The 144,179-nt window shown below is 45.1% G+C and overlaps 1 pseudogene; it reads right to left on the bottom strand.

Moving 5' to 3' along the window:
* Positions 1–94,382: 94,382 nt before the first annotated feature.
* LOC143990914 (5S ribosomal RNA) lies at positions 94,383–94,501 on the bottom strand (annotated as a pseudogene).
* Positions 94,502–144,179: the final 49,678 nt, after the last annotated feature.

Below are 144,179 nucleotides of genomic sequence, written 5' to 3'. Positions count from 1 at the left end.
GCGGGACTTTCTCTTAAAGAGGCCGCTGTGAAAACAGGAGATTATCCTGTTCTTTGGCGCTCGTCCAGACCCCTCCATGTCCCCTCCAAGGCTGCACTGATGGCAATGGTAAGTACATTCCTGGCTAATAGTGAGTGAAATCCTGGCAATGGTGGCTGCATTCCTGGCAATAGTAAGTGAAATCCTGGCAATGGTGGCTGCATTCCTGGCAATAGTATGTGAAATCCTGGCAATGGTGGCTGCATTCCTGGCAATAGTGAGTGAAATCCTGGCAATGGTGGGTGCATTCCTGGCAATAGTAAGTGAAATCCTGGCAATGGTGGCTGCATTTCTGGCAATAGTATGTGAAATCCTGGCAATGGTGGCTGCATTCCTGGCTAATAGTGAGTGAAATCCTGGCAATGTTGGCTGCATTTCTGGCAATAGTATGTGAAATCCTGGCAATGGTGGCTGCATTCCTGGCAATAGTGAGTGAAATCCTGGCAATGGTGGGTGCATTCCTGGCAATAGTAAGTGAAATCCTGGCAATGGTGGCTGCATTCCTGGCAATAGTAGGTGAAATCCTGGCAATGGTGGCTGCATTTCTGGCAATAGTATGTGAAATCCTGGCAATGGTGGCTGCATTTCTGGCAATAGTGAGTGAAATCCTGGCAATGGTGGCTGCATTCCTGGCTAATAGTGAGTGAAATCCTGGCAATAGTGAGTGAAATCCTGGCAATGGTGGCTGCATTCCTGGCAATAGTGAGTGAAATCCTGGCTAATGGTGGCTGCATTCCTGGCTAATGGTGGCTGCATTCCTGGCTAATAGTGAGTGAAATCCTGGCAGTGGTGGCTGAAATCCTGGCTAATGGTGGCTAAAATCCTGGCTAATGGTGGCTGAAATCCTGGCTAATGGTGGCTGCATTCCTGGCTAATGGTGGGTGCATTTCTGGCTAATGGTGGGTGCATTTCTGGCTAATGGTGGGTGCATTCCTGGCTAATGGTGGGTGCATTCCTGGCAATGGTGGGTGCATTCCTGGCAATGGTGGGAGCGCAGATGGGCACTGACCCTTATTTTGCTTCAGAGTTTTTTATTTAAAATTTTAAGTTTTTTTTTCTGAAACTTCCCTCTTATTCGCCAATAAATACGGTATATCCAAATAACACGCCCGAGCTCATCTCTTCAACACACACAGCCACAAAGGCAAGAGAATTCTTGTTGGGCCATGTATTAGTGTTCGAACGAACACACTTAGACCGATTTTTAATGGTTCAAAGAATGTCAGGCAAAATGGTCGGCCCTCGTGCATGTTCACTTCATCAAATCTGGCCCTCTTTGAAAAAAGTTTGGACACCCCTGCTGTAAGTGATCTGCTATGGCATCTGGGACCCCCCACCTCCCTAACTGTTCTACAAAAAAAAGTAAAAAAAAAAAAGAAAATTCCTGCAGCCCAATATCCTTTATCAGTGCCCCCTATTTTAGCCATGGACTCAAACCTGGGGTAATATGCTAGCCTTTCCCTGGCCTCTGGAGGTGCCACCCTGCCTTTGGGGTGCCGGGTGGTGAAACAAGTATAATAATTGAAAAAAAAAAAGTATGGCAGGGTGGTGGTGATTGATGGTGGTGGTGGGGTTGCTAGGCTTTAATGACCCCTGAAGGAGCTGCTGGTTTGATTGGACTTATCGTTACCTTCTCCTCCTCGATCTGTGTCTAGGGGGTTCCCATGGTAGATGACCCAGTAAACTCAGAGACTGACGACAGATCTGCATAAAGGGATTTTTATTTGCAAAATGTAGACAATGAACAGTCTTTCAAAATAGGATCAGAGGGTTAGGAAGGAAGTTCAGGTACTCTTATGCCGCATACACACGATCAAATTGTCCGGCGTACTTAGTCCGCCGAAACGCATTTCAGCGGACAATTCGATCGTGTGTGGGCTTCAGCTGACTTTTCCAGCGCGAAATCCGGCGGACTAAGAAAGTATTTTTGCACTCCAATCTTCCCGTCGGACTTGGGTTTTCAGCGGACAATACGTTCATCAGTATGCTAGTATGGCGGACTAAGAATGACGCATGCTCAGAAGCAAGTACGAAAAAGGAAGCTATTGGCTACTGGCTATTGAACTTCCTTTTTCTAGTCCCGTCGTACATGCTGTACGTCATCGCGCAAGCGAACGTCGGACTTTCTGTGTGTCCGTGTGTGGCCAAGTCCGTTCGGTAGAAAGTCCGCCAGACTATCCGCCGGATTGTATGTCGGACTAAGTACGCCAGACAATTCGATCGTGTGTACGCGGCATTAGTGTCAAAGTCAAATAACGAAGGACTTGCTTACTTTGACTAAATCCAGAGAATAGCCATTCACAGCTGGATGTTCACTCAAGTTGGACAGTCCCTCTCTCACAAGGTCTAGCAGCCAACAAGGTGCTTCAATCAGAAACAAGTCTCTGCCACAGACGTTGTTTTAGAACATACAGGAATACGTCTCTGCCACAGACTGTGTTGTAGACTTCAGGAAACGAACACTTATGGAACACTCGTGTGATACCTGGATCTTTCAGCCAGTTTGGCGATGCCCATGAGACTGGATTCACTTAGGTACTTCATAAATATAAAGGGGTGGGTCCTGCGCAAATCGTGCCACTCAAATAAAATACACAAATTCAAAATAATATAAATATGTGCATACATACAATGCCGTGAAAAAAATATAGTCCAAAAAACAGCACGCATAAAAATATATAAAAAATATATAAAAAAATGGAAAAAAGGTTTAATGATAGAACAATAATAAAATGTCCGCTACTCAAGGCTCCCAGAACTCTCACCTTTAAACGAAGTGAATAAGCAAATCAAACAAACTCCAGGATTCTCTTATTTCATTCATAAATAATAAATAATAGCCATCAGGCAATCCAAAGGAGGGATGCAATGATACAATTCCGCCACTAGAGGGCCAGTCCCAGCTTCCAGAATAGCTGAAATGGATCTTCACTTCTATTTCACAGTGTATGGCTCAAAATAAGAGAGAGGAGGGGGAGAGAGAGAAACAGGAGACTTCCATAGTGTAGTAGTTTAAAAAACGGCAGGTAAATTTATTAAAAAGCAGTAAAGACTCTCACATTTTAATTGCAAAAACAAGCACAATCAGGAAGAGGGTATAATGACAACTTCCTCCCGCCTTACTCTACTTCCGGTTCGTCCTCTGGCCAATCCCTACGCGTTACGTCATGTGACTTCTTCATGGGGATACACTGTGAAATAGAAGTGAAGATCCATTTCAGCTATTCTGGAAGCTGGGACTGGCCCTCTAGTGGCGGAATTGTATCATTGCATCCCTCCTTTGGATTGCCTGATGGCTATTATTTATTATTTATGAATGAAATAAGAGAATCCTGGAGTTTGTTTGATTTGCTTATTCACTTCGTTTAAAGGTGAGAGCTCTGGGAGCCTTGAGTAGCGGACATTTTATTATTGTTCTATCATTAAACCTTTTTTCCATTTTTTTATATATTTTTTATATATTTTTATGCGTGCTGTTTTTTGGACTATATTTTTTTCACGGCATTGTATGTATGCACATATTTATATTATTTTGAATTTGTGTATTTTATTTGAGTGGCACGATTTGCGCAGGACCCACCCCTTTATATTCATTATTTGATAGTTTGTGCTCACTATTTTGTCCTGCTGCATTTTTTAGTTAGCATTTGCACTTTATATCACTCAGGTTCTTTTTCACAGCATCTGTGTTTCATTATATCTGATTTTGGATTTTGTTCCACTTTAGTCACTTATTACCACTTAGCGGCGCGAAGGCTGACCACTTTTACTTAGGTACTTCAGCCCTTCCAGGCTCTTGCTAAGAAACCAACCCATACGTGGTCTTTTTCTGAAGAGTCCTTCCCTGGATAGCTATGAAGTTACTGGGCCTCTCCAACTACCGAAGACAGCACCGGACCACCTTGGAATCCTGCTTTAGTTTCCTTGCCTCGGGCTAGCCAGCCCCGAGACATAAAGTTGGGTGGATCGGCACCCCAGGCCATAGCCTTCCTGGGTACTGGTCAGGAGGACCAGGACCATGGAGTCAGAACATACTTCTGGACTTGAACCCTGAACCACATGACATCCGCATCTTAAGTACCCTCTCCCAGAAAGCACAGCAAGAGTGACACTCCCACTGGGCGGGCTCCGAAAGAGAGTAAACGTAAAGCACCCAACTAGACTATGGTTCCATACCTGCCAGAAGAGACAGTGCCCCTTGTGGCCAGGCTGAACATCCTATAGTCCAGTCAGACTGATGCCGAGGTCCAAATTTAGAACAATTGTACCTAAACCAAACTGCAGTTCAGGTGTAACCTTAACTTTGAAAAAGCATAGCGTGTGCTCTTCAGGAGCCGGCGCTACATTTAAAAAAAAAGAAGAATTACATAACATATATAAAATCAAATAAAAAATGAAACATTGCCTTTTACATTATATTCTGACAACAACCAGGTTTTTTCTATAACTGGCAAAAATGTAAGTTTTTTTATCTTACCCACAATCACGGCAATAGTTCTTGGTCTATTAATGCCATTTCCTGCTGCTGTAATTGGCTCATCTCTTTCCAAGGCTGGAGGTCAAATTATACAAATCAACAGCAATGGTTCTGCACTAACAGTTTCATCTTTGATGAGATACTTTGCATGGATGCTGCATGATTAAAGGAACACTGGGGGCTTGTGATGTTTCTTTTTTTTACAACAAAGAGACTGAACATGAAAAAAATTAAACTAAGGAAATTAGCCCAATTAGTGTTTTCTTTTGCCAAGCTAACTGGAGTGGTTTGCACTTTGCATCAGCATCCGAAATACAAAAGCAGGTAGGATTCTGCAGAAAGGATCAGTGGAGTTCTTGAAATGCCTGCAGTTGGCCAGTGGTGGAAGAGATGACAGTTTGTCATTTGCTTACTTGTATTTTTTTATTTTATTTTTTTGTATGACAAAAGAAAAATAAAACTGTAAAATAAAACAATTTAATAAAATACATTTAAAAGATAAATAATATATATATTATATAAAGCTGGCTGAAGTTCTTAAAAAGCCTGCAGTTGGCCAGTGGTGGAGTAGATGTCAGTTTGTCATTTGCTTACTTGTATTTTTAATTTTTTTTTGCATGACAAAAGAAAAAGAAAACTGTAAAATAAAATAAAACAATTTCATAAAATACATTTAAAAGATAAATAATAAAAAATAAATAAATAATAATTAAAGCTGGCTGAAGTTCTTGAAATGCCTGCAGGTGGCCAATGGTGGAAGAGATGTCAGTTTGTCATTTGTTTACTTGTATTTTTTTTTTGTATGACAAAATAAAAATAAAACTGTAAAATAAAACAATTTAATAAAGTACATTTAAAAGATAAATAATATATATTATTTGTATTTGTATTTGCTTACTTGTATTTTTTTTTTTGTATGACGAAAGAAAAATAAAAACTGTAAAATAAAATAAAACAATCCATAAAATACATTTAAAAGATAAATAAAATATATATATAAAAAAAAAATAATTAAAAGCTGGCTGAAGTTCTTGAAATGCCTGCAGGTGGCCAGTGGTGGAAGAGATGTCAGTTTGTCATTTGTTTACTTGTTTTTTTGTTTTTTTTTTTTTTTGTATGACAAAAGAAAAATAAAACTGTAAAAATAAAACAATTTAATAAAATACATTTAAAAGATAATATAAATATATATATATATATATATATATATATATATATATATATATATATATATATATATATATATATATATATATATACTGTATGTATATATATATATATATATGTATATATATATATATATATATATATATATATATATATATATATATATATATATATATATATATATTGTATATGTGTGTGTGTGTGTGTGTGTGTGTGTGTGTAGTATATATATATATTATATATATATATATATATATATATATATATATATATATATATATATAATAAAAATAATAATAATTTAAAGCTGGCTGAAGTTCTTGAAATGCCTGCAGTTGGCCAGTGGTGAAAGAGATGTCAGTTTTGTCATTTGCTTACTTGTATTTTTATTTTTATTTTGTATGACAAATGAAAAATAAAACTGTAAAATAAAATAACAAACAATTTAATAAAATGCATTTAAAAGATAAATAATATATTATATATATATATATAATATATATATATATATATATATATATATATATATAAAATAATAATAATTAAAGCTGGCTGAAGTTCTTAAAAATGTCTGCAGTTGGCCAGTAGAGGGAAAGATATCAGTTTCTCTTTTGCTTAACTTTTTTTGTATGAAACACAAAAAAAAACAAAATAAAAAACTACAAAAAAGATTTAAAACTTTAAAAATAAACGAAAAAAATAAATAATGTAAAAAAAAAAATAGATAATACAATTATATTACAAATTCTTGAAATGCCTGTAATTGGCCAGTAGAGGGAAAGATATCAGTTTCTCATTTTTGGCTTAACCTTTTTTTGTATAACATACAAAAAAAAAAAAAAAAACTACAAAAGATTTAAAACTATTAAAAATAAACTATAAAAAAAGTAAAAAAAACAAAAATAATACAATTACTTTACAGGGACAGCACAGTGGTGTAGTGGTTAGCACTCTCACCTCGCAGTAAAAAGGTTGCTGGTTAAAATCCCAACCATGACACTACCTGCCTGGAGTTTGCATATGTTCTCCCAGTGCCTGCGTGGGCTTCCTTCGGGTACTCCGGCTTCCTCCCACACTCCAAAGACATGCAGGTAGGTTAATTGGCTTCTGTTCAAATTGGCCCTAGTATATGAATGGGGACCTGAGATTGTGGGCTCCTTGAGGGCAGGGACCGATGTGAGTGTGCAATGTACAGGGATAGGGACAATTGTAGACACTCACTCAGGATGGACTGGTGTCTTTATTCAACCTTACTAACTATGTAACTATGAATTACAAAAAAAAAAAAAAAAGAAGAAAAGCTGCCTGTAGTTCTTGAAATAGAGTAGAGAGGGAGAGATATCTGTTTGTCATTTGCATACTTTTTTTTTTGTGAAAAAAAAAAAAAAAAAAAAAGCAAAACTGTAAAAAAACAAAAAAAAAAAAAAAATTCAAATAAAACAAAAAAAACAAAAAAAATAACAGTTTTGCATTTAGGAGGAAATAAATTGCATTGCTAAAATTGTCATGTATGATGTATTAATACTGTACTGTGTTATTACTGTACTTTGTATCGTTTATATCTCAAGTTTGTAACAGTGAATTCCCGTCCAGTAGGGGGGGTGAGAGGTTGGATGAGAATTGGCTATAAAATTAGCAGCTGGTAAAAAAAAAAAAGTTAACAGGGGCAAACAGGACTGCCTCTATCCTCTGAAGTACAGGCGTAATGTGCATTAGCTGCTGAATTACAAATATGCAGAATTAGAGTAACTTTATAAACGAAATTAAAAAAATAAATTTTCTCTAAAAAGCAATTACAAGTATTCCCGACCCCTAGTTCTCAACAATCACATATATAAATATAAGAGAAATATGTTTCCAATTTTAAGGCGAACAGTAACTGGGGGAAAAAAGTGGAAGTACACTGTATCTGAGCAAACTGAAAACACTATTTAATTCATTTTTAATATTTAAAGTAATCCCCCCCCCCCCCCGGAAACCAGGAAGAAACTCCGTGAGCGTGCCCGAGGGTCCTGCGGACTCAATGTCTGCTGGGTGCCTGCGATCGTGACACGGAGCTGCAGAACGGGGCGATGCCTATGTAAACAAGGCATTTCCCCGTTCTGCCTTGTAACATGACAGAGATTTACTGCTTCCTGTCATCGGGTGAAGTGATCGCTGTCATGCTGTAGTGAGCCCATCCCCCTACAGTTAGAATCACTCCCTAGGACACACTTAACCCCTTGCTCGCCCCCTCGTGTTTAACCCCCTTCCCTGCCAGTGTCAGTTACACAGTAATCAGTGCATTTTTATAGCACTGATCGCTGTATAAATGACAATGGTCCCAATATAGTGTCAAAAGTGTTCGATGCGTCCGCCGCAATGTCGCAGTCACAATAAAAATCGCAGATCCCCGCCATTACTAATAAAAAAAATAATTAAAAAAATGCCAGAAAACTATAACTTTTGCACAAACCAATTAACCACTTGCCGACCAGCGCACGACGATGTACGTCGACAGAATGGCACGGGCAGGAAAATGGGCATACATGTACGTCCCTTTAAATTTGCCGCCCTGCCATCGGGAGCGCGCCGCCGGCGGCGCGCTCCCGTGCTGGTCGAGACCCCCGTGAGTCCAGTCGCGGGACCCGCGGACTCGATCGCCGCGGGCATCCCCGCGATCGTCTCACGGAGCGGCCGAATGGAGAAGTGCCGTTGTAAACAACATTTCTCCATTCTGCCTAGCAACTAGTGACGCTGATCTCTGCTCCATGTGATTGGAGCAGAGATCAGTGTTCACTAAATGAAAGCCCAGCCCCCCCACAGTTAGTAACACATCCCTAGGAACACTTAACCCCTACACTGCCACCCACTGGTTAACCCCTTCACTGCCAGTGTCATTTACCCAGGAATCACTGCATTTATATAGCAGTGATTACTGTATAAATGACAATGGTCCCAAAAATGTGTCAAAAATGTCCGATGGGTCCCCCACAATGTCGCAGTCACAATAAAATTCGCTGATCGCCGCCATTACTAGTAAAAAAATAATAATAAAAAATTATTAATAAAAATGCCATAAAACTATCCCTATTTTGTAAACGCTATTACTTTTGCGCAAACCAATCAATAATCGCTTATTGCGATTTTTTTTACCAAAAAAATGTAGAAGAATACGTACCGGCCTAAACTGAGGGAAAAAAATGTTTTTTTTATATATTTTTGGGGGATATTTATTATAACAAAAAGTAAAAAATAATGCGTTTTTTTCAAAATTGTCGCTCTATTTTTGTTTATAGCGCAAAAAATAAAAACCGCAGGGGTGATCAAATACCACCAAAAGAAAGCTCTATTTGTGGGAAAAAAAGGACGTCAATTTTGTTTGGGAGCCACGTCGCACTACCGCGCAATTGTCAGTTAAAGCGACGCAGTGCCGAATCACAAAAAGTGGTCTGGTCTTTGACCAGCAAATTGGTCCGGTCTGAAAGTGGTTAATATACGCTTATTGCAATTTTTTTTTTTTTTTTTTACCAAAAATATGTAGAAGAATACATATCGCCCTAAACTGAGGAAAAAAATTATTATTTTTTTAATATATTTTTGGGGGATATTTATTATAGCAAAAAGTAAAAAATATAACTTTTTTTCAGAATTGTCGCTCTTTTTTTGTTCATAGAGCAAAAAATAGAAACCGCAGAGGTGATCGAATACCACCAAAAGAAAGCTCTATTTGTGGGGAAAAAAAGAACATCAATTTTGTTTTGGTGCAACATCGCACGATCGCACAATTGTCAGTTAAAGAGACGCAGTCCCAAATCGCAAAAAGTGTTCTGGTCAGAAAGGGGGTAAATCCTTCCGGGGCTGAAGTGGTTAAGGGGGCATGACAGGTGAGTGTGTCTTATGCCTACATACTTTTTGCTAATAGGTGTCCCTCATTCTCATCTCAGAAAGTTGGGAGGTGTGCTTTCTGTTTACATCCTTTTCCCCCCTTGATGCCGCCCAGCCGCTGTGTGCCTCTTCCACTCCGCAGCACTGCCAGCTTCCCTCCTCTCCCTCTATTGGCCCTTCCTTTCCTAAATGAACAGAGTGACTGATCAGTGCTGATCACTCACTGTATTAAGTCATTACTAAAGCATAGCAAACTCTGTTTACTATATATGAGAGAGAACAACAACTCCAAAGTCCTTGTTACAAAAATTTATTGGCTACATATGTGCATTAAAAAGCAAACAACTAACGCATTTCGCCGTGAGCCTTAGTCATAGTCAACTCTGTTTGCTATGCTTCAGTTTGTGAATGAACACAAGCCTCTATACAGAGCGTTTCCTGTTCATTCATCTTGTGATGTAGCTGAGGCTGCAGAGAAAGGATTGAGGATTTATGTCCTCAATTCTTTTCTCTGTCTCAAAATGAATTGAGACATCAGGGTTCAGTTAAGACCCCTGATATTTCACCAAAGCAACGTTTTGTTGTAAAAACAAAAAAATATATAAAAAAATCATTTAAAATCACTGTAAAAAAATGATTTGAAAGAATTAAGAGCTTATTGACAACTTCTCATTGGGAACGATTGGTTTGTTTGTGCAGCTGCCTCGTACTCTATGGGGATGGAGGGGCTGCATGAACACAGCCGCAGGTCCGAATCTGACAGGTGAGCTGTCCCTAGATGTACACTGTCTGCATTCAGGGCTGTACACCTGCACCTGTCAAATTAGGAGCTGCGGCTGTGTTCATACATACTGTAGCTGCATGCCCATAATGTAACATAGGCTGCCTGCACACAGCCTCAGCCACATAAACCAACTGCTGATTCACAGACCACCCATATGAATGAGCCCCATCACCTCATTTACACACAGACCTTTATTTATTACCTCAATGCAGTTTTAGATTTTAGATTTAGCAAGAATTTTGTGGGTTGTGTTGTGTCTGCTAATAATGATCGTAGTGTATTTTTAGTGAAAATATTGCTTTCAGTCTGGTAGGCTGTACGGGTTCCCATGATCTTTAACCCCTTCACCGTCGGCCGTCAAATGGTGGCTGGGTGGCACTTGTTCTGGGTGAACATCATATGACGGCCTCCCAGAACGACCGCTCTCCCGTGGGGGAACGCATCTCGGCGATCAGTGGTGTGTCAGTCTGACACGCCGCTACACTGATCTCGGTAAAGAGTCTCTGACGGAGGCTCTTTACCACGCGATGTAAACAGGAAGAGCCGTTGATCGGCTTTTCCTCACTCGGGTCTGATAGACGCGAGTAGAGGAGAGTCGATCGGCTGCTCTCCTGACAGGGGGGTCTGTGCCATCCATAAGTACCCATCAGTGCAGCCTTTCACTGCCCACCAGTGTCGCCTATCAGTGCCCACCAGTGCCACCCATGAGTCAGGGGCGTACTAAGTGGGGGGGCGGGGGGGGCGTGCCGCCCCGGGTGCCACACACTGGGGGGGGTGTCAGGCCAGCGCCCCCCCTCCCCTCTCCGCAACTGAAGTGTCAGACAGCACCGTGAGGAGCCCGAGGCACTGGCAGTGGGCGGCATTGCGGGGGGGGGGGGGGTGCGAGTAGCACCCGAGTGGAGTGATATCTGCCGGCTCAGTGATCCAGGACCCGGCTCCCCTTCTCTCTGTGGTCGCGTCGCGCGGCCGTTCTGATCAGTCTCGGGCAGCGGCTGTCACTCACAGCCGAGCAGAGTGAAGCCGCCTCCCCCTCCTCCATGCACAGCACTGTGTAGACAAGGAGGGGGAGGCGGCTTCACTCTGCTCGGCTGTGAGTGACAGCCGCTGCCCGAGACTGATCTGAACGGCGCGATGTGAGTCACGTGACTACAGAGAGAAGGGGATTATTGCGCCGAGTCCCGGATCACTGAGCCGACAGGTGACACTCCACTCGGGTGCTGCTCGCACCTCCCCCCTGCAATGCCGCTGCCTTGGGCTCCAGGTACACTAGGGGTTCTTTACTGTGGTGGGTCCTGCACTGTAGGGGGGTCCTGCACTGTAGGGGGGGTCCTGCACTGTAGGGGGGTCCTGCACTGTAGGGGGGTCCTGCACTGTAGGGGGGTCCTGCACTGTAGGGGTCCTGCACGGGGGGTCTGCACTGTAGGGGGGGTCTGCACTGTAGGGGGGGTCTGCACTGTAGGGGGGGTCCTGCACTGTAGGGGGGGTCCTGCACTGTAGGGGGGTCCTGCACTGTAGAAGGGGTCATGCACTATAGGGGTCCTGCACTGTAGGGGTCCTGCACTGTAGAAGGGGTCCTGCACTGTAGGGGGGTCCTGCACTGTAGGGGGGTCCTGCACTGTAGAAGGGGTCCTGCACTGTAGAAGGGGTCCTGCACTGTAGGGGGTCTGCACTGTAGGGGGGTCCTGCACTGTAGGGGGGGGGTCCTGCACTGTAGGGGGGGTCCTGCACTGTAGGGGGTCCTGCACTGTAGGGGGGGTCCTGCACTGTAGGGGGGGGTCCTGCACTGTAGGGGGGTCCTGCACTGTAGGGGTCCTGCACGGGGGGTCCTGCACTGTAGGGGGGTCCTGCACTGTAGGGGGTCCTGCACTGTAGGGGGGTTCTTTACTGTGGTGGGTCCTGCACTGTAGGGGGGGGGTCCTGCACTGTAGGGGGTCCTGCACTGTAGGGGGGGTCTGCACTGTAGGGGGGGTCTGCACTGTAGGGGGGGTCTGCACTGTAGGGGGGTCCTGCACTGTAGAAGGGGTCATGCACTATAGGGGTCCTGCACTGTAGAAGGGGTCCTGCACTGTAGAAGGGGTCCTGCACTGTAGGGGGGGTCCTGCACTGTAGGGGGGGGTCCTGCACTGTAGGGGGGGTCCTGCACTGTAGGGGGGGGGTCCTGCACTGTAGAAGGGGTCCTGCACTGTAGAAGGGGTCCTGCACTGTAGGGGGGTCCTGCACTGTAGGGGGGTCCTGCACTGTAGGGGTCCTGCACGGGGGGTCCTGCACTGTAGGGGGGTCCTGCACTGTAGGGGTCCTGCACTGTAGGGGGGTCCTGCATTGTAGGGGGTCCTGCACTGTAGGGGGTCCTGCACTGTAGGGGGTCCTGCACTGTAGGGGGGTCTTGCACTGTAGAAGGGGTCATGCACTATAGGGGTCCTGCACTGTAGAAGGGGTCCTGCACTGTAGAAGGGGTCCTGCACTGTAGAAGGGATCCTGCACTGTAGGGGGGGGTCCTGCACTGTAGGGGGGGGTCCTGCACTGTAGAAGGGGTCCTGCACTGTAGGGGGGTCCTGCACTGTAGGGGTCCTGCACTGTAGGGGTCCTGCACTGTAGGGGGGGTCCTGCACTGTAGGGGGGGTCCTGCACTGTAGGGGGGTCCTGCACTGTAGGGGGGGTCCTGCACTGTAGGGGGGTCCTGCACTGTAGAAGGGGTCTTGCACTGTAGAAGGGGTCATGCACTATAGGGGTCCTGCACTGTAGGGGTCCTGCACTGTAGAAGGGGTCCTGCACTGTAGGGGGGTCCTGCACTGTAGGGGGGTCCTGCACTGTAGAAGGGGTCCTGCACTGTAGAAGGGGTCCTGCACTGTAGAAGGGGTCCTGCACTGTAGGGGGGTCCTGCACTGTAGGGGGTCTGCACTGTAGGGGGGTCCTGCACTGTAGGGGGGTCCTGCACTGTAGAAGGGGTCCTGCACTGTAGAAGGGGTCCTGCACTGTAGAAGGGGTCCTGCACTGTAGGGGGGTCCTGCACTGTAGAAGGGGTCCTGCACTGTAGAAGGGTTCCTGCACTGTAGAAGGGGTCCTGCACTGTAGGGGGGGGGGTCTGTACTGTAGGGGAAGATTCTGCACTGTAGGGGGGTCTGTACTGTAGGTGAGGATTCTGTACTGTAGGGGAGTCTGTACTGTAGGGGGGTCAGCTCTATAGGGTGGAGGGGTCTGTACTGTAGGAGGGTCTGCACTGTAGGGGAGGATTCTGTACTGTAGGGGGGTCTACACTGTAGATGGGGGTCTGTATGGTAGGGAGGGGGGTCTGCACTGTAGGGGATCTGTGTAACATGCAGAGGGTCCAGAGCTGTGAGGGGCTGTGTAATGTAAAGGGGTGCAGAGGTGCAGGGTGCTGTGTAATGTAAAGGGGTCCAGAGGTACAAGGGCTGTGTAATGTAAAGGGGTCCAGAGGTTCAGGGTGCTGTGTAATGTAAAGGGATCCATGGGTACAAGGGCTGTGTAATGTAAAGGGGTCAGGAGGTTCAGGGTGCTATGTTATGTAAAGGGGTCCAGAGGTACAAGAGCTGTGTAATGTAAAGGGGTCCAGAGGTGCAGTTGTGGAGAGGGGGGGTACACAGTAGTGACAAAAAGATATTGAAGGATGCAGAGGTATGCAGGGGACACGGTGGGTGTTTTTACATTTTATGGTGGGGGGGGGTGCCAGATATAGGATCCGCCCCGGGTGCCAAATGCTCTAGGTACGCCCCTGCCATGAGTGCCCATCAGTGCTGCCTATCAATTCCCATCAGTGCCACCTATCAGTGCCCATCAGTGAAGGAGAAAACGTACTTATTTACAAAATTTTATAACAGAAACAAGAAAAACTTTTTTTTTTCCAAAATTTTCTGTCTTTTTTTCAATTTGTTTAGCAACAAATAAAAAATGCAGAGGTGATCTAATACCACCAAAAGAAAGCTCTATTTGTGGGAACAAAATGATAAAAAGTCTTGACATTTGTAGGACTCAACCCAGTGTTGTATCTATATACCTCGTAACCTTAAAACCCGGCTTCCCGCCCCCTCCCAACCTTGTCCCTCTTAAAAAATGACTGGACAGATTTTTGGAGTAAATGGCCATCAGGCCTAAACTTTTTTATTATTAACCAAAATATAATCTTTAATAAATACCAACATTAAATACGAAAATAACTTTCCCAGCCTTTCCAAGGGGTCATGGGTACGTAGCATCCCAACATCAAATTGGTCACTGCCTACAACTTCAACTGTAACCTTTTGACCTCCAGACGGCAACCCCTGTCTCGGAGGCAATAACCAACTGTAGCAGTGACCTACCCGTTTTAAACCCTTCCAGGTTAAACCCTCGTAACCTGGAAGTACCTACAACCACTCCCATCCCATGTATGGGTACAACAGGCCTTTTTACCTGTACCTCACTTCTTCATCTAAAGCCCCCTGAACCACCACAGCCCGAAAGGGGTAACCCCTTACCCTTTGGAGCACCTCCACACGCACAGTCCACGTTGAATGCTGTCCTGAAGGCCCAGAGACCATATATCAGTACCCACATCATTCAAGTGGACTCCGTCACTCCGCAAATACCACCAGGTGTCAATTTACAACTCCCTATGGCGGATAGCCAGGCCCCCATTTTTGATGAAGAACCTGCTGACTTCTTTATTAACTTTTACCCTGGCCCTGTCAACCTTTTTATCCGACAACGCCAGGAAGATCTGCCCACCATATCCGACCAGACCATGACCATACCCGGGTAATCCGATTGTAACCTCAGAAAATCACACTTGATGTCCCGGATCAGTTGCCTCATAGACCTAGCCCCCATGTCATTGCCCCCAACATGAAATAACAGATCATTCGGAGGCCTGTCCAGTCTGGCGAATCTACGGACTTCTCCTAAGACCCTGTTCCACCGCATGCCCGGAACCCCAATCCACCGTACTTGCGCCTCCTGCCTAGGTATGCGGAGTTGTCTGCCGTTCGGCCAAATGTCGGCCCTCTTCGCACCCCAGAACACAAAAGAATGGCCCAGTATCCACACCAGACCAACTTCATAACCTGTAAACGACAAAAACGAAATAGGAAAAAAAAGGGGGGGGGGGGGTTAGAACAGCTCACACCCTATTAAAGCATCCAGCATCCCCCACCACCCCTACCCCAGTCCCCAACCCGCTCCCTCACCCCAACCAGTGCGGGCGGACATATAATCTAAAACGATCAGAATCCCACCTCCCAATCCTCCTGACCGCCGCAGAACCCAAACCAGCCCTGGAAGCCTCTGTAGCCGCCCCGATCCTAAAGGAATGGGAAGAAAAATTCAGCGGGTCGAAACCGGATGCCCTCACGCACTTCCGGAAAACTGCTACAAACTGAAACTTGGACAGGGAAGAGCCATCCAAATGAATGAAAAAGGGGCCCGCGACCCTTGGTCGCACAGCCAGAAATCTGTCCACCGCCTTCACCGGACAAATATCGCTTTCTGCAATCCCAGCCACCTCCACAGCAACCCCTTTCCCGGTTTGATCAGTCTTGGACCGACGGATCCAGATGCGAACCCTGTCCTGTCCCAGCTCCACATCCCCCCGCGCCAAACCCCCTGCCGTTTTTCTTGACCGGCTAACCAATTCACCCACCCTCAATGCACCAAAGAAAGCAAGGGCGAATGCTGCCCTAAACAGCGCCTGTTCATAAGCTGAACTGCAGACCCCGGCCACAGCCCGGCACAACCCCTGAAGGAGGCCAAAAGAAACAGGCCTTCTCCCATCCCTACTCTTGTGCGCCCTCCTGTAACCTTTGACCGCTTGCCGCAACCAAAACTCCTTCGTATGATCCCGTTGCCCCTGCCATTTGAATAAGAAAGCCAAAGCTGACAGCTTCCGGTCGATCGTGGCCGCCGACACTCCTCTATCCATAGCCCCACTCAGAAAATTAAAGACCGACTGAGCCATGCCCGCGTCGCCCGGGGCCATGCCGATAACCTCCAGGCAAGCCGACCACTCTTGCCACACCGTCGCGTAGGCCCTCCAGGTAGCCTCGCTCACTGACTGCTGAATCCACCTCTCTGCTACTCCAGCGCAACGCCCCACAACCAAGTGGGGCAGTCGATCCCTTGACGCTCCGCCGCTGGCGCCAGTTCTCGAAATCTGTCCCACTGAAAACGAGACAGAGTGTCAGCCATGGTGTTCTCCACCCCGGGCAAGTGCACAGCATAAATGAAAGCATTCACCTGTAGACACCGCAATACCAGGTGTCGTAGAAGCCTGACCACCGGCCCGGAGGCCGCCGTCAGCCGATTGACCACCTGCACCACTCCCAAGTTATCACAGTTAAACCTCACTTTCACATTTCTGAACGCCTCCCCCCACAGCTCCACCGCCACCACGATGGGGAACAATTCCAGTAGCACCAAATTCTTCAGCAACCCCGCCTCGGCCCATTCCACTGGCCAGGGAGCGGCGCACCATTGGCCCTTAAAGATGGCCCCAAAACCCGTGGACCCCGCCACATCGGTAAACAGCTCAAGATCCCCATTGCTGATCGGACCGGACATCCAAAGCGCCCGGCCATTAAACGACTCCAAGAATCCCTGCCAAACCTTCAAGTCCTCCCTATGGTCCCGCGTAAGGGTCACGTAATGCGTGGGGGCCTGTACACCAGCGGTAGCGGCCACCAGCCGGCGGCAAAACACCCGCTCCATCGGCATAATCCGACATGCAAAGTTCAGTTTTCCAAGGAGCGACTGCAACCGCCGCAGTTGCATCTTCCTCACCCCCATGGTCCCACGAATTTCGGCCTGCAGCTGCTCAAACTTGTCCGCCGGCAACCTGCACTCCATCTTCACCGAATCGATCACGATCCCCAAGAACACTATGCAATCCGTGGGGCCCTCCGTCTTTTCAGGAGCCAACGGAACCCCAAAGCGCCCCGCCACGTGTTGCAGCGTTCCCAACAGAACCGCACAAACGTTGGTGCGGGCCGGGCCAACGCACAAGAAGTCATCCAGATAGTGGATGACCGAGTTGATACCCGACACCTCCCGAACAGCCCATTCCAAGAAGGAGCTAAACTGTTCGAAAAAGGCGCACGAAATCGAACACCCCATCGGCAGGCACCGATCGACGTAGAACCCCCCTTCCCACATACAGCCCAACAGCCGAAAGCTATCTGGGTGCACCGGCAGAAGCCGAAAGGCCGATTCAATGTCCGATTTCGCCATCATAGCCCCCTGCCCATAGCGCCGAACCCACGACACTGCCGCATCAAAAGAGGTGTATGACACCGCACACTCCTCCGGGGCAATGGCATCATTGACGGAAGCCCCTTTTGGGAAGGACAGATGGTGAACTAACCGAAACTTATTGGGCTCCTTCTTCGGCACCACCCCCAGTGGCGAGACCACCATATCCGGAAGGGGCGCCGACGGAAAAGGGCCGGCCATGCGGCCCAACGCCACTTCCTTCCCCAATTTTTCGGTGACAACCGCCGAGTGCAGCAACGCAGACTTCAAGTTTTTTTGCCAACAGCGGGACGGTTGCAAGAGAACAAGGGATCCTGAAACCGTATGTAAAGCCGTCCGCCAGCAGACGGGCCCCAACCCGGTCCGGATATCTACGCAGAAAAGGTAGCATCCTTGCCACCCGCACCGGAGTCGTCCCTCTTGTTCGCAAGATCTCCGGAACGTCCCTTTCCTTTGCGGAAACACTTCGACAGAGCGTGGGATCCCCCGCAGCCCGAACAAGTGTGCTTGAATCGGCAGGTGGCCCCAAACTTGCAGGAGCCTTTGTTAAACTGCCAGCAGAAACCCCAACGTTTTTTGGTCGGTTGCCCTGAGGTAGCTGAACCTCCGACCCCCGGCTGAAAAAACTGGTTAGGAGCCCGCGCCGCCGTCATCAACTTCATCCATAGGCTAATGTCCTTATGGTCCCAGCGAAGCGACGGTCGGACTGCCATCCTCTGCCGGAATTGCTCGTCGTACCGAAGCCATGCTGTCCCACCGTAAGTCCTGTGCGCCTCACTGATGGCTTCCAAGTACACAAACAGCGCGGAACAGTGTTCCGGAGCTTTTTCTCCTACCACGCTGGCCAAAATGGCGAATGCCTGCAGCCAGTTAGCAAAGGTACGAGGGATCAACCGATACCTACGCTTCTCCTCGTCCTCCTTCTTCCTCTCCTCCGGCTTCAACCTGTCCAGGTTGAACTTTTCCAGCGGCAGCAGGGTGAAGATCTCGATATACTCACCTTTCCAAATCTTCTCCTTCACCTCCGGTTTCAGATGTGCTCCCAATGGGCCTTTAAAGCAGACGTAGACCTCGCTTTTCGCAGCATCCGCCAGCCGCACCGCATCCGTGACCTTCTCAGGCGCCTTAGCCGCTTCCCCAACCACACTCGAGCTGGCCGGCAGCTCAGCGGGCGCCCCCGAAGCGACCGCGGGTGCCTGCACCCCGGTCGCCGCCGCGCTAGCGGCCGATTCAGCCGCCGGGCGCCACGCCTGTGCCGGACCACCCGCCCCTTGATCGAACTTCATAACCAGCTCCTTGAGCCCCAAAAGCAGACCCCCCAGGCTGCCCTGCCCCACAGGCGCGTCCTCCCCCGACGCCGGAGGGACAACCTCCGCCCCCCCGGCCCCGTCACCCCCTCGCGAACTACCCCGTGCGAGCAAGTCATGCAATAAAGATGTAATGGCAACAGAAGATTCGCACTCACCGGGCTGCCCAGGACCGGGCCTCACAGCCGCCGACATCGGACCCAACGGAGACGACCGACCACGATCTCCTTCTCCCTCCGACTCCGACAGTTCGCCTTCGGACCTCCCGTCTGCGACCACATGCTGCTGGCGTGGGGTGCGATTCCCTGACGAGCCTGCTCCGTCCTCCTGGGGTCTGGTGCGCTGTGGAAGAGAGTCCCTGCTCCTCCGCCCGCCAGCCCCGCTCTCCCGCCTAGGCGACATGCCCATACGTCTCCGTTCCAGCCGACTCCCACTGTCCTGCGACTCCATGACCACCCCGCTGGCCCTCTGGCTACTCCTCCGCCCTGGTTCGCTCTGCCGGGGACTGGGGGCCGCTCCTGCGGCCTGGACCCCCACCCGCTGACCCACCCGATCCCGCCGTCCAGGCTGACTGCCGTCTGTACCTCCTCTCGCTCCAGATGGCCGCACCACACCCTGGCCACCCCTCTGCTGTCTGCTGCCCGTGCTGGGACTGGGGGGAGCGTCCGCCGCCCGGCCCCCCACCCGCTGAGCCTCCTGCCCCCGCTGACCGGATGGACCTGCAGCCCCAGGCCTCCTGGCGTCCGCACTGCGCCCCAAACATCTACGCCGAGCTGGTAGGGGGGGGGGGACCTGGGACAAGTCGGCCTCCTCCACTGCGGTGTCTGGGCCCCTCCTCCTCGCCCCCCGTGTGGCATACCTGCCGCTCCCGACCCCCGATGGGGTGGAGGCTGGGGTGTCCTGTAGCTGGGGGTGAGCCACCGCTCCGATCCCCCTCCGATCCATCCTCGATGCAGCTCCCAGAGGGCCCCCCGGACCGACATCCGGGCTGTACCGCTCGGGTGGCCGAGAACGCCGCGCCCGAGGTGTCATCACCGCTCCCCCGCCGGCTGCCGCATCGCCGCCTGCCGCCATGGCCGCTATCTGGTGTTGTAGCCATGCAGCGCCCTGGGTGTCTAAAGCTGAGCGCAACTGCGCCAGAAAGTCCACCGCCACCGCCGCCATCTTGGATTCCGGGACACAGAGCGGGAGGGTACGTCTGATTCCTTCCTCCTCCGCTCTGCAACTGCTATCACTGACCCTTGCTGGCACGAGATGGCCGCCGTGGCTCCGCCCACCCCACGTCCTTAAAGCGGCCACACCCCCCCTTAAAACGGCGACTGTGCAGTCCAGCACATGTCATGCCGTCCCTGCGCCTACCTCCCCCTAGTGGATGCTAGCTGCGGGACTCCCTGTTTGGGTACAGTGTAGCATGATCGTGCAATTGTCATTTAAACAGGTACAGCGCTGAAAGCTGAAAATTGTCCTGGGCAGGAAGGGGATGTAAGTGCCCCCTGGTATTGAGGTGGCTGAGACCAGTCCTGGTTATGCACACTGTGTTAACAGATTGCTGACCATATAACTTACATATACGGCGGCTCCTAGTACTGCCTGGTATGTGATCCTGCACTTACAGGTCTGGGGCGTCATAGTCATACACAGCAGGAGATGATCGCGGGCAGCAACCTGCCGATGCTTCTGTACAGAAGCAGAACGGTGATCTGCCTATCAGTGGTGGCCAATGTATTTTTTGGGGAGGGGGAAAACAGTATGTCACTACCCCCCCCCCCTGTCCGGTAGCCCTTACCCCATCACTGGCGGCTTCCCCTGCCCTCCTGTTCTCCTGCTCTTCACGGGTCATCACTGCATCAGCGGTGGTGGCAGTGATGGCCTCCGTTTCCTCCCTCCTCCTCGGCAGCCAATCGGGAGTCTTCTCTTTTCGGCCAATCAGAAAACGAGTCTCAAGCCTGCTTCTGATTGGCCGGATTGAGGACTGTTTTTTCAACAGCGAATATTAATTCACTGTTGTAACACACCTGGGTGGACTCCGGTCGCTTACTCTGCATCCCGAGCCCACCCTATTTTGAAGCCTATTAGAGCCTCTGGCTCTAATTAGGTGCTTAAAAAAACACCCTGGCCACTGTAATTCATGCGCCCGGTGCACTCAAAGGATGCATGAATCTAACCATTGCATATAGGGGGTGGCCTGGAGAGAGGGGGCAGCACCCATAATGGATGGGCTGCCTATGTAAACAAGGCTTTTTGCCTTTCTGTCAGTACAGAAGGCATGGGTCCTGCATTCCCTAGTAAAAGCCCCCCCCCCCCCCAACTACACTGAAACAGTGGTTAGGCACACATTTAACCCTTTGATCACCCCTGATGTTAACCCCTTCCCTGCCAGTGTCATTAGTACAGTGACAGTGCATATTTTTAGCACAGATCACTGCATTGGTGTCACCGGTCCCCAAAAAAATGTGGCACTTAGTGTCCGATTTGTCCACCACAATGTCGCAGTCCCGCTAAAAGTCGCTGATCTCCACCATTACCTGTAAAAAATAAAAATAAAAATTCCATAAAAATATCCCATAGTTTGTAGACTCTATAACTTTTGTGCAAATCAATCAATATATGCTTATTGGAATTTTTTTTTAACCAAAAACATGTAGCAGAATACATATTGGTCTAAACCAGGGTTTCTCAACCAGGGTTCCTCCAATTGTTGCTAGGGGGTTCCTTGAGCAATGACCAATTTTTGCCTCTCAGATAAGTTCCCAGTGACACCAATGATCTTTTTAGCTATCTGTAGGGGGGAAATTCTTCCCCCAAACCACAGATGTAGGGAGCACTCTTCCACTGACCATTACACCAATGTATAGTGAGTTGTAGATATAGTCATTTTTAACAGGGGTTTGCTAAGAATGAAAGGTTATTTCAAGGGTTCCTCCATGTTGAAAAGGTTGAGAAAGTCTGTTCTAAACTGATGAAGAAATTTTTTTTTTTCTTTCTTTTTTTTTTTTAATTGGATGTGTTTTATAGCAGAAAGTAAAAAAAAAAAAAAAAAAAAAAATATATATATATATATATATATATATATATATATATATATATATATATATATATATATATATATATATATATATATATTTATTTTTTTTTATTATTTTTTTTTTTATTGTCTGGATTTTTTTGTTTAACCACTTGCAGACCGGACCATTTTGCTGGTCAAAGACCAGACCACTTTTTGCGATTCGGCACTGCGTCGTTTTAACTGACAATTGCGCGGTCGTGCCACGTGGCTCCCAAACAAAATTGACGTCCTTTTTTTCCCACAAATAGAGCTTTCTTTTGGTGGTATTTGATCACCCCTGCGGTTTTTATTTTTTGCGCTATAAAGAAAAATAGAGCGACAATTTTGAAAAAAACGCATTATTTTTTACTTTTTGTTATAATAAATATCCCCCAAAAATATATAAAAAAACATTTTTTTCCCTCAGTTTAGGCCGATATGTATTCTTCTGCATATTTTTGGTAAAAAAATCGCAATAAGCGATTATTGATTGGTTTGCGCAAAAGTTATAGCGTTTACAAAATAGGGATAGTTTTATAGCATTTTTATTAATAATTTTTTTTTTTTTTTTTTTACTAGTAATGGCGGCGATCAGCGATTTTTATTGTGACTGCGACATTGTGGGGGACCCATCGGACATTTTTGACACATTTTTAGGACCATTGTCATTTATACAGTAATCACTGCTATATAAATGTAGTGATTCCTGTGTAAATGACACTGGCAGTGAAGGGGTTAACCAGTGGGTGGCAGTGTAGGGGTTAAGTGTTCCTTAGGGGTGTGTTACTAACTGTGGGGGGGTTGGGCTTTCATTTAGTGATTTTTTTGTTTAAAGCACATAAAATAGAAGCTGCAGAGGTGATCAAATACCACCAAAAGAAAGCTCTATTTGTAGGAAAAAAGGACATCAATTTTATTTGGGTACAACGTCGCATGATCGCGCAATTGTAAGTTGAAGTAATGCAGTGCTGTATCGCACAAAATGGCCTGGTCAGGAAGGGGGGTAAATCTTACAGGGGGGCAAGAGGTTACAATTATTTTGTAAAAAATGTATATATTATACTTGCACCTATTTTCCGTTTATAATTAAAGTAGATAGAACAAAGAAGGACCATTTATTTGCTACATTTGTAATAAATAATGTCCATTTAAAAAAAAAAAAAAAAGGGTTTCAAGAAAACAAATTACTAAAAAAACAAATCAATTTATTCATGGTCAGTTCAATTTAATTGCTGCCATAAATCGCCAGACGTTATTTGTAGTCATTGTGGGCTCATGCACATGGGTCGTCTGAGGCCAGTTGGCATCATTTCCCGTGTATTTCCTCTGCCTGGGCAGCCCAGGTACAGTCTGCCATTAACATGAAGGGCAGGGCCGCTCCACTCGTGGATGGAACTAATGTATGAAAAGACTTGTATGACAAAGGTTTTTTTTTTTTTTTGTTGTTGTTGTTTATTGTTTCTGATCACATCAAGAAAAAAGAATCCTCCTTCATTGGGACTTTATAGGCAGCAACCACACATATAAATTTGAGAAAATTTAATTTATTAACCACTTAAGCCCTGGACCATTTTGCTGGCAAAAGACCAGAGCACTTTTTGCAATTCGGCACTGCGTCGCTTTAACTGACAATTGCGCGGTCGTGCGATGTTGCTCCCAAACAAAATTGACGTCCCTTTTTTCCCTCGAATAGAGCTTTCTTTTGGTGGTATTTGATCACCTCTGCGGTTTTTATTTTTCTAAACAAAAAAAGAGCGACAATTTTGAAAAAAAATATTTTTTACTTTTTCCTATAATAAATATCCCCACAAAATATATACAAAAACAAATTTCTTTCTCAGTTTAGCCCAATATATATTCTCCTATTTATTTCTGGTAAAACAAAAAAAAATCGCAATAAGCGTATATTGATTGGTTTGTATAAAATGTATAGCCTTTACAAAGTAGGGGATAGTTTTATGCCATTTTATTTTATTTATTTATTTTTTACTAGTAATGGCGGCAATCAGTGATTTTTATCATGACTGAGACATTATGGGGGAAACATCAAACATTTTTGACACATTTTTGGGACCATTGCCTGTCATTTATACAGCAATCGGTGCAATACAAATGCACAAGTTTCCTGTGTAAATGACACTGGCAGTGAAGGGGTTAACCACTAAGGAGCAGTGTAGGGGTTTAAGTGAGCCCTGGGGAGTGATTCTAACTGTAAGGGGAGGGGCTATTTGTGACACGTCACTGATCTCTGCTCCCGATCGCGGGGAGCAGAGATCAGTGACACTGTGACAATTGTTTACATTAGCATCTCCCCGTTCTTCCACCCCATATGATGATTGTGGGTATCCCCGTGGACATCAAGTCCGCGGGATCCGCGACCCGACTCACAGGGCTTGCCGCATGCCCGCAGGCTGCCTCTTAAAGGGCAACGTACATGTACGTTAATTTGCCTGTATGAGCCCTTCTGCCGACATATATTGGCACGAGGCAGTCGGCAAGTGGTTAAATATTCATAACATTATTCAATCATGCAATGACCGATGGTTAAAAGAACATAGAAAAATTGCTACACAGATATGCAAAAAAGCATAGACAAGACAAAAAACACAACAAGTTACATGGTATGTATGACAAAAAGGTAGTTGTTACTCTCCAGTATATAGTGATCTCTGGTACCTCACATGTTTCTGGTTCAAGCACCTTCGTCAGGGGTATCAGATAAGAGTATATGTAGTCATACTTTTTTTCTTACTACGAAAAATAGAAACAAAAACATATCATAATGATACAAAGCATGTATAATTTTTACACCCATAATCAGGTGGAGGACCAGCAGTGATTGTAAGAAGCACCTTACCATGTGAAATGTTCCACCATACAACTTAGAAAAATAGACGAAGCACTACCAGCGGGGGTGTCAGTGGCTGCCCCCCAGGAGCATCATTAGTGCACAATAATATCAAAAGAACGAGAAATTGACCATTCATTGGCCTGTTGATCGCAAGGAGTCACATATGGTGGATTACCAAACTATAGAAAAAAAATAAAAAATTAACACTTAAGGTAATACCAAAATCATTTTTTTCTTTTTGTATTACATTGTGTTCATTCTTTCTCTTTTTTCTATAGTTTGGTAATCCACCATATATGACTCGGTGCGATCACCAGGCCAAGTGATTGGCCAATCCCCCTTTCTTTTGAAATTATTGTGCACCATTGGTGCTCCTGGGGGGCAACCACTGACACCCCCGCTGGTAGTACTTTATCAGTTGTATGGTGGAACATTTCACATGGTAAGGTGCTTCTAAGCCCCTGTACACGCGGTCGGAGATTTCAACAACCAAATCCGTCGGATTTAGTCCCTCGGATTTTGCCCGTCGGATCTTGTCCGAAACTGTTGCATACACACGGTCGGACTAAGTTGTCGAAAAATCCGATCATTCAGAACGTGATGACGTCATTTCGTTACGATGGGACTACGTTCAGGCTAGTAGCCAATAGCTTTGATATAGGAATTTGATCTGCGCATGCGTGGCACTTGGTCCGATCAAAATTCTCTACACATGATCGGAGTATGTCCAATCGAACCAGTTGGTCGGAAAATATTTCCAACAAGTTGGAAAATTGGGTCCGACGGATATTCCGACGGAATCAGTCCAATGCATACCACACACAGTCGGATTATCCGACAACACGGTCCGATAGGACACATTCCGACGGATTCTCCGACCGTGTGTACAAGCGCTTACAATCACTGCTGGTCATCCGCCCCATATGGTTGCCAGAATTATCAATACTTTGTATCATTATGATGTGTTTTTTAAAAATATTTTTTGTAGTAAGACAAAAAGTATGACTGCTTATACTCTTATCTAATACCCCTGACGAAGGTGCTTGAACCAGAAACACGTCGGGTACTGGAGATCACTATATACCGGAGATTAACAACCTTTTTGTCATACATACCATGTAACTTGTTGTGTTTTTTTTGTCTTGTTTATGCTTTTTTGCATATCTGTGTAGCAATTTTTCTATGTTCTTTTAACCATCTGTCATTGTATGATCGAATGATTTTATGAATATTTAATAAATTAAATTTTTTCAAATTCATATGTGTGATTGCTGCCTATAAAGTCCCAATGAAGGGGGATTCTTTTTTCTTGATATACTGTACAATCGGGGATGTGGCAACAACACACTGACATGGTGAAACCCTTTTTTTTGCCTGTTTCTGATCATGCGCAGTCTTTCCCCCCAAATAGAGCTTTCTTTTGGTGGCATTTGATCACCTCTGCGTTTTTTATTTTTTGTGCTATAAACAAAAAAAAGCGATAATTTTGAAAAAAATATATATAATTTTTACTTTTTACTATAATAAATATCCCCTAATTTTAAAAAAATAAATAAAAATTTCTTCATCAGTTTAGGCCAATATGTATTCTTCTACATATTTATGGAAAAAAAAAAACGCAATAAGCATATATTGATTGGTTTGCGCACAAGTTATAGCATCTGCAAACTGTGGAAAAGATTTATGGCATTTATATTATTATTATCATTTTTTTTACTAGTAATGGCGGTGAGCTGCGATTTTTAGCGACACTGCACATTGCAACAGATCGGACATGTTTGACACATTTTTAGGACTACTGACATTTATGCAGCGAACAGTGCTATAAATATGCTCTGATTAGTGTGTAAATGTCACTGGTAGGGAAAGGGTTGACACTAGGGGGAGATCAACGGGTTAAATGTGTGTTCCCTCAGTGTGTTCTAACTGTATGGGGATAGGACTGACTAAGGGAGGAGACCTATCGTTGTTCCTACTTTGTAGGAACAAATGATAGGTCTCCTCTCCCCTGACAGAACAGGGATTTGTGTATTTACACACACAAATCCCTGTGCTGGCTCTCGTGCACACAATCACACATGGCCGGCTGCGATCCCGCCCACCAGCCACACGCATGGAGTCCCCCCGCTGTGCAGCACTCTTAGAGGGGACGACGTACCCGTACGGGGTTTTGCACAGCCGTGCCATTCTGCTGCAGTATATTTGTGTGAGGCAGTCGGAAAGTGGTTGAAGTGTTACTAAACCTGGGACCCGGCATTCACTATATCTGATCTCCCACAGTACAAAGAACATGGAAATGCAATTTTAGTAAATATAAACGGATAAATACCTTTTCTCATCAGCAGTACATAGTCTTGTGACTTCTATCAGTGTCTGGTTAAAGCTTGTAGGAGGAGTTTCAATTCTGCACTGACTGTCCTATCAGGACGCAGGACCCCTGACCCTCTGTCTGGACAGTGCTGATCACACACACCTCTCTAGTGATACACACCAAACTGAGCATGTGCAGCTTGTCCCCTGACTCTGTATTCTCAGTAAATATACTGGGGACAGTGGAAGGAGGAGAGGATCGGAGAAGACAGAATCAAATGTAGAGGATTAACCCCTTAGATATCACAGTGATTATCACAAGCATGCTTTACTGCAGGGGGAGGCAGCCTGGGGCCCTCCAGCTGTTGTGAAACTACATTTCCCATGAGGCATTGCAAGGCTGGCAGTTACAATTACTCCCAGAGGAATGCTGGGACTTGTAGTTCTGCAACAGTTGTAGGGCCTCAGGTTCCCTAACCCTGCTCTATTGCATATACAGACTGATTTTACTGCTGTGGGTTTAGTATCACTTTAACTATAAATAGTAGGGGCAAGAACATTGATTATATTTTATTCAGCCTTCAAACATTGTAGGTTCGGAGGTTAACAGTTTTGTCATTCTGTTAGCTTTTGAAATAAAACAGAAGATTTTAATTAACAGGGGCACAGGCAACATTTAGTTCAGATATGTCTTTATTCAGTGTAGCAGTCTTAAAGCGATATTAAAGGTAATTTAAAAAATTAAAATAAACATGTTATACTAACCCGCTCTGTGTAATGGTTTTGCACAGAGCAGCCCAGATCCTCCTCTTCTCAGGTTCCCTTACGGCACTCCTGGCCCCTCCCTCCTGCCAAGTGCCCCATGTGTCCATTCAAACGTAGAGCCACAGCTCAGCCCCACCTCCTCTCTTTCCTCATTGGCTCACTGACTGTAATTGACAACCAATGGCTCCCACTGCTGTCTCTGCCAATTAGGAGTAGTGATGGACGAACTTCCGACGGGACGTTTCGCGAACGCGAAATGCGAACGGACCCAAACGTTCGCGAAACCGACCGTTCGCCGCGGGCCCCATTGACTTCAATGGGAGGCGAACTTTGCAAACCTTCATGTCGAATTTGCGGCCACGTGGTAATTATTAGGGGGTAAAACGTAGTCCCACCATCTGGACAATGACATAATACATGTATGAGGTGAATTTGGGATCGATAACTACAAGCATTTTTATTTTATTTGGGAAATTGTTCTAACAATTCAGGACTATGGAGTTAATGAAGGCAATGGAGGAGAGGGAAGGTCAGGGACCAGGGTAGGCAAAGAAGAGGGTGCAGGAGATGATCACCAGCAGCGTGACATACCGGAATGACACATGCACCGTGATAGAGGCATCTGACAGCAGCACCGTAATACAGAGCACTGACAGCAGCACCGTGACATACAGCGCTGACAGCAGCACCGTGACATACAGCGCTGACAGCAGCACCGTGACATACAGCGCTGACAGCAGCACCGTGACATACAGCGCTGACAGCAGCACCGTGACATACAGCGCTGACAGCAGCACCGTGACATACAGCGCTGACAGCAGCACCGTGACATACAGCGCTGACAGCAGCACCGTGACATACAGCGCTGACAGCAGCACCGTGACATACAGCGCTGACAGCAGCACCGTGACATACAGCGCTGACAGCAGCACCGTGACATACAGCACTGACAGCAGCACCGTAAGCAGCCCCAGGAGGAAGTCAGCACAGCACAGGGATGGTGTGATCCCCTCATAATAAGAACCCCCAGGAGGAAGTCAGCACAGCACAGGGATAGTGTGATCCCTTCATAATAAGAACCCCCAGGAGGAAGTCAGCACAGCACAGGGATATCATAAGCAGCCCCAGTAGAAATATGACACCGCTCAACCTCTTCAAAGAGGAGGGTAGGGGCATATAGTACGGTGTGCTTTTTTGGGTCAAGGAAGTGAGCCAAATGAATTAAGAAGGTCTGTGTGCTTGATTAAAAAAATAGTTTATAGACATATACATGGTCTACTGGTCACATGTGTTGAATTCCTCCGAGATCCATGCCTCATTCATTTTTAGAAATGTGAGGTAGTTAACACTGTGGTGAGCTAGGCGAGTACGCTTATCGGTCACAATCCCCCCTGCTGCGCTGAACGTCCTTTCGGACAGGACACTGGATGAGGGGCAAGCCAACAGTTCGATTGCAAATTGGGCAAGCTCTGGCCAGAGGTCAAGCCTGCCCACCCAGTAGTCTAGGGGTTCATCACTCCTCAGAGCGTCCACATCGGCCGTTAACCCAATGTAGTCGGACACCTGACGGTCTAGGCGTTCCCTGATGCTGGATCCGGATGACACCTGTCGATGGGTCGGCTGAAAGAATGACCTCATATCCGAAGTCACCAACACATCTTCAAACCGGCCTCTTCTTGCAGGCGCTGTTGGATTGGTACCCGCAAATCCTTCTCTGGGAGTGGGAATTGCTCCTCTGCCAGCGCACGCAAAAGCAGAATGCAGCATTTCTCGAAGCAAGGCCTGGAAGTGCTGCATTCTGACAGCCCTCTGCGACGGCGGTAACATTTCCGCCATTTTGTGTTTGTACCGGGGGTCTAAGTACGTTGCCACCCAGTACTGGTCCTTGACCCTCATGCTTTTTATACGGGGGTCCCTATTAAAACACTGGAGCATGAAGGCCCCCATTTGCACTAAAGTGGAAGCGGTGTGGTGGCCTGGCTCCTGCTCATCATCCAGGATAATGTCGTCCTCTTCATTCTCCTCTCCCCATCCTCGCACAACAGGGATCCCAGAAAGGTTTAAAGCATGCTCTTCTTGCTCCTGCTCATCCGCCCCGGCACCATCCTCCTCTGACTCCTCATCAGACTCCTGTTGTTGACTTGTCTCAGATAGAGTAGCCCCCCCTGGGAATTCATCCAGCATTGCGACTTCCTCATCTTCCCGCTCCTGCTCCTCCACAGCCTGATCAATGACACGACGCAATGCACGCTCCAGAAAGAAGGCATAAGGTACCATGTCACTGATGGCGCCATGGCTGCGACTGACCAGTTTGGTGATCTCCTCAAATGGCCGCAGAAGTCTGCATGTGTCGCGCATGAGCAGCCACTGGCGCGGTGAAAAAAAACCCAGCTCCCCAGAACCGTTTCTTTCGCAGAGTTCATACAGGTAGACGTTAACTGCACGTTTCTGCTGGAGCAGCCTATCAAGCATATAGAAGGTTGAGTTCCATCGCGTCGGGCAATCGCAAATAAGACGTCTGACCGGCAGATGGTGTCGCCGCTGAATGTCAGCAAGGCGAGCCATGGCCGTGTAAGATCTTCTGAAATGGGCCGAGATTTTCCTTGCCTGCCGCAAGATGTCCTGGACCCCAGGGTATTTGACAAGGAATCGCTGCACGACCAAGTTTAAGACGTGTGCCATGCACGGCACGTGCGTGATTTTGCCCTGTTTCAATGCGCTAAGCAGATTGGCACCGTTGTCACACACCACTTTACCAACTGTCAAATTGAGCGGTGTTAGCCACTCATCTGCCTGTGAACGCAAAGCTGAAAGGAGTGCCGGGCCAGTGTGGCTCTTTGCTTCCAGGCACAACAGACGCAGCACGGCATGGCAACGTCTCACCTGGCATGTGGAATAGGTTCTGGGGAGCTTGGGCGGTGCAGTGGAAGAGACGCTAGCAGCGGAAAAGGAGGAGGCAGCTGAGGAGGAGAGGGAGGAGGATGGAGTAGGAGGAGGAGAAGAAGAGTCAGGCCTGCATGCAATCCGTGGCGGTAAAACCAAATCTACACGGGTGCCACGGGTTACATGCTTGACGGCCGTCAGAAGGTTCACCCAGTGGGCAGTAAAACTGATATACCTTCCCTGCCCGTGTTTGCTAGACCACGTGTCTGTGGTCAGATGTATCTTGGCACCGACACTGTGTGCCAGAGATACATTCACTTGCCGCTGAACATGGCCATATAGCTCTGGGATGCCCTTCTCTGAGAAATACTTCCTTCCTGGGACCTTCCATTGTGGTGTTCCAATGGCCACAAATTTGCGAAAGGCCTCCGAGTCCACCAGTTTATATGGCAGTAGTTGGCGGGCTATGAGTTCTGACAAGCCAGCCGCCAACCGTTGGGCAAGAGGGTTATCCGGCATCATCATTTTTTTACGCTCAAACATTAGGCCCACGGAAGCCTGCCTTTTTGCAGAAAAATGTGAGCTTGGCGTGATGGAAGGTGGAGTGGAGGACAATTGTGAGGAGAGAGGAGAAGGAGAAGTAGAAGACGAGGCTGGACGGTGAGAGCCTGCAGTGTGGCTTTGTGTGTTCCGTTGCTCCCACTGGGCTCGGTGATGGCTGCTCATGTGCCTTCTTAAGGCGGTCGTCCCTAGGTGAGTATTGGGCTTACCGCGACTAACGCGTTGACTGCAAAGATTGCAGATGGCAACGCTATTGTCAGCAGCGGACACGTTAAAAAAAGCCCACACTGCGGAGCCATGTGCCGGTGTCCTGGGAGCGCCAGATGTGACCGTACATGGTCGATGACTCGCTCCTGATACATTTGCAGTCTGCTTTGTCCCTGCTGTGCAATGTAAGTCATTGCTGCTTCTCCTCCCTATCTGCTGGTCCATATCTCCCTCTGAACTCCCCTCCTCTTCCTCTCTTGTGGGCACCCACGTGACATCACTAGACACGTCATCATCAACGTCACCTTCCCCACCGCTATAAGTAGAGATCTCGGAGTAGGCAGCAACACCGGGGACCAACCTCCTCCTTGGGCTGATCTGGGTACTGGCGTCAGACTGCTGAGTAGCGCTTGTTGCTACCTCCTCTTCCTGATCCAATACCAAGAGTGGCTGCGCATCAGAAATGTCCTCTTGATATGGATCGGAAAATAATTCCAGTGACTCAAGCGGAAGGTATGTGGTGGTGGTGGTGGTGGTCGTGTTGTTGGTGGTAGTGTCTTTGGGGGTGCACATAGCAGAGAGTGAAGAAGAGGGTGCAGATCGAGAGGATGAGGAGGGTGCAGAAGAGTAAGGCTGAGCGAGCCACTCAACCAAGTCTGGTGCATCCTTTAAAGTAATTGAACGCACCTTCTGCAACTTCCCACTTTGGCTCAAGCCTGTTGCTCCTGCCCTACCCCTACCACCCCTGCGGAAGGGCCTGCCTCTTCCTCTGCATGTCATTTTTTAAATGACCCTGTGACAAAACTCTTAGTCCCTATACCGCTGAAGGACTGCTGCAGTATAGGTGAGCGGTCAGCAGTGGTGCACGTCAACCCTATCTATTGTGGACCTATAGCGGTCCTTACAGAACAGCAGACTGTACCGCACTCAAGCCTATGTACCGTAGCACCCTATACCAAGTTACCAGTCCTTATAAGAACTTTTGTGGACCAAGCAGGTTGTGTATTAGTGTTTAGCAGACTGTACGTCAGTCCCTATACCGCTGAAGGACTGCTGCAGTATAGGTGAGCGGTCAGCAGTGGTGCACGTCAACCCTATCTATTGTGGACCGATAGCGGTCCTTACAGAACAGCAGACTGTATCGCACTCAAGCCTATGTACCGTAGCACCCTATACCAAGTTACCAGTCCTTATAAGAACTTTTGTGGACCAAGCAGGTTGTGTATTAGTGTTTAGCAGACTGTACGTCAGTCCCTATACCGCTGAAGGACTGCTGCAGTATAGGGCAGCGGTCAGCAGTGGTGCACGTCAACCCTATCTATTGTGGACCGATAGCGGTCCTTACAGAACAGCAGACTGTACCGCACTCAAGCCTATGTACCGTAGCACCCTATACCAAGTTACCAGTCCTTATAAGAACTTTTGTGGAACAAGCAGGTTGTGTGTTAGTGATTAGCAGACTGTACGTCAGTCCCTATACCGCTGAAGGACTGCTGCAGTATAGGTGAGCGGTCAGCAGTGGTGCACGTCAACCCTATCTATTGTGGACCTATAGCGGTCCTTACAGAACAGCAGACTGTACCGCACTCAAGCCTATGTACCGTAGCACCCTATACCAAGTTACCAGTCCTTATAAGAACTTTTGTGGACCAAGCAGGTTGTGTATTAGTGTTTAGCAGACTGTACGTCAGTCCCTATACCGCTGAAGGACTGCTGCAGTATAGGTGAGCGGTCAGCAGTGGTGCACGTCAACCCTATCTATTGTGGACCGATAGCGGTCCTTACAGAACAGCAGACTGTATCGCACTCAAGCCTATGTACCGTAGCACCCTATACCAAGTTACCAGTCCTTATAAGAACTTTTGTGGACCAAGCAGGTTGTGTATTAGTGTTTAGCAGACTGTACGTCAGTCCCTATACCGCTGAAGGACTGCTGCAGTATAGGGCAGCGGTCAGCAGTGGTGCACGTCAACCCTATCTATTGTGGACCGATAGCGGTCCTTACAGAACAGCAGACTGTACCGCACTCAAGCCTATGTACCGTAGCACCCTATACCAAGTTACCAGTCCTTATAAGAACTTTTGTGGAACAAGCAGGTTGTGTGTTAGTGATTAGCAGACTGTACGTCAGTCCCTATACCGCTGAAGGACTGCTGCAGTATAGGTGAGCGGTCAGCAGTGGTGCACGTCAACCCTATCTATTGTGGACCGATAGCGGTCCTTACAGAACAGCAGACTGTATCGCACTCAAGCCTATGTACCGTAGCACCCTATACCAAGTTACCAGTCCTTATAAGAACTTTTGTGGACCAAGCAGGTTGTGTATTAGTGTTTAGCAGACTGTACGTCAGTCCCTATACCGCTGAAGGACTGCTGCAGTATAGGGCAGCGGTCAGCAGTGGTGCACGTCAACCCTATCTATTGTGGACCGATAGCGGTCCTTACAGAACAGCAGACTGTACCGCACTCAAGCCTATGTACCGTAGCACCCTATACCAAGTTACCAGTCCTTATAAGAACTTTTGTGGAACAAGCAGGTTGTGTGTTAGTGATTAGCAGACTGTACGTCAGTCCCTATACCGCTGAAGGACTGCTGCAGTATAGGTGAGCGGTCAGCAGTGGTGCACGTCAACCCTATCTATTGTGGACCTATAGCGGTCCTTACAGAACAGCAGACTGTACCGCACTCAAGCCTATGTACCGTAGCACCCTATACCAAGTTACCAGTCCTTATAAGAACTTTTGTGGACCAAGCAGGTTGTGTATTAGTGTTTAGCAGACTGTACGTCAGTCCCTATACCGCTGAAGGACTGCTGCAGTATAGGTGAGCGGTCAGCAGTGGTGCACGTCAACCCTATCTATTGTGGACCGATAGCGGTCCTTACAGAACAGCAGACTGTATCGCACTCAAGCCTATGTACCGTAGCACCCTATACCAAGTTACCAGTCCTTATAAGAACTTTTGTGGACCAAGCAGGTTGTGTATTAGTGTTTAGCAGACTGTACGTCAGTCCCTATACCGCTGAAGGACTGCTGCAGTATAGGGCAGCGGTCAGCAGTGGTGCACGTCAACCCTATCTATTGTGGACCGATAGCGGTCCTTACAGAACAGCAGACTGTACCGCACTCAAGCCTATGTACCGTAGCACCCTATACCAAGTTACCAGTCCTTATAAGAACTTTTGTGGAACAAGCAGGTTGTGTGTTAGTGATTAGCAGACTGTACGTCAGTCCCTATACCGCTGAAGGACTGCTGCAGTATAGGTGAGCGGTCAGCAGTGGTGCACGTCAACCCTATCTATTGTGGACCTATAGCGGTCCTTACAGAACAGCAGACTGTACCGCACTCAAGCCTATGTACCGTAGCACCCTATACCAAGTTACCAGTCCTTATAAGAACTTTTGTGGACCAAGCAGGTTGTGTATTAGTGTTTAGCAGACTGTACGTCAGTCCCTATACCGCTGAAGGACTGCTGCAGTATAGGTGAGCGGTCAGCAGTGGTGCACGTCAACCCTATCTATTGTGGACCGATAGCGGTCCTTACAGAACAGCAGACTGTACCGCACTCAAGCCTATGTACCGTAGCACCCTATACCAAGTTACCAGTCCTTATAAGAACTTTTGTGGAACAAGCAGGTTGTGTGTTAGTGATTAGCAGACTGTACGTCAGTCCCTATACCGCTGAAGGACTGCTGCAGTATAGGTGAGCGGTCAGCAGTGGTGCACGTCAACCCTATCTATTGTGGACCTATAGCGGTCCTTACAGAACAGCAGACTGTACCGCACTCAAGCCTATGTACCGTAGCACCCTATACCAAGTTACCAGTCCTTATAAGAACTTTTGTGGACCAAGCAGGTTGTGTATTAGTGTTTAGCAGACTGTACGTCAGTCCCTATACCGCTGAAGGACTGCTGCAGTATAGGTGAGCGGTCAGCAGTGGTGCACGTCAACCCTATCTATTGTGGACCGATAGCGGTCCTTACAGAACAGCAGACTGTACCGCACTCAAGCCTATGTACCGTAGCACCCTATACCAAGTTACCAGTCCTTATAAGAACTTTTGTGGACCAAGCAGGTTGTGTATTAGTGTTTAGCAGACTGTACGTCAGTCCCTATACCGCTGAAGGACTGCTGCAGTATAGGGCAGCGGTCAGCAGTGGTGCACGTCAACCCTATCTATTGTGGACCGATAGCGGTCCTTACAGAACAGCAGACTGTACCGCACTCAAGCCTATGTACCGTAGCACCCTATACCAAGTTACCAGTCCTTATAAGAACTTTTGTGGAACAAGCAGGTTGTGTGTTAGTGATTAGCAGACTGTACGTCAGTCCCTATACCGCTGAAGGACTGCTGCAGTATAGGTGAGCGGTCAGCAGTGGTGCACGTCAACCCTATCTATTGTGGACCGATAGCGGTCCTTACAGAACAGCAGACTGTACCGCACTCAAGCCTATGTACCGTAGCACCCTATACCAAGTTACCAGTCCTTATAAGAACTTTTGTGGAACAAGCAGGTTGTGTGTTAGTGATTAGCAGACTGTACGTCAGTCCCTATACCGCTGAAGGACTGCTGCAGTATAGGTGAGCGGTCAGCAGTGGTGCACGTCAACCCTATCTATTGTGGACCTATAGCGGTCCTTACAGAACAGCAGACTGTACCGCACTCAAGCCTATGTACCGTAGCACCCTATACCAAGTTACCAGTCCTTATAAGAACTTTTGTGGAACAAGCAGGTTGTGTGTTAGTGATTAGCAGACTGTACGTCAGTCCCTATACCGCTGAAGGACTGCTGCAGTATAGGTGAGCGGTCAGCAGTGGTGCACGTCAACCCTATCTATTGTGGACCTATAGCGGTCCTTACAGAACAGCAGACTGTACCGCACTCAAGCCTATGTACCGTAGCACCCTATACCAAGTTACCAGTCCTTATAAGAACTTTTGTGGACCAAGCAGGTTGTGTATTAGTGTTTAGCAGACTGTACGTCAGTCCCTATACCGCTGAAGGACTGCTGCAGTATAGGTGAGCGGTCAGCAGTGGTGCACGTCAACCCTATCTATTGTGGACCGATAGCGGTCCTTACAGAACAGCAGACTGTACCGCACTCAAGCCTATGTACCGTAGCACCCTATACCAAGTTACCAGTCCTTATAAGAACTTTTGTGGACCAAGCAGGTTGTGTATTAGTGTTTAGCAGACTGTACGTCAGTCCCTATACCGCTGAAGGACTGCTGCAGTATAGGGCAGCGGTCAGCAGTGGTGCACGTCAACCCTATCTATTGTGGACCGATAGCGGTCCTTACAGAACAGCAGACTGTACCGCACTCAAGCCTATGTACCGTAGCACCCTATACCAAGTTACCAGTCCTTATAAGAACTTTTGTGGAACAAGCAGGTTGTGTGTTAGTGATTAGCAGACTGTACGTCAGTCCCTATACCGCTGAAGGACTGCTGCAGTATAGGGCAGCGGTCAGCAGTGGTGCACGTCAACCCTATCTATTGTGGACCGATAGCGGTCCTTACAGAACAGCAGACTGTACCGCACTCAAGCCTATGTACCGTAGCACCCTATACCAAGTTACCAGTCCTTATAAGAACTTTTGTGGAACAAGTGAGTTGTGAATGTTTAGCAGACTGCAGCAGAAGGGCAGCAGTCAAGTATAATATCCTTTCTATATTTGGAAGAAAGAATATTATACATGTACAAGCCTATTACTGTACCACTGATACCAGTCCTGAAAAGAACCTTTGTGGAACTAATAATAACAGCAAGTCTTTAAAATTACCCTCACTGCCTGACAACACTGCTTCCTTCCTGTCCCTATACAAATTGGCAAAAAAAGAGAACGATTAGTGGTTACTGGAACAGCTCTTTTGTGGACCTTGATAGTAACAGCTAATGATGATGATGATGATGATGATGATGAAAGACTAATCTGGCTGTCCCTGTAGCATACACCGTCCTTTCCCTTTCTCTAAACTAACAAAAGACACTCAGGCTGCTGCAAGAATCAGCAGCACAGCAAACCTATCAACACCTAACACCTATACCAGTCCTGAAAAGAACTTTTGTGTACCAAATAGCTAGTGGTTTATCTCTCCCTACTCCACACAGGAACCTGTCCCTATCTTAACAGAAGAAAGAATGTAAAATGGCCACCGGATCGGGTGTATTTATAGGTTAGGGGGAATGTACAAGTGTCCATGTGCTGTCATGTCTCAATTGGCTGTCCTGTATCACATGATAAACGTGTCACCAAAGGTTAAAGTTCTTGTATACATTAAACACGTAAGTCCGCCGCGGCGAACGACGGAAAAAGGCGTTCGAACGTGCGGACCGCGAATGTCGGAAATTCGCCGCGAAACGACCGCCGGGCGAACCGTTCGGCCATCACTAATTAGGAGGGAGAGTCCCTGGAACTGATGAGGCTCCCTTGCACATCGTTGGAGGAAGATTGGGCTCAGGTAAGTATTGGGGGGGGGGGGGGCTGCTACACACGTGAAGGTAAAAAACCTTGAGCCTTTAGAATCCCCTTAATACAATACAATGCTATACATATTAGACAGCAACAAGCTAAGGGAGAGGGAGGGGTGAAAGAGATGATATGGGGGGGGGGGGGGGGGGGAGGGAGGGCGGATGGGGCAGTAGAACAACAGTCAATCAATAATAAACATTTTATACCTTAATTAGGGCTGATCTAGTATATGTGTAGGGCAGCCATTGGGCAGATATAGTCATTTATATAGAACTAAGGCAACATGTCAACTGTTTTTCCCCTGTTTGTTTACCTCTATATCACTTTCAATACCACCTTCCTGTCCAGCCTATAGCCGGGATGTGGCTTTACCGGTCTAACTGGACATCATATGACATCCTTCAGAACGGGCCGCTCGTGAGGGGTGTGCAGCATAGTGATCGGAGGTGTGTTGTCCCCCCCGATAAGCAGCTTTTCTCCAAGGGGACATCTGCCCTGATTACTAGACATGTGCATTCGTTTTCGTCCGAATGCATTTTCGTCCGAATTTCAGGTATTTTCGTTTTCGTTTTGACAAACGATAACGAAAGTGCAGATTCCGAAAAACGAAAGATCCGACATAAATAAATGCTTTTTTTCGTTTTCGTTGTTACAACAGTTCGATATAGAATAGGAGATTCGAAGTGACCGTTCGATATAGAATAGGAGATTCGACGTGACTCCATATGTCTATTGAACCTGTGGTCGAATGTGCCTAAGTTTCGTTTACCTCTATTAGTCCTATTATATAGAAAAGCTTCGACAGAGAGTAAATATTCGACATAGAGAGAACAGAATCGACAGAGAGAAACGATACTGGAATTGGGTGGGGGAAGTAAATAAAAAAAAAATAATGATAATATTCGACGGGATCGTTGCACGTTTATAATAATATTCGACGGGATCGTTGCACGTTTATAATAATATTCGACGGGATCGTTGCACGTTTATAATAATATTCGACGGGATCGTCGCAACTATACGACACTGCAATCGTACATTTCGGCAATCGAATGCTCCGCCTATAGGCTATATAGTTTAGCAGCTCCATCGAATCTTCTTTATCCATTCGACAGATACCATAAGCCTTCCAAGACAGATTCGACCGTAATTCATGTGGATTTTCGGACGAATGCAATTTTTGCACGAAAAACGAAATAAATAAAAACGAATTTCGGGAGTAACTAAATAAATAAAATTTACGGACGAAAACGAAAAAACGAAACAAAATATTCTAGTCTGCACATGTCTACTGATTACCAGTGCAGCCCCATCAATGATGCCCAACAGTACCCACCAGTGATGCCCACCAGTTCCCATCAGTGATGCCAATCATACCCATCAGTGCTGCTTTTCAGTGTCCATCAGTGATGCCTGTTAGTATCTATCAGTTTCTCCTCATCAGTGCCGCCCATTAGTGCCACCTTTCAGTGAACATCAGTGCTGCCTATCAGTGCCTATAACTGCCATCTATCAGTGCCCATCAGTGTCACCTTTCAGTGACCATCAGAGCTGCATATTAGTGCTACCTCATCAGTGCCGCCTCATCAATGCCCCTCAGTGCAGCAAGTGAAGAAAAAAAAATGTTTTTTCAAAAAAATATTTTTTTTTTTATTTAGCAAAAAATATAATAATCCAGTGGTGATTAAATGCCACAAAAAAGCTCCATTTGTCCCCACAAAAGTGATACAAATTTCAATTGTGTACAATGTTGTATGACCTCACAATTCAAAGCGTGACAGCGCTGAAAATTGGCCTGGGCAGAAAGGGGTTAAAGTGGCCGGTAGTAAGGTTTAAAGAAAGTTGGATTTTAACCTTCCGAGTTGCCAGTGTTTCGTCACATATGGCGACCCATCACGCTGGACTGCGCATGCGTGATGCCGCGGTATGCGCTCCACCCCTGAGTCCAAATTCAAGCCCCAGCATCCAAGTGGACATAGAGTTTGAATATATTTATGCCAAGCGAAGCGAGGCCATTCCCGAAGCATGTTGAGCGAAGCAAACCCGCGAGGAGCCCTCTGTTGGACCGCATATGACGGTGTTGCAAATGCGCACTCCTGCGGGTAGCAAAATGTGATGGGTAGCCGAATGTGACGTGGCACCGGCTTTTTTGACTGTTTTATAAATTCTATCATGGCTCTGGGAGACAGGCCTGTGGCTTTTCTGAGTCTTAAAAAGTCTCATGGGACTTTCACCACAACTAGAGTGCCGAGGTTGCCTATCCGTGCTCTATGGCCCCCCAACACAAAGACTCTCTTACCGTCCGCACCCCAGTCCTGGCACAATCAAGCATCATCATAGCTTTTGCTCAAACATTTGCCTGTCCAGCCAAGTCAAAAAAAGTTCTGCTTTTTTATTATGAAAATTCTTTCCTCTTAAGGGGCCACAGACCAGTCGTAGACCAAAGAGTGAGATATTTCCGGGGCGATATTCAGCATTCGGTTTTATTTTCTTGATTGTGTGATGAAACGAAAGCGACATAGTCAAGTACTTCAAAGGCATTCCATTGTTGGCCCGCTGAATCACACTTAATCACACTGATCTCCAGAAATCCTTCAATGAGTCCTTGTGACATTTCGTTCGGGAAGCCGTAAAATGTTCCCACTTTCTTTAGAGGGATTTTACTGTCTTAGTAAGCTGTCAAAATAATGATTCAGAGTTCTCGATACAACCAGACAAACTCATTTCCCTAAATCCTGTGGTTGGCTGAATCAAAAAATAACTGTCTACCAGGAGAAGCATTAAACCTACAGCTGTGATATCTTTGACATGTCTATAGCTAAGCCAGACACTTCCTCAGTGCGACTATGACAAAATATTTTCACTTTAAGTAAGTGCTGAGAATGTTCATCATTCTGGAAATTTTACTTCTTAAAGTGACTTCAAATTCAGGTATGCAGAGACGTATCTAGTGAAAATGGCGCCTATCACAAGCACTGAAACTGCACCCCTGTCAAAACTTCTTTACCATCAGAGCCCCCATTACTATCAGACCCCCATTATCATCAGATCCCCCTTTACATTCAGAGCCCCCATTATCATCAGAGCCCCACTTTACATTCAGAGCACCCATTATCATCAGATCCCCCTTTACATTCAGAGCCCCCATTATCATCAGATCCCCCTTTACATTCAGAGCCCCCATTATCATCAGAGCCCCACTTTACATTCAGAGCCCCCATTATCATCAGATCCCCCCTTTACATTCAGAGCCCCCATTATCATCAGATCCCCCCTTTACATTCAGAGCCCCCATTCTCATCAGATCCCCCTTTACATTCAGAGCCCCCATTATCATCAGATCCCCCTTTACATTCAGAGCCCCCATTATCATCAGATCCCCCCTTTACATTCAGAGCCCCCATTATCATCAGATCCCCCCTTTACATTCAGAGCCCCCATTATCATCAGATCCCCCTTTACATTCAGAGCCCCCATTATCATCAGATCCCCCTTTACATTCAGAGCCCCCATTATCATTAGCGCTTCCCTTTACATTCAGAGCCCCCCTTTACATTCAGAGCCCCCATTATCATCAGATCCCCCTTTACATTCAGAGCCCCATTATCATTAGCGCTCTCCTTTACATTCAGAGCCCCCATTATCATCAGAGCCCCCATTACCATCAGAGCCCCTCTTTCACATTCATAGCCCCCATTACCATCAGAGCCCCCCCTATAAATTCTGAGCCCCCATTACCATCACAGCCCTTCTTTACTATCAGAGCCCCCCCCCCCTCCTCCTTTACATTAAAGTGGTTGTAAAACCTTACAACACACTTTTTGCTACAGGTAAGCCTATAATTAGGCTTACCTGTAACTACCCCGGATATTTCCTAAACCTGAACGGTTTAGGAGATATCCCCTGTATTTGCATGTGTCAACATCATCAGTGCATGCGCACTGAAGCAAACTGAAGCAACAGCATGTACTTGCCGGGAGTGACATCATTGTGGCTCCAGCCGATCACATCGCCGGAGCCCGCGATACCCGGAGGTAACTCCGGGGGCGATGTCAGCCACCAGAGCGGTGTACAAGGACGGCTGCAAGGGATATGCATACTGGCTCATTATGCCTTTGTCTTGCAATTTTTTTTTTTTTTTTTTGTCCTAAGGTTTACAACCACTTTAAGAGCCCGCATTACCATCAGAGCCCTTCTTTACATTCAGAGCCGCATTACCATCAGAGCCCTTCTTTACATTCAGAGCCCCCATTACCATCAGAGCCCTTCTTTACATTCAGAGCCCCCATTACCATCAGAGCCCTTCTTTACATTCAGAGCCCCCATTACCATCAGAGCCCTTCTTTACATTCAGAGCCCCCATTACCATCAGAGATCTTCTTTACACTCAGAGCCCGCATTACCATCAGAGCCATTCTTTAGATTCAGAGCCCTTCTTTACATTCAGAGCCCGCATTACCATCAGAGCCCTTCTTTACATTCAGAGCCGCATTACCATCAGAGCCCTTCTTTACATTCAGAGCCCACATTACCATCAGAGCCCTTCTTTACATTCAGAGCCCGCATTACCATCAGAGCCCTTCTTTACATTCAGAGCCCCCATTACCATCAGAGCCCTTCTTTACATTCAGAGCCCGCATTACCATCAGAGCCCTTCTTTACATTCAGAGCCCGCATTACCATCAGAGCCCTTCTTTACATTCAGAGCCCGCATTACCATCAGAGCCCTTCTTTACATTCAGAGGCCCCATTACCATCAGAGATCTTCTTTACACTCAGAGCCCCCATTACCATCAGAGCCCCCCTTTACATTCAGAGCCCCCATTACCATCAGAGATCTTCTTTACATTCAGAGCCCCCATTACCATCAGAGCTCTTATTTACCATCAGAGCCCCCATTACCATCAGAGAGCTTCTTTACATTCAGAGCCCCCATTACAATTGGAGCCCCCCATTGCATTCAGAGTACCCTTTACCATGAGAGCCCCCATTATCATCAGAGCCCCCCTTTACATACAGAGAACCATTTACCATCAGAGCGCTTCTTTACATTCAGATCCACCCAGTGCTAGAACTGTGCATAGTGGGTAAGGAGGTTCTACTTACAAGCTCATTGACGAGGAGAGCACTGCAGTGGAGAGCAGAACAGCCGGTGCTGGGACTCCGGGCCCAGGGCTGGTCCAAGGATTTTTGACAGCCTAGGCGAAACCTCATTTTGCCGCCCCCCTTGACTCCACCCCCTTTGCCATGCTCATGTATACCCCACCTTTTTAATGAAGCACCCATCAAATGCAGCCTACCAGCACCCATCAATGCAGCCTCACCAGTGCCCATCAAAGGCAGCCTCACCAGTGCCCATCAATACAGCCTACTAGTGCCCATCAATGAATGTTTGCTTGCTTCCATTCATTCGGGTGTCGGGGCACAGACACAGTCCTCCGCCGCCACTGTGCCTCTGACACTATGGGGGGCTATTTACTAAAGGAAAATCCACTTTGCACTGCAAGTGCACTTCAAAGTAAAGTCGCTGTAGATCCGAGAGGGACATGCATGGAAAATAAAAAACAGCATTTTAGCTTGCACATGATTGGATGGTAAAATCAGCAGAGCTTCCCCTCATTTCAGATCTTCCCCTCAGGTTTACAGCGGCTGCATTTCCAAGTGCACTTTCAGCGCAAAGTGTATTTGCCTTTCATAAATAACCCCCTGTGTGTGAACGGAGCGGAGGCTGCCTGCTGATGCTGAGACTTAGTTGCTTGCTGCAGAGAAAAGAGAGTAGGAACACCAGTGGCCGGGTGCCCTAGGCAGCAGTGCGCCCTAGGCGGCTGCCTAGTTTGCCTAGTGGTAGCACCGGCCACCATACTGCTGTCATGTGCCAAGCATGGAAGGAGGTTGAAAGTACCACAGCATGGTACACAGACTCTGACTGGACCTCCCACTGATGTCACAGCAGGGTTGGAACCTGTATATTACAGGACAGCTGCATTCCCACCAAGGCGCCCCCTCACATAGCCATGGGCAGTAAGGAGAAGACAGGCTCCTCCTACCTAGGGGACGTTCTGTCAGATGGTGACTTCTACCACAGGATAATGGCTAATGAAAGTTACTGCTAGGCGGGTGGAATTCGTCCCGATCTTAGTCTGCAGCCCTTAGAGCCCTAGTGCTGCAAGCCAGCGGCGGCGCCCCGGGCCACCCCTCATCCCAGTGCCGGTTAGTCACCGGGACTCGGGAGGGAAGAAGTGCTGCTCAGTCACTCACAAGCACCCCCTTCATATGGCGCCCATGGCACTTTCCATATCTGCCATACCTTGAATATGCCACTGCTGATATGTGTTCCTAAAAGAGAAGTATGGGAATCCATTTTTTTGCAGATTCATACTTACCTAGATGGATGCTGCATCTGTCCCCCGCCGACTCCAATGCCGAGACTCGAGCCATTAAACACCACCAATCTCTTGGTTCTCCGGGCTCACGAGCAGAGAACTTCTGACTGACTTCTGACTTGTAAACAAGACTGACTGCAGCGGTGGGCAAATGAGCGTACCAGTCCGTCCCCTTTAATTGGCGGGGCTAGCGGGCGTGCCGTGTACAGCCTGACCGCGACCGTGTCACGGAGCTGCAGAATGGGGAGATACCTATGTAAACAAAGCATTTCCCCGTTCTGCCTAGTGACAAGACAGAGATCACTGCTCCCTTTCATCGGGAGCAGTGATCCACCCCTCCCACAGTTAGAATCACTCCCTAGGACAAACTTAACCCCTTGATCGCCCCTAGTGTTTAACCCCTTCCTTGCCAGTGCCATTTACACAGTAATCAGTGCATTTTTATAGCACTGATCGCTGTATAAATGGCAATAGTCCCAAAAAGGTGTCAAAAGTGTTCGCCATAATGTCGCAGTCATGATAAAGATCACAGATCACCGCCATTACTACTAAAAAAAAATAATAATAAAAATGGCCTAAAATTATCCCCTATTTTGTAGATGTTATAACTTTTGCGCAAACCAATCAATATACGCTTATTGTGATTTTTTTTTACCAAAAATATGTAGAAGAATACATATTGGCCTAAACTGAGGAAAACATTTTTTTTTATATATATATATATATATATATATATATATATATATATCTTTTTGGGGGATATTTATTATAGCAAAAAGTAAAAAATCTTGCTTTTTTTTTCAAAATTTACGCTCTTTTTTTGTTTATAGCGCAAAACATAAAAACCGCAGGGGTGATCAAATACCACCAAAAGAAAGCTCTATTTGTGGAAAAAAAAGGACGTCAACTTTGTTTGGGTACAACGTCGCACGACCGCGCAATTGTCAGATAAAGCGTTGCGGTGCCGAATCGCAAGGAGTGCTCTGGTCAGGAAGGGGGCTGGGCTGAAGCGGCTAAAAACGTAAAATTTTATACTAAATATATACTATACAATAAAAACTATAAATATTATTGAGGATTCTGCTATTGATGTTTCTTTACTAGATCATTAATATTACAGAATTCCTATGTAATCTATTGTTGTGTTCACACTGGGAACGGGCGGGCACCAGCGGTAAAGCGGCGCTATTTTTAGCGCCGCTTTACCGTCGTTTTAGTGGCGCTAAAAGGGTTAAAACCGCCCACAAAGCGCCGCTTTGCCGACGGTTTGGCGGCGCTGCCCCATTATTTTCAATGGGAAGGGGCGCTTTAGGAGCGGTGTATACACCGCTCCCACAGCACTGCAAAGATGCCACTTGCAGGACTTTTTTGACCATCCTGCAAGCGCACCGCTCCAGTGAGAAAGCCCTCGGGTCAGACGGAAGCTTTTCACTGTATATTTCGATCCTGTGTAGGCCTCATCTGACTTTTTTTACGAAAATTTTGATGGACCTAGAAATAGAACACGTTTAAAATATTTCCAACGGAACCAATTCCTATCGGGAAAACCACTCGTCTGTATGCTGTTCCGACAGACCAAAAACTATGCATGCTCTGAAGCAAGTACAAGACGGAAGCTATTGGCCACCCCTTCTACCATTCTCCCATTCTCGTGCCCAATCGCGGCTTGGGGGTACGTTTCTGTGGCGCATTTTTCGGATTTTCAGATTTACCGGTCATGGGGGGGTTATGATCATGCCGTGCATTCTGAATTTCTAATAAAAATAAATAAATACTAATTAATTCATAGATAAACCTATATAATGTATTGTAACCTTATGTTGTTTTTGCGTTTTTTATTTTTAGTACAGGCATATATCATTTCCCTGAAGAAGCCAATGGTTTGACGAAACATGTAGGTAGGTAGGTTGATATCCTGAACCATGGGCCTGTATATTATCTAGGCCTGTGTTTTCCCCCATGCTTACTAATTTAAATCCATTTGTAATGTACCCATCTGTATTATTTTATGTCAATTTTTGAAGTTATTTGTTAGTCTTTTTGTATTGTGTATTTATAATAAAGTATATTGTTTAAGTTTTTATACAACTGCATTTTGGTACTCCTTGGCACCGTTATAATCCCCTTCCCCCATCTTCATCCCCGTCCACATATTTTTTGTTCAATCAATAGGAATGAGGTGCCGTACATTTTGAGGTTCCTCCAGCTATACCCCCTCTTTTACTGGTTATTGAACTACCTTTTTCTAGTCCCGTCATACATGTTTTACGTCACCACGTTCTTAACGATCGGACTTTGGTGTGATCGTGTGTATGCACGACAGTTTCAGTGGAACTCCGTCGGAAAAACCTTAGGAGTTTATTCCGATGGGAAAACCGGTCGTGTGTACGCAGCATAACTCTGCTAATACCACGTATGTTATATTTATGTGTCTGGTATGGCATGACTTTTAGTAACATGGGTTGTGTGTGTTTCATGATATAGTGACCAACACAACAGTTAGCTTTTGCTTGACTAAGGTCTCCATAGCTATCACCACTAATTATTATTACCTATCTCCAACCCAGCATGGCTTGTGTGCAAATTAAGCTGTTGGACGACAAAGGCTCCTCGAGATCAGGGCATTCTTTAACAGAAGTCAATTGTCCTCAGATCTGTACCCTACTGGTTATAACACTAATGTTAGTCCACCCTGCTTGACACTATTTAAGACTGACCATGTGAGGGCTCATTCCATTTCTGAAGCCATGTCTACTTGAATTAACAGCTTTTTTTTAAAGTTATTTTCTCTCAATGAAAGTCAGAATGCAATAAATGTCCATGAAAAGAATACTTAGACATTCCTTACAGGGCATTCATGCAAAGAAGAGCAAGGCCACTGAGATACTTATTAAAATTCTCCAACTTCTGCAACCAGGCAACACCCTTCAGAATCTAAGGGACATTGTGTCGGCATAGCTGTATGTAAAGAGTTTGAGCACCATTGAAACGCCATGAAAATTATCCACCCACCCAGCAATGACATTGCCTAGGAAGTACCATAATAAATATGACTAGAGATGAGCAAATGTGCCTAGCTTTGATTAGCGGTGAGTTCATTGAATCCTGCTTGAATTCTGTGAAACCTGAACTTAGCATTAAACACCATTTAACCACTTTTGCCCCCCGAAGGATTTTACCCCCTTCCTGACCAGAGCACTTTTTGCGATTCGGCACTGCGTCCATTTAACTGACAATTGCGCGGTCGTGCAACGTTGCAACTAAACAAAAATGACGTCCTTTTTTTCCGCACAAATAGAGATTTCTTTTGGTGGTATTTGATCACCTCTGCGTTTTTTTTTTTTTTTTTTTGCGCTATAAACAAAAAAAGAGCGACAATTTTGGAAAAAAACACAATATTTTTTACATTTTGCTATAATAAATATCCCCCAAAAATATATATAAAAAAACTATTTTTTTCTTCAGTTTAGGCCGATATGTATTCTTCTACATATTTTTGGTAAAAGAAATCACAATTAGCGTATATTGATTAGTTTGCGCAAGTTGTAGCGTCTATAAAATAGGGGATAGTTTTATGGCATTTTTATTATTATTTTTTTACTAGTAATGGCGGCGATCTGCGATTTTTATCGGGACTGCAAAATTATGGCGGACACATCTGAAGTGGTTAAGTAAATAGGGGGAGAATCTCAATGCTAGATTATGGCCATTTTTAAGGCTAGTAGGCAAGGCATTGTAAAAAAAATGTCATGGTAACCTGTGCAGTGCTTTAGTAGACCCTTAACAAAGCAAAGGGAAAAAAAAAAGCATACAACAGGCAAATGGTTCTCTTTTTAATGAAACCTTAAAAGCATCAGAGGAAAAAAAACAGCCCAAATTCAAATTAATTCAAATTAAATGTGTAGATACTTATGGTGTTATGAAATAGTATGATGTTTAGACTGTCAGTCAGAGACTTTGTATTCTGACATCATATACAGAGGGGCCCAATAAATTGCATACACATGTAGCACTAACCCCAGAAGGAGCTGCTGGTTATTTTGGGGATTACCGTTACCTTCCGTTCTCCTTCTTGCATGTCTAGGGGATGTCCCGTGGTAGATGGCCTAGTAACTTGAGACTGACAATAGATCCACTTGAATGGATTTTATTTGCAAAACTCAGACAATTGAACAGTATTTCAACTTGGGATCAGAGGGTTGGAAAGGAAGTTCAGGTACTCTTTAGTGTCAAAGTCAAAAAAACGTTGAAGAACTTGTTTTGACTGCATCCAGAGAATAGCCATTCGCAACCGGATGATCACTCGAGTTGGACAGTCCTTCTCTCACAAGGCCTAGCAGCCAACATGGTGCTTACTCAGGAACAAGTCTCTGCCACAGACGTTGTTGTAGAAACATACAAGATAATGTCTCTGCCACAGATGTTGTTGTAGAACCCGTAGGAAAACTAAGCTTGAGAACACTTGTGGGATACCTGGATCTCTCAGCCTGCTTGGCGATATCCACAAGACTGGATTCTCTCAGTTACTTCAGCCCTTCCAGGCTCTTGCTAAGAAAGCCAACCCATACGTGGTGTTCTTCTGAAGAGTCCTCCCCTGGAATGCTTGAAGTACACTGAGTCTCTCCCGAACAGCACCCAACCACTTCAGAATCCTTCCTTTAGTTTCCTTGCCTAAGGCTATCCAGCCCCGAGACATTAAAGTCGAGTGGATCTGCACCCCAGGTCATAGCCTTCCTGGGGGCTGGTCAGGAGGACCAGGACCATGAAGTCAGCACATCATTCTGGACCGGAACCCCGAACCACGTGACGTCTGCATCTTAAATACCCTCTCCCAGAAAGCACAGCGAGAGCGCCATTCCCACTGGGCGGGCTCCGAGAGAGAGTAACTTAAGCACCTGACCAGACTATAGTTCCATGCCTGCCAGAAGAGACAGTGCCCCCTGTGGCCAGGCTGAACATCTCACAGTCCAGTCAGACTGATGCCAAGGCCCAATTTAGATACTTGTACCCAAACCAAACTGCAGTTTAGGCAACTTTAACTTTAGAAAAATGCATAGCGCATGTTCTTCAGGAGCCGCCGCTACACACACTTTAACAGTTGTTATCTATGGCCTTTTTTGAAACCTAAATTAAAATTATAGCAGCAATGTGTAGTATTATGTTTCCCCTAAAGATGTCAGTAGTTGCACCATTGTTGAAGTTATCGTGTTACCGGCCATTCATGTGGTTTATGCGAATATGTAACTTTACTTCAATCAAAATAGCACACCACCAAACTATACCTCACTACCACCACACTCCTTCGAATGCTTTCTGTGGGGAACCCTAAAGGATGTGGTATACTGTAGAAAACCACCTACACTGACTAAACTATGGAAGAAACATCATGCAGAGCAATTCCGTGGACACTCTAGCCAATGTTATTCATGCAGTAATTTGCCGAAATCAAAAGTGTCTGGATGCTAATGGTAACCACTTTGAACATTTAATGTGATTGCATAATTCAAACATGACAAGCTACCCTTTGATATTTATATAAATTTGAGAAAAAATGAGAGACAATAGCCACAAAATTGTATAGTGGCTGGACCGTATGTAAGCAACTTTATAAGGCCGCATTTTAAGACTGAGATACAAGGCAGGTTATATCTTGAAACAAATGTCAGAGAATATTATTTGATAAACAATAGTCATAAATATTGTCTGGTGTCTGAAAAGTATGTAAGTAGCTTGCTAAGTCCACACCAAGTTTTGTCAGTTGAAGTTCAGCTGCGGAAACGTTGTGTGGCAATATTACAATGCACTGGAATAGGCCCAACCCTGAAGGATTTATCCTGCTGAAAATAATAGAAATTTTGCAGCTGTGGAAATATTGTGTGCCCACATTTACAGTGCTGGAGCAATGGAACAGGCTGCAAATTCGAAGATGCAAAGCATGATTTTACCTGTAGCACACTTTAGGAATTAGGCAGCAGAGGTCGAGCTGTGGAAACATTGTGTGGCACCTCTACAGTGCTGGAGCATGGGAATATGGTGGAGACTTGGAGACACAAAGCAGAATTTTCCCTGCAGCAAACATTCGAAATAAACTTGGCAGCTGATGTCTAGCTGCAGAAACATTATGGGTTGCACCTTTACAGTGCTGGAAAACTGGAATAAGCCAGGAGAAGTGTCAGGAACTGGTGACTATAGCAGATATACATGATATGGAGCTGGAAGACACTGAACATTTAGTATGTAGCATCCACAGCAAGGGTTTTTTACTTACTGGTAATCCAAGACTGGTTTGGTTTTATGAAAGTGGATTAGTCCAGAATATTTATTTTGCTCCACCAGCTGTGGAAGACACCTCCCTTGGGAAGAATGCTGTTGGGAAGAATACAGTATGTGCCTCCCAGAGGGTTCACTTGACCCCTCTCAGCATGGCAGCATGACCATCTTCCCTACTTGACATGACATATCTTAAGCTTCTGAAACCACCTGTGAAAATTTCCTCCCTTGCAGTTGCAGTGAATGCAGCAGGAGAATGCTGTGGTGGAGGGGGATGCTCAAAGTGAGGAGAAGAAGGAATCTCGGCCTTTTGCTTCTGACTTGTCTCATTAATGTGCTGCTGGTGGTGCAGTCATGTGTTCCCTTATGCATGTGATAGCCAAATGCTAATACATTTACCATAGCTGATATGCAGTAGGTAGAGGCTGAAGACCACAATGGTGCTGTTGGCAGCAGAAACATTAATAAAAAAGCCCACACTGCAGAGGTCCACAGACTAGCCTTGTAGATTGAAGTGACCCGTGTATGTGGGGCAGTGCTATCAGATATAATTGGACAACTGTTCTCTCTAGTCCTCTGCACACTGCTCCTGTTCTTCCTCTCTCTCATAACTTTTCCCCTCTCCGTCAGTGGTACCCACAGAAGATCTGTCATCTCATCATTCATCCCTTCATCATCATTGGAGCCCATATGACAGTAAGCTCCAGCTGCTAGAACAGCATTGTCTCTTTGCTGCTTCCTGCCTGATGTCTTCTACCTTTATGGCCCTGGCGTTATCTTCCCTATCCTTAATATCTAAAACAGGAAATACGTGTGCACAATGAACCTGCTGCACAATGTGTCTTATCTTCTGTTTGAAATAATTTGTCTGACTTCTCATTGCCAGTTTGCGAGACTAAAATGAAATTGGCAGAGGAGGAAGAGTGAGAGGAAAAAGATGGTGCATTAGCAGCAGTTGCAGATAACTGGCTGCTCTGCACCTGGGAAGAGGAAAGAGAGGAATGCTTTGGCAGCCACTCCACACATGTGCTGTGTATGGAAAGGAACCTAACTTATTTTTTAAATTGTCCTAAATACACCTTCCTGACGAAGTGGCCCGTAGAAACCATGAAACATGTTGATGGTGTTACATCTATGTCTAATAACCAATAAAAATCATAATTCTTCTTCCTGATATCTGTGGACATCTACTACTTCCTGGATACCTCTGCGCATATCTATTTCCTACATTTTGAGTCAAGCTCCTTCATCATGCTGAACCTGAATCCCACAATCTCATCATAGGATTCTCTGGAAGTACCCCATTGAGCATCAATATTCTCCATGTACCCTACACTTAGGTTGCTTGATCCCCAACTCTTGGCCTTTTTTCAACTTCCCAGATGTGAGTATTTGTATAAAAAAAAAATCCATTCCTAGCTATTCTGTATTTTAAATAGTTGCCTTATTCCATATTCAGCAGATTCTCTTCTGGAGTTTTCCCTCTCTTGTTTTCTTTTCTCCCATCCTACTCTTTTATAGTTAGAAGGCTGGCACATAAAGCCCCCATTATTGTCCCTTTTAAGGCAGCTAATCTAGGTTCAAAGGGCAGGCAGTGCATCATGGTTACAAAAACAAATTTGGCGCAGCAAATTGGTTAGCCGTGTCCATGAATTTGGAGCATGTGGGACTGGCTGCGAACCCATGGTAGCCCTTAACCCAGACTCCATCCCTAATAAAGAACAACCTAAAAGACAATTCAAAGCCTTTTCCCTTTTCAGCTGAGTGAAAAAAGCCAATATTTTGAGGGAATGAAAAACCCAGCCACCTCTTTATAAAAAGATGGGCTCACAGCAACCACAGTTTTGTATAAGATATACAGATATTGTTTGGCTTTGGTTCATGTCCCCAATTGCCATGCTTAGCTTCCCGTTTTCTTTGTTTAAAAAGCTTGCTCATTAGACCTACAAATTGTCAAAATACCAAGATTCAGCCCTATAGGTTACAATGTGTTTTGCTGCAAACTTGAGAACCTAATGCCGCGTACACACGACAGGACTTAAGTCCGGCAGACTTTCGACTGAGTTCTGACGGAGTTCTGACAGAGTTCTGACGGACTTTCCGAATGAACAGACTTGGCCACACACAATCACACCAAAGTCCGACGGATTCGAACGTGATGACGTATGACTGGACTAGAATAAGGAAGTTCATAGCCAGTAGCCAATAGCTGCCCTAGCGTCGGTTTTAGTCCATCAGACTAGCACACACATGAGCGGATTTCTGGGTCCGGCAGAGTTCTGGCGGAAAAATTTGAAGCATGTTCCATTTCTAAAGTCTGTCAGACTTTTGTGAATCAAAAGTCCGTTGCAGCCCACACACGATCGAATAGTCTGCCGGAATTGTTCCGTCGGACCTTTGATGTTGAAAAGTCCGCTCGTGTGTACGCGGCATTAGACGTTGAGCAAGATTTCCAAAACTCTTGGGATCTGAACCCAAGCCGAATCACTTTTCCCTACAGCTCTCTAATCAAAACAGAACAAAAAAAAATTATGGAACTCCATTCAAAATATGCATATATTTTAGTAAAAAGCAAAGCCCCGAAACTTCAAAAAAACTATACGAACTATAGTGGTGTAGGGGTGGGCGGCACAGTGGTGTAATGGTTGGCACTCTCACCTAGCAGTAAGAAGGGTCACTGGTTCAAATCCCAAACACGACACCACCTGCCTGGAGTTTGCATGTTCTCCCTGTGCCTGCGTGGGCTTCCTCCGGGTACTCCGGTTTCCTCCCACACTCCAAAGACATGTTGTTAGGTTAATTGGCTTCTGTCCAAAAAATTGGCCCTAGTCTATGAATGGGGATCTTGGATTGTGGGCTCCTTGAGAGCAGGGACCAATGTGAGTGTGCAATGTGCAGGGATAGGGGCAATTGATAGAAACTCACTCGGGTTGAACTGGATGGACTGGTGTCTTTATTCAACTTTACTAACTATGTAACTATGTCAATCAATCATCAAGTCCTAAATATATTGCAAATGATACTGGCTTTCTGTCAACCCAAAAGTGAGATATACTCAATTAATACCGTCTGAGATAAACAAAAAGCCATTAATGTTCATTCACATGTCCATCAGTGTCGCAAACCAGTGACCATAGAAATATTCAGAAAACAAGAGTCAGTAAAGAATTGGAATTACACCAGCAAAAGGCTACAGTATGGATCTTTAAATGTATGGATACAGTATGAATCTTTACATAAAAAGGTCACATGCTCCTCTTTAAAAGCCGTGAGAAGCTATCCATGGTAAACATTTGTTCCAATGAAGATTGCTCCAAAACTCTCCCAAATAAATCATACAAAAATAAAAAGAACTGATACTGCTCTCTGTTTTTAAAATCATAAAAGGAATTTTATTCTCTGCTAAAAACTGCCCCCACAATGTTAGTTAAGGCTTATCAGTATACAGAGCAGGTTTGATTTCCACGGCTCACCATTCCCTACTGTTGCCGGCTGACAGTTTAGGTGCTCAGATGGATCAAAGCTGTGGCTAGGGGGGAACCTGTCTCCTCTTTTCTGTCTTAATGCCTCAAAAGAAATTCTTCCCTATGCACTATGTTGATCTTCCAACTTCATCAAAGTCCTATGAGAAATTATTACTAATTTGGCAAAACCTGTAAGTGGAGGATCATGGCCCCCTCCCTCTGCAATGCTTGGATCGTGGAAGAGACCTCATGCAGGCAATGGAAGCCCAGAGCGGCGCTATAATAAGGTACCTGACCCAATAGATTGCAGATTGAAAATAAGCCCTAATGTGTTTTTGGTTGCCAAAATTAATATAAGACTCTGGCTTATTTTTGGGGAAACATGGTAGGATCCATGATTTTTAAATTCTCACCTAACCCTGGACTAAATATCTACACTATATTACCAAAAGTATTGGGGAACCTGCCTTTACACGCATATGAACTAATGGCATCCCAGTCTTAGTCCGTAGGGTTCAATATTGAGTTGGCCCACCCTTTGCAGCTATAACAGCTTCAACTCTTCTGGGAAGGCCGTCCACAAGGTTTAACAATCCCATAGACACACTCCTAAACCTTGTGGACAGCCATCCTAGAAGAGTTGAAGCCGTTATAGCTGCAAAGGGTGGGCCAACTCAATATTGAACCCTACGGACTAAGACTGGGAAGCCATTAAAGTTCATGTGCGTGTAAAGCTGACGAAGTTCCACCCACAGGAACGACAAGAACTACAGGGGCAACAAGAGGGCACCGTGACGTCACTACAGCCACCTTCCTGGATTCATGCATGTTAGACTGTATGCCTCACATCCTAGAACTGGGTTTGCAGTGCTATGTTTGTAAGTAACATTTTTTATCATTATTAAAAGCTGGTTTTAGTTAAAACAGAGAGCACTATATATGTATATATATATATATGCACTATATATGTCTATATATATATGCACTATATATGTCTCATTGATTTTACATGAACCATGACTGCATAAGAGACTTGCTATATTGCTGCTGTATTACTGAATCTGGATTTCGATTGTTGGATCTGCCGTTAAACAGACTTGCATCCTATGATTACCCCAGTGGGGACTGCTTGTATGACCTTTCTGTTAAATCAGAGGTCCACAGGCTAAGGTGAGTGGCCTGTACTTATGGTGGTGGAAGCACACATAAGAATGCACACAGTTTTTACGATCGTCTTGAGCACCCTGGTCACCATCGAGGAGTTCACTTCTTGGCTGCTGGTGCTTTTATCATCTTTGGCTTTTCAGCATTTCTCATATTTGTGACTTTTATGCGTTGTGTAGCAGTTATTTATCATCTTTATGCATTTTTAGTACAATTTTTAGTGCTGCACTATTTTTTGTATTTTATGTCTATTTAAGGATTGCAATATATTGGCCATGAGTGTTCAGCTACTTAGATTAGGACTTACATTGTGCTTTTGCGCTTACTGAATCCATTTTAGTACCATGTGCGTGTGAAGGCAGGCGTCGCAATACTTTTGTTAATATAGTGTATGTATAGTAGGACAACCCTTGAATCTTCCTATTGATGTTGATTATATATTTTTTTTAACGTAATTTCAAAGTTTGTATGATATATATATGTATGATATGCTCTTTTCTTGTTGTTTTTGTTCAAATTGTTTAATTTTTCTCACCTCTATATCTTGACAGTTTTTATTCTTACATAACATAAACAGATACACGTCATAGTACATGGGTAAACAAAAGCAGCTTCCATGACTTTGTGGTGCATTGATAGAGTATACATACAGTTATACGCGACTGAGTTTATTTTAAATAAAATGTTTAATAAAGGTTTTTAAACCAAAAAATAAATACATGGTAGTTGGCTAGTCATTCCTGCACTAACCCCTACGCTGACCTACCTGCCCACTACACTGACCCCTACGCTGACCTACCTGCCCACTACACTGACCCCTACGCTGACCTACCTGCCCAGTACACTGACCCCTACGCTGACCTACCTGTCCAGTACACTGACCCCTACGCTGACCTACCTGTCCAGTACACTGACCCCTATGCTGACCTACCTGCCCACTATACTGACCTACCTGACCCCTAAAATGGCATACCTGCCCACTATACTGACCTACCTGACCCCTAAAATGACCTGCCTGACCACTATAACCTACCTGACCTCTACCATGACCCACCTGCCCACTACACTGACTTCCCTGTCTCCTGCACCTAGCTACCTGACCCCCCTGACCACTACACTCCTTACTGCACTACTCACACTACTGACTACTCCCCCACACAAATATAAGATAGATTGGTGGATTTCACTCACCACTCCAGGCCAGGATTCCATGAAGATCATCCATAGATGTTTGCTATCCCCCAGTCGCTCCTCTGTATCCCCCGCAGGCCGGGATCTCCCCCAGCAGCCACCATACGCTCGTCTGCATCGAGCACCGCCCCTCCCCCTCACACACATGGGCTGCCTGTGGCCCGCACCTGAGGAATCATGGGGGACAGGCAGGGCAGGCTGGACCACTGGAGTCCCTGAGCGGGGGGGGGGGGACCCGGGTGCTGAGAAGTGTCTGCCTCATTGGAGGTGTGTGGTGATTATATGGGCTGGAGCCTGGAAGAAGTCACTTGAGCTGCCCACCCCCACGGTACACCACTGGGCTGGCCCGGCCGAATGACATCATTGACATTCAGCAGTGAATGGGAAATCACAAACGGCTGCATCAGTTTCATTCCGGGACACTGTATTGTCCCGGAATGAAGGTGCCCGGGACCCGGGACAGACCTGCTAATTGCGGGAATGTCCCGGGCAATCCGGGACACGTGGGCACCCTAGTTCTGTAGTGCAAATCTGCAAAATGCAAAAAGCACTAAAAATACATAAATGTGAATCCAGCCTAATTCTACCGTGAGAGATTGACTAAAATGGAAGAATCTGGTGCAGTTGTGTGAAAAAGTCACCAATCAGCTTCTAACTTCAGCTTGTTCAATTAAGCTTTGACAATAAAACCTGGAAGCTGATTGGTTTCTATGCAGAGCTGTACCAGATTTTGCACTCTCCAGTTTCAGTTAATCTCCCCCACCACGAAAATTTAGGAGAAGGGCTCAGCCATAAAATTAAGATAAAAATAATAGTATTAAAAAGGTACATAATACATTTAATTATTCAGATGTATACATCAGACCTGAAAGAGGAATTGAGCACTAAGCAATCAGCAGTAGAATTTATGCTAATAGGAAAGGTTAATGGGAAGGTAGGTGGGCAGCTCAGTTTACAGTTGTGACAAATTATAGGTGCCTGTGATAGACTGCGCTCAGGTGGCACCATAACGGAAGGGCTTTGTCTGCCTACACGTTTTATTGCTGCTGTGAAAAAATTACAAATGTCAAACCTTTAAAACATCCTCAATTAGGAGTTGAAAATGGCAATTAGGTCCTATATTGAATCAGGAAACCTTTTACTGAAGACAATGACAAACAACATAGTAAAAGATAGAAGATTAACTCCTTTATATTTCTGGAAGAATTTCATAGATGTTAATGGCAACCCCATAAACGTGCTTGTTAGGCACATTGCAGTAACCTTTCTAACCAAATTAATAATAATTCCAAAAGCTGTAAGCTCCCTGGTAACCCAAGTGTTATGCCGCGTACACATAAGCGGAATGTCCAACAGAAAAACTCAGACGGAAGCTTTTCATATTCGTATATTCTGATCCTGTGTATGCCCCATCATACTTTTTTTTTACGTCAAATTCGGACGGACTTAGAAATAGAACATGTTCTAAATATTTCCGACAGAACCAATTCCTATCGGGAAAAACACTCGTCTGTATGCTGTTCCGACAGACCAAAAACTACGCATGCTCTGAAGCAAGTACGAGACGGAAGCTATTGGCTACTGGCTATTGAACTTCCATTTTCTAGTCCCGTCGTACGTGTTGTACGTCACCGCGTTCTTGACGGTCTGACTTTGGTGTGATCGTGTGTACGCAAGACAGCTTGAGTGGAATTCCATAGGAACTCCGTCGGAAAAACCTTCAGAGTTTATTCCGATGGGAAAACTGGTAGTGTGTATGCAGCATTAGAACTTAACACTAATGTGGATCCCAGCAAATGCCGAAGAGAAGCAGTGGCCCATCCATTAGGGGCATCCGGACGCCGCCCCATCTCTCCAGGCCACCCCCCTATATGCAATCGATAGATTCATGCATAGCATGAATCTATCCACGGGCGCCGCGGCCATCCTATATTCATTCAGCAGAAGGTTTTTTTTTGTTTTTTTTTAGCACCTGATTAGAGCTAGAGGCTCTAATAGCCTTCAGAATAGGGTGGACTCAGGTAGCAGAGAATGCGACCAGAGCCCACCCAGGTGTGGTACAATAGTGAATGAATATTCGATGTTGAAACACCGATCCTCAATCCAGCCAATCAGAAGCAAGTGTGAGACCCGTTTTACGATTGGTCAAAAAGAGAAGACTCCTGACTGGCTGCCAAGGAGGAATCAGGATACAGAATTGCAGGGTCACAGAATGCACAGGAGGCTGAAGACAAAGCAGCACTGATTCTAAGCACTGGCCCAGCTTAAGTAGCCCATTTGGTGCCAACATTTGTCCAAAGGTGCACATGAGCAGTGGCCCACACAGGTATGCGCAAGTAGTCAGTGCCCAATTCCTGCGAGCACGAAAGGGAACATGTATTAGCCCATGCACAGAAATCTGTCCAGAGGAGCCATCTTGTCTATTGGCATGCCCTTCCTTACCCCGGGATTCCCGACCATGTAAGCGAAGGAGCCGGGTGACATCAGTGTTATTCAACTTAGAGAAAGAAAGGCACAGAATCAGTGATGGCCCATCCATTAGGGGCACCCAGGCGCCACCCCCTCTCTCTACTCCACCCTCTATCTATCCACGACCACCACGGCCACCCCCTAGTCATGGGTCAAGCCCCTTCAGGGCACTGGGTGCATGCATTACAGCGGCCAGGGTTTTTTTTTAAGCACCTGATTAGAGCCAGAGGCTTCAAAATATGGTGGGCTCGGGTCGCAGAGTATACAATCCCATCCCACCCAGGTGTGTTACAACAGCAAATTAATATTTGCTGTTGAAACACTGATCCTCAATCCGGCCAATCAGAAACGGTTCGATTTGGCTGAAAAGAGAAGACTCCCAATTGGCCACCGAGGAAGAAGAGAGGAAACAGAAGCAGCCGCCGCCGCTGCCGCTGTGATGAACAGGAGGCCGCAGGAGAACAGCAGGAGAACGAGAGGTTGCCAAGCAGGGAAAGCCACCGGTGATGGGGTAAGTGCTACCGACCGACTCGGGGGGGGGGGGGATACTGTTTGCCACCCCACCCCCCAAAAAAACTTCCACGGGCCACCAATGCACAGAATATTGCCTCTCGTGGGTAGAAAGTGCTGGGGAAAAGGTGAGCATTGCAGTAAAATGTTTGTTTGTTTTACATTGTGCTGGGCAATAGATTAAGAAATCTGTCATTAAGCTTTGAATATGATTACGAGCTTTAAAGAAAAAAAAAAAAGAAAAACCTACAGTAAAATAATTTCTACACACCTCATCTCTTCTTTGTTGAAAACATGCTTTTCCACTACAATGTGTAGCTATTTTCTTTTTAGTTGAATATGTGCTATGTCAGTACCCACTTATGTTAATGGATGCAAATATAAGGAAATTGCGGTTGTTCTAAATAATATAAAGTGTATCTTAGTGTAAATGTGAATAGAACTCCTCTGTAACAATAGGCATTGAAATGTAATTCCTACAGAATAAATCATATTCAGCCTTTTCCATGATATCACTTTTCTTACCGTTTCATATTTTCCTGCTCTCTAGTCCAACACTCTTGGCTTTTCCTGAATAAGTCATTTTAGTGTAAATTCAGGAAAGATATCGCTGATCCCAGGTCACTTGGACAAAATGTGTCACCTTTATCTTTGCCTTAGAAGAGAACATGCTGCATCCTGGTCCTGAGAAAGAACCTGAGAACAAAGCTCAGTGTGCACAGAAAAGCTTATTTATCATTTATGAACAGTGCAGGGCTAGTTGATTGTGTGATTCGGGGGTCAGCAGCAACCCCCGGGCCCATGTTAAAGAGACATTTGCACCTCGACTATACAAGGTAAAGTAGCAGAGTGACCCCTGGTGGCTTGTAATGCAGGAGCGTAGCCCCCCAATCCATGTGCCTGGTCCCCTAAGCTACAGACAGGCCACTGGATGCATGGATTCCAATGTTTGTTTGTTTTTTGAAGCACGTGCGTTCTGATTACAAATCGGAGTAAAGGGCCGATTACGGCCCTTTACCACTGTGGTCTGCTGTCAGCCAATGACAGCTGATCACATGATGTAAATAAGCCGATTGCTGGCTTCTTTAAGAGGGACATCAGTTGCACACAGTAATTAAAAGTGCTGCTAACCAGTGCCCACCAGTGCCCACCAGTGCCACCTACCAGTGCCCACCAGTGCCACCTAACAATGGCCATCAGTCCTGCTAAAGAGTGCAAACCAGTGCCACCTATCAGTGCCCATCAGTGCCAAATATCATTGCTGCCTTTCAGTGCCACTTCTCAGTGCCCTTCAGTGCCGCCTAACAGTGCCACTAATCAGTGCCCATTAGTGCCACATATCAGTGCCAGCAATCAGTGCTCATCAGTGCAACCTCATCTGTGCCTACAGATCAGTGCCCATCTGTGCCACCTATCAGTGCCCATAAGTGTCACCTATCGGTGCCCATCAGTAGCTCCTTATCAGTGCCTATCAGTGCAGCCTCATCAGCGCACATCAATGAAGGAGAAAAATTATCTATTTGCAAAATTTTATAACAAACTATGAAACCTGTTTTTGTATATTGTATACACAATTCTCCTTAGCCAATGTTTTAAAAGCCTTTACATTTTATCAGTTTAGAGTTTCCCATGAATTATGGTCCTAGAATTATTGTTTTGAGCCTGACATTTGCAGCAATAATTTAATAATTTATTTTTACATACATGTGTGCACCCTACTCTGTATGCTTGGTGTGTACTGGGGTAATGGGTGTGCCCACCAGGCTTCTATTCAGTTTACTTATGTTTATGTGTGGAAATAACATGTTGAGTTGTCTTGAGTTACACCAAGCTAGTTATATGCAGAGCGCTGGCACCACCCACTGTTCCCTTTTTGGTATAGCTTTTTTGTTTGTAGACATTACATATTGTATTCTCTTAAAATGTGTTAATAAAGTTGTTAGGAACCAGTGCATTCTGGGAGAATTACCTAGAGGAAGTGACTCAGCTTCCATTTTAAGAATCTATTCTGCGTTATAGAGCATTGTTTCTTTATGATATGCAAAATTGTACTGATTGATGTTTATTTTATCAATTTGTAGTTTCACCTGGCTTGTTCCAATAAAATTAAGATCAAAGAAATATGGTATCTGGAGTTTATGGAGGAGGCAGGTTTAGCTCTCTGTCCTAGAGACAGAATAAATATATTTTTCTAATATTAAACAATGTTTCTCTGCTGCCTGATGGCATTGCTTTGCTGCACCAATGCTGCAAAATTAAAGATGTGTGGCTGCTGTTAGGAGACCATATTTGGTCAGCGATGCCACCCAGATTTCCCGCTGCTCTCTTCACACTCCAGCAGCACCGTAATTCTGTCATTTTGCGGTGGTATTGCGGCAGAGCAGCAACATTGGGTGGCAGGTCCTTGTGGCAGCCAGAGATCTGGAATTTCACAGCAGTAGTGCAGGGGGTAGCATCATCGGGTGGGCGAGGAAACATTATCGGCTCATTGTAACTGATGATGGCTCCACATCGCTAGCTGATGTGCTTGATGATGGATTTACATTGGGAAAATTTGTTCACATCTCTTATTTTAACAAAGGATAGTTCCATGCTGTTTGTGTCTTTCTTTACATTTTACATTATTTTTGGGAATGAATAACAAGGGGTACTCATTTCCTAGGAGCGACAGATATTTGTGGTTCTTTAATTCTAAAGGGGGCTTCCAGATCTCTATAAGCCCCCCCCCCCCCCACCTTGCTTTTATCTTTCAAGTTCAAAGTAACATTACAAGTGAGGAAAAAATATTTATGGAAAGGAAAAACGCTGTAGGTAACAATTTGAAATACTTGATTTTTCTGTGCATTTACCTGAATTGTAACAGGTTGGTTAAAGGGTTTCTTTAAGATAATGAACTCTAGAGAATAAGAACATGCAGCCAAAGAATGGGTTTCTTCTCTTCTCACTTCACCTGTAAAATTCTCCAAATGTCTGTCTATATGAGCTGATCTCTGGGGCTTGGAGCTGTTGGTGACATTGGGGAGCTAAACCTGCCAGTGCTATTTTGCATGACTGACATGTATGAAAATAGCATAGGTCAGAGATAAGTTTATATTGTTCTAATAAAACAGGGGTCCATGAGTACCATGTTTCAGTAGTTTGAATAAAGTGGTGTTTTAATGCATTTGACTCTACTTTGATCTATGGTTGATCTTAAATACACAGCAGGAATTAAGGGGAAAACCTTCTCTTAACCCTTTTACTACTACCGCTGATGTCATACGTCGGTAGCAGTAAGGGTATTTTACATACATTTAGGCAGAAGTAGTCTGTTTTCTTTACTGCAGGTGGCGGGTAGAGGCCACATGTGCCCTGCTTCAGGCAACTATGCCATGTCCTTCTTCAATAAATCATAATACAAGTTACTAGTGGAACAGCTGGACATTCCTTTTCAGGACTATCCACAAAAAGAATGGCCCATCACCCCCCATTCAGGCCCAGTGGCACGATCCCAGCAACAGGCCTTTGAAGCATTACTGGTTTACACATACTGCACTAAGTCCTTACAGGTGTATACCGAAGGAAGCATGCAAGGCATAGGAGCTGTACTGGCTCAAGTACAGGTTGGCTATGAATGGGTAATTGCCTACCCCTGCCACAGCTTGCAGCCTACTGAGAAGAACCAGCACACCTACAGTTCCCTTTAAACTAGGGTTACTGACCCTGGTGTGGGCCCTCATGGAGAAATTGAAGTGTAGCACTCTCTACCTAGGTAGGTGCTAGAGGTTAGGATTTTTGTAGTGCAGGTAAATTTAGGCAGGCCTAGCTAGAAGCTAGGCCTGTTTGTTTTGATCTGTGTGGGCAGGGAGTGGCTCAGAGTAGCAGCTGTGACTCACAGACAGCATCACTCTCTGTGATGCCCTAAATCTTGCAATTCCAATTGACCCTATTGTACCTGATGTGCCATCTCTCATTACCTCCATACCTGCCTCGGCAGTGTTTTTTTCAGTTATTGATTTAAGTAATGTTTTTTCTACGTCCCTGTTGACAAAGAGACACAACTAAGACTAGTTTTTGAATATAGGGGGGCGCCAGATAACCTGGAATTGCTTGCCATGGCTACAGGCCACCTTACAGTCTTGGGTGCCTAGCCATGGTTCCGTCCTTCTTCAGTACATCTATGACCTACTGTTGTGTAGTTCCTCCCAGGAAGCCCGTCAGAAAGACTTTGTTTTACTGTTAGACCATTTAGCATAGATAGGTCACAAAGTGTCTAAGAAAAAAAGTTGCAATAGTGTCAGGACTGTTGAATATCTTGGTTTTACTCTGTCCCATTGTGAAAAGAGAATCAGTCACAAGAGAGCTGCAGCTCTCGTGAGTTTGCCCTGCACAAATACCAAGAGGGAAGTGATAACCTTCTTAGGTATGACTGGTTACTGCCGCGAATGTATACCTGATTGCTTCTACTATCATAACTTGCTGAGACAAGCTGCTCTACCTGACAGTCCTGACCTTGTCAAATGGAATGATGAAATGGTTAATGTTTTTGTGTATCTTAAAACTGCTATGGTAAAGGCTCCTGGTTTGGGATTACATGATTATTGTAAAGTGTTTAATTTTGTTTGCAAGGGACAACTGTAAAACCCTGTCTGAGGTCCTTGCACAAGAGCATAGAGGAAAGCTGAGACCTGTAGCCTTTTTTTCTAGAGTAGTCCCAGTTCTGGTACAAGGCATGCTGGTGTGTCTGAGGGCTTAGGCCTCTTGTGCAATGGCTGTAGAAATGGCTACATCATTTAAAATAGGTCACCCTATGGAAGCACACACACAGTACTGATGACATTACAAAGGGAAATGCACTGGCCGACGCTGCTAAACAAGCTGCTTTGACGGTCCCAGCTTTTATCCAAATGCCCCCCCCCCCCTTATACCCCCAACTTTTCCCTGGAAACAGGTTTTGCAGGACCTACAGGCTATGACTTCACCAGAAGATCTGGCCTTTTGGCATAAACAGGCTCTGACAAAGGGCCCTGAGACTGGACTCATTGCCAAAGAGGGGAAATCAGGCATACCAAAAGCAAGTGCACCTTCATCTCATAGTACCATGGCATAGGACATTAAAGTGGAGTTGCCCCCCAAAAAATAAAACTACTTAAAATTCTTAAAAAAAATAAAAAAAAAATAATTGGCAAAAAAAAAATTTTTTACTCACCTCTAAATACCGGTTGCTAGGGGGTCCCTCGTAGTCTGCCTTCTTCATTGCCCGGGCTGGTGACATCACTTCCCCTCGCGCCGCACATTCACCTGGGACCTGTCACGTGTCCCAGGTGACTGTACGGCGTATCACGGCGCCCTGCGCCGCTCGCGCATGCGCAGTGGGTGCCCGGCTGTGAAGCCACAGCCGGGTGCCCACAGTATGCATGACGGCGCCGCGAGCGGAGCGGGGAGCGAGGGGGGGGGCTTCGTTCCCCCGCATCGCTGGAACCCGGGACAGGTAAGTGTCCGATTATTAAAAGCCAGCAGCTGCAGTATTTGTAGCTGCTGACTTTTAATTTTTTTTTTTTAGGGGGTACCCCACTTTAAGGATGGAAAGTTACAGCTGAAATGTTAACACAAGACTTTGCAAATAGAGTGTAAATTCAACATTCCATATCACCCACATAGTTAAGGTATAGTGGAAAGAATGAACTGAACAATTAAAAATAAAATAAGGAAGGCTACAGGTAGTGATGGCCCGAACCTCCGACGGGACGTTTCGCGAACGCGGACCGCGAACGAGGCCGACCGTTCGCGAAACCGAACGTTCGCCGCGGGCCCCATTGACTTTAATGGGAGGCGAACGTTTCAAACCTTTAGGTCGAATTTGCAGCCACGAGGTAATTATTAGCAGGGAAAACATAGTCCCACCACCTGGCCAATGACATAATACATGTATGAGGTGAATTTGGGATCGATAACTACAAGCATTCTTTTTTTATTTGGAAAATTGTTCTGACAATTCAGGACTGTGGAGCGCATGAAGGCAATGGAGGAGAGGGAAGGTCAGGGACCAGGGTAGGCAAAGAAGAGGGTGCAGGAGATGATCACCAGCAGCGTCACATACAGCAATGACACATGCACCGTGATAGAGGCATCTGACAACAGCACCGTGATAGAGGGCACTGACATCAGCAGCGTGACATAAAGCATTAACACCAGCACCGTGACATACAGCATTGACAGCAACACCGTGATATACAGCACTGACATCAGAAGCGTGACATTAAGCACTGACATCAGCACCGTGATATACAGCACTGACAGCAGCACCGTGATAGGGGGCACTGACATCAGAAGCGTGACATACAGCACTGACATCAGCACCGTGATATACAGCACTGACAGCAGCACCGTGATAGAGAGTACTGACATCAGAAGCGTGACATTAAGCACTGACATCAGCACAGTGATATACAGCACTGACAGCAGCACCGTGATAGAGAGTACTGACATCAGAAGCGTGACATAAAGCATTAACACCAGCACAGTGACATACAGCATTGACAGCAACACCGTGATATACAGCACTGACATCAGAAGCGTGACATTAAGCACTGACATCAGCACCGTGATATACAGCACTGACAGCAGCACCGTGATAGAGGGCACTGACATCAGAAGCGTGACATACAGCACTGACATCAGCACCATGATATACAGCACTGACAGCAGCACCGTGATAGAGAGTACTGACATCAGAAGCGCGACATTAAGCACTGACATCAGCACAGTGATATACAGCACTGACAGCAGCACCGTGATAGAGAGTACTGACATCAGAAGCGTGACATAAAGCATTAACACCAGCACCGTGACATACAGCATTGACAGCAACACCGTGATATACAGCACTGACATCAGGAGCGTGACATTAAGCACTGACATCAGCACCGTGATATACAGCACTGACAGGAGCACCGTGATAGAGGGCACTGACATCAGAAGCGTGACATAGAGCACTGACATCAGCACCGTGATATACAGCACTGACAGCAGCACCGTGATAGAGAGTACTGACATCAGAAGCGTGACATTAAGCACTGACATCAGCACAGTGATATACAGCACTGACAGCAGCACCGTGATAGAGAGTACTGACATCAGAAGCGTGACATAAAGCATTAACACCAGCACCGTGACATACAGCATTGACAGCAACACCGTGATATACAGCACTGACATCAGAAGCGTGACATTAAGCACTGACATCAGCACCGTGATATACAGCACTGACAGCAGCACCGTGATAGAGGGCACTGACATCAGAAGCGTGACATACAGCACTGACATCAGCACCGTGATATACAGCACTGACAGCAGCACCGTGATAGAGAGTACTGACATCAGAAGCGTGACATTAAGCACTGACTTCAGCACCGTGATATACAGCACTGACAGCAGCACCGTGATAGAGGGCACTGACATCAGAAGCGTGACATACAGCACTGACATCAGCACAGTGATATACAGCACTGACAGCAGCACCGTGACATTAAGCACTCACACCAGCACCGTGATATACAGCACTGACAGCAGCACCGTAAGCAGCCCCAGGAGTAAGTCAGCACAGCACAGGGATGGTGTGATCCCCTCATAATAAGAACCCCCAGGAGGAAGTCAGCACAGCACAGGGATGGTGTGATCCCCTCATAGTAAGCAGCCCCAGGAGTAAGTCAGCACAGCACAGGGATGGTGTGATCCCCTCATAATAAGAACCCCCAGGAGGAAGTCAGCACAGCACAGGGATGGTGTGATCCCCTCATAGTAAGCAGCCCCAGGAGTAAGTCAGCACAGCACAGGGATGGTGTGATCCCCTCATAATAAGAACCCCCAGGAGGAAGTCAGCACAGCACAGGGATGGTGTGATCCCCTCATAGTAAGCAGGCCCAGGAGAAACTCAGCACAGCACAGGGATGGTGTGATCCCCTCATAAGAAGAACCCCCAGGAGGAAGTCAGCACAGCACAGGGATGGTGTGATCCCCTCATAGTAAGCAGGCCCAGGAGAAACTCAGCACAGCACAGGGATGGTGTGATCCCCTCATAATAAGAACCCCCAGGAGGAAGTCAGCACAGCACAGGGATGGTGTGATCCCCTCATAGTAAGCAGGCTCAGGAGAAACTCAGCACAGCACAGGGATGGTGTGATCCCCTCATAATAAGAACCCCCAGGAGGAAGTCAGCACAGCACAGGGTTATCATAAGCAGCCCCAGTAGAAATATGACACCGCTCAACCTCTTCAAAGAGGAGGGTAGGGGCATATAGTACGGTGTGCTTTTTTGGGACAAGGAAGTGAGCCAAATGAAGAAAGAAGGTCTGTGTGCTTGATTAAAAAAATAGTTTATAGACATATACATGGTCTACTGGTCACATGTGTTGAATTCCTCCGAGATCCATGCCTCATTCATTTTTAGAAATGTGAGGTAGTTAACACTGTCGTGAGCTAGGCGAGTACGCTTATCGGTCACGATCCCCCCTGCTGCGCTGAACGTCCTTTCGGACAGGACACTGGATGAGGGGCAAGCCAACAGTTCGATTGCAAATTGGGCAAGCTCTGGCCAGAGGTCAAGCCTGCCCACCCAGTAGTCCAGGGGTTCATCACTCCTCAGAGCGTCCACATCGGCCATTAACCCAATGTAGTCGGACACCTGACGGTCTAGGCGTTCCCTGATGCTGGATCCGGATGACACCTGTCGATGGGTCAGCTGAAAGAATGACCTCATATCCGAAGTCACCAACACATCTTCAAACCGGCCTCTTCTTGCAGGCGCTGTTGGATTGGTACCCGCAAATCCTTCTTTGGGAGTGGGAATTGCTCCTCTGCCAGCGCACGCAAAAGCAGAATGCAGCATTTCTCGAAGCAAGGCCTGGAAGTGCTGCATTCTGACAGCCCTCTGCGACGGCGGTAACATTTCCGCCATTTTGTGTTTGTACCGGGGGTCTAAGTACGTTGCCACCCAGTACTGGTCCTTGACCCTTATGCTTTTTATACGGGGGTCCCTATTAAAACACTGGAGCATGAAGGCCCCCATTTGCACTAAAGTGGAAGCGGTGTGGTGGCCTGGCTCCTGCTCATCATCCAGGATAATGTCATCCTCTTCATTCTCCTCTCCCCATCCACGCACAACAGGGATCCCAGAAAGGTTTAAAGCACGCTCTTCTTGCTCCTCCTCATCCGCCCCGGCACCATCCTCCTCTGACTCCTCTTCAGACTCCTGTTGTTGACTTGTCTCAGAGTAGCCCCCCCTGGAAATTCATCTAGCATTGCGACTTCCTCATCTTCCCGCTCCTGCTCCTCCACAGCCTGATCAATGACACGACGCAATGCACGCTCCATAAAGAAGGCATAAGGTACCATGTCACTGATGACGCCATGGTTGCGACTGACCAGTTTGGTGATCTCCTCAAATGGCCGCAGAAGTCTGCATGCGTCGCGCATGAGCAGCCACTGGCGCGGTGAAAAAACCCCCAGCTCCCCAGAACCGTTTCTTTCGCAGAGTTCATACAGGTAAACGTTAACTGCACGTTTCTGCTGGAGCAGCCTATCAAGCATATAGAAGGTTGAGTTCCATCGCGTCGGGCAATCGCAAATAAGACGTCTGACCGGCAGATGGTGTCGCCGCTGAATGTCAGCAAGGCGAGCCATGGCCGTGTAAGATCTTCTGAAATGGGCCGAGATTTTCCTTGCCTGCCGCAAGATGTCCTGGACCCCAGGGTATTTGACAAGGAATCGCTGCACGACCAAGTTTAAGACGTGTGCCATGCATGGCACGTGCGTGATTTTGCCCTGTTTCAATGCTCTAAGCAGATTGGCACCATTGTCACACACCACTTTACCAACTGTCAAATTGAGCGGTGTTAGCCACTGATCTGCCTGTGAACGCAAAGCTGAAAGGAGTGCCGGGCCAGTGTGGCTCTTGGCTTCCAGGCACAACAGACGCAGCACGGCATGGCAACGTCTCACCTGGCATGTGGAATAGGTTCTGGGGAGCTTGGGCGGTGCAGCGGAAGAGACGCTAGCAGCGGAAAAGGAGGAGGCAGCTGAGGAAGAGAGGGAGGAGGATGGAGTAGGAGGAGGAGGAGAAGAAGAGTCAGGCCTGCATGCAATCCGTGGCGGTAAAACCAAATCTACACGGGTGCCACGGGTTACATGCTTGATGGCCGTCAGAAGGTTCACCCAGTGGGCAGTAAAAGTGATATACCTTCCCTGCCCGTGTTTGCTAGACCACGTGTCTGTGGTCAGATGTATCTTGGCACCGACACTGTGTGCCAGAGATACATTCACTTGCCGCTGAACATGGCCATATAGCTCTGGGATGCCCTTCTCTGAGAAATACTTCCTTCCTGGGACCTTCCATTGTGGTGTTCCAATGGCCACAAATTTGCGAAAGGCCTCCGAGTCCACCAGTTTATATGGCAGTAGTTGGCGGGCTATCAGTTCTGACAAGCCAGCCGTCAACCGTTGGGCAAGAGGGTTATCCGGCGTCATCATTTTTTTACGCTCGAACATTAGGCCCACGGAAGCCTGCCTTTTTGCAGAAAAACGTGAGCTTGGCGTGATGGAAGGTGGAGTGGAGGACAATTGTGAGGAGAGAGGAGAAGGAGAAGTAGAAGACGAGGCTGGACGGTGAGAGCCTGCAGTGTGGCTTTGTGTGTTCCGTTGCTCCCACTCGGCTCGGTGATGGCTGCTCATGTGCCTTCTTAAGGCGGTCGTCCCTAGGTGAGTGTTGGGCTTACCGCGACTAATGCGTTGACTGCAAAGATTGCAGATGGCAACGCTATTGTCAGCAGCGGACACGTTAAAAAAAGCCCACACTGCGGAGCCATGTGCCGGTGTCCTGGGAGCGCCAGATGTGACCGTACATGGTCGATGACTCGCTCCTGATACATTTGCAGTCTGCTTTGTCCCTCCTGTGCAATGTAAGTTATTCCTGCTTCTCCTCCCTATCTGTTGGTCCATATCTCCCTCTGAACTCCCCTCCTCTTCCTCTCTTGTGGGCACCCACGTGACATCACTAGACATGTCATCATCAACGTCACCTTCATCACCCCTATAAGTAGAGATCTCGGAGTAGGCAGCAACACCGGGGACCAACCTCCTCCTTGGGCTGATCTGGGTACTGTCATCAGACTGCTGAGTAGCGGTTGTTGCTACCTCCTCTTCCTGATCCAATACCAAGAGTGGCTGCGCATCAGAAATGTCCTCTTGATATGGATCGGAAAATAATTCCTGTGACTCAAGCGGAAGGTATGTGGTGGTGGTGGTGGTGGTGGTGTTGTTGGTGGTAGTGTCTTTGGGGGTGCACATAGCAGAGAGTGAAGAAGAGGGTGCAGATCGAGAGGATGAGGAGGGTGCAGAAGAGTAAGGCTGAGTGAGCCACTCAACAAAGTCTGGTGCATCCTTTAAAGTAACTGAACGCACCTTCTGCAACTTCCCACTTTGGCTCAAGGCTGTTGCTCCTGCCCTACCCCTACCACCCCTGCGGAAGGGCCTGCCTCTTCCTCTGCCTGTCATTTTTTAAATCACCCTGTGACAAAACTCCTAGTCCCTATACCAATGAAGGACTGCTGCAGTATAGGGCAGCAGTCAGCAGTAGTGCACCTCAACCCTATCTATTGTGGACCGATAGCGGTCCTTACAGAACAGCAGACTGTACCGCACTCAACCCTATGTACTGTAGCACCCTAGACCAAGTTACCAGTCCTTATAGGAACTTTTGTGGACCAAGCAGGTTGTGTGTTAGTGATTAGCAGACTGTACGTCAGTCCCTATACCAATGAAGGACTGCTGCAGTATAGGGCAGCAGTCAGCAGTAGTGCACCTCAACCCTATCTATTGTGGATGGATAGCGGTCCTTACAGAACAGCAGACTGAACCGCACTCAACCCTATGTACTGTAGCACCCTAGACCAAGTTACCAGTCCTTATAAGAACTTTTGTGGACCAAGCAGGTTGTGTGTTAGTGATTAGCAGACTGTACGTCAGTCCCTATACTGCTGAAGGACTGCTGCAGTATAGGGCAGCGGTCAGCAGTGGTGCACCTCAACCCTATCTATTGTGGACCGATAGCGGTCCTTACAGAACAGCAGACTGTACCGCACTCAACCCTATGTACTGTAGCACCCTAGACCAAGTTACCAGTCCTTATAGGAACTTTTGTGGACCAAGCAGGTTGTGTGTTAGTGATTAGCAGACTGTACGTCAGTCCCTATACCGCTGAAGGACTGCTGCAGTATAGGGCAGCGGTCAGCAGTGGTGCACCTCAACCCTATCTATTGTGGACCGATAACGGTCCTTACAGAACAGCAGACTGTACCGCACTCAACCCTATGTACTGTAGCACCCTAGACCAAGTTACCAGTACTTATAGGAACTTTTGTGGACCAAGCAGGTTGTGTGTTAGTGATTAGCAGACTGTACGTCAGTCCCTATACCAATGAAGGACTGCTGCAGTATAGGGCAGCAGTCAGCAGTAGTGCACCTCAACCCTATCTATTGTGGACCGATAGCGGTCCTTACAGAACAGCAGACTGTACCGCACTCAACCCTATGTACTGTAGCACCCTAGACCAAGTTACCAGTCCTTATAGGAACTTTTGTGGACCAAGCAGGTTGTGTGTTAGTGATTAGCAGACTGTACGTCAGTCCCTATACCAATGAAGGACTGCTGCAGTATAGGGCAGCAGTCAGCAGTAGTGCACCTCAACCCTATCTATTGTGGATGGATAGCGGTCCTTACAGAACAGCAGACTGAACCGCACTCAACCCTATGTACTGTAGCACCCTAGACCAAGTTACCAGTCCTTATAAGAACTTTTGTGGACCAAGCAGGTTGTGTGTTAGTGATTAGCAGACTGTACGTCAGTCCCTATACTGCTGAAGGACTGCTGCAGTATAGGGCAGCGGTCAGCAGTGGTGCACCTCAACCCTATCTATTGTGGACCGATAGCGGTCCTTACAGAACAGCAGACTGTACCGCACTCAACCCTATGTACTGTAGCACCCTAGACCAAGTTACCAGTCCTTATAGGAACTTTTGTGGACCAAGCAGGTTGTGTGTTAGTGATTAGCAGACTGTACGTCAGTCCCTATACCGCTGAAGGACTGCTGCAGTATAGGGCAGCGGTCAGCAGTGGTGCACCTCAACCCTATCTATTGTGGACCGATAACGGTCCTTACAGAACAGCAGACTGTACCGCACTCAACCCTATGTACTGTAGCACCCTAGACCAAGTTACCAGTACTTATAGGAACTTTTGTGGACCAAGCAGGTTGTGTGTTAGTGATTAGCAGACTGTACGTCAGTCCCTATACTGCTGAAGGACTGCTGCAGTATAGGGCAGCGGTCAGCAGTGGTGCACCTCAACCCTATCTATTGTGGACCGATAGCGGTCCTTACAGAACAGCAGACTGTACTGCACTCAACCCTATGTACTGTAGCACCCTACACAGACCAAGTTACCAGTCCTGATAAAGAGCTTTGTGGAACAAGTGAGTTGTGAATGATTAGCAGACTGCAGCAGAAGGGCAGCAGTCAAGTATAATATTATTTCTATATTTGGAAGAAAGAATATTATACGTGTACAAGCCTATTACCGTACCACTGATACCAGTCCTGAAAAGAACCTTTGTGGAACTAATAGTAACAGCAAGTCTTTAAACTGACCCTCACTGCCTGACAACACTGCTTCCTTCCTGTCCCTATACAAAGTGGCAAAAAAGAGTACACTGGAACGATTAGTGGTTACTGGAACAGCTATTTTGTGGACCTGATAGTAACAGCTAATGATGATGATGATGATGATGAAAGACTAATCTGGCTGCCCCTGTAGCACACACCGCCCTTTCCCTTTCTCTAAACTGACAAAAGACACTCAGGCTGCTGCAAGAATCAGTAGCACAGCAAACCTATATACACCTAACACCTATACCAGTCCTGAAAAGAACTTTTGTGTACCAAATAGCAAGCGTTTTATCTGTCCCTACTCCACACAGCAACCTTTCCCTATAGTGACAGAAGAAAGAATGTAAAATGGCCACCGGATCGGGTGTATTTATAGGTTAGGGGGAATGTCTAAGTGTCCATGTGCTGTCATGTCTCAATTGGCTGTCCTGTACCCCATGATAGACGTGTCATCATAGGTCAAAGTTCTTTTACACATTAAACACGTAAGTCCGCCGGGGCGAACGACGGGAAAAGGCGAGCGAACGAGCGGACCGCGAACGACCGAAATTCGCCGCGAAACGACCGCCGGGCGAACCGTTCGGCCATCACTAGCTACAGGTGGCACATTTGCCAAACGGAAAACTGTGCTGCCTGCAGTTTTAGCAGAAATAAAACCAATCACTTATACCCTTTTGAGATCCTAATGGCTCAACCTTTTCCCACACCCTGGATTAAGAAACCCTTGATAATAGAGCAGGGAGATCTGAGTTTGATACAGGAGGAATATTGTAGAAACTTGATTATGAAGCTGAATGGCATCTGCGGTAAAGTATTCTCTTCTTTCCCATTATCCTCGCAGGAACCAACACACAAGTTCCAACCCGGAGATGTGGTCATAATTCGCCAGCTGAACCAGACCGCTGTCCTCACAGAACAATCCGGAGCCTGGATCCATGACGATAGGATAAAGAAAGTACCACAAAAGACCCAGAAGCAAGACTCAGATAAAGGAGGTCAAGCAGGTGATGCAAATCCTCGAAGAGAGAGTGAAACAGGTGACCTCACTTCTCTCACCACAGACTTTTGGGAAAGCCTTGTGCCTACTCTTTATGCTGACACTGATAGTATTTCTGTCCATATGGATCATCAATAACTGTATCTATCACCCTGAGGACTTGGGTGCCCTAAAGGCCATATGCAGCCCCCCTTCTAATGGAACAGTAACAAGACAAAGGAGGGAATCCAACGTGGAGGGCCCAAAGGACTCATACCCCCCTACTGATAAAATGTTGTTACTTCAGTATAAGTATTCTTATGCTCAAAAGTCAAGTAATGACAAATGCTGGGTATGAAGTAAATTGCACCCAAGCACACTTCGAATTCCTCTGTTAGCCGACCCCGTGAACATAACTCTGTTTCTAAATGGTACTCCTCCTGTAATTATAACCAATATATCAGCCATATATGCAAATAACACTATTTCCTTCCCAATAATTGGTAGAAGCCACTCTCCAGATTGGTGTTTTAACTTAGGAAATTCCTTAAATAAAGGTTGAAAGATATGCTGAAGCTCACAGTTTAATATCTCTTTAAACAGAGATTTGTCCTCCATGTTTCACACCAATAACCCAGGACTTAATACAAATTTAAATAACGTCTTGAATAGGGGAGCTGGTACCAACAACCCTGTGAGTTTTGTTTTGAACCAGTTGACCATGGCCACCATTTCTGAAAGTTTTCAGGATACTATAAGCCAACGATAATTTTCTCTAGGGAATAGTATATTTGTATGTTGCGGCAAGGACTACTATCCATGGATACTGGTTGGTACCCGTGAGTAGTGTTATTTGTAGAAGTGGGAAAAAACACTGTGCTAAACCTCAGTGAGAACTAAAAATTATATAAACAGCAGCTAACACTCAAACAAAGTTCAAAGTAGCATGTGAAAAAATACATGCAGCGCTCAAACACGTGACCATGGAAATGGAAACATGACATATAGTGAATAATTCACTACAAGTAATATAAATAATCATATAATATTGTGAAAAATATATATAAAGACAAAGTGATCAAAAGATTATTTTTCTAAAGGGGTACCTCATCCCAATATACTATACCAAAATGAAGGGGAAAAAAGGGGAAGAGAAAGGGCTGGAGGGTAACCAACCCCCGGGACTTTTAAACGGTACCCAGGTATGATCAATCAAAAGGAATACCAATATAAAAATAGAGAGTTCTTTTTTCCACTTTATGTATGTTGATTGATATATGTCCTTATTGTACTGTTTTTTTCTAATTTTAGATAATGTACAGTGATCATATTTATATGTATTTATTCACATATGAGTCAACTAAAATATTTTGTAATGTTTCCTTTTTTTTTTTTCTTAGCCTTTCAAATAAAGCTGCATTTTCCTGAAGAAGCTCATGGGAGCGAAACATGTTGAAATCAGCAGCATTAGTTCATGTACAGCATTGGTAACATCTCGTGGCTTTATGATCTGTACCTTTCCTGTATAGAGTCAATAAATCTATCTTTTAGGAAGATTATATATTGATTGTTTTTTAATTATGTGTGTGAACAGTTAATAATAAAAATATTCTCTATATTTATATTGGTATTCCTTTTGATTGATCTTACCTGGGTACCGTTTAAAAGTCCCGGGGGTTGGTTACCCTCCTGCCCTTTCTCTTCTCCTTTTTTCCCCTTCATTTTCGTGTATAATAATGTGAAACAAACAATAAAATGTGGACAAAAAGAGCTCTATCTGTGCTGTCATAACACAATAAAATATAGGACTAAATCCATATATTGAATACAGAAATGAGGGAGAAAGTTCTTATGTCCCCTTTTCCAAATAAATTTGACTGGAGTGTAGTCTAAATGGACCGATTGGTGTGCCAATAAACTTTTTCCAGCGATAAAAGTGTAGCGGCCATAACCCTTTGTAGGGCAGCCTTGACTTATTGGGCTTAACGGCTACCTCTGCTTGGCTTGTTCTTCCACGTCTAGGGGTTCCCAGGGTTAATACCCAACAACTTGGATGCTAACACCAATAAAGTCCTTTTGAAAGGTTTCATTTTGCAGGGGTAACATCCAAATAACACAGTCTCGTATAGGAACAGAGGGCAAGGGTAAGGAACTCAGGCACATTGAACTGCAGACATAACAAAGTCTCTAATACCACCCAGAGAGTAGCCACTCGCAGCTGGGTACCTCATGGCTGAACAGATCTCTAGCCAGAGACCATGACAATCAGCACATTGATCTGGAACTTGTCAAAACCTCTGAATGTGTACAAGCTATAACTGGAAATGGACAGGAACCTTTTTCTTAAGTACCTGGAACGTTCTTTGTCTCCTTGGTAGTACTGGAAAAACGTGGATTTGTCAATGTCCTTCCCAACTCAGTAAACAGGCACTTCTCAGGATGCCACTTGTCGGCCCTCCTCCGAAGAGTCCTCCCCCGGTCACTTTCACGAGCTCTGGTGTCCCTCCAAACCGAGAGCACACCCAGACACCTTGAATCCTCCCCCGGTTACTGCACCTCGGACCAGCCAGTTCCGAGACTCGGGAACAGACGGTTCCTTTACCCCAGACCAGGCGGGTCTATTGGGGGTAACCAACAGAAGCATTTTGCGGGATGTCGAACACCCCATGACCGGGGCCCCTCGCGGGGCTTCCCCGGTCTTGGAACCAGAACAGACCACACGGGCCTCGCAAACTCTCTCCCCAACACGTGACCTCCACATCTTAAGTACCCCTTCCCAGACTCCTCAGCAGGGCCCAGCACACCCACTGATTCCGAGAAGGCTCATACCCAAAACATCCAACCAGGCCTGGTTCTGACTTGTCATGTGCACTTCACTGTACATATGACCAAGCAGAACTTCCAACACAACCCAGCCAAACTGATGCCAAGGCCAACCTACCTAATTAACCCTCAGAACCCCTATGGTTCTGAGGCAAAAACTAAATTTACACATGAGTGACATTTTGTCCAAAATGTCATCCGCTACAAAAGTGTACACGATAACATACTCTTACTTACTTAGGTGGACACACATACCATACGGCAGTGAGTCTAACGAGCTTAGGACTCCTTAATGGTGTCGCATTGGGTGCGATGGTAGGCAACTCCAAAGTGCAGGACCAGACAGCCCAGTTGAAGACCCTTTGCACATTTATGCCACCCACATTGCTTTTTATATAATTATTATTTTTGTATTTGTGATCACCTTTTTTATTATTATCTTGCAAGCTGTTGTAAGATGTTTTATGCCCAATAAACTGTAATTGGTTGATTTGCACCATGTGGAGCACCTGTTTTTCTTTCCCTCCATATATTGCATTTTTCCGCTCCTGACCATCTTCCCCACATCTACACGTCGATGTACCTTGATTACGCGCGTCTGGTCATTGATGCTGTCTGGTCGCACACCTTGGAGTTGCCTACCATTGCACCCAGTGCGACACCATTAAGGAGTCCTAAGCTCATTAGACTCACTGCCGTATGGTATGTGTGTCCACCTAAATCAGTAAGAGTATCTTATCGTGTACACTTTATCTCTGGAAAAAGTTTATTGGCACACCAATCCGTCCATCTAGACTACACTCCAGTCAAATTTATTTGGAAACGGGGCCATAAGAACTTTCTCCGTCATTTCTGTATTCAACATATGGATTTGGTCCTATATTTTATTGTGTTATAACAGCACAGATGGAGCTCTTTCTGTATTCAATATATGGATTTGATGGGCAGGGTGACAGGTGGGCCACATCACTTAGCAACATCTATGGGGGTACCGCTACATAAGGAGTACTTCACAGTTGCAAAGATAACAGATAACAACTGGCTTGCCTACTTGGATACGGCAAAGTTCAGGGTGCTGGAGCAGAAGAGGGTTGCCCAATTCAAGTACAAAATCAATTACAAGCCTAGAAAGCTTAACAGGCATGCAGATACTCTGTCCCAATATCTGGTAGAGAGCCCAGGGGAGGATGTGGACTACCAAGAGGACATCGAAGTAGCCCCTGTCCTGCCCATGGCTGCCTCTTCATGCTCCCTCAAGGAGCAGGGCCCTGCTTTTCAAGATGCACCTGGCGAAATCTACACTGGAGAGGAGTGGGTACTGATTCAACAAAAAGACCTTGAAATCATGAAAGTACAGCACTTTCTCTCACAGTGACATAAACTGTCCTCCCATGATTGCTACAAACTGGCCAACAAAGCCTGAGAGGTCGTGAGGGAATGTGATTGGCTCAAGACATGGGAGAATGTCCTATATCATCAGGCACACATTCCTACTGAACATGTCAAGCCAGGAGGTACTTCTTCTGTCCATGTCAGGCAGACTGGGTCCACTAGACTTGATGATAATGCGAGGCTTGCTCTGTACACAAAGTCCCTTTAGAAAAGGCCACACCAGTGTTCATTACAGCATTTCAAACTGGTCACTATGGATTTCCTGGCGATATCCAGCACATCCTCTGGATATTGCTATGCCCTGGTATTCATTGACCACTTCACCAATTTGCAGTAGTGGTCCCAACCTAGGACCAGATGGCTACATCATGGCTAAGTTTTTCTGGGAGCATGTGGTACAACTGTATGGCTGCTTTAAACGGATACTTTTGCACCAAGACCTGAACTTTGAATTGGTAATCTTCTCTGAACTGTGTCACCTCAGTGGTATCAGGAAGTCACATGCCACTCCGTATCATCCCCATGGCAATGGAGCCTTTAAATGGTCCAACTGCACTCTTCTGGGCATGAGGAGGACCCTCGCATAAGGACAACCTGATCGTTGGCATCAGCATGTGGGTGCCATGGTGCGGGCATACAACAACACGGTCCACCAAGCTGCGGGGTATATGCCCTTCTTCCTCATGTTTGGGAACTACAGGCAACTGGTGGTGGATCTCCTTCTGGACTCTCCAGAGAAATCTCAACCCTGGTCACCGAGCACCTTGGTGCACGAGCACTGGGACCAGATTCAGAAAGCTAAGCAAGTGGTACTGGATCGACACAAAAATGTACCCACTGGCTCAGCCCTGGATGAACCACCCTTGCTACCAGGGGGCCATGTGTTGGTGAAGAATACCAGAAATGAGAGAGGCAGCAAACTGGAACCAAAGTGGTAGCGTACCCCTTATCGGGTGGCGAAACAGCCCTTCCCCCTCAATTTTGGCGCATGGTGTAGTCTCGGAGGGGCGTAATCCCATTATGAGATGTCTTCACCATAACCTGCTGAGGCCTTGTGCACTAAGTGGTGATTGCTCTACCAAGCCAGCTGGAGACAGGGAGACATTCCATTTTGCGGACATGTCCCCAGTACAGGAGGTGCCTGAGGAATGGTACTTGCCCCCTCTCCTACTAGCACCTCTGGTTCCTGATACTCCAGAGGCAAAAAGCCCCAGCACAATGAGTACAGACAGTCCAGCTACCCCAGAGAGTGCCACAGACTGTCCCGATATGTCTGAGGAATCGGTTTTGGTGAAGAGAGTATGGATGATTTAGACAGCCCTCCTACAGCCCTGGAACCTCAACCAGAAGATGATTTCCTGCAACCTGACTCCTTAGAGGATACTGTTGTCACTCCCTGGCAGCAGCCTAAGGCAAACAATAATACTGGATGAAGAAGACGGAGTGAATACAGAACTATCAATCTCAGCTTAGGCTAATTACAGCCATGCAGCAATAAATATATATAGTCACTCCTACTTGAAACATGGCGGTTACATACGTCCTTGGTTTCTGCATGAAAAGCCCATCCATATGTAGTTTTTGGCATCTATCCAAGTCTAGCCCTGGTCCACAGCACTGGCAGAAGAGGAGCAGCTGTGTGGACTTGGCTGTTTAGTATTCATTCATTGTCTCTGCTTCCGTTCCTGCTTATGCCCCCAGAGGGACAGGAACAGCATTGAAGAACAGACTGTCATTACAGAGCTGTGTGCAGCCCATTCAAGCCCACCCACCATCCAGGGGATACAGAGTAAGAGGATGTGGACTTTTTGAACTGTTGTGAATGCAAGCAGGAACCTCAGGATTATGAAGGATGTCGTTTCTAGAAAGTCTTTTTTTCTGGAATACAAGTTTCTAAGCCTGTTTTCTGGAATACAAGTTCTGCCTTTGCTACAATGTAAGCTATACTGATTGCTCCTGAACAGCGTGTGAATTATTACCACCGCACCATGCTGCACCCACCCACATATATATTTGCATTGCAATAAATATTCCCTCCCCATCTGCCCAGGGATGTCAGAGAGAGTGTGCTCCTTTTTGCAGAGTAGGCACTGGAAACATAGGAACCCAGAAACACCGGCTCCTTTGGGGTTAAGCACCAATGCCGGAACAAGGTCACCTAGAGCCCAGGGCGAACGTGTAAAACTGCCCCCCCAAGATGTATGGGCATTATGTGTCAACAAAATCCCCCCCCAAAAAAAAATTGAGCACTATTCTGCATGCTTACCCTAAGCATAAATTCCCCCTCCTCCAAGTACAAATGTACCCCCCTGATGAAATCCCCCTCCCAGCACAGCACAAATATTTGCCCCCTTCATCCCCAAAATGCCCCAGCACAAATTTCACCCCCCCCCCAAAAAATTACCCCTACTAGCACAAATCCTTCTCAAATTTGCCCTCCGGGTACACATTCTCTTCCCCCCACTCCACATCCTAGCACAAATATCCTCCCCATCCCCTCTCCTAGTACAAATATCCCCCAATCGTCCCTACTAGTACAAATCCCCCTCCCCAAAAAAATCTCCTCCTAGCACAAATCCCCTCTACCATATCACCTCTTCTAGAACAAACCCCCAAATTCCCCCACCTAGCACAAAACCTCTCCCCCCTCGCCCCTCAATCCCCTCAATCTCTGCGTGGTGCCCTCCCACCTCACATGATACCATAGTGCACAGGGCAGCCACTTCCCTCCTGCCCACCCCTTGTCCCAGCCCTGGTAAGCACTACACAAAATGGATTTGCAGCTATGGCAGATAAAAAGGATTGAACCGGGCACTACAATTCCTGTAAGCAGTCTTATCACGAGATCCTTAATCGGTTCCAGACATCCGGCATTTTTCTACATTTTAGGTACACAGAGCAGATTGTGTGTTCAGTGTTGGCAGACAGATTACACTGTGTGGTGGCGTTATATCAATGTCTGAAAAACTCTTTGTACTATCAAATTTTACCTTGAATACATAGAAACGTTTATTTAGCTTTCAGTGGAGCATGCGGAACAGCACTTGACTTGTAATTAGCGGTTCATTATGCTATATCCATGTCCCAGATAGAGAATCTGATATTGTGGTTTAGCAACCAAATGTATGCTGGTCAAGTAATATTATATACCAAGGAAAACAAATGGGATGTAGGAAAATACCATAAATACGGTTTCAGTGTCTTCCTGTCTGTACTGGTAATGTACTACTCATGGAATGGGAATAGTATGTATGTTTAGTAAAGTTGGAAAAAAATAACAAAAGTGAGTGTTAAAGGGGAACTATTGTGCACATCTAAAGATGTATTCTGTGTTGTTAAATTAAGCATTCTCGATCTAGAGTCCATGGGTATCCTCCAGAGGTTGCTAGGGGTTCCTTGAGTTGTGGCTAGTTAACCTCCCATGTGACGGTGCCTACATATTTCCAAGTACATTGCCACTTGGCAGAGCCAGTAGCATAACACCAGCAGAGATGGGCCGAATGACCCCCAGTTGGGTTCGCACCAGAACTTTTCAAACATCACAAAAGTTGGGAACCGAATAATGAACCCATTGAAGTCTATGGGACCCGAACATGAAAAATCAAAAGTGCCCAGTTTGAAGGCTTATATGCAATTAATTGGGCATACAATGGTTTTGGGGGTCTGGACACTGCCCTGGGGAACATGTATCAATGAAAAAAAGTTTGTAAAAAATGTAATTTTTAAGTGAGCAGTGATTTATTGATGCCTAAAGTAAAAGGATAAAAATGAAAAATTCCTTTCACTATAGTGCCTGGGGGGTGCCTTTAGCCTACCTGTAAAGTGGCACATCTGTACTGTGTATAGAAGCTGCTGCAGAAATAATTGCATTTATAAAGCCAACAAAGTGAAATTCTCCTTGCAAACTTTCTTTATTTTGTAAGCAACGGCTTGCGGAGCCTGTCTGTATGATGAGGCTACAATGTAGTGCACTGGGAACAAGATTAAAGATTTTTTAGAAAATTCTGGTGTCTCTTCCACAGACTTTGGATAGAAGTAACAGGTGTGAAAAAATTGATCTTTGGTGTCAGTGGTGCCTTCTCACCGTAACCCTATAGAGGTACTCTTTATAAAAGGAAAAATCGGCATTGCTGTCAAAAATTAAAATGATATGCACTTGTCAAACAGGTGTGGGACAATTGGTATTTGTGTGCCGGTGGCACCTTCACACCATAACCCTATTGGGGCACTGTTGATGAAAGCAATTGGCCTTGCTGTCAAAAATTGTAATGATATGCACCTGTCAAACAGGTGTGGAAAAATTGGTCTTTGGGTATCATTGGTGCCTTCCCACCATAACCTTATAGAGGTGCTCTTGATGAAAGCAAGAATTGGCCTTGCTGTCAAAAACTAAAATGATATGCACTTATCAAACAGGTGCAGAAAAAATGGTCTTTCTTTGGGTGTTAATTGTGCCTATGAAACCTACACCAAAAATATTCTTCCAGATTAAATCAACACCCACAATGCTAAGAAGCCTGCAGATTTCACATCCCAAAAACACGTAATCAGCGTGCGTAACTGTGCTGTGTTAAACCGGCAGTAACGCACTGAAATATACTGCGTTAAACATGCAGTAACGCACAGAAATGTACTGCGTTAAATGGCATGTAACACACTGAAATGTACAGCGTTAAACTTGCAGTAATGTAATGAACTATACTGTGTTAAACAGTCACTACACTCACGCTGACGGAACGATGCCTACATTCACATTAATGTAAAGATAAATGGTCGCATTACACTCACAGTGACTGAACTATCCATACATTCACACTAATGGAAAGATGAATGGTCGCACTACACTCACACTGAACTATCCCTAGATGCACACTAAACTGATATTCTGCACTGACATTAGAATCAGAATAGCACACTATAGCACACTAACTGTCTAATAGCACTGAACAGAGCACTGTACTATTTCTCTCCACGCCGATATCACACTGAAAATGGCCGCTATTGAAAGAATACTTTTATAGTGTGGGGTGGGATTAACAGCAATGAGCCATGATTGGGTAGACTCATCATGACAGCATCCAATCATGGCTCTGAAAGTGCTCTATGCCCTGAGTAGGCAAAGCTTTCAGTGCTTCAGCCAGAGTTTCCAATGCACTGTGCGGCGGTGCAGTGCATTGTGGACGTTTGGTGGGCAGAACAAAGGGACGAACACCCTGATAATTCGGTTGTTCGGCAGATGTGCGAACAGCCAATGTTCGGGACAAACTCATGCTCAGGCTGAACCATTCACTCATCCCTAAACACCAGCATCAGTTAATTGTTAAGGTGGTATTCTGTTAAGGTGGTATTCTACTACTAGCACTGTAAGGGGTAATTTCTTCCACTGACCACCAATGTAAGGGGCATTTCCTTGTGTCCCCTGGAGAACTTAGACACTTGAAAATATTTGAAGGGTTCCTCTGATGTAGAAAGTTTGAGGTCGTGTTAACTGCTTTCTGCTCGGCCTATAGACGAGTAATGGCTGAGCAGGAGCTCCATCATCCTGGGTGGCCATCATATGAAGTCCTCCCAGTTATTCCCCTTGTGCACACCCTAGGAGCTGGGGCTAAGTCTACTGGACAAAGCAGATAACAGTTCATTGTACTGGAGCAGTCCCAGTACCATAGGATCGCTGTGACTGATCGCATGACAGTTGTACACAATGAATAGCTTTCGTTCTTTCATTCATAGCCATTCATAGTGTACTATTGTGTTGATCGCTGTGATTGGTCACAGTGATCACATGGTACACACATGGCCAATCACAGTATTTTACTTTTATTAAACTTGATCTATTTTACCTATATACTTGGTCTGTCTTTGAAATTCTTTGAAATTCCTGAGGGGTTAGACCGTGCCAGTTTGGCACCAAGTCATTTCTTTATTGTGTTGATCTCTGTGATTGGTCACAGTGATCACATGATACAGACATGGCCAATCACAGTGCATCTGCACCATGTGATAGCTGTGGCCAATCACAGTAAAAAAAATGAACTCATTAAAAAACAGCAAAACCGCTGCAAAATTCCGTGTGATATAAATAAGTACAACGGTCGCTATTTTATTCTTTCGGGTCTCTGCTACTAAAATGATAATGTTTGGGGGTTCTAAGCAATTTTCTAGCAAAAAATGCTGATTTAAAATTGTCAGCAAAGAGTTCCAGAAAAAGCCTGGTTGGTAAATGCAAATCTAATAAGGGTGCCCGAGTACCCCAATAATCTGTCCGCCCCTGCTTGCAGGCACGCTTTTAGTGCTAACATGCAGTAAAAGAGTGTTGTTACCCCAAAAGGGAAGAGTCAAGTTAAACTTCAGGATGAGGGTGTGTCATCACCTGGAAGTAAAAAAGTGGCAGTTTAGCATCACATGTGAGCGCTATCTAGGGTGGTCTGAATGCAAATGCATGCTTTTAAAGCAGTTGTATATCCCATTTTTACATTTTTACCTACAGGTAAGCCTGTAGGTAAAAGGAATTGCTCCTAAACCTACACGGCTTAGGAGATATTCACCCTGCATGCAGCCGCTGGCCTCAGCAGTGCATGCGCAGTAGACATGTGCGACTAGTTTCTTACGATTTGAAAATTCGCACGAATTTCCGAAAATTCGTACATTCGTACGAATCCGAAATATGAATTTTTGTGCATACGAATTCTGTACAAAATAAGAAATTTTGTTTACGAATTTCGGATCCAAATTCATAATGAAAATTTGTAGTTGCTATGAAAAGTTAACGAACCTAAAAGTTAAAACCCCAGGAAGTCAGCACAGCACAAGGATGGTGGGAACCCCTCATAATGATAAATTCATCATAATGAAAATTCGTAATTGTTACAAAAAGTTAGCAAACCTAAAAGTTAAAACCCCAGGAAGTCAGCACAGGGATGGTGGGAGCCCCTCATAATGGACACACAGCAGGTGTACAGACCCGGGAGCTCAGCACAGGGATGGTGGGAACCCTATGGGAATTTCTATGCTTATGAATCTTATACGAAATATGAAATTTCGTTAACGAATTTCGGAATTTCGGATCCAAATTAACAAAAACGTGACTGGTGTTTTGTTCACCAATCAGAGGAAGTCAGCACAGCACAGGTATGGTGGGAACCCCTCATAATGGGCACAGCAGGTGTACGGACTCTGGAACTCAGCACAGGGATGGTGGGAACCCTATGGGACTTTCTATGCTTATGAATTTTATATGAAATTTCGTTAACGAATTTCTCAATTTCGGATCCAAATTCCGTTACAACAGAAATGTGATTGGTGTTTTGTTCACCAATCAGAGGAAGTCAGCACAGCGCAGGAATGGTGGGAGCCCCTCATAATGATAAATTCATCATAACAAACTTTTGTTATTTTACGAAAAGTTTACGAATCTAACGAAAAGTCTTATTTCGTACGAATCCGAATTGAATTTTCGGACACGTATTACGAAATACGAATTCATTTTGTTACGAAATGAAACGGAATGAAACAAAATGATTTTTATTGACAGCGCCCATGTCTAATGCGCATTGGAGGTATCCCGCACGCATGAGAGGGAGTGGCGTCATCGCGGCTCCAGCCACTCACATTGTCAGAGCTGCAAACCTGGAAGAAACACTGAGGGGAAAATGTCAGCTCCCACGGCGGTGACTGGGATGTGATTCCAACAATTTGTTCTAAGGTATTTCATAATGAGCTAGTATGCCACGCCTACCAGCTCATTAGGCCTTTGCCTTACAGTTTTTCTTTGTTGTTGTTTTTTTTTTTTGTGTGGGTATACATGTGCTTTAAACTCCCTCTCCTCCAGACTGACATTCACTCATCAACGCATTTTGATATTTTCATAACTCCTCCCAAGTGCCAGCCTTCTGCTTGCATCAGGTTCGAGGGCTCTTGAGAAGAGTCTTGAGGCTTTGATTTTTCTACTAAGCTATGTAAAGCGCCATGCTACCCCTCCCGCCAGCCATTGACTGCATTGCATAGAGAAGTATGGAGGCTCGGCGATGAAAGAAAAAAAAAAAACAGGTATGTAATGTAAACGGAAAAATTTTATGTGCAAATTTCATTAGCATGTTGATGAGCGGGAATGGATGAACCAGGGAAAGCAAACTATAAGGCGATTAAACTTTAGCTCGAAACTTCTTGCATTCGGCTCTGAAGGACATACGTTTGCTTAGCTGATTGAATCCGGATTAAACACATCTGTGGTACAGCGAGGAAGCTACAAAATGATTTAGAGAAGTGTTATGCAAACTGGGCATTCCAATCTATTTTCTCAAATATAAGCCTGATCTGTTTGTCAGATGTGTCCTGTTCTAAAATACTTCTAGCGTTGAATCCAAGATGTGTCATATGGGCAATGAAAATTTATGTTGGCCATTTCAAACAACGGATTATGATCATGTTACTTTGTATAACTCATTCTAACAGTTATTGTGCAAGATAAACCCCCTGGGAGCCCCGCTGCCCTTCTAACCCTGTCTTTCCTCCACTCCCCGTCCACACCCAGCATGTGCTAACATTGGAGCCTATGACAGCTACCATGTAACGATAGATAGACTCTTACTCATTGCTCGCTCTTGCATATATTGTGAGTGATCAGGGCTGACATCAGAAAACCAGTAATGTCCTTCCTGTCACCACTCAGCACAAAGAGATTTAGTTAAAACCCATCTTTGGATGCAACAAAAAATGTGCCTTGCAGGGGGACAGGGGCATAGATGGGGGGGGGGGGGATAGGGGGTCCAAACCCCTACAGAGCATCAATTATTCAGCACATCAAGTAGTAGGCATGTGCAATTCTTTTCAGTACAAATGCAAATTCGGACACATTTTTAGTTATTTGGTGATTCGTTTGTATCCAAATCTTGGAATAAATAGTAACGAATAGTAACGAATTTAGTTAAAATTCGTTAAAACTCTTTTCGTTTATTCATTTTCTAACAAATTCCAAATTATCATCCTTAACAATTAATGACATTGTTTTTTTCTTAATTTTTTTAAAATAGCTAGATGAGGGCATCATTTTTTTTTTCTTTTGGAAATGTCATTTTTGCTGCAGCAGGTTCTATATATGCTACAGATGCGCCACTTCACAGGCAGACTAAGGGGAACCCCCCCCCCCCCCAGGCATTTTGTTTAACTAGATGCCGACCGCCGGCTGTCAAATGACGGCCAGGCGGCGCACCTATTGTGGCGGGAGGCCGTCATATGACGGCCTCCCGTTTAAACAGGGAATGCGCGCGATCGTGCGCGCGCATCCCTGTTTCTTCGGTGGCGGCGTGTCACGGAGACACCGCTCGCCACCGAAGGGGGTGAACAGCCATTCGTTATGGCTGTTTACCACGTGATCGGTTGTGATGAAGTCACGGCCGATCACAGATGGTCACACCCCGAACGTGCACGGCGCATGCGCGCGATCGCGAGCGCGCTGCGCGTGCACGTCGGTGGCGGCGTGTTCCCCGGGAACACTGCTCGTCACCGACGCTGGTAAACAGCCATTGGCCGGCTGTTTACCCACGTGATCGGCTGTGATCCTTTCACAGCCGATCACTAAAATGTAAACAAACCGCAGTAACGGGATGTTACCGGGTTCTCCTCCTCACACACCGATCGTGTGTGAGGAGGAGATTGCGGTAACATCTCGTTACCGCATACAGTGTACACCAATCATACTGATTGCCCCCCCAATAAAGAGGACCTGTCACCACCCCTCATAGTACTTGTCAATCACAGTCCATCAGAGTACCTGTCACAGTCCATCAGAGTATTTGAGTACCTGTCACAGCCCATCAGAGTACCCGAGTACCTGTCCCGGCCCATCAGAGTACCCGAGTACCTGTCCCGGCCCATCAGAGTACCCGAGTACCTGTCCCGGCCCATCAGAGTACCCGAGTACCTGTCACGGGCCATCAGAGTACCCGAGTACCTGTCACGGCCCATCAGAGTACCCAAGTACCTGTCACGGCACATCAGAGTAGCCGAGTACCTGTCACGGCACATCAGGGTACCCAAGTACCTGTCACGGCCCATCAGGGTACCAGAGTACCTGTCACGGCCCATCAGGGTACCCGAGTACCTGTCACGGCCCATCAGGGTACCCGAGTACCTGTCACAGTCCATTAGAGTACCCGAGTACCTGTCACAGTCCATTAGAGTACCAAGTACCTGTCACAGTCCATTAGAGTACCGAGTACCTGTCACAGTCCCTTAGAGTACCGAGTACCTGTCACATTCCATTAGAGTACCGAGTACCTGTCACAGTCCATTAGAGTACCGAGTACCTGTCACAGTCCATCAGGGTACCTGAGTACCTGTCACAGTCCATCAGGGTACCTGAGTACCTGTCACAGTCCATCAGGGTACCCTAGTACCTGTCACAGTCCATCAGAGTACCGAGTACCTGTCACAGTCCATTAGAGTACCGAGTACCTGTCACAGTCAATTAGAGTACCGAGTACCTGTCACAGCCCATCTGAGTACCCGAGTACCTGTCACAGCCCATCTGAGTACCCGAGTACCTGTTCCAGTCCATCTGTGTACCAGAGTACCTGTCACAGTCCATCTGAGTACCCGAGTACCTGTCACAGTTCATCTGAGTACCTGTCACCGCCCTTCAGAGTACCCAAATACCAGTCACCAAACCATCAGAGTACCTGTCACTAGGCCATCAGAGTACCTGAGTACCTGTCACCAGGCCATCAGAGTACCCGAGTACCTATCTCCAGCCCATCAGAGTACCCGAGTACCTATTTGCAGCCCATGTCTCATAGAATATACGTTGGGGTGTTTGCTTTCCAAAATGGGGTCATTTTGTGGGTAATTTCACTGTCCTGGTGGTCCAGGACCTTCAAAAGTGTGATGGGTAGGAATGAAATGAGATGTGTCATTTATGCTCCTAGAAAGCCTGAACGTACTACTTCAATGTTCGGCCTCTCTATGTGGCCAGGCTGTGTAAAAGTCCTACACATGTGGTATCACCATACTCGGGAGGAGTAGCAGAATGTATTTTGGAGTGTAATTTTTGCTATATACATGCTATGTGTTAGAAATATCTTATAAATTGACAATTTTGTGTAAAAAAAAAATGCGTTTTAATTTTTTTCCACATATTCCAAAAACTTCTGGAAAAAAATTAACCATTCAAAAGACTCATTATGCCTCACAGATTATACGTTGGGGCATCTGCTTTCCAAAATGGGGTGATTTTATGGGAAATTCCATTGTTCTGGTACTCCAGGGCCTTCAAAAGTGTAATAGGTGGTTGAGAAATGAGATGCGTCATTTTTGCTCGTAGAACGTCTGAAGGTACTACATCAATGTTGGTGCTCTGTATGTGGCCAGGCTGTGTAAAAGTCCTACACATGTGGTATCGCCGTACTCGGGAAGAGTAGCAGAATGTATTTTGGGGTGTAATTTGTTGTATGCATATGCTGTGTGTGAGAAATACCCTGATAATATGACAATTTAGTAAAAAAAAAAAAAATAAATAAAAATACTTCATTTTGCAAAGAATTGTGGGAAAAAATGACAACTTAAAAAAACTCACCATGCTACTTACTTAATACCTTGGGATGTCTACTTTGTAAAAAGGGGTCATTTGGGGGGTATTTGTACTTTCCTGACTTGTTAGTGTCTCAAGAAATGAGATACACCTGATGTACTGAAGGCCTGATCAGAAGTGATCAATTTTCAGTGATTGGCACCATAGTTTGTAGACTCTATAACTTTCACAAAGACCAAATAATATATACTAATGTGGGTTATTTTTACCAAAGATATGTAGCAGTATAAATTTTGGCCAAAATTTATGAAGAAAAATTACTAATTAGCAAAAATTTATGACAGAAACGAAGAAAAATGCATTTTTTTCACAAAATTTACGTTTTATTTTATTTATAGCACAATAAATAAAAAACCCACTAGTGATTAAATACCACTAAAAGAAAGCTCTATTTGTGTGGAAAAAAGAACGCAAGTTTCATATGGATACAGTGTTTGATGACTGAGTAATTGTCATTCAAACTGTGAGAGCGCTGAAAGCTGAAAATTGGTCTGGTCAGGAAGGGGGCGTAACTGCACTGTATTGAGGTGGTTAAAGTGATTGTAAAGGTTTTTTTATTTTATTTATTACAAACAATGCCATGTTTTTTGCACAGGGTTTTGTACAGAGCGGCCCTGATCCTCCTCTTCTGGGGTCTCCCAGCAGCACTCTTGGCTCCTCCTCTTCAGCGAGTGCCCCTGCGGAGAGCCAATTTCGATGGGGGCACCTGTGCGGGTGCTCTCCTGAATCCTGCTGCTGCATCCATTGACACAGACAGCAGGACTTGGCCCCGACCCCGGCTCCCGTGTCACTGGATTTGATTGACAACAGTGGGGGCCAATGGCTCCTACTGCTATCAATCTATCCAATGAGGCCCAGAGACAGAGGCTGGAGCTGCTGGGCTCGTCTTTGACACTGGAACGAATGGGTTCAGATGAGTAAAAAGGGGGGGGGGGGGGCTCTGGGGGGTTGCTGCAGCACAGATGTTTTTTTACCTTAATGAATATAATGCATTATAGCGAAAAACCTTCAGACTTTACAACCTCTTTAATAACCGATGGCTCATCCTTTTTTTTTCTTTATTTTTTTTTTTATATAGCTGGGTGCCAGCATCATTTTTTTTTCTTTTGAAATTTTATTTTTGCTGCAGCAGCTTCTATATATATCTACAGATGCACCACTGGCTTAGGTTAGATGCACACTGGCTTAAAAAATGTTATTCTACAGGAGTTTTGCGTTCTGCCTGTAGATGTAATCTATATCACTATAATGTGTCCATGCACATTAGGACGTTTACAGGCATATTTTGAGCTCAACGTTTAGAGGCAGAAAAAATAAAAACCTTCTGGATTTGCATTTCTGATTGGAGCTTATGGGCAGAAAAAACGTAAAACTCTTTTAAACGCGTCTAGACTTTGTACAAAAAATGCTCGATATGAGCGTTTTTCTACTCCAAAGAGAACAGATGTTTTTTTTTTAAGCCCAGTGTGCATGGAGCCTTACAGGCAGACTAAGGGGACCCCCACAGGCACTTCATTTATAGAAATTTTTCATTTTTATTGTTTCACTTTTTTTTGGGGGGGGGGGGGGGGGAGGATGGGGTTGCCCTTATAATCCATACCAGACTCAAAGGGTCTGGTATGGATTGGGGGGGACCCCCTCACCATTTCTTAAAAATGTTTGAGTGGCTTGTTTTGTTTACATTTCAGCTGTCAGTGGGGAAGCCCGCTGACAGCTGGTAAATCATCGGTTGTTAAGTCCCATGCATGACTTTTACCTACAGGTAAGCCTATATAATAAGGCTTACCTGTAGGTACTGTAAATATCTCCTAAACATGCACTTTTTAGGAGAGATTTACTAAACATGCAGCCAGGGACATCACTGGTGCATGCGCTCTGAAGGAATGGCCCGGGTGGCCATGTCCTGTGCCGTAAAAGGCAGCTGGCATCATCGCGGCTCCAGCCACTCACATAGCCGGAGTCTGCAAAACTGGAAGGAAGACGGGTGAAGATGGAAGCCTTGTCAGTGGTGAGCGCTCACCGCTGGAAGAGCTTTGTTCTAAGGTAGGTTTCACATAATATGGGTTTCACATAATGTGCTAGTATGCGAAGCATACTAGCACATTATAACTTTGCCTTGCAGGTTTAAAAAAAAATGGCAGCGGTTTACTACAGCTTTAATATTACACTCCTAATGAGTACATCAAATGATTTACAACCCTGCTAATTTGGCCATGTTCACATTTTGTCCCAGTACGCTCAACGCTCTGCTCCCTTATTACCTAATAAACTTTATTAAAACTAATAATATATTTTTTTTTTGCTACCATGTTTACAGTGAAAGACTATTATTGGAAGGAATGTAGAAGTGGAAAACGAAGATGACCCCCACAGCCAGGGCAGGACTTACCATTGGGCTTGACTGGGCTCAAGCCCATGGGCCCCGCCCAATAGGGGGCCCCGCAGGCCCTGCCGAGATACATAGCCGAGTGTACACGGTTTGGCTCCACTCACAGTCATGCCCAGCCCCGCCCTATGATGGACATAATACAGGGACTGGGTGTGACTGTGAGCTGAACCGAGTACACTCAGCTACTCTCGGCTACGCTTGGGACTGTGAGATGACCCGAGAGCCGCTGAGAGCTGCCAAGAGGACCCAAGAGCCGCTGAGAGCTGCCAAGAGGGCCCGAGAGCCGCAGAGAGCCGCCGAGAGCTGCCAAGAAAGGACCCGAGCGCCATTTTTATACTTCAAGACTGCAATGACAAGGCTGCAAATGACACTGGGGCAAGGCTGCAAATGACAAGGCTACACTGACAAGGCTGCAATGACACTGGACAAGGCTGCAGATGGATGGGCAAGGCTGAAGATGGACATGGATAAGGCTGAAGATGGACATGGATAAGGCTGCATTGATGGACATTTAAATGTAAGTTTTTTTTCCTTAAAATTCCCTCCTAAACTTGGGGTGCATGTTATACGCGTGTTGTACGCCGATAAATACGGTAATGTATAGAAGGTAGGGCCCGAAAGTGACTCAAGCCCAGGGGCCCCCACCACCCTGTCCTGCATGGTGGTATTTGATCACCTCGGCGGTTTTTATTTTTTGTGCTATAAACAAACTATTGACGTCGTCCCATCCACAAGCGGCCTGCGCGCCCTCTGAGGGGCGCACGTGGCGCTCTCTGTGATCAGCAAGTCTATGAGACTCGCTGGATCACAGATCGGAATGACAATGACAGCTGATCATGTGATGACAACAGAGCCGGTAATGGGCTATTTTTCCTCCTCGCGCTGAAAAAAAAACCCGATCACCGGCGGCCATGAGAGGGACATCAGTCCCTCTCACGGCGAGCTGGCGCCAGCTCACCAGTGCCCACCTGCCCCGTGCCAGTGCCACCCATCAGTGCCCACAGTGCCACCCATCAGTACCCACAATCTGCCTAAACAACACTGCTGCACCTCAGTGCCACATATCAGTGCCCATCAGTGTCATTTACTAGTGCCCATCAGTGCCGCCTATCAGTGTCCATCAGCGCCACCTATCAGAGCCACGTATCAGTGCCACCTATCAGTACCCATCAGTCCCATCCATCATTGGTACCCATCAGTGGTACCCATCAGTGCCACCCATCAGTGCCGCCTTATCTGTGCCCATCAGTGCCGCCTTATCTGTGCCCATCAGTACTGGATTATCTGTCCCCATCAGTGCCACCTTGTCTGTGCTGCCTTAACTGTGCCTATCAGTGCCCACAAGTGCAGCCTATCAGTGCCCACCAGTGCAGCCTATCAGTGCCCACCAGTGCCACCTATCAGTACCCACCAGTGCCGCCTCATCAGTGCATATCAATGAAGGACAAAAATTACCTGTTTGCTAAATTTTATAACAAACTATTAAACATGATTTTTAATTTTTTTTGCATCTTTTTTTGCTTGTTTAGCAAAAAAAACTTCCAGCTGTAATTAAATACCACCAAAAGAAAGCTCTATTTTTAGGGAAAAATGATAAACATTTCATTTGGGTACAGTGTAGCATGACTGCGCAATTGTCATTCAAAGTATGACAGCGCTGAAAGCTGAAAAATAGCTTGGGCAGGAAGGGGCTGAAAGTGCCCTGTAGGCAAGTGGTTAAGGCAGCCAGGCTTTTCTTGTCTGTTTTGTTTCCATGGTTACCAAAGCTTCTAACTACAGTGGGAGGTGACAAAAGCTGACAACCCCATGATCAGCCAAAATATTATGACCACCCCATGAAAAAAAAAATCTTTTTTGAAAAACAAAAAAATAATAATTTAATTTAGAGAAAGAGAGAGAGAAGAAAGAAAGTGCATTTTTGAAAGAAGGGGTGAGAAAAGGGAAGTGGGCTTATAAAAAGTGGGGGCTGGGCAGGGGTGATTTTGGAGGAGCTAGGTGTGCCGGAGGGCTTTCAGAGCGCTTTGGGTAAAATGAATGTAAAAAGAGGCATAGAGGAGAGTGACCCTTGCTGGAAGAAAAGCAAAAGCAAAAGCCTACAGCACCTGGTTTTCCCAGGCGGTCTCCCATTCAAGTACTAACCAGGCCCGACCCTGCTTAGCTTCCGAGATTAGACAAGAGCGGGCTCATTCAGGGTGGTGTGGCCGTAGGCAATGATAAGGTTCTCTTTCAAGCCTCTTGTACTTGTCACCGGCAGCCTGGCTCTGCCTTTTATTATTAAGTGTTCTTGCATAGCAAGACCACTTACTGTTATTAGTGGGAATGCTTTAGCAGTCCCACTATTGTTATTCATTTTTTTATTTATTAATCGTCATCTTTTTATTATTATTCCGTACGTTTTTTGGCTCTGCGTAACTTTTGCATACTTTCAGCTATTAAAGCCATTCAACTTTTAAAATGTTCAGCTCTTTCAGTTGATGATGGGATGTCTTCAACTTTTTTTCTACTATTTATACTTTTTAAAATATTAAGCTTTGTAACATTTTTTTTAACATTGAAGTCAATGAGAGCATGCTTAAAATACTTAAAATCTTCTTCCGCTGCCAAAAGTTTCAGCTCCTTCATACTTTTACCTACAGACGCCAAACAAACTTTAAAACGTTCACAAAATATTCAGCTATCTTGCTATATCTTTTCAGTTTGATATCTTTTACAGTTTTTGTGAAAAAGCTGTTTAAGTTTAGTGATCATTTCAGAAAATTTCATTAAATTAACCACTAGAGATCCGCGCTGTAGCCGAATGAAAGCTACAGCGCGGACCTGCTTTGCCGGGACGACGTCTATTGACATCATCCCGTGCACGAGCGGCCTGCGCTCCCCCTGAGGGGCGCACATGGTGCTCTCTGTGATCAGCGAGTCTATGAGACTCGCTGGATCACAGATCGGAGTAAGGGGTCGATCTTGACCCCTTACTACGTGACCAGCTGTCAGCCAATGACAGCTGATCATGTGATGACAACAGAGACGGTAATGGGCTATTTTTCCTCCTCATGCTGAAAAAAAAGGCTGATCACTGGCGGCCGTGAGAGGGACATTAGTCCCTCTCATGGCGAGCTGGCGCGAGCTCACCAGTGCCTACCTGCCCCGTGCCAGTGCCACCCATCAGTGCCCACAGTGCCACCCATCAGTGCCCACAATCTGCCTCAACAACACTGCTGCACCTCAGTGCCACATATCAATGCCCATCAGTGTCATTTACCAGTGCCCACCAGTGCCGCCCATCAGTGCCACTTATCAGAGCCACGTATCAGTACCACCTATCAGTACCCATCAGTCCCATCCTTCATTGGTACCCATCAGTGGTACCCATCAGTGCCACCCATCAGTGCCACCTTATCTGTGCCCATCAGTGCCTCCTTATCTGTGCCCATCAGTACTGCTGTATCTGTCCCCATCAGTGCCACCTTATCTGTGCTGCCTTAACTGTGCCTATCAGTGCCCACCAGTGCCGCCTATCCATACCCACCAGTGCCGCCTCATCAGCGCATATCAATGAAGGACAAAAATGACCTGTTTGCAAAATTTTATAACAAACTATTAAACATGATTTTGTTTTGTTTTTTGCATCTTTTTTTGTTTGTTTAGCAAAAAAAACTCCCAGCTGTAATAAAATACCATCAAAAGAAAGCTCTATTTTTTGGGAAAAAAAATGATAAACATTTCATTTGGGTACAGTGTAGCATGACCGCGCAAGTATGGCAGCGCTGAAAGCTGAAAAGTGGCTTGGGCAGGAAGGGGTTGAAAGTGCCCTGTAGGCAAGTGGTTAAGGCAGCCAGGCTTTTCTTGTCTGTTTTGTTTCCATGGTTACCAAAGCTTCTAACTACAGTGGGAGGTGACAAAAGCTGACAACCCCATGATCAGCCAAAATATTATGACCACCCCATGAAAAAAAAAACATTTTTGAAAAAAAATAAAATAAATCATTTCATTTAGAGAAAGAGAGAGAGAGAAGAAAGAAAGTGTATTTTTGAAAGAAGGGGTGAGAAAAGAGAAGTAGGCTTATAAAAAGTGGGGGCTGGGCAGGGGTGATTTTGGAGGAGCTAGGTGTGCTGGAGGCAGGGCAGGACTTACCATTGGGCTTGACTTGGCTCAAGCCCATGGGCCCCACCCAATAGGGAGCCCCGCAGGCCCTGCCGAGATACATAGCCGAGTGTACTTGGTTTGGCTCCACTCACAGTCATGCCCAGCCCCGCCCTATGAGGGACATAATACAGGGACTGGGTGTGACTGTGAGCCGAGCCGAGTACACTCAGCTACTCTCGGCTCCGCTTGGGACTGCGAGAGGACCCGAGAGCTGGGGCAAGGCTGCAAATGACAAAGCTACACTGACAAGGCTGCAAATGACAAAGCTACACTGACAAGGCTGCAATGACACTGGACAAGGCTGCAGATGGATGGGCAAGGCTGTAGATAGACACTGATAAGGCTGCATTGACGGACATCTAAATGTAAGTTTTTTTTCCTTAAAATTCCCTCCTAAACTTGGGGTGCATATTATATACGCCGGCGCGTGTTATATGCCGATAAATACGGTAATGTATAGAAGGTAGGGCCCGAAAGTGACTCAAGCCCAGGGGCCCCCACCACCCTAAGTCCTGCCCTGCCCACAGCCCTATCCTCCGGCGGGATAATCAGTACTCTACACATTTCCTCTCCTTGGCCCTTGGCAGGAAATCTTCAGCATAAGAGCTGAGTGATCAGGAATAAACGGTAGTCAGACCCTCAAGAACATACTAGTCCACTCCACCAGGGAAATTTTAGCCTTTGCTTGTTCTAGAGTCTAGACCCTGATCCATAGATAGCAGGGACTGTCCATGTTTTGGAGATCTGCTCCAGGAAATGTTTAACGCTGGAATTGTCTCTGAATTCAAACATTGACTATACTTGCCATGCTAACATTTATGTTTCCCTGGATGTTGCACTCAGTTCCTACTGGCTAGTTATATATCGGTCTCTTCAGCAAGGCAGAAAGAGACCGGGAGATTGGTTCCCATCCGATCATCCATAAAGGGAAGATTTTTAAGGACTATCTCGGTACCAAATTATACAGGGGATTCTCAAAATTTGATAAAAGATATACAATTCTTTATTGATACAAAAACCCATAAAAACAGGATATCCAAATACTTATTGAAAAACATTATAAAAAGTGCATGGTAACGATCAATGCATATCACCAACACTCATGTCCCCTGTTGAGGAGGATTGGGATATGGTGGGTTCAAATGGATATCATTGTTCTCAACATGTTTTAGCAGAGTTCTACCACTTCATTAGGAGAATATCTGTAATTAATGATTATGACAGTAAGCACCAAATATCACAATATATGAAAAAATTCAACAACCAATAATAGAGTAGAAAAGAGGGGGGGGGGGGAAGAGAGCAGAATCACGTTCCCAGGACCCGAGCCTAGTCGGAGTCAAGAGTACCACCGGGGTTCCTCCACGGCGGCTATGGGGGACGTGCAAAAAATGGATGGACGTCTATATTAACCACTTGCTTACTGAGCAATTAAACCCCCCTCCTGTCCAGACCAATTTTCAGCTTTCAGCGCTGTCGCACTTTGATGCAACCCTGTACCCAAATGACATTTTTATCATTTTTTTCCCACAAATAGAGCTTTCTTTTGGTGGTATTTGATCACATCTGCATTTTTTATTTTTTTGTTAAAAAAAAAAGTAAAAAGACCAATTTAAAATTTTGTTATAAAATGTTAAAACAGGTAATTTTTCTCCTTCGTTGATATACGCCGATGAGGCGGCCCTGATGGGGGGCACTTGTGGGCATTGATAGGTGGCATTCATGAGCATTGATAGGTGGCACTGGTGGACACTGTAGGCACTGGCAGGTGGCAATGGCAGGTGACACTGGCAGGGGGTACTAGTGGGCAAAGATGAGGCATAATTGCCTCTGCCTCTTGGGGACCGGTGTACCTTGAAGATGAGCCGGTGCTTTTGTACACATCATGTGATCAGCTGTCATTGGCTGAAAGCTGATCACATGGTAAGAGGGTTAGGACCTGCCCCTTACTCGGATTGGTGATCACCTGAGTCTAAGTGACTCGGTGGTCACAGCACACTCCACGTGCGCCCTGCAGGGCGCACGCAGGGAGTGTGCACAGGGGCATGTGACATATGTCATATGACAGCCTCCCGGAAATTCAGGTCCGCGCTGTGGCCGTCATTCTGCTATAGTGCGGACATCAAGAGGTTAAGTAACAACAATGTATGAGTTGAGAATGTTCAACCATAGAACAATTGGAAAGGAAGGAGAGAGGGGGAGGTGGTTGGGGAAAAGTGGCGAGGGGGGAGTTGGGAGGATGAAATGAGGGAAGGAGCGGAGGAAGGGGGAAGAGGGGAAAGGGGAAGAAAGGGGGGAAGAGGGAGAAAGGGCAGGGAGGAGACAGAATGAGCTGAGAGAAAACTGAGAAGGGGAAGGGAGGAGGAGGAAGGAAGGAACAGGGCAAGAGGAAGGGGGGAAGTAGAAGGAAGAGGGAGGTGGGGGGAAAAATGGGGGAAAGGGGGGGAGGGGGAGAAAGGCGGAAAGGAAGGTAGAAGGGAAAATGAAAGGGGGAGAGAGAGGGGAAAGGGAAAAGAAATGGAGGGAGGGATGAAGGGAAAGGTTAGGGTCACGGGCTGATGATGGGGAAGGGGGGGAAGGGGGGCAGGGGGCTGGTGGAATTAAAGGGCAGGGGGAGGGAAGGGAATGGGTAGGAAAAGGGAAAGGAAAGAGGTGGAAAGGAAAATGCATAGGGCAGTGTGCAAGTAAGGTTGCCACATTTTCTGGGGACAAAAAGAACCTTTTGATCTTTATTCCATTAACATTGTCAGTCCTCTTACTAGCCAGATTATTTGCAACTCTATCTGCAAGGGTCAGGAACCCACCGCAACCAACCAGTTTTGATTTAACCACTATCAACTTTTTTTTTTTTTATAATGCATAGAAAACAGGTAGTTTAATTTTGCAACTTAACATAATGACATTGTCATATCTAGGATTTGTTGCAAATCATTGGACTTGAAAATGGCGCTACGACTGGAGGGGAGTAGTGAATGGGGTTGTTAGGTTGTGTATTGTTGCATTATGCAAATACTGCCAGTGGATGGGGCTCACTGCAGCAAATTGAAGAGTTTAATACTGTGCCATAATACAATATGGGGCTAAGAGTGGAGAAGAAAAAAATACCCCTGTATTGGTGGTGTCACTGGAAGGAAGCCGGGCTGGGGGCACTCACAAGTTGTGCAAAACGGCAGTAGAGTGGTGGATCGGAGGTGCCAATAGTGACTGTTTTAAGGAGCGGAATGCTTGGTATGCACCCAAACGGGGAGGCTTCTAGGAAGGACAGTGTTTAAGACACATGGTGTGCCAGCATCTAAATGGAAAGTTGTCTCCCTGTGGCCCAAGGAAACCATAGATGAGCAATGTTCCTCTTGACTTTCTCCTCCATCTGCATTGCTGCTGCAGACGAGCGCTACCTGCAGTGGAGAAAATAGACTGCACCAGCCTACACCTGCGTTGGTGGTGTTGTCGGAGGGAAAAAATGCCCCTGCATTGGTGATATCATTGAAAGGAAAATGCCCCTACATTTGTGGTGTCACTGCAAGGAAAAAAATGCCCCTACTTTGGTGGTGTTGCTGAAAGAAAAAAATGTCCCTGCATCAGTGCTGTCACTAGAAAGTTAAGTCAATTTGACCATTTTCAACATTATGTGCAAGGATCAGGAACCCATTGCATTAAATCAGGTTTGACTGTCAGATCAATTAATTGTTTGCTTTTAAGCACAGAAAGCATGTAGTTTGGTGGTAAGTTTGAGAATTAGTGTGTAGGATTTCAGGGAGGCTAGTGTTAGAATTGTGGCTAAGTGTTAGGGTTGTTGAGGTTAGGTTTCAAAAATGGTTAGAGTTAGGTTACAAAAAGGGTTAGCGTTGGGGTTCCTTGGAAGGGGTAAGAGTGAAGGTTACAATAAAAGTTCAAGGGAGTTTTAGCTTTAAGGGTTTGGGTACATTGAGGGAGGGTTATTGCTGGGGTTACTTCAAGGTTAGTGTTAGGTTGCAGAAATTAGAGATTAGAATTAGGGTTGCAGGAAAGTTAACGCAGGAAAGTTAACGCAGGAAAATACTGTAATGCCACTTACACACGGTTTGAATTTTCCGAGGGGAAATATTCGATGGGAGCTTGTTGTTCGTAAATTCCGACCCTGTGTAGGCTCCATCGGACATTTTCCGTCGGAACAAACAAAATTTGAGATCTGGATCTCAAATTTTCAGACAACAAAATTCGCTCTCGTAAATTCCGATCGTGTGTACACAATTCCCATGCACAAAGTTCCACGCATACTCTGAATCAATTACAAGACAAAAGCGCTCGGCCTGGTAAAACTAGCATTCGTAATGGAGATAGCACATTCGTGACTCTGCAAATTTTTAAATGTTTTATTGCAGTGCATTCTCTTCTTCTTTATAATGCTAGAAGAATGAAGTTGTTTTGCTGCTCATATTCACAAAAAGTTCTGACAACCTGATTTCTTTATTATTTCTTGTGATCTCATGAATATATAATATATATATATATATATATATATATATATATATATATATATATATATATATATATATATATATATATATTTTTTTTTTTTTTTTATCAAGATCTCCTTGTTTTTTTTTTTTTTCTTGTGCTCTCCATAATATTGTTTTTCGTTTTGTGTGTCAAGTTACCACAACACCATTATTATGTTAGTATAGTATTTTTTTTAACCTCAAGGAGGTTGGTTTGTGTTGGTGTCCCTTGTTAATTTGACATTGTATTTAGGAAATGTACCTGCCTACTCACAAACAAACTGTCTTTTTTTAAGTAAAACACATAGCCATTTATTATGGGTCATAATCAAATAAAGAGGAACCAGTACCCCAGCTCACACATCAACTATTTTACAGCCAAATTTGGTAGCATGAGAAGTCCATATAATAGTGAGCACAATCCGGTCCCAGACTACAAGAGATCAGGAACAGCAGCAGATGACATATCTGTCCCCAGGTCATACAACAGCCTGCATCTTTTGTCAGACCAGACTGAACCCAGACCATCACACTCTTGTTTTCCTTCCACTCTTCCTTCCAGGCAGTGTTTTTGGAATTGTGGCAGGAGGTGGAGGAGGAGGAGGAGGAGGATGGTCCAACTCACACAGGTGGGTTTTGATTGTGTATTGGCCCCTCAACCCCTTATTTAGGGTCTGATACATAATTTCTTCACAGATGAGGCGTTGGCCCTCCTCCATTTCCTGCATTTTGCATGCAGCCATGCAAGCAAAGGCCTCTTGGAGAGTGGGGGTGGCTCTGAGGGCATCATTAGCTTCCCGAATCATCCCAAGTGCTGACTCCTCCACGTTACTCCCCTACCTGGGCCTTTTGGTTGGAAGGCGGAGGGGAGGGACCTGGGATTCGGTCAGGCTACTGGGCCAGGCCACCTACTGGCTACCACTTACCCTCCACCTCCTGGCTGCCACTTACCCCCGCCACCTCCTGGCTGTCACTTTTCCCTGCCACCTCCTGGCTGCCACAATCCACAGCCTCCTCCTGGCTGCCACATTCCATGCCCTCCTCGTGGCTGAGGTTTTCCTGTGTATGAAAAAGGGACATCGTTTTAGTTTTTTATTCATCAATCACACATAATTTTCAGCTCATGACCATTGCAAATTGAATGCTAAAAAATAGAAAAGACTATCATTCTGAGCCCCACATTTTTCATTCTTGTCCCAAACATTTTTGGCCACTACTGTCTATTGATATGTAAAACACTTTATTAAATTAGCAATTAGGGATCAATAATAACATCTAGTTAACATCATTAATTTTACGCCAAGAAATATGTAGAACAATGCTATACCTGGCTCAAGCTGGGCTCCTCCACTTATTCCTGGCTGGAAGGCCCAGGTTGGACATCGGAAGCCTCAGCAGGGGTGGAATTAAGCGTGGAAGGAATAGTGGTAGGAAAGGTTGAGAGTGGTTGCCTGACTTCAGTCTGGTCTGACAGAAAACGCAGTCTGTCATAGTACCACAGCCTGGGGACAGAAATGTCATCTGCTGCTGCTCCTGATCTCATGGAATCCTGGACCTTCTTGTGCTCCCTATTATAAGTGCTCCTCAGCCCACCAATTTGTGTCTTCAAATAGGGAATGGTTACCTTAGGGATCTGCGGCTTCACCAACCCCAGCAGTTTCTCCAGCGCTACCTGCCTCTTTTGTTTATGATTAGAATGCAGATGTTTCACCTGCTACAGACAGGGCAGCTCCCTGTACTTGTCTATGAGTAGGGGGAGGAAGTTGTGATCACTGAAGCCACCCATTTTCTCTGCAAGACACAACACAAGACAAACCCTAATGTAAGGCTAAACTATCCTAATCTTGTCCCAATATCTAGAAGCAGTATAGGCCACTGATGGACCAAGTTAAAATTGTACCTTCATTCTAACGATCAGCGCTTCCAATATTTCTTCCTCTGCTCACAGATCGTACGTACGATGCACGCGTGTTACGCTTTATATACACTCCGCATGCGTGAAACTCCGCCCGCCCCTGATGTTCTTTCTAGTCTATTCCCTGCCCCTTTTCTTTCGGCTCAGTGGGAGAGCAGATGGCGGAGAAAGAGCAAGTGCATGCAGACAGCAGCAACGACGAAAGGCCAGAGCCACGAACGTCCCGATCCCGGAGGAGATTTAAAGCCTCAAATATGTCCTTTATAGAGATGGTGGAGATGGTGGACATCTTGAAGAGAGTCGACTATGACGGGAAGCATGGACCTTATCCAAAATCTAAAATGTCGGAAAGGCAAAGATCATGACTAAAGTTGTGAAAAGTCTGCAGAATAAATTTGGGGTACGACGATTCAAGGATCAACTGAGGAAACAATGGTCAGACCTCCAATTGAGGGAGCAGGATCAGTACAGAAAGATCAAGAGAGTTCTTCAAAAACTGTGTTCCTATTATTATTATTACTTGCATGCTGCTCCATGTGCTTTTCTTTACTGTTGTACAGTTTAAAATGGCAACTTTCAGATTTGTGGGCACAGTAATTGTTCGTAGTACACATTGTTCGTTCGCCCACTTATACAATGTTTTTGGCAGATGCAGGTTAATTACATTTGTTCAGGCCTATTTCTATTAAAAGAAGTTTGTTGTCTAGATGGGTTTGTAACTAGACTGAAATGCAAACTTGATTCAGTGTAAGGAGAGGACACTCAGCAGCTGTTTACACATCTGGACGCAGGAGCACTGGTGTGGGACACCAGAACAAACTGTTTAGGGTGTCCCACACAGGTGCTCCAGTGGATACTAGGGGTGTCTCCATGTGTGAAAATTGTACAAAACAGGTAAGTATTCCAGCTTTATAAAGAGAAATAAAATTATGTCTTCAGCTTGGAACTCTGCCGAAAAAGACAATTGTACAATACTTCCAAGCAATGTTTCATATTACTATTTCTCGCATCAAATATTTGTGTACTAAGTATACCTTTATTTTATTTACATAGGGGAGAAAAAACTTAGGATATCTGAGATCACCAGGGACTCACAATCTCCTAAAGAAGGGGAACTCACAACACCACAACCTGGGCGAAATAGTGACCACAACAGGTGAGTGTCTGAGACCACAGCTTCAGGTAATAGATGTATGCCTGCATATTTATAATACATGGTGTGATTTTTTTATTTTAGGTGATGTGGATGTGGTGGAAGAAGAATCTCATTTCACAAGTGCAAGTGCACACTTCCTCATCGGGGAGATCATAGTGTGCAATCGGGATTTACAGAAGATCAAGGAAGACATCAATGATGTGGAAAAAAGACTCAAATACATCATTGATGTTTTAGGCAGAATCCAAAATACCCCAAAATCATTCTAGTTTGTTTCTATTTTGATTTTTTTCACACATTTAATTTTTTTATAGAAAGCCAAATTTTGAAGATGCACACAGCGTGTCAACATGTGCTATCTGCCAGCACTGGATATCAAGGTACGTGTTTTGGGGGTGCAACCCCTTCCTTCGCAACTAAAGTATATGAGAGGAAGGGGTTTCACCCCCGAAACACGTCCATTGATTCCCCATGATGGGAGCTAGCACATGTTGACATTAGGCATGGGATCAGGAGGCAAATACACATTTTCACTCTCAGTTTGTGTGCATCTTAAAAATTTGGCTTTCACAGGGGTGACATCACCCCATCTGATGAAGGCAATATCAACACAGTTTGGACATACTAACGTCTGATATTGCCTTAACTTTGTCAAAGTTGAACTTTATACGTTTCTGAGTTATGTATTGGTTTATGGTTTTAAACATGCCTGTTTACCCCAAAAAAGGCTATTTGTACTGTCAAAACCAAAATAGACTTATTTATTACTAAAATATGTTGGTGTGTTCAAAAGCTATTTTCTAACGCACATGTGAATGTGCACAATGTAAAAGGTTTTCTACTCAACAATGTGTGGCTTCTTCTTTAAATGCTCAATATCCTTTTTTGGACTAAGTTGGTGTTTACACTGAAATGGGGATTATTTACTAAAGGCAAATCCACTTTGCACTACAAGTGCACTTTAAGTGCAGTTTCAAGTGCAGTTTCATGTGCAGTTTTGCAGTGCACTTTGAGTGCAAAGTGGATTTTCCTTTAGTAAATAACTGCCACAGTGCTTTATAATTTGCCACAATCAAGCCATTTTTGTGACTCACCAAAATTAATTCATGGTGCTGAAAAGTAAGTATATTTTGATCAGTAATGCATTGCATTCATTAACAACAGACCCACAGACCCACAACAATAGTTTGCTGAAGAATAGCTTGCCACCTCATGTATCAAATAAATAACATTTGCACTATTGAAGAAAATTGCCAAAAAGAAAAGCCAATTGGAGAACCTAGGAGACAGCTAAAAGAAACACAAGCAGTAAATCCAAGGAAATATTATTTCAGTTTAAAAAAAATGTATTTTTAAAATGTGTATTAAACATTTTTTGGCATATCAATGGCCCCCCTACCCGCAAAGTACTCCATGTATTTTATACGGACCTCGTGGGCTCTTTGGGGGGGGGGGTAAGCCAGGACGGCCAGCTTCAAGTGCCATCAGTGTTTGTTCGTTAAGTCCAGCCTCAGGCCCATCTAAGGCAACATAGTTCATTGAATTTCTCCTTAAATAGTTGTGGAGAATGCAGCATGAAATGATTATATAGTTACGTTTATATTCCGCCATGTGTATGGGTGTAAGAAATATGCGGAACCAGCTGGTCATTATCCCGGAAGCGTTCTCCACCACTCTTCTGTCTCTGGCCAGCTGGTAGTTAAAACCGTCTGGTCCGGGGTGAAGGTTCTCATGGGCAACGGCCACATCAGGTGATCACCCGGCCCAAACACTTTATCAGCGACAAAGACGAACGGGAGTCCTTCCACGTTCTCTTGAGCAGGTGGCAATCCCAAGCCACCATTCTGGAGCCATCTGCAAAACTTGTCTGAGTGATGACTCCACCATCTGACATCCGGACATTCTTCCCCACGTCCACATAGAGAAACTGCCGACACCACCACCAATATCAATACAATACTATTAAACCCCTTATAGTTGTAATAGTATGACCCCGGACTATGTGGCTGTGTTTTCCATCAATTGACCCTCCGCAGTTGGGAAATTCCCACCGCTTTCATCAGTATAACATTTATTTTAAGGAGGATCTAAAGACATAAATCTAAGGTCCACTTATCAGACTCCTCACCCTCTCTGAGGGCCCATTGTAAAAAATTGAGGGGTGGGGGAGATGTTTTGGACAGGTGATTCCTTAGTCTTTTTTAATAAGACTTGGACACTTCAGGATAACTCTCTATATGGGTTATCCTCCCTTCTCGTCACACCTTCTTCACAGGATTAGACTTTTCCTGTAGTGAACATTGCAGTGCAGGTCATTTAACCTTTACAATCCTTTACATTGTTCCTTTTGCTTTTCACAGCATTTTAGATTACTGTATAACCTGCTTCTGTTATGCATGTTTATTATTTTCTATTCATGCTAAAGGGAATTTCGTCCAACCCCTTGTAGGTTTCTTTTTTGTGTAAGGCCGCGTACACACGGGCGGACTGTTCGCCCAACCTTGTCCGCTGAACAGTGTTTGGGCGGACAGTCCGCTCGTGTGTGGGCTTTCAGCGGACAGTTTCAGCGGACAGTTGGACGGACAAAGTCTTTCGGAAATTCCGAAAAACTGTCCGCTGAAACTGTGTTTGAGCGAACAGTCCGCCCGTGTGTGGGCTTGTCCGCTGTACTTTCGAAATGAGCGGACTGTTCCCGCTCGGAAAGTCCACCCATTTCGAGCGCGTGTACAGGTAGGCGGGGCCCGCGAAGGAGACGTCGCGGGCTCCGCCGCCTGGAATGGGCTTAAAGGGGAACCCCAACGCCGAAAAAAATCGGCGTGGGGGTTCCCCCAAAGTCCACACCAGACCCTTGTCCGAGCACGCTACCCGGCCGGCCAGGAAAGGGGGGCGAGCGAGCGCGCCCCCCCTCCTGAGCTGTACCAGGCCGCGTGCCCTCAACATGGGGGGGTGCCTTGGGGAAGGGGGGGCCGCGCGGCCCCCCCACCCCAAAGCACCTTGTCCCCATGTTGATGAGGACAAGGGCCTCTTCCCGACAACCCTGGCCGTTGGTTGTCGGGGTCTGCGGGCGGGGGGCTTATCGGAATCCGGGAGCCCCCTTTAAGAAGGGGGCCCCCGGATACCGGCCCCCCACCCTATGTGAATGAGTATGGGGTACAATGTACCCCTACCCATTCACCTGTGAAATAAAGTACAAAAAAAAACACAACACAGGGAAAAAATATTTTATTGCACAGCTCCGGGGGTCTTCCGTCTTCGGGGGTCTTCTCGCCGGACTCCTCCGCTATCTGTGTGTAGCTCTTTTACTAGCGGAGGAGTCCGGCTTTCTTCCTCCCCGCCGCCGGCCTCTTCTCCCGACTTCGGGGGTCTTGTCCCCCTCTTCGGTTCTTCTGCCGGGCCACCGCGCCTTCTTGTAGCTCTTTTACAGGCGGTGGCCCGGTCTTCTGTCGCCGCTGTCGTCGCCGCCGCCGCCGCCGCCGCCGCCTTCCGTTCTTGTTCTTCTTCTTGTTCTTCTTCTTCTTCTCCTGGAGATGTTGACTCGACGATCTCTCCGGCCGGAATGCCAGAGCCGCGCTGTGCGGTCACTTATATAGTGACAATGGGGCGGTGTCACATGGTATATGTCACATGGGTTGGTCACATGGGTTGATGTCACATGGGGACTATGACATCGTAAGGGGGCGGGGTCACCATGTGACCAACCCATGTGACATATACCATGTGACACCGCCCCATTGTCACTATATAAGTGACCGCACAGCGCGGCTCTGGCATTCCGGCCGGAGAGATCGTCGAGTCAACATCTCCAGGAGAAGAAGAAGAAGAACAAGAACGGAAGGCGGCGGCGGCGGCGACGACAGCGGCGACAGAAGACCGGGCCACCGCCTGTAAAAGAGCTACAAGAAGGCGCGGTGGCCCGGCAGAAGAACCGAAGAGGGGGACAAGACCCCCGAAGTCGGGAGAAGAGGCCGGCGGCGGGGAGGAAGAAAGCCGGACTCTTCCGCTAGTAAAAGAGCTACACACAGATAGCGGAGGAGTCCGGCGAGAAGACCCCCGAAGACGGAAGACCCCCGGAGCTGTGCAATAAAATATTTTTTCCCTGTGTTGTGTTTTTTTTTGTACTTTATTTCACAGGTGAATGGGTAGGGGTACATTGTACCCCATACTCATTCACATAGGGTGGGGGGCCGGTATCCGGGGGCCCCCTTCTTAAAGGGGGCTCCCGGATTCCGATAAGCCCCCCGCCCGCAGACCCCGACAACCAACGGCCAGGGTTGTCGGGAAGAGGCCCTTGTCCTCATCAACATGGAGACAAGGTGCTTTGGGGTGGGGGGGCCGCGCGGCCCCCCCTTCCCCAAGGCACCCCCCATGTTGAGGGCACGCGGCCTGGTACGGCTCAGGAGGGGGGGCGCGCTCGCTCGCCCCCCTTTCCTGGCCGGCCGGGTAGCGTGCTCGGACAAGGGTCTGGTGTGGACTTGGGGGGGACCCCCACGCCGATTTTTTTCGGCGTTGGGGTTCCCCTTTAAGCCCATTCCAGGCGGCGGAGCCCGCGACGTTTCCTTCGCGGGCCCCGCCTACCTGTACACGCGCTCGAAATGGGCGGATTTGCCTCCTCCTTACGTGGGCGAGTCCGTTCATTTCAAAAGTTGAGCGAACTGTTTGCCCAACCTTGTTCGTCAAACAGTCCGCTCGTGTGTGGGCAAGTCCGCTCATGCAAATTTTGAGCGGACTGTTTGCCGAAACTGTTTGACGAACAAGGTTGGGCAAACAGTCCGCGCGTGTGTACGCGGCCTTAGAGGTTCATTTTAAGGATGAATAATCAGTTCCTGCAGTGACAAAAATGACCAGTACCTTCGACTCTTGAGACCCAAACTGCAATTCTTTAGTGTACTTTACCTGCTTTCCAGTGGTAACACCAGCCCCAGGAGAATTGAAACCCTCCCAGCAGAGGAAGAACCTCTGAAAAGGCATTCCAAACATCTCACCAGCCACTTTCTGGACACCCACTTCCAGGGACTGGCTCAGGCATGATAAATAAATTTTTGACTATGTCCTATATTCTTGAAGCTTCTCCCAACTTAAAAAGTTCTGACCAGACGGAAACAATAGATCACTGCTCCAACAACTACAGTATACATTGAGCAAAATTATAAACGCAACACTTTTGTGTTTGTTCCTATTTATCATGAGCTGAACTCTAAGATCTACGACTTTCTCTGTACACAAAAGGCCTATTTCTCTCCAATATTGTTTACAAATCTGTCTAAATCTGTGTTAGTGAGCACTTCTCCTTTGCCGAGATAATCCATCCACCTCACAGATGTGGCATAACCAGATGCTGATTAGACAGCATGGTTACTGCACAGGTGTGCCTTAGGCTGGCGACAATAAAAGGCCACTCTAAAATGTGCAGTTTTATCACACAACACAATGCCACAGATGTCGCAAGTTTTGAGGGAGTCTACTGTTGGCAGGATGACTGCAGGAATGTCCACCACAGCTGCTGTCCTTGAATTGAATGTTCATTTCTCTATCATAAGCCATCTCCAAAGACCAGCCACCCGGACAGCTGCTGCAACAATCGGTTTGCATAGCCAAAGAATTTCTGCACAAACTGTCAGAAACTGTCTCAGGGAAGCTCATCTGCATGCTCATCGTCCTCATCGGGGTCTCGACCGGAATGCAGTTGGTCATCGTAACCGTCTTGAGCGGGCAAATGTTCACATTCGATGGTGTCTGGCACTTTGGAGAGGCGTTCTATTCACAAATGAATCCCATTTTTCACTGTACAGAGCGGATGGCAGACAGCGTGTATGGTTTCGTGGGGTCAGCGGTTTGCTGATGTCAACATTGTGGATCTAGTGGCCCATGGTGGCGGTGGGGTTATGGTATGGGCAGGCGTATGCTAGGGACAATGAACAGGTGTATTTTATTGATGACATTTTGAATGCACAGAGATACTGTGACGAGATCCTGAGACCCATTGTTGTGCCATGCATGACCATCACCTCATGTTGAAGCATGATAATGCACGGCCCCATGTTACAAGGATCTGTACACAATTCCTGGAAGCTGAAGTATGTTCCAGTTCCTGCCAACATCCAGCAACTTGGCACAGCCATTGAAGAGGAATTGACCAACATTCCACAGGCCACAATCAACCACCTGATCAACTCTATGTGAAGGAGATGTGCTGCACTGCGTGAGGCAAATGATGGTCAACCCCCCCCCCCCCCCCATACAGTAAAACTGCACATTTCATTGTGGCCAGCCTAAGGCACACCTGTGCAATAATCATGATGTCTAAACAGCATCTTGATATGCCACACCTGTGAGGTGGATGGATTATCTCAGCAAAGGAGAAGTGCTCACTAAAACAGATTTAGACAGATTTGTGAACAATATTTGAGAGAAATAGGCCTTTTGTCTACATAGAAAAAGTCATAGCTCTTAGATTTCAGCTCATGATAAATAGGAGCAAACACAAAAGTGTTGCATTCATAATTTTGCTCAGGCTATATACTGTATATGTTCATTAAATTAAAGGAGAAATACAACCAAAGCTGTTCAGCTGTACTTCTCCCATGGATCACAGGAGTGCAGTTTGTTCTGCATTCCTGTGACCCATTCTCAGCAGACAGCAGACTGAAGCCTGCACCACAGAGCCGATCTAGGCTTGGGAAGGATTGTGATTATATTGTCGGGATTTGCCAACAGGCCTGGACCGGCACCAAGCTCAGCCTCTCAGCGAGCTGCTGAGAGTCTGAACTGGCCGCTCCCGCCCCTTCATAGCTCAGCGCTCCAGTAAGCGTGGGGGGGGGGAGGCAGAGCAGAGATCTGATGACTGACAGTCACCAGCTCTCTGGTCAGGGAGCCCTGAGAACTGAGCGATCAGTGGTGTTTGATCACTCGGTTCTCAGTGTTAGAGCCGGCAGGGGGACAGGTGCAGATTCCACCTGGGTAAGTATGATTTAAAAAAACAAAAAACAAATCCCATAACTTCTCTTTTTTAAAAAACAAATGTTTCTATACCTGTAAATGTAACAAGCTACACCATGTGAATGGAACTTTAAATTGGTAAAACTGCCAAAGATCTGACATTTATAAACGGCCATGGATGTAACCTTTCTGGAATGTTTTGTTATATTGCGGACATTCGATTAAAAATACGTCACACGTAGTTGTAAAAATGTTGTTTCTATGTTTCATCTTTCTATGATCAATGTAATTGTCTGCATTTTATGTTCTCCAGAATGTAACATAGAATGTAATTGAAATCAGGGCGTTTTTTTAATTTTTTTTCTCTCAGCAGCTTAACAAAAACAAGAAATTGCTAAATAGTTTTAGATCAGCAGGAAATATTTGAAAAGACTTTGCATATCTACAAGTGCCAAAACGCTAACTTAAAGCATAATGTTGCTCGGCGGGGAACAAATGTTCCACTGTTATGTAACCAACTAAATCTGTGAATTTATAATGCACTGTATTTAATAAAGGGGGAATATATGTAAGCACCTAGCATGAGTAAGTGAGCTCTGAATTATACACTATCTGTATTAGTTTATATTATATAATTCAATCTTTTAAATTGCTGGATAATGTTAACGTTGAATAGATTGTTCATGCAGTAATACATTTTTTCTAAATCTTTTCTGCAAAGTGTCTTATATTTTCCAAAGTGGTTGTATATATATTAGAGTAAGCTCAAATACAGCAGAAACCAAAATGATCTCCAACACTAGCTGTATCACCCACCTTCTTATTGTAGGGTGACTAGATGTCTGACTGTAGGGGACAGTCCTTGATTTTAGGGGGCTGTCCTTGAGAAAATAAGTATCCCCAATTTTGTCCCCAGTTTAATGAATATGTCCCTGATTTCTTTCCAGCTTTAATTATGGTATCCCTGGCTCAGGTGACTGCAAAGGTTCAAGGAAGGAAGGGTGACCCCTGGAAGTCGCACATCTATGGTGTCCTGCAATGAATGGAGTGGAAACCTCCACCTGGACTCCGGCCAGGTCACGGCCCCAACACATTTCAGGGGAATAGATAGAGTTAAATGCTCAAAGGGGTACTTTAACATAGGGTGACACTGAGAAAGTACCAATTGTGGGGTGCCAACGTCCCGAAATTAACTAAATTGAAAATAGACTTAAAAGAGATGGACTTTAAAGGCACCCAAATAAAAAGACCTAATAAAATGTTTTTCTTATTTTATTAAAAATACATATAAAAAATTAAGTTAAAGTATAGTTATTATAATAACATATAGGATACAGTTAGTTTAATATACATATAGACATTGACATCACATAGTAACCATATTCATAATCATTAGTCAGGAGCGATTCCCAAAGCACTGTCTGATATGGGTATCTGGTGAGTTGTGTGTCCAAGTCTACATCCGGATATATCAGAAATTTCAGTTCAGAGGCTCGACATGTTGCGCGTGAATCACGGTTCCTCAGGAGCAGCAATTTTCTAATAAACAGATATAAGAAACACTAAATAATATACATAAACAATAATAGATATATTAACATTTAAAAAAGAAGAAAGCATAAAAACATAATTATTTGTGTATATATATATATATATATATATATATATATATATATATATATATATATATATATATACCGTCTGGTTCTCCCATCCAATCCAATCCCATCCAATATTTATTGGCATTAGAATATTGGATGGGTTCTCTATTACCCTTACCTCTGCCTATAAAAAATCGATGGGATCATCTGCTTGCCTTTATGGTCATTCATCACTTTTTATTGTGAAAAGTTTTTTGAAGTTTAACCCGTTTGTTCTTTGAGGCTACATCATTATGTTACATATTTCAATGCTGAGAGTCCTGTGCAACTGCCCAGGCTGCGTGGCATTTATTATGTATTTTTAGCCTCCTACTATCATGGTAAGCACTATTTTCGGTCTTTTTAGTCATTTGTTTAACATTGGTATTTACTAATTTATCAATGTTCTCTAAGATGGGTGCCCCCCCTCCCCGGGAGTTTCTATCAGATCTGTTAAACACCTGAATATAGTAATAAATATTTTTCAATATGTTCCCACTTGGTAGCTTTGCTGCTGCCTCTATGAATTCAGCTAACCGGGGTGTTAAGTGTGCGCTCCTGATTGAACCAGATGGTATATATATATATATATATATATATATATATATATATATATATATATATATATATATATATATATATATATATATATATATATAAATAATTATGTTTTTATGCTTTCTTCTTTTTTGATTGTTAATATATCTATTATTGTTTATGTATATTATTTAGTGTTTCTTATATCTGTTTATTCGAAAATTACTGCTCCTGAGGAAGCGTGATTCACGCGCAACATGTCGAGCCTCTGAATTTACATTTCTGATATACCCGGATGTAGGCTTGGACACACAACTCACCAGATACTCATATACAGGGGCAGATCCAGGGGGGCATCAGGGCAATTGCCCCCTCCGAGAATACAGCCAGCGGATGACAGCGCGGCCAGTTCCGCAGGTGCCAGCGCGGCCGCTTCCACGGGTACCAGCACGGCCGGTTCCGCAGCCGGTTCCGCGGGTGCCAGGGCGGCCGGTTCCGTGTGTGCCAGCGCGGACGGTTCCACGGGTGACTGCGCGGACGGGTGGGGGGGGCAGATGGGCGGCTTAGGAGGGCTGCTGGCCAATCAGGAAGCCAGCGGGCAGGGGAGCAGGGCAGGGCCGGATTAACATAGGGGCTATTGGAGCTGCAGCTCCAGGCCCCTTTCTCAAGATAGGCCCATTTGCCCAAAAAAAAAAAAAAAAAAAGATCGACTTTGAGGATTGTAGCTCGGCGATCAGGAGTCACATAGACCCCACATTTGGGGGGGTAGGTAGCTAAAGACCCACTCCAGCACTGGTTAAAATATGGGGCTGTTATCATCTATGGTTCCGGAGATATGGTGCTCCTTGCACAGCCTGTCAGAAGCTACATACAGAGCGGCAGTATAAATACAAGCTGGAACACTCTGCAGCAGACTGAGAGGAGGAACTCACAGAGCTTATAATAATTATTTGTATATTACTTATGATAATTAACCCCTTGCCACCCAGGCCTATTCTGAGACTTCTCTCCTACATGTAAAAATCATAATTTTTTTATGCTAGAAAATTACTCAGAACCCTCAAGCATTATATATTGTTTTAGCCGACACCCTATGGAATAAAATTGTTGTCTTTGCTGTGCAAATATCGTGTAACATAAAAAGTTGCAATTTTTCAAACTTTTTTTGGAAAGAAACTGTTTCATTCATTAAAAAAAAACACTAAAGTTAGGACGATTTTTTGTTCTGTACTAAGCGATGTTTTACATTTTTTTACGGGTTACATGTTTAGAGTTACAGAAGAGGTCTAGTGCTAGAATTATTGCTCTCGCTCTAACGATGGTGGTGTATGTAACCTGTGTGTATTTGGCTCTGATACTAACCAGTGCCTACCCAGGGACTGACTAGTATCTCTCCCCAGCCTGTCCCCACACACCCTCTCACCTGCTGACCTGTGAATGGGGCGAGCACTCCCGCAGTGTTATTGTGTTCTGCCAATCAATACAATGATTAGTGTTGCTAACTATAGCTGGCAGCCCTGATTGTTTTGGGGAAAACCTGACAGGCTGGTTGTACTCAAGTCGGTTAATAGGTTGACTTGTGTAAAACCAGCTAGCCCATACACAGATTGACTATGGCTGGTCTCTGCTTAATTGGTGTCATTTCAATCCATGTATGGCCCGCTTAAGCACTACACAGTCTCTAAACATCCTTCCACAAACCTTTACATTTTTCCTTCCCAGATTACTTTATCCTTCTCTCCTATACATAGTGCCCACTGTCATACTCTCCACACTTCTCTCCTGTACATACTGCTCACTGTCATACCTTCCACACTTCTCTCCTATACATAACGCCCGCTGTCATATCCTGCACACTCCTCTCCTGTACATAGTGCCCACTGTCGTACCCTCCACGCTCCTCTCCTATACATAGTGCCCACCGTCATACCCTCCACACTCCTCTCCTGTACATACTACTCACTGTCATACCCTCCACACTCCTCTCCTATACATAGTGCCCACTATCATACCTCCAACACTTCTCTCCTATACATAGTGCCCACTGTCATACCCTCCACACTCCTCTCCTGTACATACTACTCACTGTCATACCCTCCATACTCCTCTCCTATACATAGTGTCCACTGTCATACCCTCCACACTTCTCTCCTATACATAGTGCCCACTGTCATACCCTCCCTCCACACTCCTCTCCTGTAATTACTGCTTACTGTCCTACTCTCCACACTTCTCTCCTATACATATTGCTCACTGTCATACCCTCCACACTCTTCTCTTATACATAGTGCCCAATGTCATACCCTCTACACTCCTCTGCTGTGCATACTGCCCACTGTCATACCCTTCACATTCCTCTCCTGTACATAGTGCCTTCTGCCATACCCTCTTCACTCCTCTCATGTACATAGTGCCCACTGTTAGACCCTCCACATTCCTCTCCCTCACCTGCACATACTTCCCACTTTTATACCATTCATACTCCTCCCCTATGCCTCTTACCCACAAAAACTGTTCTTTAAAATTATACTGAATATACTCAATGTTACTAGCTCTAGAATGGGCACTTTTGTTAATTCAACTAAAGGAAATCTCATAGTCCTCATATTTGTTCTGCCCCATTATTAGTACTTATTTAATTTTGTAATTACTATTGTGATGTATAGAGGAACACAGGGGATGTCAGCTACTTTAAATATAGCACTTGTAAAAAAAAGCGTCCCTGAAAATATTTTTGAAATGTTGACAACTATGCACTTAGGCACTGCCCAAGGGCCACAGGGTCAGTAGGGGGCCCCATGAGAGGCTCCTGTGATATTAAAGCGGTAGTAAACTTTGCTAACATTACTACTTTTTAGAGGCCCTGGGGTAGGTTATGCCATAATGTACAAGTATGCCCAGCATATTAGCACATTAGGGTACATTTACCTGTCAGACTGAGCCCTCTAGTGCTGTGCTGTGATCAGTCCGGCGGGGCCCGGGCACTTCCATCTTCACCCGGTCTTCCTTCTGGGTTCTGTGCCTTCCGTTACTTGCCTTGGCCAGGCTGCATTGATGTCATTTCCACACATGCTCATGTGCATCCTCTCTCTCATCCCCCCCTTTCTCTCTCATCCTCCCTCCCTTACCCCTCACACCTCTTTCATCCCCTTACTCTCTCTCTCTCTCATCCTCCCTCTCTCTCTTTAATTTAATTTGTTATAACAAAAAATTGTTTGCATTTTTATTTATTTATTGTTTACAAAAGGCCCCAACAAAATCCTCAGCACCAGGCCCATGATGTTCTTAATCTGGCCCTGGAGCAGGGAGATTACATCATCTCTCACTGCCCTGCATCCCTCCAGTTCCATCCTCACTGTGCGGGAAGCTGTGTGCAGCAGAGAGATTATATCATCTCTCTGCTGCCTATCTTCACTCTGGGACTCAACAAAAGAACACCTTAGCAGAAAAGTGACACAGTAGGTGACAATCCGCAATGTGTGGCAGGCTACGTGGCAAGTGGCAATCCACAATGTGTGGCAGACTACGTGGCAAGTGGCAATCCGCAATGTGTGGCAGACTACGTGGCAAATGGCAATCCGCAATTTGTGGCAGGTGACGTGGCAAGTGACAATCCTCAATGTGTGGCAGGCTACGTGGCGTTACATCAGAGGGGGGCAGGTCACCCATATGTCATTTGGGAAGCCCAGCTTCCCCATTCGCGTCAAAGGGGGCGGGGTCAGGTGACGGGTGGCCCCGCCCTCCGTATATAAGAAACGTCAGGTCGTCGAGATCCCACAGTGTCTCCTCCGTGGAGACAGAAGATGGATGGATGCGCTGCGCTGGATCAGATCAGCCATCACTGGACAGATGATCATCCGTCGCTGGATAGCAAGAGTGGATTACCACCGCTGGAATCTTTTTTTATTTTTTTTATGTTTAATAAAGGACTTTTTCAAAAGTGTGTTTGTATTAGTTAACTATTTTTTACACTTTCTTTGTGAAATGTTAGGGGTACTTTTGTACCCCCTTACTATTTCAAACAGGGGGGGCGGGATCTGGGGATCCCCTTGTTAAAGGGGGCTTCCAGATTCTGATAAGCCCCCGGCCTGCAGACCCCCAAAACCACCAGCCAGGGTTGTGGGGATGAGGCCCTTGTCCCCATCAACATGGGGACATGGTGCTTTAGGGGGGACCCCAAAGCATCCTCACAATGTTGAGGGCATGTGGCCTGGTACAGTTCAGTTGGGGAGGGGCCGCTCTCTCGTCCCCCCTCTTTTTCTGCGGCCTGCCAGGTTGCGTGCTCGGATAAAGGGTCTGGTATGGATTTTTAGGGGGACCCCCACGTCAAATTTTTTTTTTTATTTGATGCAGGGTTCCCCTTAATATCCATACCAGACCTGAAGGGCCTTGTAATTGAATTTGTGGGAACCCCACACTTTTTTTATTTATTTATTTTTTTATTTTCTTATCAATGACTTTCAATGAGTGTTCTCTGTATTACGGGAGCCGACAATTCATTATAGCCGCGAGTGATTTTAAAGGACTTTTTTTCCTGCAGAAATGGCACTTTGTGCAGGGACAGTTCTAAGCACGAGAAACATGCGCCCCTTCACAGGCATACTATAGACACCCCCCAGGTACGAAATTCAAAGGAATATTACACTTTTATTGTTTCACTTTAATCATTACTAAAATCACTGCTCCCGAAAAAGGGCAGTTTTTGAAACTTTTTTTTGCATTGATACATGTCCCCTGGGGCAGGACCCGGGTCCCCAAACACTTTTTAGGACAGTAACTTGCATATTAGCCTTTAAAATTAGCACTTTAGATTTTGAACGTTGGAGTCCCATAGACTTTAATAGGCTTCTAAAGTTCACACGAAGTATGCTATATACTAGCTCCGTCGAATCTTCTTTATACATTCGACAGACACCATGAGCCTTCAAAGACAGATTGGACCGTAATTCATGTGGATTTTCGGACGAATGCAATATTTGAATGAAAAACAAAATAAATAAAAACGAATTTCGGAAGTAACTAAATAAATTTATTTTTCGGACGAAAACGAAATTCCGAAACGAAATATTTCACTCTGCACATGTCTAGTGTTCAGAAGTTCTGGTCGGTTCAGCCCATCCCTAATGCTAATTCAGAGGGTGAAGAACCGCTTTAAAGTTCTTCAAGCAATACATCTTAAAAGACATGCCCTAGGGGTATCACTACAGAGAATTTTTGCCATGGGTGCAAAGTAAAGCCTTCGCCCATTGTTTGCATGGGATGTTTTGGCAAAATTTTATACAAATTGTTACAACACCAAAAATATGATCTGATATAGTAAATTCCATTTCTATTTTGAAAGCACTGTAAAAGGCCCTTGAGTATGAAGATTTAATGAATCTATAGAACTGGATGAATAGCAGAATTCCTTCCACATCTTCTCTCTGCATGACCTTCACTGTTTCTCTCAGTTCCTGTGAAATCAGGCTTGATCATTTCCAGTTCATTGAGCTCTCTAAAGTGGATATAAAAAGTTCCAGCAAACTGGCTTCTTGCTGCCGCTTCTTTGTGTATTTTTATATTCTCCTTTGAAGACAAATATAAGCAGCCTACACAATTTGTGCTAGACGTACGGAAGTTTCTGACAAAGTGACTCAGCTGTGCCTATTGTCAAGTGATCTCTGGAGTTTTGATCTGCGGTATATTGTACAAGATTTAACTGTCTTGGATAATATTTTTTGCCGGCTCCATGAAGTCTAATGATATAGCCAAAATGATCCATTCAATGTGATCTTGTCTTACCGTAAAAGACGTATGTAGTCATTTCAGTTTGAAGCAAATTATTCCTGTGAATTCATGACTATTAATGTACGAGGAAAAGTCCATTGTTCAGAAGGATGTGTATGATCTGTACAAAATAGATGTACAAAAATAGTCCACTTTTTTTTTTCAAATTCTTTTTTTTTCAAATTTTACATTTTCCAATGTTCCAGTCCAGAGGGAACAGAACATTAGTAGCCATACCAATGTTTTTTGGGAATCATCAAATATATGCAGGATTACCAGCAGACATTAATAGAGAAGGCACCTATTTGAACAGTAAACGTTAGGCCCTATTCACAGGCGCCAGTTCTCAAAAAAGATATCAGGGAACTGAAGAAAGTGCACAGAAGGGCAACCAAACTGATAAGAGGTATGGAGGAGCTCAGCTATGAGGAAAGATTAGAGGAACTGAATGTATTCACTCAGAGGAGATTAATGGGGGCTATGATCACCTTGTACAAATATTGTGAACTTGATGTTGAGTTATTCACTTTAAGGTCATCCGATCAAAGGACGATAAAAGGGGCACTCTTTAAGTCTAGAGGAAAAGAGATTTACTCTCCAAATACCAAAAGGTTTCTTCATGGTAAGAGATGTGAAAATGTGGAATAAACTCCCTCCAGTAGAGTGTTTTTAAAAAGGCCTGGATTCTTTCCTAAATGTACATGATATAATTCTATAGGTGGTGGCCCCTCCATAAGGTGCACAAGGGAGCCGTCCACACATCCATGAGTTCAGGCCCCTAATCTACATGACGCCGGAAGCATGGATTCCAGTGGGTTTTTTTTTTATATGAAGCATGTGATTAGATATAGAGGCTCTAATAGGCTTCAAAAAGGGTAGTGCACTGCATCCTAAGCACACCTACTTGTGTGAAAATAGCGAATGACTATTCGCTATTGTCACAACGATATTCCTCCCAGCCAATCAGAAAGCGGGTCCTGAGACCCGTCACCCGATTGGCTGAAAGGACAGATGATTCTATTGGATGTCTAGGAGGAGGAGGGATGAGACACGATGGAAGCCACTCCCCGCCACCCATAGGAGCACTGCCCGCCTGTGACCTAGATAAGTGCGGGGCTGGATCACTGACCAACCGGCTGACCGCATGTGGGGGGGTGGAACATTGTGGGTGAACCGACTGATCATGGAGGGAGGGGGAGAGTGCTGGCCAACCCAGGGGGTGGTTGTTTGCTGCCCCTCCAAAAAAAAACACCAGCCGCCACTGATCTGGACATTTATAGGTAAGGTTGATCCAGGAAATATCCTACTGTCTCTCAGTGGATCAGTAAGGAATTTTTCTCCTGCTGTAGAAAATTGTATCATGTTTTGCTGGGTTTTTTTGCCTTCCTCTGGATCAACTGTGGGTATAGGATTGTGTATGCAGGATTGTATGAATTTTTCCCCTTTTATTGGTTGAACTAAATGTGTCTTTTTTCAACCAGACTAGCTATGCAACTATGTAACATCAGCACTAGAGTGAGATAAGTAAGTATAAACCAGTCCTGGAGAAGGACTCAATGGCTTCACACAGCAGTACAGTACCCAGGGATGTCTCAAGCTTTTATGCACTCTTCAGATTGGGGAAATCTTTGACTCTAAACAATAATTAATAAGAAGGCTGACAAAAAGGATAAAAATATACTCAGATTTTTGGCTTTGAAATTAGTGGAAAACAAAAAACAGAAGTGCCATCACCCTTAAATTCAATGTATAGAAAGTAAGTATGTGGATTGGGATTGCACAGGCATTCAAACTATTAGTTCATAAAAATAACATTTTGATTATCACAGATATATAAAAAATGACAGACAAATGTTAAAATAAGTTATCATAGCAATAACTGGGGTATAGAATTCTCACATTCCGACATGTTTCCAGATATTCTATTTTCAAGGAAACAGAGAAGGTACAACAGAACCTCTGTGTTAGCTTCTGTGGATGTTTGACCTATCTGCTTTTCTATATTGGCAGCACATTAACTTATATGCATTTATCCTAACTAACTGATGCATAATTTTTGGGCACAATTCATCCTAGTGGGTGACCTTCCTATGGTCAAACCGCTCCAATATATTTCAAGAGTGGTGTTTGCAATCCTGTAAAGCAAAATGTCTCTGGGTCTGCTGCATGGTAGTGGGTGGGCATCTCCTTAAAGAGGAAGTAAACCCTGATGAGTTTACTTCCTCTTTCATTCCCTGCAAAGGTAAAGCATAATGGACTACTATGCATCGCATAGTAGTCCATTATGTGTCACTTACCTGACACAGGAGCCAGCGATGTCACCGGTGTCCCCTGTAGTCCGGCGCATCCATCTTCTTGGTGGGTCTTCGCTGCTCCGCCGCTGTCATTCGGCGAAGCCGCGATGACGTCACTCCCGCACATGCCACGCGCAGCATATTCGCCATTGACGGTGCCGCGCTCAGTGCGCCTGCGCGCCGCTGTCTACAGCGCATGCGCCGTAGACAACAGGGCCTGTCTTTCGGCAAATATCTCCTAAACCGTGTAGGTTTAGAAGATATTTCTTGGACCTACAGGTAAGCCTTTTATCTAGGCTTACCCGTAGGTCAAAGTGTGTTGTAAGGGTTTACAACCACTTTAAAGCAATGTGTTTTTATGATCACGTTCAAGTTATTCCTTGAGTTATGTTGTACCTTCTCTGTTTCCTTGAAGAAGAGAATATCTGGAAACACGTCGGAATATGAGAATACTATACCCAAGTTAATGCTATGATGACTTATCTTTTTAACAAAGCATATCCGAGAAGAGTTTTGGGGATTTTAAAGGTGCACAAATACAACAAGAATGTAAAAAATATAAACATGTATTTGGAAAACATTAAAAACAGTATGAAGACATGAATAAATGATCATACAATACATAAACAGGTGCAAACTAATTGACTCTCAACATGTTTCGCCATAACCAGTGGCTTCTTCTGGAGAATTATTGTCAGGCACTGTACAAGTGATCACTAAAAAGTCAAAAATATAAAAATATTTTTTAGAGAAAGACAAAATATATAACAAATACAAAATATATAACTGTACATTATTAAATTTCATTTTCCTGGATTGGCGACAACAAAAACTTAAGTCAAATGGATTGCCTGAGTATTTTAAAAGATTTTGAAGGCTCCAGAGTCATAGCGATGAATCCATCTGGTTAATTGCTGTAACCATAGAGAGAGATATGTATGTAAAAACAAATGCCCACCAATGGTCCATCTATGGGGAAGAACAAGGGGTAATCAATAAGGGGATAAAAAATCTACTAATCCAAAGATAGGACTGGAAAAGGAGTCTACCTGATGCTAAAGATCTTGATGACAAATTCCAAAGATTCAGATAATCCAAATCATTCCTTTCTCGGATAGGTAGAAAAACCAGAATGGGAATGGAGGGAAGAAATAAAAGGTTTTTTTTTCTTAAAGCTCTAACAGATAAGCTCTAACAGATGATTCAGATAAGTCATCTTTATCTTCTGTTTCCTCTTCACTAGCAGGATCTTCTCAGGCTTCAACAACTGGCTCACTGAAACGTAAATGTGACCGTCTGACAGACTGGCACCAGATGTATTGGCTTCTAAACATAGTCCACATGATAGTACACATCTAGGTCTTTGCTCTCAGAGCAAAACAGCACATTCTTCACCTTCTTCCACTAATACTGGTGATGGTAATTATGCTTCTTCTGTATCTACACTCAACTCTCTGGCAGCATCAAAGGTAAGGCAGTTTTTGTCTAACACGATTTCGGGGGACTCACTTGCCATCCCCATTCCAGGGGATCTACGCACAGTGCTAATTGTTTCCCCTCAACTCACTCTAGATCCCAAAAAGATCCTCAATGCATCCACGACAATACCCAAGATGATAAACATGACAGGTTTCAAATAATGATCTTCTTATTCACTGACCGAAGATCAGATCCAGGTTCTCAGCCTGGGTTTGACGTTCTGTCTTGATCAAGAGATGAATGCCTTTGAAGTCATCGAGGATGTTAATCTGTTTGCCAGAAAGCTGATGTTTAAAATTATCGTTGATAAAGATTCAAAGGGTCCTCCTAGGGGAATATCCTCTCAGGATTTTTGAAAAAATAAAACTATAAATTAAGTAAAGGCCCTGAATGACCTAATGGAATTATGGGAAGAGAGTAATCCTTTTGATGATCCTTTAGAGGATCCCTCAATGAATCCATCTCAAACTGTGATCTCTCAAATTGAAGGATTTTTACCTCCACCACATGTCTATAAACCAAAATCAAGATCCTTTCCTGTACTCTGGGGAAATCCAAATATTTGGGCTTTTACCCAACAGATAACAAAAGAGATTCAAGCTACCAAATGGAAACGGTTCAATAGACAATCCAATTTAAACCCAGCACAACGGAAAGCTTTAATTTCTCTCAAAAAAATGATCAATTAATCATGAAACCCTCTGATAAAGGGGAAACATATTGGTTATGAATATAGAAAAATACAAAGCAATGGTTATGGATCTTCTGCTGAACAGCCAATGGTATAGGACCTATACTCTTGGCTCAGGTAAATTACGCCCAAACTAAATATCAAATCTCGATCTCTCGAGTATTCATCAATGGTCTGATTGATAAAAAAACCTGTGGATTTCTAACAGTAAAAACCCCTAGATTGCCTACATTATATTCTTTGCCAAAGATAAACAAAAATATGGAATCTCTGCCAGGCTGCCCAATTGTATCTGGAAATGGCTGCTTAACAGAGCCAGCCAGTAAACTAATAGATGACTACCTACGTCCCTGTGTCAAGTCCCTGAGTTCATATATTCAGGACACAGCACACCTCTCAAGATCCTTGGATGGTGTCTGTGTTACCCAGGAAGCATGGCTGGTGGCCACTGATGTGGAGGCACTCTACAACTCGATTTCTCATGATTTGGGGGTTCTAGTTGTGGAGGGATTAATCTCTGAGTGAGGCTCTTGGGCCAGCTCATATAATAAATTTGTCTTGGAGTTGTTACGTTTTGTTTTGACCAATGACATTTTTATTTATGATCACTCCCATTACCTCTGTCAGGTCACCTTGAGGCGAGGTGACAGGTGCACACCATAGGGATCCGGAGTGCACCGCAAGGTTGTGGACCCTATGGCTGACTGCTGCAGACGGGGGACAGATCCCACTGGGGATAGAGCATGAGATTCCCTGGGGCGCGGAGTCTAAGAGCCAGCAGGTGTTCACCAGAGCCTCCAGTGGTGAGGATGGACTTGACTGCAACTGGCTCCAGGTCGTGACCCCCAGGGTCCCCCAGCTCACACCCACAGTAGGCAACAGAAGGATAGGGATGGTGAGGGACAAAGCCAAGGTCGGGGCCACAAGCAGACAAGGATAGTCGGGTACACGCCAAAAGGTCAGGGTCACAGGCAAGCAGGGATAGTCAAGACACACCAAAGTCGGTAACGGAAACCAGTAGCAGAGCACACGGCAGGAAACAGGAAGCTGATACACAATGGATACACAATGGTTGATCAGCACTGAGGCCTGCAGTGCACAGGTTAATATAGGGCTCCCTGATAAGGCTTGGGGTGGAGCCATGCTTAGAGGAGAGATTATAAAAACCCCCAGGTGGAAGTGGCTGGCTTCTTAGTCTGAAGACATGGGGGAAGGTAAGCAAACACAGGAAGATCACTGCATAACCATGACAGTACCCTCCCCTTACGAGGCCTCCCCCGCCTGGGTCCAGGCTTAAAGGGAAACTCCAGATGGAACCTCCTAAACAGACAGGGAGCAAAGACCTCAGATGCAGTGATCCAAGACCTCTCCTCAGGACCCAACCCTTTCCAAAGTACGAGGTATTGAAGAATGCCTTTACGGAGCCGGGAATCCAAAACTTGACTAACCTCGTATTTTAGATTATCCTCAGAAACCAAAGCAGAGGTAGGGAGAGGACGAGAGGACCTGAGGACTAAAGGCTTTTTAGGAATGGGTAAGGGCATGAGAAGATCAGGAGTCTGAGCAGGGACCCCCACACCCTTAAAGTTAAGTTGGGCATCCATAACAGGACCACCAGACTGGGCAGAGGTCAGTGGATCCCTGAGGTCAGGTTGGTTAGAGGGTGACATGTCGCAAGAGTCAAGCTGGATAGCTGAAACACAAACAGAACCCTGAGAAAAAGATCGAAAACCCCTCCTGGCCGAATTAGGTATTCTATCCAAAGGATGGATTGAGCCTCTTAAATGGGTTTGAACGGACATAGTAGTAGTAGGGTGAGGCTGGGTCACAGAAGGTCCTGAACAAGAAGCAGGAAGCTCATTGGGCATGGGCTGGACTGGGATAAGTGGTGTGGAGGCCGACTGAATAGTATTGTCAGATGTAGCGACCATCTCAATCTCATCACAAGGCATAGCGACTCTGGAACTTGCAGACAAGTTAGCCTGGCTGTGCGTCCAAGGGAGATTAGGGACAGGCAGAGGTAATTGGTTATGCAAACTGGAGCGAATGATCAACTCAGGTTCATAGGTGGGCTCCTCATCCAGAGTACCACATGACCCAGAGAGTGCACCAGTCCGACTATTGCAGGACGCGTCCCAGAGATCGCCATATACAGCAGGAAAAGCAGAAGATACTGGGATGGTGGTAACGGGAAGTCTCTCCTTTGGGGTACCCTTGAGTAGGCAGGAAGAGGAACAGGAGGAACCCCAAGCCAGGATCTGTCCAGCAGACCAGTCAACGTGTGGAGAATGGACCCGAAACCAAGGAAGACCTAATATGATAGGAGATGAAGCCTTAGGTAAGACAGGGAAGGATATCCACTCCTGGTGGAGTGTCCCTACTGACATCTTAACAGGAATAGTCTGGAAGCGGATAGGACCCCCAGGGAGAACCGTGCCATCAATCGCCAAGACCACCAATGGTGTTGTAAGGGGCAAAAGGGTAAGTCTCATGGAGGATGCAGTTTCCCAATCCATGAAATTGGCAGCGGCTCCGGAATCCAGATGTGCTGAGACCGAACGAGAGGAAGCACCGACATGAAGCAACACAGAAAGGAGAAGACGAGAAGGTGAAGGTGATATTTCAGGGTCTAATACTCCACCTTCCAGATGTATTAGCCCTGAGCGTTTTTCCGGACGAAGAGAACAAGTGTCACGGAAATGACCTTTGGCCCCACAATAGAGGCAAAGGCCCAGAGTTCTGCGCCTAGCGCGTTCTTCGGGAGATGACTTAGTCCAGCCCAACTGCATAGGTTCCTCGGTAGGCAGGGGGTGCTCCTCGGATCGAGGAGAAGGGACTGGGGACTCAGGCTGCCTAAAGAACGGGGAGTGCTGGCGTCTTTTTTCCAGGGCCCTCTCCTGAAAGCGAATATCGATCTGGTTACACAAGGTGATGACACTGTCCAGATCAGCAGGAAGGGATCTTCCTGCTAATTCATCCTTCACTCTATCAGAGAGGCCATGTAAAAAGGTTGCAACTAGGGCCTCATTATTCCAGCTCAATTCAGCTGTGAGGATACGGAACTGAGGAGCATACTGTCCCACAGAAGCGGACTCTTGGCGGAGACGTAAAAGAGCGCTAGCCGCTGAGGAGACACGACCCGGTTCCTCGAAGATATTCCGAAAAAGTTTCAAGAAATCAGACAGGCTAGAAACCACTGGATCATTCAGTTCCCACAGAGGAGCGGCCCAGGCTAACGCCTCGCCAGACAGGAGGGATATGATATATGCGACTTTTGCCCGATCGGACAGGAAGTTTTGGGGCTGAAGTTCAAAATGAATTGTGCACTGGCTAAGGAACCCCCTGCAAGCCTTGGAGTCCCCAGAGAAATGGACCGGAGCTGGCAGTTGTAATGAATGTGTGGCTGCGACTGATGCGATAGGTGCAGTGGCAGATAGCGGTTGAGGTTGTTGAACCGGGGGTCCTAATGAGGCCTGAACCTGTTCAAAACGGGACGCCAAATCCTGAAGGAATTGCATCACCTGGGTCTGATGCGATTCTTGGGTCTCAAGTCGCCGAACTAAGCTCTGCAATGGATCATCTGCAGGAAGCGGCACGTCAGCCGGGTCCATGGCTGATCAAACTGTCAGGTCACCTTGAGGCGAGGTGACAGGTGCACACCGTAGGGATCCGGAGTGCACCGCAAGGTTGTGGACCCTACGGCTGACTGTTGCAGACGGGGGACAGATCCCACTGGGGATAGAGCGTGAGATTCCCTGGGGCACGGAGTCTAAGAGCCAGCAGGTGTTCACCAGAGCCTCCAGTGGTGAGGATGGACTTGGCTGCAACTGGCTCCAGGTCGCGACCCCCAGGGTCCCCCAGCTCATACCCACAGTAGGCAACAGGAGGATAGGGATGGTGAGGGACAAAGCCAAGGTCGGGGCCACAAGCAGACAAGGATAGTCGGGTACACGCCAAAAGGTCAGGGTCACAGGCAAGCAGGGATAGTCAAGACACACCAAAGTCGGTAACGGAAACCAGTAGCAGAGCACACGGCAGGAAACAGGAAGCTGATACACAATGGATACACAATGGTTGATCAGCACTGAGGCCTGCAGTGCACAGGTTAATATAGGGCTCCCTGATAAGGCTTGGGGTGGAGCCATGCTTAGAGTAGAGGTTATAAAAACCCCCAGGTGGAAGTGGCTGGCTTCTTAGTCTGAAGACATGGGGGAAGGTAAGCAAACACAGGAAGATCACTGCATAACCATGACAGTACCCTCCCCTTACGAGGCCTCCCCCGCCTGGGTCCAGGCTTAAAGGGAAACTCCAGATGGAACCTCCTAAACAGACAGGGAGCAAAGACCTCAGATGCAGTGATCCAAGACCTCTCCTCAGGACCCAACCCTTTCCAAAGTACGAGGTATTGAAGAATGCCTTTACGGAGCCGGGAATCCAAAACTTGACTAACCTCGTATTTTAGATTATCCTCAGAAACCAAAGCAGAGGTAGGGAGAGGACGAGAGGACCTGAGGACTAAAGGCTTTTTAGGAATGGGTAAGGGCATGAGAAGATCAGGAGTCTGAGCAGGGACCCCCACACCCTTAAAGTTAAGTTGGGCATCCATAACAGGACCACCAGACTGGGCAGAGGTCAGTGGATCCCTGAGGTCAGGTTGGTTAGAGGGTGACATGTCGCAAGAGTCAAGCTGGATAGCTGAAACACAAACAGAACCCTGAGAAAAAGATCGAAAACCCCTCCTGGCCGAATTAGGTATTCTATCCAAAGGATGGATTGAGCCTCTTAAATGGGTTTGAACGGACATAGTAGTAGTAGGGTGAGGCTGGGTCACAGAAGGTCCTGAACAAGAAGCAGGAAGCTCATTGGGCATGGGCTGGACTGGCATAAGTGGTGTGGAGGCCGACTGAATAGTATTGTCAGATGTAGCGACCATCTCAATCGCATCACAAGGCATAGCGACTCTGGAACTTGCAGACAAGTTAGCCTGGCTGTGCGTCCAAGGGAGATTAGGGACAGGCAGAGGTAATTGGTTATGCAAACTGGAGCGAATGATCAACTCAGGTTCATAGGTGGGCTCCTCATCCAGAGTACCACATGACCCAGAGAGTGCACCAGTCCGACTCTTGCAGGACGCGTCCCAGAGATCGCCATATACAGCAGGAAAAGCAGAAGATACTGGGATGGTGGTAACGGGAAGTCTCTCCTTTGGGGTACCCTTGAGTAGGCAGGAAGAGGAACCCCAAGCCAGGATCTGTCCAGCAGACCAGTCAACGTGTGGAGAATGGACCCGAAACCAAGGAAGACCTAATATGATAGGAGATGAAGCCTTAGGTAAGACAGGGAAGGATATCCACTCCTGGTGGAGTGTCCCTACTGACATCTTAACAGGAATAGTCTGGAAGCGGATAGGACCCCCAGGGAGAACCGTGCCATCAATCGCCAAGACCACCAATGGTGTTGTAAGGGGCAAAAGGGTAAGTCTCATGGAGGATGCAGTTTCCCAATCCATGAAATTGGCAGCGGCTCCGGAATCCAGATGTGCTGAGACCGAACGAGAGGAAGCACCGACATGAAGCAACACAGAAAGGAGAAGACGAGAAGGTGAAGGTGATATTTCAGGGTCTAATACTCCACCTTCCAGATGTATTAGCCCTGAGCGTTTTTCCGGACGAAGAGAACAAGTGTCATGGAAATGACCTTTGGCCCCACAATAGAGGCAAAGGCCCAGAGTTCTGCGCCTAGCGCGTTCTTCGGGAGATAACTAAGTCCAGCCCAACTGCATAGGTTCCTCGGTAGGCAGGGGGTGCTCCTCGGATCGAGGAGAAGGGACTGGGGACTCAGGCTGCCTAAAGAACGGGGAGTGCTGGTGTCTTTTTTCCAGGGCCCTCTCCTGAAAGCGAATATCGATCTGGTTACACAAGGTGATGACACTGTCCAGATCAGCAGGAAGGGATCTTCCTGCTAATTCATCCTTCACTCTATCAGAGAGGCCATGTAAAAAGGTTGCAACTAGGGCCTCATTATTCCAGCTCAATTCAGCTGTGAGGATACGGAACTGAAGAGCATACTGTCCCACAGAAGCGGACTCTTGGCGGAGACGTAAAAGAGCGCTAGCCGCTGAGGAGACACGACCCGGTTCCTCGAAGATATTCCGTAAAAGTTTCAAGAAATCAGAGGCTAGAAACCACTGGATCATTCAGTTCCCACAGAGGAGCGGCCCAGGCTAACGCCTCGCCAGACAGGAGGGATATGATATATGCGACTTTTGCCCGATCGGACAGGAAGTTTTGGAGCTGAAGTTCAAAATGAATTGTGCACTGGCTAAGGAACCCCCTGCAAGCCTTGGAGTCCCCAGAGAAACGGACCGGAGCTGGTAGTTGTAATGAATGTGTGGCTGCGACTGATGCGATAGGTGCAGTGGCAGATAGCGGTTGAGGTTGTTGAACTGGGGGTCCTAATGAGGCCTGAACCTGTTCAAAACGGGACGCCAAATCCTGAAGGAATTGCATCACCTGGGTCTGATGCGATTCTTGGGTCTCAAGTCGCCGAACTAAGCTCTGCAATGGATCATCTGCAGGAAGCGGCACGTCAGCCGGGTCCATGGCTGATCAAACTGTCAGGTCACCTTGAGGCGAGGTGACAGGTGCACACCGTAGGGATCCGGAGTGCACCGCAAGGTTGTGGACCCTATGGCTGACTGTTGCAGACGGGGGACAGATCCCACTGGGGATAGAGCGTGAGATTCCCTGGGGCGCGGAGTCTAAGAGCCAGCAGGTGTTCACCAGAGCCTCCAGTGGTGAGGATGGACTTGGCTGCAACTGGCTCCAGGTCGCGACCCCCAGGGTCCCCCAGCTCATACCCACAGTAGGCAACAGGAGGATAGGGATGGTGAGGGACAAAGCCAAGGTCGGGGCCACAAGCAGACAAGGATAGTCGGGTACACGCCAAAAGGTCAGGGTCACAGGCAAGCAGGGATAGTCAAGACACACCAAAGTCGGTAACGGAAACCAGTAGCAGAGCACACGGCAGGAAACAGGAAGCTGATACACAATGGATACACAATGGTTGATCAGCACTGAGGCCTGCAGTGCACAGGTTAATATAGGGCTCCCTGATAGGGCTTGGGGTGGAGCCATGCTTAGAGGAGAGGTTATAAAAACCCCCAGGTGGAAGTGGCTGGCTTCTTAGTCTGAAGACATGGGGGAAGGTAAGCAAACACAGGAAGATCACTGCATAACCATGACAACCTCCAGGTGCAGGGTGTGGCAATGGGGACCAAATATGCCCTATCGTACACCAATCTGTACCTGGGGAGGTGGGAGTGTGAGATTTTCTCTTCTGATTAATTTCAAGACTTATTTGAAAAGGTGCTTAACTTGCACCGATTCATAGACAATATGTTTATCGTCTGGACAGGAACCATTCTAGCCATTGTCCATGAGATTTATTTCTCACCAACTATATTGGTACAATAAAAATGAAAGTTTCTTAACTTTAATTTTGTCTATAATTAGCTTGCAACCTGGCTAGGCAAGTCTTATAGAGCCTCATAATTATATAGGTAATTTACCTTTGTTTAGGATTTGATTTAACTAACAGTCGATATTGGGCCAATGAGTTGTTCTTGTTTATAAATAACATTTGATGTCTCTCTTATTTTGAGACAATTAAATACACAGATATCTGTTTGTTAAATTAATATATTAGGGATTGGATCTGAATTAGGTGACTATATGAACGCACAGGGCATCATTTTTTGTGGTGTCTGCTTCCTTGGACTCTACTAGATGGCGCCATTTGCCAGTTGCCCATTCCTTGATCTCCATCACTTCCTGTGGCCTTGATCATCTAGTGCGCAGTTGTGTAGAGTGGCAGATCAGGTTTCCCCTGATTAGGCCTTCCTCTGGACATTGGTGTCATCATGGCACCGCCTCCACATTTTTATGTGGGACGTCTGATGCCAATTGGGCGCCAACGTTGGCTTTATTTCCAACATCTGATCCTATTGATGCCCGAAGTTTTTCACGTTTGGTATCATTTCCGCTGTGTGGCTTCTAATGTGTGGTTGATGCTCTTGTTTTTGGCATTTCTTACATCATTTCCGGTGCGTCCTTGGTGCTCTGACGTCACTTCCGGTGCATCTGTGATGCCTGGCGCACACTAAGGCATCCTCGCCCCCCTTTTGGCGCCAATTTGTCTCCATGGGGAGGTGGAGAGGGATATAAAAGGATGTCAGTTACAGTTAGGTTTGATGGTCCAGCATAGGAGGGGGAGAAAATATCGTGGGGTCTCTCATTGCTGGTAATTAAGCTACGTTGGAGGTATTGGTTATTGGCTCTTATTCTTAGCTGATCGGAGACATAAATGTGTTGATTTGGTTATTTGTTTTTGATTCTAAAGGTTGGCGGTCTCTCATCTTTTGGAGCTTTAAGAAAGAAAATACTTTTATTTCTCCCCTCCATTGCCCTCCTGGTTTTTCCTCCTATCCGAGCAGGGAATGATGGGAATTATCTGAATCTTTAAATTTGTCATCAAGACCTTTAGCATCAGGTAGACCCCTTTTCCTGTCCTATCTTTGGATTAGTAGATTTTGTATCCCCTTATTGATTACCACTTGTTCTTCCCCCATAGATGGACCATTAGTGGGCATTTGTTTATACATACATATCTCTCTCTATGGTTACACCAATTGATCCGAATTGATTCATCCCTATGACTCTGAAGCCTTCAAAATCTTTTAAAACGTATTCTTTGAAATCACAGGTAATCCATTTGACTTAAGTTTTTGTTGTCGCTTGATTTTTGCCAATCCAGGAAAATTACATTTAATAATGTACAGTTATATATTTTGTATTTGTTATATCTTTTGGCTTTCTCTAAAAAATATTTTTCTATTTCTGACTCTTTAGTAATCAATGTACAGTGCCTGATAATAATTCTCCAGAAGAAGCCATTAGTTATAGCGAAATATGTAGAGATTCAATCAGTTTGCACCTGTTTATGCATTGTATGATCATTTATTCACGTCTTCATACTGTTTTTAAGGTTTTCTAAATAAATGTATAATTTTTTTACATTCTTGTTGTATTTGTGCACCTTTAAAATCTCCAAAACTCTTCTCGGATATGCTTTGCTTATTTAAGGGATGTGGTGCTAGATGATTCTCAGATGCTCAGAAAAAAATCTCTCCTTATCATTTTAACACTTGTCTGTGACATTTTTAATATCTGTGATACCATTTGTGATAATAAGAATTGTATTTTTACGAATTAATAGCTTGAATGCCTGTAAAATCCAAATCCTCTTTTAAATTAGTGGTTCATTATGGTGTTGCTTAATATTTAAAGACCAAGAATCTGGCAGACAAGTTAGCTCTGAGGAAGGGGGTATAGCCTTCAAAAAACACGTTAGCTCATGAGTCTGTTGTTTAGTGTCATCCAGTTACTTCCATTAAACATTGAGGTTCTGGTGTATCCAGGGATTGATGTCCGTGGTATTCACTAGTGTATTACTATATGGATTTTGGGAGTATATTTGTATATTATTTATGAATAAATGGTACCAAAGCTAATGCACAAGGCTGGTGTGCCCTTCTTGTTCTTTTATTATTGTAGTATTGCTTGATGTTTGTAGCCCCAAAAAATACATGGGCTTCTCTTGAGCTACAAGCGTCAAGCGTTTTTGGCCCCAGTAGATTTTCATGGAAACGCCTGAAAAACGTGCATTATTGCAAATTCCCCCCCAATAAATAGCTTTCCATTGGCTATTAGCTAAAAAGAATTAAAATAATTATTTTAATTCTTTTTAGACAATAGTAAAAAGGTCTGCAAGAACACTCATAACCCACTTCACAAACCAGAAAAAAAAATAGAAATGATCAAAGACACTGAAGTGTGAATGCAATCTAAGGAAAGTCCTGTGTGTTCCAGTACAATGTAGGTGCATAAAAGTAGTTCTGTGCCTAAGGTCCCTACCATGCATGCATTGCATGCTAATTAGGTAGTATGTGGTTGCATTTGTACACTTAGCACTGGTATTGACGCGAAATGGCCCATATATGTTGAAGTATGGACCGATTGTTGAGTGATCGTCAGTTAGTGATGAATTTGTGACATGACGTGCTGCTTCTGCCTTCCCGCGCACCACCTGGTGTGCCTTTGACCTGGGTATGGATCTTTGTTGGCCCATTGTAACCTTGGCCTGTGTTTCAGACCCTGCTTCCTGCCTTCTGATTTGGTACATTGCTGCCTGGCTGTTAATTGACCTTGGCCTGTATACTCACACCGCTTATGCTTTAAGTTCCTGTACCTCACTGATCAACAGTTGCTGTGCTTGACCTGTATACTGATGCTGTCCCTGCATTCTGATTTGGTACCTCGCTGCCCTGCTGTTGATGACCTTCATCTTGTGTCCTGGCTGTGTTCCTGTCTATTGATTGGGTGCTACCATGTTCCTGCATCTGGTAGCACCAGGTTGCGGAGCTTCCAATGGGCAGGGCATTTTGGGAGCACTAAATACAGCGCTCCCAAACCGCCCCGAAGATGCTGCTTGCAGGACTTTTCGGAATGTCCCACAAGTGAACTGCCCCAGTGTGAAAAGTCACACTTGAATGAATGGGAGGCGGGTTTTAGGCGCTTAGCAGTGGCTATTTCCAGCGTTAAAGCGTCTGAAAACCACCCCAGTGTTAAAGGGGTCTTACCTCCTCCTTTCTACATTAGTTTCTAGGGAAGAAGCATTTTCTAACTCAAACTCTAGATGGCACAGTAGTATCATACATGACACAGGTCTAAAAAGGTGAAACTACTGGTGACTTTTTTTTGTAACGTAGCTTGGACACTGAGCTTGGGCGCAGTGTTTGACCAGAATTGCCCTAAAACAATGGTTAACAATGCATACATTGCACATTGAATCATTTACATTTGCCCAACATACAACAGTAGTATCTACTTTCCCATTGTATTAAAGGACAGCATGTACAAACAATGTTCCAATGGCATTTGAGAAATGTTCACACAAGACTTGTCTTCTGGTGACCACAGTTGAAATTCAAATGCATTTGTGTACCATTGAGAAGGTGATTAGTTACACCTGATTGAGCTTAAAAGTCATTTTTAGGAGGGGGGGGGGGGGTGATCCTTTTTCCAACTCGGTGATTCTGTTTTTGAATTTTATTTTATTTTTTTCTGACATGTTGGTGTTATAGCTTTCTGTTTAAATCATTTTTAATTAAGTTTTTCTTTCAAAGATATAAAAGAAATACAAAATATAGCAACAACGGTAAGTTTCTAAGGTAACATACACAGAAGTATTGGTACACATATGGCAACAAGGGAGAAAGTTGGACTGCTCGATAATTCGATTAAAGGTCTAGGTAGTTATTGTGGGCCGACTCACAGCAGTTCTTTGATGTGAATGACCCTGATTGGAAGGAAAACAGTGTCTTTCCAAGAAGGAAACGTAAAAAGCCCTTAAAACCTAGGGCATCATAAAAACTAAATATCAATGAAAACTCTATATAACAACAATACTTTCATCTTATAACCAGCACCCTCCCAGGGCCAGGTCCAGACATCTGTTCAACCACGTATTTGGGTCCAAGGACGCCTCTAGCAATACCAGGAGGGCCATATACATAGAAAAAGAAATTGAGAAATCAAAGAGAAGATAGGTACTGAGGGAATATAGAAGAAAGAATAGTAGGTCTAAAAAGAAGAGAAATAAAGGGAAGAAAGTAGTTCCGCCTGGGAGGGTCAGACTCTCTCGAGCCTGGAGGTCAATTCCTCATGTCCGGTAGCTGCAAATAACTAAGCCAGGGGGAACACATTTTTTCAAAGAGGTATTGCTTGCCCTGTAAGACACTTACAATCTTTTTCGTTCAGCAGGTGTTATAGCTTTTACTTGGATGTTATAAGTTGCACTGAGTAAACACAGCTGGATCAAACAAAAACTGTGTCTGTCTTCATTTCATTGATTGCCCACTGTAGATAGATAGATAGAGATAGATAGATAGATAGATAGATAGATAGATAGATAGATAGATAGATAGATAGATAGACTCGCACACGATTGTCTTCCAGCCGCTGACTTTAAATGGGCTGTTTGCATGCTGAGACTTGGGCCAAGAATGGAATTCTTGCCCAGCTTACTTGTTTATTTCTTGAGAACGCTACAAATGGCCAGAGAATTCTTAGGCATATTTTACTAAATGGTGAATGTTTCAGTGTTCTGCCAACATTGTCGGCTTCCCTCCCTATTTGATCTGCATTTCAAAAAAAATGTGAAATTCCAAGAAAAAATGAATAGAGATTAGTGGATGCAGAATTACTAACAAATGTGTCATTTTTGGGCCAATTTTTGATGAAGTCTCAAGTGCATTAATCATACAAACGATAGTAATAAAATATTGGGAGAATCATTAAAAAGGATATTTGCATCATGTACTAATCATAGATATTGTGAAATACGCAGAAATTGACATAAATTAATAAGAAATCTGCAAAAAACACAGGCCGGAATTAAATCTTTAACAATGGCTTTTATTCTGTAATCTACAATCAGATGGAAATAATTATAAACATAAGACTTCCTCAAAATGTGTGAAAGGGAAATGGCCGGGCCATCTATATCAAGTGGCCAATCATAATACAGTGTTTTCCTAAGTGAGGATACTTTATGGCTGCATGTAATTGCAACCAGTATAATTCAAATCAGCATCAACACTCATCACAGTTATCCCATGCAGACAGAATAAAGTCCAATGATTCTCCACCACTGGGCTGTGACACTCCTGCCAGGCCACAGCCTTTATCCTAGGGGGCCTGTAGTCAGCTGCAGCATTAAAAACCTCCTACTGGGCTTCCCAATTCCCCTAGTGCCCCTCAACCTTCCACAGGACTGCCAATAAGGGGGTACCACTGGTCCTCCTGTAGGGGGCCCGGACCTCATTAGTTTACTAGGGGGGCCAATGGCTTTAAAGTGGTTGTAAACCCTTGCAGACCACTTTGACCTACAGGTAAACCTAGATTAAGGCTTACAAGGTTTAGGAGATATTTGCAAAAAGACAGGCACTGCTGTCTACGGCGCATGAGCCGTAGACAGCAGCACGCAGTCTCACTGAGCATGCTGCTGCTAATGGCGCAGGAGTGACATCATCGCTGCTCCTGCACTGTGAGTGGCTGGAGCAGCGATACCCGGAAGAAGATGGACGCTCCGGACTACAGGGGACAGCGGTGACATCGCTGGCTCCTGTGTCAGGTAAGTGACACATAATGGGCTACTATGCGATGCATAGTAGCCCATTATGCTTTACCTTTGCAGGGAGACAAAGAGGAAGTAAACCCATCAGGGTTTACTTCCTCTTTAAGTTTTAATAGGTATGCAGGCAGTTTATATATGTTACCCTGCAGCTCCCAGATGGTCCAGTGTAGTACATTTCCCTGGGCCCCATCAGTTCATCAGAGGGGCCCAGGAGGCTATAGCAGGGATGGAACTTTTTTTGTATTTCAGCGTGAAGGTGGATTAACAAACGTTGGCGGCGCATTTGCAATGCTAAAATGAAAGCCTTTCAGTGGCGGAGTGATATCACTAGCTAGCTTCCTACCTCCTCCAGTAAGTTACATAGTTGGGGTTGAATAAAGACAATAGTCCATCCATTTCAACCTGAGTTGGTGTGTGTATGTTTGTGTAGATAATCATTTCCCATATCCCTGTATATTGTGTTCACTATGATGCACGTCCAAGAGTCTTTTAACCGGTTCCCGGCCATGTCACGCAGTTATACTGCGGCAGAATAGCTCCTCTGGGTGAAATCTCGTACAGATACGTTATACCCTTTTTCAGCCACCAGAGGGTGCACATACGTCGTTGTACGGTGGGGTACCCGATCCGCGTGGCCGGCAAGCACGATTGCCACCGGCCACGCGCGATCGCGTGTACGAGTGCCAGCATGGGGATTTGTGTGTGTAAACACACAAATCCCTGTGCTGTCAGGAAAGAGGAATCATATTGTTTGTTCCTACCAAGTATGAAAAACGATATGTCCTTGTCACTCCCATCCCCACACAGTTAAATATTAATTTATTTTCTAATACACCTGGGTGAGCCCCGAGTGCAATGCTCTGCGCTCCGAGTCCACCCTATTTTGAAGCTTATGAGAGCCTATGGCCAGTTGATTAAAAAAAAATAATAAAAAAGCTATAAATCTATCCCCTATTTTGTAGACTCCATAACTTTTGCGCAAGCAAATCAATTTACGCTTATTGCGATTTTTCTTTTTTTTACCAATAATATGTATAAGAATACATATCAGCCTAAACTGAGGAAAAAATTTGCTTTTAAAAAATAAAAATAAAAAATGGGGATATTTATTATAGCAAAAAGTACAAAATATGGGGGGTTATTTACAAAAGGCAAATACACTTTGCACTGCAAGTGCACTTGGAAGTGCAGTCGCTCTAAATCTAAGGCCGCGTACACACGGGCGGACTGTTCGCCCAACTTTGTCCGCTGAACAGTGTTTCGGCGGACAGTCTGCTCGTGTGTGGGCTTCAGCGGACAGTTTCAGCGGACAGTCTGACGAACAAAGTTTTTCGGAATTTCCGTAAGACAGTCCGCTGAAACTTGGTTTCAGCGGACAGTCCGCTCGTGTGTAGGCTTGTTCGACAAACTAAGTTTCGCGCATGCTCAGAAAGGATTTACACTGCGAAGGTTGCATTGCAGTGTATTGGACGTCGTAGTTCTCGTCCCGTCGTACGCGCCGTTCACGTCATCGCGCACGCTTTCAGCGGACTGTTCGTTCATCGTGTGTGGTCAAGTCCGTTCATGCAAATTTTGAGCGGACTGTTTGTCAGATTGTTTGACGAACTAAGTTGGGCGAACAGTCCGCCCGTGTGTACGCGGCCTAAGGAGTAGATCTGAAATGAGGTGAAGCTCTGCTGATCTTATCATCCAATCACGTGCAAGCTAAAATGCTGTTTTTTTTATTTTCCTTGAATGTCCCCCTCGGATCTACAGCGACTTTAATTCCAAGTCCACTTTCAGAGCAAAGTGGAGTTTCCTTTAATAAATTACCCCCATGGTGTTTGTTTGTTTTTTTCAAATTGTCAGTCATTTTTTTGTTTATAGCGTAAAAAAATAAAAACCGCAGAGGCAATCAAATACCACCAAAAGAAAGCTCGATTTGTGGGGAAAAAAAGGACGTCAATTTTGTTTGGGTGCAACATCGCACGACCCCGCAATTGTCAGTTAAAGCGGCTCAGTGCCGAATCGCAAAAAGTGCACTGGTCATTCAGCAGCCAAATCTTCCCAGGGCTGAAGTGGTTAAAATGTATGTACTTGATTATCTATTGTTTGTACTAAGGGCCGGTTCACACAGCGAGGCGCGGCAAGGCGTCTCCGACTTGCCTCGCCGCGACCTGCGGGGACCTCAGCGGCGACTTGCAGAGGACTTCTGTATAGAAGTCAATGCAAGTCGCCCCCGAAGTCGCCCCGAAGTAGTACAGGAACCTTTTTTCTGAGTCGGAGCGACTCGAGTCGCTCCTCTCAGAACGGTTCCATTGTACAGAACGGGGGCGACTTGCGGGAGCGAGGCGAGGCGAGCCGTGTCGCCTCGCATCGCCTCGCTGTGTGAACCGGCCCTTAGTGTAGTTTAGTTTATTTATTTGTCTTTGTTTTTGTGATTTTGTTTTCTCTTTTGTGTATTTGCTTACTTTTTCTTTGATGCTTTAACTTGATGCTGTAATTTCTCTTCTTTTTTTTTGGTGAAAAAATGTAAAAATAAGGAGCCTAATGAGGGGTTATTATTTGGTACAACCGTTCTAGGATAGTTAGAGCAATTATCTATAAAATGATTTAAAGCTTCATCTATAATAGGTATGGGGATAGTTGAATGAGGCTTCAAACAAAAGAAATGAATACATATATTGCTCTAAAAATTGGACTTTTACAGACACCACATGAGGCAAAGCAAAATCATCTAAAATAGCCGAATATCGCTCTGCCTCATGTTGTGCTTGTAAAAGTCCAATTTTTGGAGCAATTCCTTTATTTTCTATGATACTCAATAAGGATATTGCACAGTGGAAGTCCATTTAATAATATTGAATGAAGCTTCTATAACACTAAGGAACCATTTAAGAAATTCATTGCATCCTTAAAACCACCCTAATCTTTTCTTTACCCATTGACTTCAATATATTTCACCAGAATGGTCATTTTTTTTTTAAATCTACGGCTTTTCATCCAAATTTTAGATACATTAACCACTTGACTTCCAGAAGATGTTCATGACCAGGCCATTTTTTGCGGTACAGCGCTGCATTACTTACTGCAATACTAACTGACAATTGCGCGGTCATGCAACGCTGAACCCAAATAACGTGCATGCCGTTTTTTTGATTTTTTTTCCACAAATAGAGATTTCGTTTGGTGGAATTTGAACACCTCTGTGGTTTTTATTTTATTGTGACATAAACAAAAAAAGACAATTTTGAAAAAAAAATATGAATTTTTACTTTTTGCTATAAAACATAAAAAAATAAAATATTGATAAATTTAAGCTAATATGTATTCTATATAAAATGTTAGTCCTTTTTTTTCCCACAAATAAAGCTTTCTTTTAGTGGAATTTGATCACCTTTGCAGTTTTCATTTTTTTGCGTTATAAACAAAAAAAGACAATTTTGAAAAAAAAATAAAACAAGAATTTTTACTTTTTGCTTTGAAACATATTAAAAAAAGAATGCTTGATAAATTCAGGCTAATGTGTATTCTAAATAAAATGTAAGTCCTTTTTTTCTCCACAAATAGAGCTTTCTTTTGGTGGTATTTGATCACCTATGCGTTTTTTTTTTTTTTTGCGTTATAAACAAAAAAGGCAATTTTGGGAAAAAAACGCAATCATTTTTACTTTTTGCTATAAAACAGATCCCAACAAAAAAATCTTGATAAATTCAGGCTAATATGTATTCTAAATAAAATGTAAGTCCTTTTTCCCCACAAATAGAGCTTTCTTTTGGTGGAATTTGATCAACTCTGCGTTTTTTTTTTTTTTGCACTATAAACAAAAAAAGTCAATTTGGAAAAAAAAATTACAATATTTTTGACTTTTTCTATTTATCATATAAAAAAAAAGTCTTGATGAATTCAGGCTAATATGTATTCTAAGTAAAATGTAAGTTCTTTTTTTTTTCCCCACAAATAGAGCTTTCATTTGATGGTATTTGATCACCTCTGTGGTTTTTATTTTTTACGCTATAAACAAAAAAAGACAATTTTGAAAAAAAAAAGCAATAATTTTTACTTTTTGCTCTAAAACCTATCCAAAAAAAATCTAAAATCTTGATAAATTTAGGCTAATATGTATTCTAAATAAAATGTAAGTCCTTTTTTTCCTACAAATAGAGCTTTCTTTTGGTGGTATTTGATCACCTATGCGTTTTTTTTTTGTTTTGTTTTTTTGCGTTATAAACAAAAAAGGCAATTTTGAGAAAAAAACGCAATCATTTTTACTTTTTGCTATAAAACAGATCCCAAAAAAAAATCTTGATAAATTCAGGCTAATATGTATTCTAAATTAAGGGTTTTTTTCCCCCCACAAATAGAGCTTTCATTTGATGGTATTTGATCACCTCTGTGGTTTTTATTTTTTACGCTATGAACAAAAAAAGACAATTTTGAAAAAAAAAAGCAATCATTTTTACTTTTTGCTATAAAACCTATCCAAAAAAAAATCTAAAATCTTGATAAATTTAGGCTAATATGTATTCTAAATAAAATGTAAGTCCTTTTTTTCCCCACAAATAGAGCTTTCTTTTGGTGGTATTTGATCACCTATGCGTTTTTTTTTGTTTTTGTTTTTTGCGTTATAAACAAAAAAGGCAATTTTGGGGAAAAAACGCAATAATTTTTACTTTTTGCTATAAAACAGATCCCAAAAAAAATCTTGATAAATTCAGGCTAATATGTATTCTAAATAAAATGTAAGTCCTTTTTTTCCCCACAAATAGAGCTTTCTTTTGGTGGTATTTGATTACCTCTGCATTTAGTTTTTTTGTGTTATAACCAAAAAAAGACCAATTTTGAAAAATAAAAAAAACAAAAAAACAATATTTTTTACTTTCTGCTATAAAACATATCTGATAATTAAAAAAAAAAAAAAAAAAAAATCTAATTTCTTCATCAATTTAGGCCAATATGTATTCTGCTACATATTTTTGGTAAAAAAAAAAATCCCATTAGGTGTATATTGATTTGTGCAAAAGTTATAGTGTCTACAAACTATGGGATATATACAGAAATTTTTATTTATTTATTTATTTATTTATTTTTTACTACTATTACAATTTTTTTTTTACTAGTAATGGCAGTGATCCGTGACTTATAGTGGGACTGTGATATTGCGGCGGACAATCGGGCAGTGATGAGTGCTAAAACTATCGCTTTTACTATCGAAGTAATACATTTTATTCCCTGCCTTGCGTGGAAAGAAAATCGATTGCATCTCCGCTGACAGAACATAGCCAGAGCCTTGTACCATGTAATTTCATGACGATCGCCAGGTGCCGGCGATAAACTATTGCCCAGCACCCCGTGATCGACATCTGCTGTGTTTAATCACAACGCGACCGGGTCGCCGGCGGCGCACGGGTGTGCTCCCTACCCGGAAGGCTCAGATCAGGTTCTAGGTAATAGATGTTAGTTTGTTATGTCCTACATAACACTCCATACATATCTATTGTATATTTTATTATACATTCATCTACTTCCTTCTTCTCCCCCCTGCAGGATGTATATAAGGGATGTTGTTTATTATAACTGAAAATGTATTATTTATATTTTCAGATCCTGAAGAAGTGACCTTCCTGAAACGGGTTGATATTGTGTGACGTAATTACCCCATGGATGTTACTCTGGTTTATTTACTTTTTATGGATATGATGTACCACTGTTATATTCTGTATTCATAATACATATTATTTTAAGTATATTTTGGATTATTATTGGTTCCATTTTAATGATCTGAACAGGGTGTGCCTTTATTTTAAAGTATTTCCTGTACTTTCCACAAGTGATCTGTATACATCCTACAGGTAGAGGCAATCCCCAATTCCAATACTGAACTTATATTAACTCTACTTGCTTTTTAAAATTAATTTCTACTTATTTATTTTTACATTATTACTTATCATTGTGTTTTTGTTGTGGGTAGTTTTGTAAGAATGAATGAAATTACCTTGTAAAAATGTATTTTTGGACTTTTTTTGCGAACCCCTGAAACACGTTGGCTTTTTATCCTTTAATTGGATTGAACAAAGGAGCTCATACTGGACTGAACTATCTGTGTGGCACTCTCATTCTTTCAATATATTATTTAAATATATATATATATATATATATATATATATATATATATATATATATATATATATATATACACACACACACTATATTACCAAAAGTATTGGGATGCCTGCCTTTACACGCACATGAACTTAACCACTTGCAGACCGGACTATTTTGCTGGTCAAAGACCAGACCACTTTTTGCGATTCGGCACTGTGTCGCTTTAACTGACAATTGCGCGGTTGTGCGACGTGGCTCCCAAACAAAATTGACGTCCTTTTTTTCCCACAAATAGAGCTTTCTTTTGGTGGTATTTGATCACCTCTGCGGTTTTTTTTTTTGCGCTATAACCAAAAATAGAGCGACAATTTTGAAAAAAACGCATAATTTTTTACTTTTTGTTATAATAAATATCCCCCAAAAATATATAAAAAAACATTTTTTTCCCTCAGTTTAAGCCGATACATATTCTTCAACATATTTTTGGTAAAAAAAATCGCAATAAGCAATTATTGATTGGTTTGCGCAAAAGTTATAGCGTTTACAAAATAGGGATAGTTTTATAGCATTTTTATTAATAATTTTGTATTATTATTTTTTTTACTAGTAATGGCGGCGATCAGCGATTTTTATTGTGACTGCGACATTGTGGGGGACCCATCGGACATTTTTGACACATTTTTGGGACCATTGTCATATATACAGTAATCACTGCTATATAAATGCAGTGATTCCTGTGTAAATGACACTGGCAGTGAAGGGGTTAACCAGTGGGTGGCAGTGTAGGGGTTAAGTGTTCCTAGGGGTGTGTTACTAACTGTGGGGGGGTTGGGCTTTCATTTAGTGAACACTGATCTCTGCTCCAATCACATGAAGCAGAGATCAGCGTCACTAGTTGCTAGGCAGAATGGAAAAAAATTTTGTTTACACAGCATTTCCTCCATTCGGCCGCTCCGTGAGACGATCGCGGGGATGCCCGCGGCGATCAAGTCTGCGAGTCTCACGGGGGTCCCAACCAGCGCGGGAGCGCGCCGCCGGCGGCGCGCTCCCGATGGCAGGGCAGCATTGAATATTGGACGTACCTGTACGCCAATATGCCTGCCCGTGCCATTCTGTCGACGTACATCGTCGTGCGCTGGTCGGGAAGTGGTTAAATGACATCCCAGTCTTAGTCCGTAGGGTTCAATATTGAGTTGGCCCACCCTTTGCAGCTATAATAGCGTCAACTCTTCTGGTAAGGCCGTCCACAAGGTTTAGGAGTGTGTCTATGGGAATGTTTGGCCATTCTTCCAGAAGCGCATTTGTAAGGTCAGGCACTGATGTTGGATGAGAAGGCCTGGCTCGCAGTTTCCACTCTAATTCATCCCAAAGGTGTTCTATCGGGTTCAGGACTCTGTGCAGGCCAGTCAAGTTCCTCCACCCCAAACTCACCCGTCCATATCTTTATGGACCTTGCTTTGTGCACTGGTGCGCAGTCGTGTTGGAAGAGGAAGGGGCCATCCCCAAACTGTTTC

Source organism: Lithobates pipiens, unplaced genomic scaffold, assembly GCF_037356315.1.
Source record: "Lithobates pipiens isolate NorthernLeopardFrog02 unplaced genomic scaffold, aLitPip1_a1.2 Scaffold_18, whole genome shotgun sequence".
Classification (NCBI taxonomy): domain Eukaryota; kingdom Metazoa; phylum Chordata; class Amphibia; order Anura; family Ranidae; genus Lithobates; species Lithobates pipiens.
Note: the sequence above shows the minus strand (reverse complement) of the source record. Positions and strands in the feature narration are given on the sequence as shown.